The following is a 137,363-nucleotide window of genomic DNA, read 5'->3' as shown; positions in this document are numbered from 1 at the left end:
GAACAATGGTCTGCCATTTTCATCTCTGACGATAAGGTGGGGGCCATGAGCGACACAGACAGGGGCTGACCTGTGTCACGACTTCCAACGTGAGTGAGCGGTCAGTCGTGGCCCGTGAATGCGATCCATTTCATCACAAGAGTTGTGTGTTTTTTCAGATAAAGTTAAGAATTGTGTGTGTAAAAGAAAGACAGAAAGTTCTGAAAAGCTAGATGCTGAAGAAATTCTAGGAAGTCCTGATGTTCTAGTGTAGAAAAGGAGGGTCCCTCTGAAGATTGAAATGTTTAATTGTAGCATGATTGTAGAATAGAATCAGCATCATCTTATCCTGATTTAAAAGAATGGAGTGAAATTTAGCTCAGTTTAGTACAGGATTTCCACATCGGATTTAACAGTAACAGAGGTCCCCCTCCACTTTGCAAAGACACTGCATGACAGCACAGAGTAGGCCTACTTTTCTTGTGCAAACATCTGTCACTAATCAGATCAAATTTGGGGGAACTAAAAAGGAAATGCGATATTTTTGTACTTGTTATGGTAGGCTATTAGCAGCTGCATCTTTGAAATACGGATTGTTTGTTGATGCAAAAAATTTTCTTCGGACCTTTATTGCCCTCTGAGTGTAACCGTTCAAGCAAAATAGACCACTACTGTACTAAAGATGACTTCGTGATGAAATTTTAGGCAGTAACAGTGCTAAAAGAAATATCAGCTGCTTGTGTTGCTTTCATAATCCGAGGCTGATCTTACTTTTATGCATGAGGACTTATGAGTGAATAAGATTTGCAGAGTTCTTGTGAACCGCAGTTAGTGGTACGTGACCCTGTGATTTGTGGATTGGCCAGGTCCTAAAATACTTGCGTTTCTTGTGACTTGTGAGCCCCTTTCTTTAAAAGAAAAATCATTTGATTAGGTCTGGATATCTTGTTTTTGAGAGACGTTATACAGTACAACTACTGCTGAAAGATATAGTGCAATATCCTTAAAAAAATTGTTTCTGAAGAAATACACGTAGCTTTCAAACATTTTCGAGCTGTCTAGACAATAGAATGTCCATTTGTCCTAAAAGTGCTCGAAGCCTAGAATTTTAGCAATGACCATACTGTAGTATAGGCATAGCTACTCCAGTTTGCTAGTACTAGTAGGATCGAGAGTGCCCGAAGTGCATGACGAGCTTCTGCTCAGTTGGCACTTGGCAGCAGTTACTGTCTGTACTTAAACTTTCAGGCACTAAGCTACCTGCAGTAGATCTTCAGGTTTTGCCTACTTTTTCATGAACTGTTTCCAGTTTTCAGCTAACGTTTTCATTTCTGAGAATTTTCACTACTACTGAGGGTGTATTTAGTTCACGCTAAAATTGAAAGTTTGGTTGAAATTGAAACGATGTGATAAAAAAATTAGAAATTTGTGTGTGTAGAAAAGTTTTGATGCGACGGAAAAGTTAGAAGTTTGAAGAAAAAGTTTGGAAATAAACAAGGGCTGAGCTATGAATAAAATGAACAACCGTATCGTACCAAACTCAGGTTGCCATCACGATATGCGTCACATAATAATCAAAACAAATTAAAGAGAGAAGACAAGAAAATCCAAGTGCCAGGAACTGTATCATTTCTGCAATTCTGTTCACGTACTTACCCACATGGTCTCGTACATGCCGATGGTGAGGTTGCCGGCGACGAGCTTGCCGCCCTCCGCCACGCCGTAGCCGCGCATCCTCGGCATGTCCGGCAGCTCGTCGACGAACATCTCCAGCTTGCCCGGGTCCAGCAGCCGGCCGCCGCCGCCGCCGTCGTCACCACGGCCGAGCACCGCCGCCCGCAACACCAACACTGCCACAAGCAAGCACACTCCAAGAAACCTTCTCTTCTCCATTGCAGCAAGCTAGATAGTACTCCTAGATTGGTTTCTTTGGATTTCAGTGAAGAGAGATCAATGGGACAAGCTGGACCTTTCAGCCAATGTGTTTTTGACTCCTAATTTTGGTTCTGGTTTAGGTTCTTTCTTGCTTCCATTGAGTGAAAAAAAAAATCTATCAAGATGATGTGAGGAGAGAATGGAAAGAGATGGCCAGGAATTTGTTCATATATAGTGGCATAGTGGGCATCGAATTTAACTTTGCTGGGAGAAAGATGTGGCCTGTTGATATCCTCTTAATTGTCTGGTTATTCCGAAGCATGGAAATGCTAGTTTGGATTTATGCCGCTTGGATTCTTTTGTGTCTATTGGATTCCTCTTTTTTTTCTGTGGCCATCATTCACAGTTGCACAACCTTTTCTTTTTTTTTTTGTTATACGTATTTCTTTTTTCTGTTTTGCTCAGTGCAATTTTGAAGTTAAAATAAATGCTGGGCTCTGTTTAGTGCATATAATTCTGGGATGTGAGAGGTTCCATGAAAAAGACTGAAAGTTGGAGAGAATAACTTTCATTATTTGGCATTTAGCAGAGTCAAGAATACATGAAGAACAGAGTGAAAAAGGAAGGACAACTATGACAAATTTAGGAGACATAGTTTTTTGCTTTCTGTCTCCTAAAACAAATGCTTACTTTACCTACAAAGTACAAACACATGGCCTACAGCTTATTAAGTTATTGTGATACAACATCTTAAACAATTTCTAAAATAAATTATAATCTCATTGCTTTTCTCTGTTCAGGGATCCCATTTACACTTGGTACTGGATTGCTTCTTGTACTCTGATCATCATTTCCTTAAAAATGTCTTCATTTGATCAGCTTTAGCGGGCGAATCATGGCGTTGTCCTCATGATCCAGAATCTGCAACCAATCAAACAGTAAAAACAAACGTGTTAGTGTCAACATGTAAATTTGTAAATATAACTGTAGTTACTTCCTCTTGTTACTATTCGCTTTTTTTTTTAACTTCGACTGCTGGTCTTTTATGCAAAAGTTTTATGTGTGGTTAAAAGACATAATAAAACTTCAAACGTTTAAATGGTCAAAATTGAAACAGTAATGGCCAATTGTGACAAGTAAACGATGAGGCAGTTACTCCCTCCGTCCTAAATCACAGGGCGCTTTGTTTTTAAGGAAAACCAAACTTAATAACTTTTTTTTACTAATAATCATACTAATCATATATATGTTAAATATCATGCATGTTATATCACTGGATTCATATTTTAAAATACTTTTATGTAATACTAATTTTTTATATTTGTTGGAAACGTAACATAAGATAAATTAATAGTTAAAGTATATCATTGAAGACCATGTAAAAAAAATATAGACCTTATAATTTGGGATGGAGGGAATAGTAATTAAGACATTATTAAGTGGCAGAGAAAGTTAATTAAGTGTCGATGCTTACGTGGCAGTGATAGACGTAGCCGGGCTCGGCCGTGGCGTCGAACGGGTACGGCTTGCCGCTGTCGACCATGAAGAACTTGACGACGATCGTCGTCATGTACCCCGGCGCGATCTTGACCACGTTCTTCCACCCCTTCTCGTGCTCCGGCACCGCCACCTCCTCGCCGACGGCGTGCCGGCTCACGTTGCACCTCACCGCGTCGTTGAGCTTCGCCATGCAGCCCTTGAACGCGTCCTCGTCGACGAGCCCGCGGACGCGCGTCGCCTGGAACGTCGCGAGGTGGAGGTGGAGCGGGTGGTTGTCCGGCGTCAGGTTGATCACCTCCCACACCTCCGTCGTCCCCGGCCGCGGCGTCTCCGTCGCCGGGTCCTCCAGCCTCTTCCCGTTGATGTACAGGTGTGTCGGGTTGCCGGTGGCGGCGTCCTCGTACTCGTACATCACGATGTACCGCCTCTGCACTGCCTCTTCCTCGGCGACAGCGACGTAGTCGAGCAGCTTCGCCGGCACCCTGGAGGTGTCCTTCGCCTTCGCCGGCGAGATCACGAACTTCATCACCTTGCCGTTGAGGTCGTTGGGCGCTTGGCCGTCGGGGTACGGGTACGGCGCCGTGTTGACCAGCTCCGCCTCGGAGCTGGTGGACTGGGAGAAGTCGACGACGACGTCGAACGTCTCGGCGACGGAGACGAGGAGGCTCGCCGCGGTGACCGGCTTGGAGAGGTAGTTGGTGTCGGAGCCGACGACGGTGAAGGGGAGGCCGTTGGTGAGGGAGAGGTTGAAGTAGCGCGCGTTGCTGGTGTTGATGATGCGGAAGCGGTAGCGGCGGCGGGCGACGGCGAGGAACGGCCATGCCTTGCCGTTGACGGTGATGGCCTCGCCGAAGTACTCCGGCTGCCACTGCGGGTGGATGTTGGGGATGATGCCGGTGTAGTTCATATAGATGGAGCCGTCGGCGTAGAAGCTCCGGTCGGCGAGCATGAGGACGCGGTCGAACTCATCGCCGCAGGGGAGGCCGAGCGGCGCCTCCACCGCCGGGTTGCGGATGACGTAGGCGCCGAGGAGTCCGGCGAGGAGGTTGGCGCGGGTGAGGCCGAGGGCGTGGTCGTGGTACCAGAGCACGCCGGGGGACTGCGCGTTGGGGTAGGTGTACGTCGGCGTCGACCACGCCGGGCCGGTCTCGCCGAAGCCGGCGGTGAACCAGGCGAAGGCGCTGCCATCGGACTGCGGCGGGTGGGCGCCGCCGTGGAGGTGGACGACGGTGGGGACGCCGCCGCGGCGCGGGATGGCGGTGGGCACGGTGGGGTCCCACGGGAGGATGTGGCGCGCGGGGAGGTAGTTCTGCCACGTCACTGACAGTGGGACCCCCTGCGCTGCCTCGATGGTGGGCCCCGGGAACGTGGCCGTCGCCGCCGACGTCCCGAACACGAACACGGTGCTCGCCGGCAGGTCGCGGTGGAATTTCTATTTGAAAAAAGGTTTGGAAAAATTCAAAAACTCCTAAACTTCACATGAAATTTAAATTTTAACAAATTTTATCAAAAGCAGCTAAATTTTGTCCGAAATTTTGCGTACCCATTTCTTCTGGTACATGCCGATGGTGAGACGAATGGGAGAGGGGTGACCGTGTCTCATGGAGAAGCCGTAGATCTTGGGCATCTGAGGGAGCTCGTCGACGTACATTTCCAGCGAGCCGGCCACCTTCTGAAGTGTGTCCTCCGTCACCGGCGGCGGCGCCGACGGCGGCCGGGTCCCGGCGGCGACGCCGACGAGGACCAAGAGGAGGACGGCTAGCTCCACTTTGGCGCGCATTTTTGCAGGTTGCTACACCTTAATTCTTGCTGCTTTTCCCTCTGCATTATGCATAGCTTCTTCATAAGTAGTAGTACAAAAAATCCATATCTTTTTTGTTGAAAAAACAAGGATATATATGTAGTGTGCTTGAGCCATCAAGTGGTGAACTAGTGCTGTGTGTGTCAAAGACTCTCAAGAGACAGGAAATAATGTGCCTCCAAATGTACACCGATCATCCTTTGCACTTTTTTGTGATGAGCACTATATATGCATGTTATGTTAAGTAGATGGTACACCATGCATGTATGTATATATGATTATATATGTGGAGCTTCCACTAGCTAGATAATTAACTGTGTCATGCATCTGCATGTATGTAAGAAAAATTAGATGTTGGCACTAACGTTAGTTGGTACGATTTGATAAACTAAACCACGCGTGGTGACTTAGTTAATCATGACACAATCCAAATGGATATGTAGTATAGATGATTAATGATCACTTAATCAAGTATAGATGTGCTTCTATCTCGCCATATATATGAATATGAGTATGCAAACAGCTAGACAAGCCAAACGCACTATCTATCACGTCCAACAAATATTAGTAGTGGCTACCATGCTTTGGGATATGATTAATGATTGGTCCGGACAATTGTCAATGCGTGATCACGACCTGAAATATATATATACTCCATATCAAGTTATGTACGACTCGTACACATTGATCAGTACTCATGTAGTAATTGATACCACCACTACAGCAACGAATTGTAAGCAAATTTGTCATGATTCAAACTAATCACCCTATATATCTCGATGGAAGAAAATTTCGATCATATACAAAATGCATATGTAAATAGCACACACACGCATGTATCAAATGAAGAGAAAAAGATGAAAATTAAGGAAAACTAAAGCAATATATATGGGAATAGCTAGAATGTAACGAACCAATAATGATTGAATTAAGCTATGAAATGCTTTTGTTGGGGGAGAGGTTGGAGGAGGAGGAGGCTGGAGGCAACACTACTATACCAATTCAAGTTTGGTTGGTAGGTATGGATCTTGACAAGGTACCCCCAGCTTGGCCCTATATATACCATTTGGTCCAGAGGCTGACAATTGGGTCCCACAAAATGTTCATTGCCGTGGTTTTTTATTTTCAGGAAAGCTAGCCAAACCAAACCAAACAGGATTAACAATGGCGTGACTTGGTTGGTAAGGGAGCTATAAGCCTGCAACCGAAACGGTCATCCATGACAAGGACGCCAAGAGTAGCTAGTGTGGATTAGCAAGGTTCAAACTTCTAATGAGTATCAGTTTGACATGAGAGGAAAAAAGACACGCAAATCGAAATACTCTATCTCAATTTTTTTTATGAAGTGTTATATATTTTGGCACATAGACAAGGAACCAATCATATCGCTTCTTCTCGTTTAAGGAACATGTTTAATTTGTCTTTCTCCCATGTCATCGTCACGTACGTGTAAATCATAAAACGACATCTATTAAGAACAAAAATAACTTTGGTGAAGGCACAAAAGCTTTGCATATTAAAAATGCTACGTGAAACCCCGCGCGTTACTGTGGGTAGTTTATTATAATAAGAATAAGTAAAAATAATGTGTAAGATAGCTTAAACCAACATAAGCTTACATAAATATAAGCTTACATAAGTTGATGTAATTTAAATTTAAATAGTATGTAGAATGATGATTCAAATGTAAAAGTAATATGATGTGACTTAATTTATGAGAGAACAAAATAAGAAAGATAATTTAGACCATACATCTAAGAGCTACAAAAATTAAGATGATATGGCTTAATGAGAGAAGAAAAGAAGAGAGAGAATCTAAACCATAGATTAATCATCTAATAAGGACTAAAAATAATTGATGTGATATAACTTATGAGAGAAAAGTAAAATAACATGAACTAAGCGAGGATGAACTATATTGGTATAAAGGATATTATAAAAAAAATGATGGATTAATATATTTAAATATCATGTGAATTATATTGGATGATTTAACATGCTTATATTTTAAATCTCTAAAATTTAATAAATTATTAAATTATAGATAATATAGCATGCTTGCATGATACTTAAATGTAATAATTGTTAGTGAATGATGATGTGGCATTTTTGTATGTTAAGTTTTAGGAATTAGTGGCCTATAACTTTATACTAAGAGAGGATATCGGGAAAAATTTCCTAGTAAAATCGGTTCTTTCAGTGATACGATATGATTCTTTGTATAGGAAAATATATAGTGCAAACTTAAAAACTATCGTAAGATCTGAAAATTGACTTCTAAGATTTGTCCACATCACTCCGAGTAAAATTTTTTTAGTCCTAGATTTAACCAGCAGCAAAAGATAAATCTCTTACTTCTATTTTTCGATAATACGGTAGTTTACATATACATGTGGTTTGCACTAAAATATGTTTATACTAAAACAATTTTAAGAAGAACGAATGGAGGGAGTGACATTTTTGGCACTAATATCTGGAGTGCTACATTTGAAGATCAAGCTAGTCAAAATATATAATTTTTGTAGTTATCTTGACATTACAATATTATGACGGCTCCATGCTTCCTTGAGCTAGCACCAAATGCAGTACTACGTGATCCATTTTATCATAGTTAATCTGGGTCCAACCACAATTAATTGATTAATCGATCCATCGATCGATTGCCTTCGTCTTGATCGATCGAACGGATCACAGATGGCTTTGCGTGACATGTTGGACTATCTTACTAATGTATGCGTGTTGCACGACGTTGCTTGTTAGTGTCATAAAACATATCAGTGTGTAAACTAATTAGAATAGCTGTACTTAAAACATGCATGCGTCTTAATGACACTCCAAGTAAATATAAGGTGGACGGTAGTATCTTGCTGATGGTTCCATCAAACTAAAGATGCATGGAAGAGTACTATGCATAGATGACGAGGCCAAATACTCTCAATTCACAAAAAAACATGTTATTTTAGACATTGATATGGTGTTCAAACTTAAGTTTGATGAAATCAATTTATATTGCAAAATATATGGAAACCTTAAGATTATACTACAAGGATCACAAAAGTATTACTTCCTTTGTTTCATAAATCTTTGTTTCATAAATGTAAGACGTTTTGGGTTTTGAATAGATTTATGTATGTGTCCATATTCATATGCATATGTATGTCAGTGAATCGAGGGTTCATAAAACCAACCGGGTTTTCATAAAAACCGGTTGGTTTTCATGAAACTGCTAGGTGTCGATTTGTGAAAACTGATCGGTATTAGCCGTTTTTCATACGGTGTTAACCAAAAGTCATCAGTTTTTACTTGTTTTTGGTCGGTTTTCGATAAACCGGTGAGGAGCGGTTTTCTATTCGAAAATGAAAAGGTAAACCCTGAGTGAATTTAGATAAGGGATGAAGAGGCCAAAACGACTTACAATATGGATAGAGGGAGTAGTACCTCCGTATTTAAATACGTGAAAATGTTGACTTTATTTGGTCTTTTTTAGTATGTAATTTCTACCACTGTTTCTCTACCAGATTATAACGATAATATGTAAAAAGTATCTAGTGATCTTTATGTTTTGAAGCTAAATATTTTGAGAGCTACTTATAGTCAAAATTTTGAAAATTTGACCACATGAAATCAATGTTGTCACATATATTTAAATATCGGGGGATGACTACTTCTTAAGGTGAATCTACTCGTATATGATTTTTATACTTCGAATTTAAATATTTTAAAGAGAGATATTTGAGACGGTATATTTTCTTGACGGGAGAGAAGAGTAAACTATACGTCCCGTTGATAAGCTACACAGTCTTTTAGAGCAAGGTCAATAGTATAGCCAACTATTGGCTCCAAAACATCTATAGCTAATCTAATAGTTTATTCATACAATAGTTAACTATAAAAATATACTATACCATTAATATCCGGTCCCACCTCTCATACACACATAATATTTTGGAATCCGTGTTGTAGCCGACTACAAATCTGTAGCCCACTTTCTTCTCTCTCCTCTTTTCTTCTCGATATATGGTTATAACTGTCTTATAGCCTGCTATTGTACCTGCTCTTACGGAGTAGTACTCTTTACAGTACTGACAGTGCTGCTACTGTTTCATTTCATCATCATTCAGATAGGATGGAAGAGACGGAATGAACACACAAGAGAGAAATCTGTGGATTTGATCGTGATTGATCGACAGAAGCAAATAAGTCAGATTTGACGACACGATCGATCGAGTGACTTGATGCCCTAACAGAACATCCCGTCGGTATGATGATGCAACAACTCCAGCTGTGAGCTCTCTTCTCTCTTTTTGACCCTGAAATCGGCCTGAAACGCGTTATCTTGATCAGTGTTAAACCCATACAATGGACCGACGTTTCTTCGCCAACTAACTCTGAATAAATATTAGTGCAGAATTTCAAGGAAATCTAGCTCACGTTGAAACCGACCGAATATTGTAGTGTAGTAGTAGCAAAGAAAGTTTGAAAGGCAAATACTTGTTCCTCTAGTATTCTATCTACTGTTCAATTGTCATTGAAACCTATTTGATGATCTATTTGATGAATTCAATTGGCCGATCATCTTTTCTTCTTCCCAGGAAGGAGAGGGAGAGCATATGCATTTGCTGTTCTGACTCATCTTTTTTCTTCTCCACATGTAGCCGGCTGGACAGGTTTGTGCTGGGGTAGGCTAATTAGGTTGATAATTTTGCAAGGTTTGATCAATGCCTTACTTGTTGGACTCTCCTAATCAAGTAATCAACAACAACTTTAATCCTTGTAATTAGCCCAATCTCCTTTTTCTCTGTTGTTCTGTCTCGGAGATAAGGGCATGGAGTCAGCCTCTGCCCCTGGGTATTGAAGATTTCTACCTAGTTTCACACTTTCAGTTACAACAACCAAAAAGATGTAAAAGAGTTCGGCATTTCATGACAAGAATCTGAGCATGGTTGCAGCTTCAAGTCTTGAGCCAGGTTGTATCCAGATTTGTTGACAAAAAACGGAAGGTCAAAATCACAGGGTATGAGAGGGTGGATCATCCACAGACAGATACAGATGACGGCTCAAGAGACGACTCTTCCATTTATAAATCTTCCAATGTATCGGCTGGCAATTGCCAATTGCAGAAAAACATAAGTATACTAGTTATATTATATTATCAAACATTCGATCAAATCGGGAAGGAGGGAGAATAATACATGTCAACCTGTCCGTGTGCGTAACAACAGAGGCTGGGGATGTAATATTATTTATTATCTAATAAAAAAATAACATGTCAAACCATTAGACATGAAAAATGGGGTGATGAAAATTTTGAATTTATATTCTCGAGTAATGGTGTCCGGTGAGATTTGTTGAAGAAGGGTGAATAGGTGAAAGGAGGAATTTACTATCCATTACAGGACTACACATCGATGTATTCCTGCATGCTTGACCAAGAAGAGCAGTTCAATGCCAACTTCGACTGGGATTTCCTAAAAAAAAAACAAGTTCGATTGGAACACAGATGAATTCATTTGGAACCACGTTTTCTAAGATGTTCTGATAGGAGCAATAAACAATTGTTGAATCTGTAATAAACCATGGCAAAAATAATTTTATAATGAAAGTTTGAAGCCCCCAAACTGTGAGTTCACTATCTATCGTTTTGACCCTAGTATTGTCCATGCATTACTGCCCATCGAATTAACCCTTCAATTTGCTAGGATTCATAAATGTTCATCGCATCCAGCAAATCTCTATCGGATGGATCCACTATTTAACCCGGAGCAACGCATCTGTACCAACTCTGAAAAATCTGTTGCATTTCAATGGATTTTCCCCATGAAACTGTGCAACTGGGAAATAAATCCTGTACGACTTTGCCACCTTGAATCTTTGGTTTAGACCATGACGTTGTCATAATCTGAAAGAATGTGTGGGCACTATTGCACCTGTCACAAGTAGGTAGCTAAACAAAATTGATCAAATCAAACTACCAGCACCACATGGTCAAACAGATAAGGGAGTAACTTGTCCAGAAATTCAAACAACTTATCCAGAAATTCGTTCACCAGCATCAAATGTTTCCATGGCAGTGTCCATTATCACCCACTATTCTCAACTTAGCATTCAATCAAAAAATGAAAATGAGGTAATACCAGTTCACCATTACAGCATGTGAAGAAGCTGATGAACGACCGTATATCAGTAAACATGAACATAGTCCGGTGAATTACTTGTCTACGGTTTACTCGGTGAGGGGAATTATACTATCCATTAGATTTCACATCTCTATTCCTGGAAATTCTAGGCCCGGTTCAGAATTGGCATACTATCCTGGCCATAACGAACCCTGCAAGCTTAACAAAAACAAACTGTACAGGGCAGCTCAAGCTCCCAGTTGAGAAGAGATGAACACATTTGGAACCAAATTTTCCAAATGTTTAAATAGAAACAAGAAACAAATGTAATGTACATTTATACGAAAAACAGCAGGTGAGGTGATCATCTTTCTGAAACCAAAAAATGATATCCATACAAGTCATTCAGTGTTCTTGAGCAGTTTCCGTTTTCCCAAGGTGCTCATATTGGTCACAATTTGCTCCAGCGTCCTTCAGGGCAGTAATCAACCGTGGCATAATTTTTGCTAATGCGAGTTTGAAACCCACCGAGCATGGCTGTTCTTTGCTTCTCTCGGTGGTGCAGGCATCATCTGTGAGCGTCCCAACCCCATTACCTTGCAAATAGGCCTCACAAGCTTTGAGAATGTATTTGCCACGCTTGGAGAAGTGGCTCTTTGCAAAGTCCTCGAAATGCTGCATCAATAGTACATTAAACAATCAGAAGATCAAAAGATTGTAAAAAAGGTATAGTTAAGCATCTTTATGCTACTAGCATAGTAAAGAGTTAGTTTTACTATATGGCAATGCAAATTCTTGCTGTGTCTGCTAGAAGAATCACGGATTGCAATGGGAACAATGGAATGAATGTCTGATTCAGGATTTAGCATCCAAAATAAACTACATAAAGATATAGACATGTTGATCTAACATGCATGTATCTGGCTTATGATAAACAAAGGCTCAAGTTGGAAAGAGAAAATATCTGAGAATAATATAAATGAAATAGCTCTCGAAGAGGGAAGAGCTGTGTTACCATTGGAGGTCGCCTCAGGATATACAACATGGATTTCAAGCTCAGCAGATATGTGTTCTCATTATATGGCAATGCATTCTTCTCCCCTTCAACAGTACCAACTTGCTTCTCATAGCCAGCTTCATTAAAATAAGGCTTTTCATTTAGAACCAAGCCCTGAAGTGAAACCAGGACTTGGAGAATACTGGATGATGATGGATCCCATACTTCATTCCCTCTGCCCGTCCAGGTATTCAAGAGACTTAAGCAGACCTTCCCATCCACATACAGGTTTGGATTTACGCGCAAACCTCCAGAATGATAGTACGCCGACTGCAGATTTGGTAACAAATGAAAGGAGCTCATTTACATATGTAAAAAATTACCAGCAGATATGATAAGAAAAATAAAGATGAAAATAAAAGATGGACAGTAAGGCAATGTAATTGTCAATTACCGGAGGAACTTGTGGAAACTCAGGTGGAAGGTGGAAGTCGAAGAAGAAAAGACCATCTTGGTATGGTGTTCCACTTGCTCCAATAATCACGGCTCTTATGAGGTCCATTCGATCCTCAAATACCCTAACATAAATATAATCTACAATTGCAGTAAAACTAACATCAGTCAGATCACAATATGGTTGTGTACAATCTTTTTATTAGCATTTGAATGAGGTTAAACCGGAGGAAGCATGGCAAACCTGGTAGATTTTTCTCAAGTATGTTCCATTCCTGCTGTACCTTTTTTACCCACTTTCTTCCACCAGTGCCCTGCTACAGCATTTATTAGCTATTTATAAGCAAGAAATCTAAATAACCAACAAAATATTAAAATGGTCAAAAAAAACTGTGGGTATAATCGGCTCTTGCAAGAAGGTCCTTCCAAAAAATGCAATAGGAGTGTTACTAATATATGGACATTTAACAACACCATAATATACATGTCATGTAATAAAATTTTACCTGCGCCATGTTTTCCAGGTAATGATGGTCTGGAGGGCACTGCTGAACATCAAAGTGTTTGAAGCCATCTGAATCTCCAGGCTTGTCAGCCATATCAACATCTACAGACTTCCCACCGGAAGCGTCATTTGTTGTTACAACGGTACTCTCAGATGTTGCCACATTGTTCTCCCCCTCAGCTTTATCAATATCATCACCAGATTCTGAAATCTCATTAGACTGGTGAGATTCAACTTCATCCATAGCATCTGAGTTTGATCCATCTAAATGCTTTTTACCTCGAGCAAAGAGTTCACTCGCGAGCCGAGTCACAAAGCCAAAAGCAACAGAAAGTGGACCAGTTGCAACAGAGCTTCCATCCTGCGAATTAAATGAACCGTTTTCCCTTTCGATGTTACTATCTGCTACATTTTGCGAATCATCCTGAAACAGAATGCAGCGATCAACAAATGAAACTAAAAGGTACTTCAGGAAAGGAATGGCTGGGCAAAACAACAATAGATGCAGACAGATAATACCTGTGCAGAATCATCAGGCAAATCCGTTTGATTGTCATCAACAGTCTCCCAGCTAGCACCATCACTGGCAGTTCCATCATCTAGTGAGGCACCATCATCTTCACGACCAACAACATATATTTCATGTGGACCAACCTGAAAAAACAACAGGAAATGAAGTTAGTTTTGGAACTAAATGCTATTTTCAGCATTAATAGATGTTAAGGAATTACCTTTGACACTGAACCATCGCCCCAAATGACTATAATATCACCGTCTTCAAAACCAACTATATTACCAGCCCATGAAAGGCTAGTAAATTCCAAACTGGATTCCTTCTGTGGAAACTGTTCCTCTGCATCAGCTACAGGGGTTGCCGATACTTCTGTAGAATTTACATTATCCAGTTCCATGGTGTTCTCCCTATTGGTTGATTCAACAGGCAGTGAAACAGATGGCAAGCGAACAACAACATCTCCATAGCAATAATCATAATCTGGATGGCCATCCAATTCATATGCACTCACAATTTCATTGCACTCGATTTCTCTGGGCTCCTCTGGGTGTAATGAAGGCTTAAACCATGATACAGATGCAGTTCGGTCCTTTGCATTAACACTTCTAACAAGACCCACACGTTTTGTTTCAGAAGAATCATCAACATCATTACCAACCTTGTCCACGACATACTGCTCCGGAAAGAATTCATGGTCATTTGGACTGTGGATCGGGATGAGCAATGTTGAGCTTGCTCCACATTCTTTTGTCCCATCTTGCCAGATCACATCAACCTTCGTGTATGTATTTGCAATAAGCAGAGCCCTTTCAAAGCTCTCGTCTCTTCTTCTTGTTCTTTTATCCTTTTTGACAAAAACTTTCCTAAGTTTTTTCCTGTAAGTTGCATTGTCCTGTGATCCCTCCTTTGGAACGGTTGATGCAATAGTGCCTGATTCTGATTGTTTGGCTAAGCATGTGTTATCTTCATAAACCATATTTGATCCATCAGCAGAAGAATCTCCATCCATCCTCCCAGGGTTTTCATCCATATCAGTCTTCTGCGTTAGTTCTGTCTTAACATCACTGGATTCAGGAATGTCATCAGAGTCTTTTATTTCTGAACTTTCAATCAAAGAATCATCAGTACACGATGATGTGTATTGGTTAGGAAGACACCAATCAGTTAATTGCCAATTTGCATATGAAAAACAAGATAAAAGAGTCAGATCCTTTGGGTTCTGCTCTTCAGGAGGAACAGATTCTTGATTCGTGGCAAAGTGTGCAGATGCAATCCAATAGACTATAACTGCAACTGTTTCCACCTTTGTGACAGTGCCTTCAAGACGACTTGCTTTCCATAGTCCATTGAGCCACCTGGATGTTTTGTAAACAGATGAATTCACTGCCTTGACACGCTGTCCAGGATAAAAGGGACAGCTTGCATTTGGATTCAGTGGCCCCAATGCTGGCCTTAGCCGCATAGGATCTGCCCTGGCTACTTTACAGACGGAGCCGTCATCAAATAACACATTAACATTATCCAACACCTCGTCGACTCGACCAAGCCATGGCCCAGAGACAACATAATCACCTACGTTAAATTCCCTGATGCGTCTCAAATCTTTAGAGGATACTCCCTTTATTATTTCTCCGTGAGGTCCTTGCAAATCAACCACAAGGCTGACATCAGCAACAAGTCCCATCTGACCAGTTGGATCTGTGGCAGAAGCCACTATATCTCCATGAAGGAAACTTCTGTCCATGACAACCACGCTGTCAATATCTTCCGTCTTCTCGACACCATCAATCCATAGAACCCTAACCTTGTTATCAGGCAATGAACTCTGACTATCAACATCAACTCCATTACTGACATTATCACCATCAGCACCACCATTTTCAGTCCTATGAGAACTTTTGTGTTCATGCTCCTCAGTATCAGTATCATCATCAGTGATGCTACCTTCAGAATCATATTCTCCTGCTACCTCCAAAACCAACCCACGGGTGTCCTCTTTTGACTTCAAGCTGACAACATCTTCTCTATAAATAAATATATCTGCTACTTCTTCAGGCTCACCAGCATCTGTAGACATCTCATTATCCTGGTTCTTCTCAGCTATATTTGCTGAGCCATTTGGTAGATTTTCCATGTTTGAACTAAGCTATGCAGGTAGATTCCCAGCAATCGTGAAGCCCTATATTTTACTGAAACACAAAGAATATGTTCCAGATTAGAAACAGAAGGCGTTAAAAATAATCATAAAGCATAACGTTAACAGTCTAGACAACAAAATTAATAACAATCATTAAAGCCCAGAAAAGAATGCATATCTAATTCATTTCCAAGAAAGACTATGTTTTCATTATCATAGATGGCAAGTATCTCCAATTGTGCATACTTCTTCTGTATACTCTCTGCAATCTTCACATACCTTCATATACAGGATTCCAATACATACAAAGGGGGAAAAATGGGATTCAGTTATAAAGTGAAATATTACATTAATTGCATTCGATAATCCTAATCATCAGAGAGAAAAAGACATACTGAAATATATAAAACCGGAACAAGTTTGGCTACATGCGTAATTAATAGCTTATTTGCCCACATGCTATACTCTCTGGAAATCTTTTATTCGCCTCGCCGTTACTTATGGCTCTAAACATGTAGCTGTTTACTTGATGCAGATCGAGAAGGAAGCACTAATAACTGACACATCTAACTTCGCTGCTGATAAAGTACGGTACCAAGATTAATCCACTTCAACTTCAAACACAAGGTGACTCATCATAATGAACTGATATAGCACTAGATTTCAGCTCACATGTACATTGATCATACAGCATAGCAATATTTGCCGCTTAACAGCTGTGTTGTCATGATTAATGAGCACCACTAAAACCTAAATGATCCAGTGTAATATAGAAAAGGAGATAGATACTGCACGCTTCAGCAAGATTAGATATAAGAGCGATTGTTTTTAAGATGAAAGGTCAATTCACCCATGATTATAATCAGCAACCTAACAAAAGGAAATTGTATCAAGATTTCTGCTAAGCTAATATTACCTATTTATTACTACTATTCAATACTAATTCCTAAGGAAACAAGTCGTCAAAAATCACAAAGCCTTTGACCTCCTAGACGCGATTGCTCTCTAATAAGCACCACAAAAACGGCCAAAACTAAAAAAACAAAACTCTGCAGGCAACGGAATCAAGAGCTAGCAGCGCAGCAGAAGCAAACCACCCTTGTACGGAACATCAACCTAGCTTAGAGAATCCACAGAGCACCCATCCAATCAGCCCCCAGAACCAATCGGCGGCGCCACCGATCCCATTAACCAATCCAGCCTCGATTGATTGCTACAGGCACCGCGACCGAATCAAAACAAGGGCACGGAATAATAACAAACAATAATAACAATAAAAACAAACTCGAACGCATCTACCTGCAGCGGAACCACCAGCGCGCAGAGATCGGGGGGCGGCGCCGCCGCAACGAGCCCCGAGGAACGGGGCGGCGGAGATAATCGGAGCCGATAGGGAGGGGAGGGGAGGAGGAGGAGGGTTGAGGGAAGGGGGAGCGTGCTGACCTCGGGCGATCGGGGGGCGGGGTCGATCGGGGGGCGGCGGGATCGCGCGGGGAGGAGGAGGGAGGCGGCGGCGGCGGCGGCGCGCGTGCCCTAGGTGAGAGGAGGGGAGAGAAAGAGAGAGAGAGGAGTAGCCGAGCCGAGCCGAACCGTGGTGGTGGAGGCGATGCGAAGTGAGGCGAGAGAAGAGAGAGAGAGAGAGACCACCAAAAGAGGAGGGACTAGAGAGAGAGAGAAAGCAAAAGAAGGCACGGTTACGCAGTACACGAAACGGTGGCAGGCCGGATTCCGGTAGAATTTGGGCTCGGTCGGTCGGAGCTACATGGGCTTTTCAACCTTCCGAAACTGATTCGTCATCTTATTATATGGAACAAGTTCACTTAAGCTATCTCAACTTTAACGTCGAGTTTGAATTACATCATAAAATCACAATACCATATATAACATGTCCCTTAACTTGCATATTCAGTACAAATACAACTCTAAGATAGTATTGTAAGCTGTTTTAGCTCACGTGGCACCAAAGATAAAAAAAAATAGAACGTAAAAAACATGTGGCCCCCACATGTTAGTGAAACCACAGCTTTCTTCTTCCTTTTTTCCCCTCTTCCATCTCTTTTCACGACTTACGACCAACGCTAAAAGTGTTTACAATATTGTCTTGAGACTATATTTGTATCGGTTTTACAAGTTGAGGAGCATGTTATATTTGATATTACGGTTTGAGGATGTAATTCGAACTCAATAAGTTGAGGAACAAGTGAATGTATTCCTCGTCTTATTGTTGTCGCGAATTATCTAATCAATGATGGTAAATAAATTTAATATAAATAATTTGGAACGAGTAGTTACAACAGTATAGTATAAATATCTTTTTAAGAAAACATATATTTAAAGGCATAAAGTAAATAATTTAGAGTAATAACGTGGTGAAGTAGCTTTTTAGACCGTGTTATTTAGTGTGCGTTGGAAACTAACCCTTCACACATGTAAAACGGAGCAACGGATTAGCGTGTGATTAATTAAACATAAGCTAATCTTTTTAAAAAAAATAATATAATTTTCTAAAGCAACTTTCTTATATATATATATATATATATATATATATATATATATATATATATATATATATATATATATATATGAGATAATCCCTTATATGCCACTGAAAATTGGTCTGATCTCTTATATGCCATTGGTCTAAATTTGCGCACCCTCTCATGCCACTACCGTCAATTGACCGTGTGTTGACCGTTAACTCTAAAGTAAAAAAGACATATTTGTCCTCTCTGAGTTGTTAGGCATGCCCTATACTCAGAAGGGTAAATACGTCTTTTTTCCTTGAGAATTAACGGTCAACACACAGTCAACTGACGGGAGTGGCATGAGAGGGTGTGCAAATTTAGATCAATGGCATATAAGGGAAGAGCCAATTTTTAATGGCATATAAAGGATCAGACCAATTTTCAGTGGCATATAAGGGATTCTCTATATATATATATATACACACCGTTTATCATTTTGGAAAGTGTGCTCATGGAAAAAACGAGGAGTAAAAGTTGGGAACTCTCGCTTAAGAACACAGACTTAGGCTATGTTCAGCACTCTCCTTTCCTAACTTACGCTCTCGTTTTCCTCGTGCACATTTTCTAAACCGTTGAATGGTGTGTTTTTTTTTAAAAAAATAGGAAAGTTGTTTGAAAAATGTTTCAAGTTTTTTTAATCTAATACTTATTAATCAAGTATTAATAAGTCGCTCTCTTTTATACACGCACAAACATGACAGAAGTCCAAAAGCCTCCACTGATTTTAGTAATGTTTACTTTGGTCCTCCAAAAAATGAGATTTCATACTGGTTTACATGTCATTCACATGATGGTTATAACTAGTACTTCCTCTGTTTTATATTATAAGACTTTCTAGCATTGTTCACATTCATATTGATGCAATGTTAGAAAGTCTTATAATACGAAACGGAGGGAGTATCATTCTCATGGATTGGCAAAATAATCAAAAGGCGATCCTAACTGTGAGACTTTTCTATAAGCTTTGACATTAATTTAAATAGGTATGAGTAAGTATTAAGCAGATTTTTTAAAAAATATTCCAAAACTCTCTTTTCTTAAGTTGCCACACCAAGAAAACTAAAAATTTAAGCATTCATCTGTAGAGTTCATGCATAACAGGTTTTCTGTTCAATTGATTGTTGCTGCTGAGACATTTTGTAGCTCATGAAGGGCGTTATGTAAATTTAGTTCTACTATGCACCAGCTAAAGACTACACCCTCCGTATGTAGTAGTAATTCATATTACAAGGTTCTTTAACTTTTGTTTAAATCAACCTTATTTAAGTTCAACCAAGTTTATAGAAAAAATTAATAATATTTTTAATACAAAATAACCATATTATCAAAATATATTCAATGTTACATTCAATCAAACTTGTAAATATTGTTAAATTTTTCTATAAATTTGATCAAACTCAAAATTTACTTAAAAAAATCAAAATGACTTATAATATAAAACAGATTTATAATATAAAACGGAGATGGTAGTAACTAAAATTAGCCTGCAATTGCTCTTGCAATATCGTCATGAACTCCTCGATTATAACAACTCTGCTGTATTGGAGTCAAGTTCAGATATATCAGAACGCCTACTTTGCTATGCCAGAGACATGCCCCTTCCTTCAAGCGCACTACATCAGAACATATTCAGGTTAGCCAGCAATTATCCCAGATCATATGTTCTTTCCTTTACCCTCTCATCAATGGGGAGAATTGTATGCCCTGCAAATATTATGCTGATGCAAATTTCTACATCCACTCCAAGGAAGAACAAAAAAAGCATGGTAGTATTCTACTTCATCAGCTGGACCTATACCTTGCTTCAAAGGATGGTAAGGAACAAATGGAGAATTACATGTAAAAGGCAGCAGAGGAAAGCATTATGCAGCTGATCGGTCAAAATTACAAACAGATACAGCCATGTGCAGGTTACAAACGGAGGAAGGAAAAAAAAAGACAGCATCCCTGAATTCTCAGTTCCTAACAAAATCAGACGCAGGGATAAAATAACAACAATCAACAAGTTCTTCCAGAAATGCAACAAAAAGAAAATGCAACTCAAGGCCAACTGCGTCGCAACATAGGAAAAAAATCGCAGACACCCTAAGGGACAAGTGCAAACAATGTTTATTTCAATCAAGTGACGAAGACACGCCCAACAGGCAACATCAGGGAGAACATCTATTGTGGCACCAGCTTCCAAACTCGGATGCATGCATCCTCCCCAGCAGTCACCAGACTATCATTATCGACAAAGGTTAAACCATGGACTCCACCAAGATGAGCTCCTTTTACGGTGATGCGGCTGGATGCTGGCTTGTCTATTTCATATACAATTGCACAGGTGTCCAATGAGCCTGTGGCAACCAGGCGATTGTCAGGTGACCAAGCCAGGCAGTTTATCCGAGCTGAGTGGAACAACATGTTCTTCAGCTTGATCTGTTGAAGAAAACAATAGTGTTAGTACAATCCTTTTCTTCCCCAAAAAGAAGACAAAATAACAAATCCATAAATTACATAGAAACCAAGTTTCAGGTAACTATACAAGTTGCTTGTAAAGCAGTAGGGCAATGTGGGGCTGAAATGTAATATAAGTGCACATGCAATTGCAAATCATACAAGGGGAACACAAGCTTCCACCTCTCCTTGGATATGGACCAACATATTTTCAGTAATACTTTTAAGGAAAATATTTTCTGTAATGACTTTCAACAAACTATACATGACTGGCAACAATAAGTTATTTTCATAATTTTCATTTTCTATTTCACAAAAGTAAAGAATAAATGTAATAATAAGGTGACAAATCAAGATAGTCAGTAACCAAGAGTGAGATTCATAATATCAGTCAATGTACATGCCATTGCCAATGGACAGTGTCATAGATCCATGGCCTTCATTGAAAGTAAAACTGAGGAAAACAAACAGTAAAACAAATGCTACTGTCGTGATTTTCAGGTTAAGAAAATGTACTACAGTGCATAGTGAAAAGATGACCTAAAAACAAGAAAAGGACAGTCTATAATCCCTTAACAACTAGAAAAGACTGAAGTGGAACTGGCAATACCTCTCTCGTTGCCCGATCCCACACAACGGCTTCCCTGTTGGCATCAGCAGAAGCAAACATGGAAACATCGGGCGAATAATGTATGCAAGTAATAGCACCCCGGTGCTTCTCAATTAATGCTTCTTCTGTAACTGTATCCCCATTGATGGAATAGATACGCAGTTTCCCATCTTGTGCACCAACGATGGCTTCAGTGCCATCAGGAGAAACAGCAGATGAAGTGATAGTATAATTAACTTTGGTTGTAGAAATGACCGTTGACTTGTGCAGCAATACTATCCCAGAATCTGTTGTGACCAGTGCAAATTCAGGTTTTTGAATTGCAAGGTTCAAAGCATTTGGCTGACCTCCTACATCAACTGATTCAGCATCTCCACACTGATCTCCATTAAGAGGAATTCTGAAAACCTGCTTTCAAAAAGAAAATAATAAGTTGCTCATCACTAAACTCCATTGTTTAATCAAGAATAGAGAAATACACTTAAAATTTCAAACTCAGAAGTTGATGTTGGCATTAATAAAATAACACTATATTTTGGTCATCTTGGGACTCGAGAATCAATTTCTGTGCACTGTGGGAGGTACATCACATTGTATCATGGCAAGTATATGCATCTGTATGAAAGTGTTCCTGAAGTTTGATCCAAATTGGAGACTGCAGACTTTTTAAGCTGTTACTGTTTTGGTGCATTATAGAAATACAGTTATACAGATCTCATACAAACTACTCACATTTCCCACCTAGCAATTTCCAAATTATTTAAGTTAAAATTGTAAGGATAGACACTGTGAATATTCAATATTGAGATTTGTATAGATTAGTACAGGACCGACAATAACAACCATGCCAATTTCCCATAACAAGTTGACTATGCACACATGGTCACACAATTAGCCACCTATCATAGTGGTAAGAAGTTTAAGAAAAAAGTACTAAAATACAAAGAAGTGTTTCTTTAATAAACCTATGATTTAAGCATTCACAAACAATGATCACAACATTGTAACCTTTATATACCATGAAGAAAAAGGTTCCAAAGAATAAAAAAAATACATATTCTATTACTCTAACAGACGTTTTGAGGAACACTGGGTATTTATACTAATCATTGTCTATCTCACCTTGTTATCATATCCAGAGGTGACGAGTTCCTCTTCTGCTACAGTAAAGCATTTAATCTGGGTGTTGTTCTTTCGCATCAATCTGCCACCATATCCAACACCCTTTATCCATCTCATGATAACGCCATCGTAACTTGTGGACAGTATAGTTTTGGGGTTACTTTGTGGGAAAAAGGCCAAAGAACTAACAGTCTTCAAATGTCCTGCAAAGGTTACTGGCTCTTTGTCTGGATTACTTGCAGAGAACACATTAAATGTCCCACCAAGAGAGACTGTCACAAGATAATCATTCTGCCAGAGGCAACCCACAAGCATGTCATCTACTCCACCTGTACCAGGACAAGCCAAAGTTCTGTTCAATTTCCCACTAGCGTCTTCTAGTATGTCCCAGACTTTGGCAGTTTTATCAGCAGAAACTGTCAGAACCTAGAGCCATGGGCGAATGAAGAAACTACAGTTAGAAATGAATTACAGAATGCAAAACATATGAAGTTACTTGGAACAAGAAGGTAAACAGAAAATATACATCAATAAGACCATAAAAGGCTGATGTGTCATGATAGCTAAAGTATGCAGTATGCACAGACTAAAATTGAATTCCAATTTCTATTAGAAAAAATGCACATCCTAGATAAATAAGTCATGCAACTGACAGGTAGATCATTCTCAGATCTAGGCAGAAAGCTTATACTTTGCAGACAATCCAACAATCATATAGGTACATTATCTATAATTAACATTTAACAAAGTTATATTCTATGAAGTACATTTTCTGAATCTGCACTTCTGTTCTTTACTGCCGCCTACTGAAGGAACTTCATACCTAGAGTCCTTGACCAAGATCAATTTCAATATACCAGAAATTCAAGACTTTCAGAATTGATAGTTCAATAATTAACAATATGGAATAACTAATGTGAAATTACTTGTTTGCTGTCAGGACTCCAGCTAACAGCATATATACTCCCTGTGTGACTGCCTTCGCTGGAAAGTTCTCCAATCTTGTCTCCAGTTTTGCCATCATATATCAAACCCTTCTTATCTGAACTCACGCTGATAAACTTACTCCCATCAGGAGCATATCGGATACAGTTAACAAAGTTTGAGTGATCCCTGAAATTTGAAGGAATCGGGTAAACATAAAATATATGTAAAGAAGGGCCAGAAAGAAGAAACAAACTTACCATATAGAACATAAATGACAACAAATGAAAACTAAAAGGGGTATCATGAAATATGTAGATCTGCAACATATCTTAGTGGTACACTGAAACAAGCCACTTAAGCTTTTCTTTAAGTGCTAAACATTATCCTTCAGAATTTAGATAACACAAGTTTGATAAAGATAAGATTGGAACAAACAAAGTAAATTTGTAAGGGCAATAGGTTACACTAATATTTTTTTTATGCAGATGTCATCTTTGTTAAAACAAAATATATACCAAGGAAAATGGAAGTTTCGTGTATGCACATGTAATGCATGTAGTACCAGAAGAAATATCAAGTGATCTGGTCCTTATGCCATGAACATCCCAACAAATATTAGGAAACAAACAACCTTAGAAGCAGTGTACTACAAGTTTTAAGTAGGCATGAAAATGACAGACTAAGACTGGCAGTATTATTTGATTATTTGCAACCTTATGGAATGCTTGAATTTAAATGGTGGTCCTTCATAGTAGTTTGCCAGAAAATCTTCACCACATGTCACAATGCGGAACGGCCGGGTTGGCTTAAAGTCACAGCTCAGAACTCTCTTTGAGTGCCCGTCAAACTCACCAACAGTGCTGCCAGAGTCCCACCTACAAGATTCAAAGGGCTGAACATGAGTTTATATACCAGAATTGAGAACACATGTAATGTAAAAAATAAATGATGGAATAAACTTCTAAATGAACCCCACTGATTACATGATTGCAGGGCCGGTATATCCATCTGGTGCCAACAAAAATCATTATGATCATCAATTACAACTTGATAAATAATGAACATTTCACTTGTAAACTTATAATCCAACGCCAATGGCAAGTGGTCCTAATAATCTACATCCACCACCCAAATAGAAGGGGTGAGCCGTGAGGAGGTCAGGAGGCCTATCCTATAATCCCCATTGGCCATTGCGAAGCACCCCAAAAATTACCTTAGGCTACAAATCTTCGAATCACTTTCTATTGCAAGATCGCGATAACAATTTCTACGCCCTCCATCTCCTAACGACAGACGATCCAGAATATAGAAAAGGTGGCAACCCTTCGCATCCCCCGAACCCCCAAATCCTTTCCCGTGAGATCGAGATGTAAAGAGAAGAGATCGAGGGGGGCGCGTTGTTGTGCTTACACGAAAGCGCGGACGAAGGACTTCCCCTTGCCGTCCCCGGACACGACGATGCGGAGGCCATCGGGGGACCAGCGGAGGTCGTCGACGCGGCCGGAGAGGGGGCGGAACTCGGCCTTGAGGGCGCGGTCGCCGTAGCGCCCCCAGACGCGGACGCAGCCGGAGGCGTCGGCGGAGGCGACCCACTCGCCGTTGGGGGAGAAGCGGGCGACGGTGGTCGGGTAGGCGTGGTCCGGGTAGGCCCAGCAGTCGAGCGGCGCGTCGAGGCGGCGGATGATGACGCTGCGGCCCGTGCAGTAGGCGATCGTCTCCGTCTTGGGGTCCCCCGCGAGGAGGATCCCGCGGCCGCGCTCCGTCGCCGGCGAGCACGCGTACGTCTCCTGCAGCTGCGCCATTTTTGCCCTCTCCTCTTCCTCCTCCTCCGCTTGATCTGGGGTGGGGTCGCGAGTGGTGGAGGAGGTGGTGGTTAATAACTGGTTAATACGGTTACGGCACGGTAGTGTTTTCTGCGTACAGATGGTGGGTGCGTCTGACGTGTGGGGCCGGAGGAGATGTGGGGCCTAATGTCAGTCTGATGCCTCCGAGGAAACAGGGCCGTGTTTAAAATGACAGCTGTACCGTGGGTGGTGTCACACCTTTTGCAAAAGCTAGATGGAGAATGTTGGCAGTTTTATTTTCGTCACATATATACGTGGATCATGGTGAACAGTGTGATGAAATATGGATTGTTTTGTTACAAAATTTGAACACTTATCTTTCCAATTGGTTTATTAGGTTTTGTTTCTCGTTCTCATCACTAAGAGTAAGAGATGTAAAAGTACAAGGAATAGTAAGAGATGTCCAAGCAAGCCCATAGTTTCCTGTTCTAAAAAAAAACATAGTTTCCTTTCCTCTGATCATCTCCATTTATAGGCATCATATACTGACCAAACCACACTCCGAAATCCAAAAATTGCTTTCCTGTTATGAGAAACATCATGTTGATTAGGCAGCTTGACCTGACCTCTGTAACATAATTAGGCCTTGGTTGGAAGCCCATTATAAAGCCCAAAACCAGTGTAAAAATACTGGGCCATATTTTCCTGAGTTATAATAACCTTGTAGGCTCTAAAATTTCTCTTGGATGGGCCGGCTTTCGGATTGAGCCCATTCCACTGGGAGGAAAAATATAGTGTACTACTAGTACTCTTTTCTCCGTCGTCACCCCTCCCCTCCGCACTCCGCCGCGGGCCGGCGCCGTCGACCGCGTCCTCCGCTCCGCTCCGCCGTGCCGCCTCCCTCCCCAGGCGTCGCCGAGCTCTGCTCCGTCGTGTCAGCTTCTTCCTCCTCCACCCTCTCCAAGTCTCCACGCTCCAACCTCCGTGGGCGCCACTTCCCCCATGGCTCGCCGCCTCCTCGCGCGCCACTTCCTCCCGCATCTCCGCCTCGGCCTCCCCGCGCGGTGCCTCGGGGACCCGTCCTCTTCCCCGTCGGCTCTGGCCATCGCCCGCTGCCGCAACGTCGCCGGTCCTTCTACCCCTCCAATTTGGGCCCTCGGAGGTAAGGTTTCCTCGAATTCAATCCCGAGCTTGCTAATTTTTTTTCCTGGGTGGGTTGCGTAGTGGTGTGCCAGGTCTTGTTGTATAGTCGCATCTGTTGAGGTTGTGAAGAAATGCTATGCAGCTTGAAGTCTGAAACCTCATTACTATGTTTCTGTCTGATAACTCAGAATTTGGCTTTTTTTTTGAGGTAGACAAATTATAATACCCCCTCCGTCCTAAAAAAAACCAACCTACACACGGATGTGACATTACATAGTACAATGAATTATGTTGCACATAATCATCAAATAATCAGGTGCTCTGCTATTTTTGTTTTCAGTACCACCTGCGGTAGTGCATGTTTAGTTCCTAAACACATTTTCCATCTGTTGTATGCCAAACCTTTTTATGGTCATCCAAAACTAATTCATGGGACTAACCCAGTTAGGAAGACATACGTGTGGACGATAAACCAAAAGCTGTCTAAAAGTAAGCACGATGTGTAAAGATACGCTTACTTAAAGCCAGATACCCCCTGAAGGCATAGGATTTTTTGTTTTTTGAAACTATATGATAAAATAGCGGGTGCCATTTATTGGAAACAATGTGTCTCTTTCCGTGTATGAATCAGTAGAGAAAAGACATCTTGCTACTGTTTTAGTTCTCATTCACATTCCGCAATTCCAGTGGCTGTATCTCTTCACTTCTTTGATGAACGACATACCTTAAGAGACGGTCAAGTGATCTAATAAAATGATAATTAAAACGGTGATCGAGGCAACTAAATTTTATGATACTGTGATAAGCCTAAAGAGTGTATTTCTTCATACCAATGAATGAGGTCATCCTAAGGATTCATCTTTTCCAGGAACGCGATTCTTTGCTGATGATCGCTCGCGCTATGACCTGTTTGGTAAAAGAAGGCCAGGTGATGAAGAGTTTAGGAAAGCTTGGCAAGAGAATGTAGATGAGGAGGACTGCCTGTGGACTGGTAGCGAGGATGAGGATGAGGAAGAGAATGATACAAAAATGGAGAGAGAAATTAAAAAAGTGAAGAAACAAGCCAAGGAAAATGCAAATCTAATTGATGCTGATGACAGTGACGAATTAAGAAGTATATGCTCTGAGAGTGATGAAGACGATATGGCTCTCTGGAGTGGCAGTGAAGATGATGATGATGATGACATTCCTACTGATGCACACCCCAATGAGCGCAGTGATTCTTATATAGACAAGGTGTTTGAATTTGATGAAGCACCTAAATATCGCACAATCTCAGAGTTGTTGAAAGCTGAGAAGGAGCCGCCAGAGCTTTCTCCTGGAAAGCAAGCAAGAAAACTTGCTGTAGAAAATGCTCTGAAGAAGTTGAAGAAAGGGCCTGATGGACGCTACATTAATGTGTTTGATGTTGTCACTGATATAGATATCCTTATTGGTGCATTTGAGAACATTGTCTCAGGACCAGAATATGCAGAGCTACGGGAGGGTGGACCAAAGAAGCTTAATATACAGTTCTTTAAGGATATACAAGCACGCATGAGGGACCCGAATTTCAAATTTTCTCCAGAGTTAAAGCTAAAGCCAAAGAGTAAGCTAGTGCCTAGGAAAAAGTGGCAGAAAGCACAAGCAAGGAAGAGGAAAAATGAAAAACGTTGAGTCCAGATCACATCATAATGTATTTCTCTGCCTCATCAAATAGTATATGTTAGTTTATCTGTAGTGCTATTTCACAATCAATATCTTTTTTGTGATGACACAAGTGCTTATGAAAAGTATTTGTCTTATAATTCCATATCTGTTCCGGTCACAACATAATAGGGTTCTGAATTGTGTAGTATATCCTAATTCACCAAGCAGAGAGTCTGATGCTGATTGTTTAAACTGCAATTGTGGGCATCAAGTTTCTAGTACATGCGGCATTTGGTGTCGTTTGATGTTTATTGTACCTTGGAGCCTTGGTGGAAACTACCTACTCAGGTTATTTCTCTTTTGTGAAGGGAAATAATCATTTGCCTTTACTAGACATATGAGTCGGATCAGCTAACAATGCCAGATTCACTGTCATTAGGTGAGTCCTTACAACTCAGATTGAGTTCCTGCTCTTTTATCCACATAATCACTGCATAGAATATACATATGTTTACTTGCACTGTTTAAAACAGAAGTTGTGAAGAGCTGCATTGTTTTTCTTAGGCTTTTCTAATTGACTGAATGAACATGTGCAGGTGCCTATGAATGAGAAGATGTACATTGAATTTAGGCTGCCTTGAACTTACTGTTTTCTTGTGCAATACACCCATGCATTTAAAAGATCATACTTATCGTGAGGCCTGTGCCTGAACAATCTGTTTTTGCTTATAGAAGTATGATATAAGGTAGCACTCCAGCTTTGTAAAGGGTATATGGGTGATTATTGCTAATACTAACCTTCTGGTGAAGGCTGTTGCCATAGCCATACCACTACACCATGTCTGATAGGCTGGACAGATTCAGCCTGCATGTTAAAAAGTTGAATTTGTCGCAGAGCGGTCCAAGGTTCTCTACCTGGCCTGCATATTGTGCTAGCTGGATCATGTTGCCACACTAACCGTGCACATAAACAAGCTGGCGAAAGGTTGTATATTTGCATCAAAATATTTTGCCGACAAGTCTGAGAACGTACTTTCTTAATGTACATGGCTGGTGAAATTGACAACAGTAGATGCTTGAAATTACATCTCTGCAATATAGTATTTGATGTTGATGAATATGGAATCGTGGAAGAATGATGTGTAAATAGTTTAACCTGGTTATGTTTACCTCTGCTTTTCAGGAAGAGCAAAGGAAAGGAAGCTTCCTTTGGCATCATGCAGATAAGTGTGCCCCTGTCCTTCTTGTAGTTATTCTTTATTTTATCCACACTTCTCGCCTCTATTATAGCTCCATCCATATTAAACAGCAGCTAAACAGTATTATAAGATTCGCCGTGCCAAGTTTCTTATCTGGAAGCACGGTTACAAATCAATATTTAAGTCCTTTGAATCTGTTGTTACTTCTGAAATGCTATTCGTACTTTAGTAGGGCCTGAAAAGCATCTTATTGAAGTTTCTTGCGTCGGTGTTGTGGTAGGTTGGCTCCACAACCTATTGATCCTTTATCTAAAGCTTACTGACTTTATTTTATAACATATAACACTAAAGATTCATCTAGATTTTTGGGTGAGAAAAGACGCCTTGCTTTAAACTAAGGCAGTCTATTTAAATTATTCTCTTACTACGTGATTTCTTCAGGATGACTGTCCTGGACTATTTTATTAGGGTGATTACTGTTTCAGTTATGAGTTTAGCATCTTTTATGCCATGGGGCCTAATGAAAAGGTCTGGTCATGAAGCTTTTGGTTTTGTTTCCTAGAGGTAATTTTGCTGAGCTTTCATGGAATTCCATTTCGTTTGTTTATGCGCCTTAGCCATTTCACAAGGTTGCTGCATGGTGCCCCTGACTTTCCAAATTCAAAATTTTCGAAAATATGTAACTCAACAGCGATGACACACATGGCATATGACCATGTATCAGAGCCCTGAAACATAGCACTATCATGTCTGTCCGGGTGAATGTTGCATCCCGGAAAGAAATCACATCACCTCTCCCAATGGCATTTTGCTTGCTTGTTCATTTTGCAGGGGCCAAGTTTCTTGGTAGTTGCAAGCACGAATTCACTGTGCTTCGCACCTGCGGGTCAAAAGACATGCCCCCATGGTGCTCCTGTGCAGGCCTTGCTGTCTCAAAGCTTACTCTTTCCTGAACATTTTTTCCCCTTTTCATGCTTCTCTCACTGGCCTTTCCTGTCATCATAATCCCTTGTACTAAAAGCAAGTAACAAGCTATTCTAATGATATACCAAAGCTGCCTGCTAAAGGCTAAAGATGATCTTTTGTGTTTATAGTTTACTGTGTTTGGCTTTCCATGCCCTCAGCTGAGTCCCAGCTTTTGTCCACTGATTCCTGTGTTCTGGTCCCTCCTACTCACTGCCTCACTGATGTACGTGGGTCTCACATGGCTGTTGGGAATCCTGCCCTCTCTCCCACACACGGTGTACATACTGCATACAATAGAAAGAGAGGTGTTGACTGAAATGGAGAAAGGGCTCTATCTCAACTTCACTAGCATGGTGTACGATGGTAGTGTCTATATCATCTTTTTTCTGTTGGGGAAAATCATCTTTCCCACAAAGTGATTTGTGCTGGGTACCAATAAGGCAAGGAGTTGGTGTCTTTTGTTACATCTATGAAGGAAAGAAAAACGGGCTGGTGATCTAGGTTTGGCTTGTTTGCTGGGTGGTGCATAAGGTTTTGTCCTCTTACCATTTCGATTTGGGACCATCAATTTGGTGAAATGAAGATGTGGGTTTGGAATTAATTCTTTTGTACCTGTGTGGGTTCAATGTGCTTACGACTTGTTATGATTTGTATTTATTTTCGTAGAAATTAGCTGCATACATGCATAACTATGGTTTTTATCCTTGAGTTAATTCATTTCATTCCTTGTCCTGCAGGTTGCTTTGCACGTTATGTATTTACCATCAAGATATCCATCTGGGTCTTGCCTTGAGTTGACCGTCACTACTGTATCCTGTAGGTGTGCGTGCTGCACGCCCCCTGTGAGTGTTTACAATATTGTAACACTTCATCCATTCCACACTTCCACCCATCCATGGAAGATTAAACAAACAAATTGCATGCCAGTTTCTCTTCCCGAGAGGCCTATGCATACATTCTTTATAAAGTGAAACTGACTACTGCGTGTTATTACAAAAGTATTTGCCTTTGTAGTTCCTAGCTCTTACAGTTAGCTAACTGTTTGCTTGTGCGGATAAACTGCATACCTAAAGTTTTCTTAAATATAGTTAATAACAAACACTGACAAACGTGGTTAATTCGATGGTTTGCACCATGCTCACCTCACTCATCTCATGGTACCCTGTATAAATGAACTTGATAAACCTCTAATAATTTGCTTTATGTCACCGGTCCATTTCCTTTTTCAATATACATCTTTTTTGGCCTATTTGGTGGGTGCATTATGATTTCTGTACTACAAGTCTGGCAAAAGTGGTAAAAAGGACAGACGGGAAATCAGAATTTATTTTGGTTAGGGACCAGGACCAATGAGTTCATGAAGGGAGCAACAGCCATTATGGTGTGCATTCATTTTCAACTACCTTTACCAGCATACACTTTCATCATGAAATTCAATCATAGTTGGCATCTATGGTTTTTAGCAGGCTCACTATTTGCTTTAATCTCCAATGGAATTTTCACCCTTGCAGGTTCGCATTTCGCAATGGATCGTGGGTGTTACAGGTAAGCAAGCTTCTCATTTCGGTTCTGAAATCGTCTCTCGACTGATATATTCTCCTGCAGTTTTCACCAAGAACGCTACCCTGGAAAATTGGGAAACCTGAAATAAGAGTCATAACTTTTACAGACAAGTCATATGTACTTAATTAACCGGTAAACTATTTGTTTTCTGTTCACATGGGCATGCTCATTAGCTCCACTTCTATGCATGATCATGTTTTGGGTGGCGTGCGACAATTCTGCCAGCAATTCTATACATTATACATCATCCCCAATGCAGTTGCTGACTGCTAACAGTGGATTATTCACTGTTTAGTCCGATGCCATGAGCACCATTGGAGGCATAGAAGTCCACCACAAACACCAATATACAAAGTATAAGAAGCCAGGCAGGGCAAAGCACTAGGCGGTAAAACTATTACATTACACTTTTGATCATCCTCTGAAGTGCTACTACTTTCAAACACGACATCTAAGTCAACATGCATGATTCATTCTTGATACAGGAGAAACCAATAAAAGCAGAAAAACAATGAAGAAAAAGAAGAAGAAAAAAACAGTAGGATTGCATAACCATTCCCATGCTTCATCACCAACCTCTACATTGTAACACTGTAACAGCATCCCTACTACATGACAACACAACCCTTGGTATTCTCATCGCTGAACATGGTCTCCACATCGCCATTGCTGGCGGGATGATAACCGGCGGCGCCAGGGTGGTAGTAGTAGCTGTAAGGGTTGTAGTAGGCGGTGTAAGGGCTAATCTGAGGAGACCGGTGGTACATCATCTGTGGCTGCTGTTGTGGCTGATGCATCATCATCATGTTGTTGTTTAGACCCCTCAGGTTGTTCATCATCGCCGCCGTGGCTGCTGGGTGATGATGGTAACCCTGCATGCTTGCCATGAGATTGTTGCTCTGCTGTTGTTGCTGGAGGTGCTGTTGTTGAAGCCCTCCATAGCCGGCAGAAGCATAGGACGGGTGGTTGAAGCCGGTGTAGCCCTGAAAACCAGGAGTGGCACCGGCTGTTCCGAGGCCATGGTTGAGGCCCATCATTCCATTGATGGCGCCAGTGTTCTTCTGGGCACCATTGGCCATCTTGGCATTGGCTGCTGCCATGTTGATCACATTGGGATTCTTCTGGTTCTGGTGGTGGTTGTTCTGATGGTGATTTCCACCTCCAGCACTGCCACCGCCGCCACCACCTTTCTTGCCATTGACGTTGTTGTGGTGGTTGTTGACGGTGGCAGTGTTGGCATTCTTGTTCTTGACATTGGCCGCCGCTGCAGCTGCAGCTTGCTGCCTGAGGAAACCAAGCTGGCTCATCTTGTCTCCAAGAAAGCGGAGATCGTCCTCATAGTCATCATCAAACTCATCGTCTTCGTCATCATACAAGTCATCATCCTCTGAATCAAGCTCAGGGAGCTGGTTCTTGCTGTGCTGGTTCTTGAAGGCCTTGAGGCCCTGGATGAGGCCTCCAACACCTCCTTGCTTGCCCTGGTCCTTGAGGATGTTGTTGTTCTTGTTGCCATCCTTGCTTGGGTTGGCACCTTGCTTCTGATGCTGCTGTCCATGCTGCTGCTGCCCTTGCTGCTGCTGCTGCTTCTGCTGGTTGTTGCTGCCCTTGTGGCCCTGGTTGCTGCCACCCTTCTGCTGTGACCACAGCTCTGCATGCTTACCTCCTCTGGTGAGCTTCCTAATCAATGTATCGGAGTCCACATTGCCAGTCACTGTGACCTTATGGTTGTCTACATCTAAGGCCACCGAGTACACGCCTGCAACAAAGATGCAGATAGTTCACAACCTGCTCGTGAGCTACGATAATTACCCAAGTTCTGGTCAGCAATTGCGCATCACAAGATGTGGTGGGGGTGGAGGTGATCTTCTTCTTTGTCAGACATTTCTAAGCTCTCTACCAGAATTACCTCTACTACTACATGCATGGTAAATTTGGCCTATTTACTTGTAGGAGTTTCTGAACAAGTTTGGTCTGAACATTTGCACGGGCACATCAAAAGCAGAGATTTCTACTAGTTTTTCTAATGCATTTAACAAAACGCAGGGGCGCTTTTTGAAGGTGCGTGCAAATGGATAAAGCTTTAAGCTGCTTAGCAGAAGATATTTTCATTAAAGTGGATGCGTCAAGAAAAGGAGAACTAAAACAAGTAGGAGTACCAGCTAAACACCACTGTGGCGACACTTGTTCTGGAAGCAAAGAAATGGAAGGCCGTAACTTCGATAAAGCTGCGTGAGTTCGAGAAAGAAATGGTAAGTACCTTCAATCTTCTGAAGCAGCTTCTTCACCTTGTGCTTACAGCCATCACAGTGTATGTTCACCCTCAGTACATGGGTCTGCAAGCAAACAAAAGCCCCAAGAACAGTTGAGTCCTCAACTCAAGCACCCTCCACAAAGCATATAGAGGCAAGACAAACGGAGAGAGAAAGAGAGAGATACCTGGATCTTGACCAGCTTGAAATCCTCATCTTTGGTCATTCTGCAGAGCACTGTTTGCAAGTTGCAGGGAAGAGAATGAGAGAAGAGAGGAGAGGAGATGGAGAAGAAGAGTGGGAGGAGAGGAGCAATGGCCAGTGGCTAGTAGTGGAGTGGTAGGGAAGTGATGGTGGTTCTTGTACCGTTGCAAGTGAAGCCACTACTTCCCTGCATTTAAGAAAGGGTTCTTTCTATCTGCTCTCTTCTTCTTCTACTACTACTAGCTCCTCCTCTTTTCTACTACTACAATTCTACCTCCTCTCTTCTATAATCTCACTGACCCTCCCACATGGGTGAGGGTCTTCTCTTCCTGACCCCACCACCTCCATCGGTGTAGTAATTTTTTTTTTTTTGCATGGTTACATACAGAGCACCCTCTCTCTTCTCTCTCTCGGTTAGAATAGTGTGGGTAAAACATCACTTTTGTAGTCTCTCCAGAACATTGTCTAAAGAGACTGGGGAAGGCCTGTTGGGAGCTTTGAAGTTTGGACTTGGCAGTACTAAAAAATATTACTACTCCCTCCCTCCGAGAATATAACAATCTATAATCGGATTAGACGTATAATAATATTATGTATTTGGACATATGCATGTCTAAATTCGTAGTACTATAATATGTCTCATCCAGTACTAAATTGTTATATTCTAGAATGGAGGAAGTAGTATCATGAGAGAGGATTTTATCAGTTTCCCTGTCATTACTTATCAGTTCTTGGAGTATAACTTAGAAGGTGCTGACTAGCTGGAATTTTAAACCTACTTTGGAAAGCAGAAGTTTCGTGTAATTTTTATGGAAATTTTAATTAATATTTATATATTATTATTTTTTATAAAATTCATGTGTTTTAAAGGAGCATGTAGGGTTCATAAGAAGATGGTTACAACTATGATTCTTTGGAGTGGCATTTATTTACTTGCTTGCTGGGTTTTTAGAAATCTAATTGGTCAGATCTGCTTAATAAGCCACTTAGCTCTTCTTTTTAATGCAAACTTATTCTCTCTTTGGCTGTGGATGTAAGGTAATACCTTAAAAGTTGTTTACTTTAGTTCAATAGAGATGTCAAATTTCTAGTTAGCATACAGCCATACTTTAAGGCAAGCCATTGTTTGTTGAACATAGAGAGCACAAGGTCACATGGGAAACTGGAAGTGATTATAAATTCCAAAACTTTTTATGTAAAAACACCTTTACTTTTCCTTTCTGGCAATTAACAAACACTTGAACTGATGAAAGTACATTCTTTTAGCAGAAGTGTTGCCACCCTGTTCCTTTCCTAAAACTGCCAAGCTTATCATATCACCAAAGATAATCTATCAAACAGTAGCAGCATAGTTCACACAAATGGAACACTAACATGGGCCCACATGTCGGTCTTGCAACGGCACCAACACACCTTGGGGCCTCATCACTGCGTGTGCAGTGAGCTGTGCATGCACACACAGATACACTACACAGAGGAGACACACACAGGCAGAGAAAGAAGGAGAGAGCAGGTGAGTGAGTGATGGAGACGTTTATTACTGAAGACTGATGAGTATAGGACGAGCAGCAGCAGCCAGCAAAGCAAGGAAGGCGATGGTGGAGGGAGGGACGAAGGAATTGAAAGCTAGCCGAGTTGATGAAAAAGCAAACAGCGACATGACGACCGATGGCTCTTCCTATCCTTCACTGCAATACTGCATTGTGTTTTGTGAGTTTTATAGTCTCCAGTACTATGCTGCTGTAGACTTTGCTTCACGTTATGCAGGATGCAGCTGGGGCTATGTCGTATGGAAGGCAGTGGATGGAGTTGCAGCAATAGCATCAGAAAATCAGGAATTCAGGATTGCTACTGGGAGTACGAGTCGTCAACTACTGATCGTCCGGAGTGCAGTCGAACAGGTATTTGTTGGACTTTGGAGTTTGCACTTGAATTACAGAGATTTGATGCTGCCACATATATTGCTCCATTGATGATTCGTTGTAAATGTTTTCGATGTTCTAAACATACACAATTTCCACTGTACTGAACTAGAGTAACTACATTGATGACATATCACATATCTGTTGTCTTCTGGAAACGTAATACTACCAAGATTTTTCAGAGGATCTATGGGAGCATGGAACAGAGATCCATCTGTTTTGACACCAAGAACCAGCTCTTCATCAGTATGAAGGGTTTCATTTCTTCTTTTTTCTCATTTGTTGTGGTCCATGGCAGCATCTCATCGATAAGCATTGGATGACAAGTACATCATTACACAGTGCTTGCTTAGAAATGTTTCATCTTTTCACACCAATGCATGTATGATGTACCACATCAGAAGTCACAAAATCAGTTGCTTCTACTCCTAGTGGCTGCAAGATTTCAAGAAAGTACACGTATTGGGCTACACTGTTCCAGTACTGGAGCACACACACAACACAGTATCACTGCAGATGATCCAAAACTCTTTTACTGTCTGCCACTAATTAAATTGCCATGTATCTACCTTAAATCACCTCCCATGCTGTACTGTGCAGCTCTGCACCTGCACTGCATTGCTCCCTCCAACGGGTAAAAAGGGCTCAGGCAATAGGTGGGCCCCACGGTGGCAGTGTCTCCAATGACAGTTAGCTATTGCTGAGTGTCCTTTGCAACAGTATTATGATGGTGTTACTCCAGCTTACTCCTTGTGGCCTTGCCTGGGGGCGGTGAAAGCTGATCAATGGAGGTAAAAAAAAAAAGTGAGTGAAATGAAGTGAAGAAAGGCTGTGGAGAATGTAGGCCCCTTGACAACACCCAACAGTGCCTGAGTTTTTGCTGGATTTCAGGGCTTGGTTTTGGCTTCTCTCTGTTGGCTGTAGCTGAAACATTTTCTCCTTCTCACACACATGCATCGTCTGCACATCAAAGATTGCTACTCCTAGGTATTTTTGGATCATCTGCCACGGGCTATATATCTGCACATGCTTGATTATTTTTCCAGACTTGCTTCCTTGTCTAATTGGACACAAACGGACGTTCCGGATAAGATTGGAACAAGCTGCAATAATTCCATATACTACTGTATCCCAACGATTTGAAAGAGTGCAGAGTTGGAGTGCACAAACACATTGGATAGGAAGCAAGAAACCGAGTGGTTAATGGGTCCTATCGCGAAAAGACAAAGCAGCGAAGTAGCTGGGCATAAATTCAACAATTCATTTTTCGTCGTCCATTTGGATTTTGGGCAGTCCTGTCCATGCTGTTCCAGTCGATGGGATTGATTGCTGAGTTTCTAGATCGTGTGTTAGATGTTTCCAATCGATGTGATGGAGTATCTTATGTTTGGGACACCGAAATTTTCACTTGAAGCATCATGATGTCTCTCTGTCGGAGCATGGTAGGTTCTCACTTCCTCTCCGTGTAGGAGTATCTGCTGAAGAAATTGGACTCAAGTATAGTTTGGTTCTTGTTCTGTTGTTTGCAATGAATTTCAGGTGATGTCGCACATGTAATATTTGCTATTGACATTAACGAGGATGCCTTAGCTTGTTAGCAAGACAAGATATTCATCATTAAAATACGGATTAACCTGATCCCAAATGAACTCTGCTCACGCCCTAGCTAGTCTTTTTCATGCGTACACATTTTCTGCACTCTGAAGTAGTACGCATAATTCATACTCGTCGTACTTCTCATCTTTTAACAACAGATTGGCGATCTAGCATGAATATATGCATGCTTGGAACCAGAAAATTCAGGATTAGTAGCATGGCAGGAGAGGACAACATCAGAAATCTGTGAATATCTGGTCTTGTTGAGCGGTCATTCAGGGAGGGAACGGCACGTCCGTATACACCGTAAGCATGGAGGACAGATCATCAGGATACGCCATATTATACGTATATACGACAACATAATGTACGTACTCGCATCCAAATACTGTATGCAATGCAATAGGTAGCCGATCTTGTCTTGCAGCCATAGGTGATATAGGGGTGTGTGTGCAACCCTACCTGTCCTTGTGCCTGGAGGTAACAGTAGCAGATAGCAGCTACTACTACTGCATGTAGATTGTAGAGTATAGCAGATAGCTTTGCTGGTGCTTGATTACTGTTTCTTTCTACCCTTTCGGTGGCACTGGTTGGCCGGTTGCTTTGATGATGCAGTCACATCAGGAGGAGCACAAGCTAGCTTGGCTCACGCCATTGCTAGCTGCAGCCCCATGACGATACACAATTGGGGTTATGTTCAGTTCATGGCAGAGAACCACTGTAGTCTGTAGCTTGGTGAGTTGAGACTACAGTGACGGCGACGTACGGCGAGGCTGCAGCGAGGGCGTTGGCCGGCCGGCCGGCGGCGGAGAAGGGTGGCGTCGATTGGACGAGACTTCCATGGTGATACGGCGAAGTAGCCGTCGGAGTCGGCGAAGAAGCCGTGTAGCCGGAAGGCAGTCGGCAAGAGCTCCGTCGCCTCATGCCTTTTATGAACGGAACTTTGAACGCGTAAAAAGATTGCACGTCAATATATTAGAAGAAAACGCAATCAGTCACACCGACCTATGCTAGGAGAAAGAAGAAAAAGCAAAATAAAAGGCTAAAGCTTAGAAAACTACGGCAGCTAAGCACAAACTCCAAACAGCAGGACCGAGCCACGCTACACTCCCAATAAATTCCCAAAAGCGGTAACACGAGTTATGGTCCTTCGAGTGGATGGACTCCAAAACCACTTAGACTAATTATGAATGGAACTCGGTTTATGGTCAAATATTACACGAGCGCACAAACAAATAAGTTAAATATTATAAAGTTGAAATTTTAATTTTAATTTTATTGCTGAGAAATGTGATGAATACAGTCATACAGATTTTTGCAAAATTCGTAGCGTGCAGGAGTTTAGAAAGTGTGCTCGCGATGATCCAAAATTTATAAGAAAAATCTTCAAATAGGGACTTTTTATGAAAACATGGGATGATTATAAACAGTAAACAGGGACCCTTTTTCACAAAAATGTCGGATAGTCGGATCCCTATCAATAATCACGATTGTTTATGTGACTATTGTAAAAATATTGAGCCGCTACCAGCAACAAAATTTGGATCCCTATCAATAATCGCGAAACTTTGGGGTTGAACACGATCCGCTGGCACGGCTGCTGGATAGGGTTTGGGCCAAGAAAGAAGCTAGGCTGAGGCCCAGTCCATTATTATTTCAGAATTCCTAATTCGCGCATACGCGCTGACTTCTGGCTCACGGACCACGCGTATGCACGGCACCATGCGTCAGCGTGATTTTTTTTTCGGGATTTTTTTTCCACAGCGAGCGCGTAACTAATCCTTTTTTTTAGCGTGAAAAAAAAACCATAAGTATTAGATAATGAAGATAATCAAGATAAGATTTGTTTTTTTACGAAGATTTTTTTAAGTAATAGATTGAAAAGAAATTTATACGTGAAGTCAAATTCTGAAAACTTTCAACCCATATTTGAAAACTTTTAACCCAAATTTAAAAACTTTCAACTCAGATTTGAAAACTTTCAACTTGAAAATTGAATTTTTTTTAAGTCAAATTTTGAAACTTTAAACTTTTCATCTCAAATTTGAAAAACTTTCAACTCAAATTTAAAACTTTCAACTCAGATTTGAATACTTTCAACCCATATTTGAAAACTTTCAAGTCAAATCTGAAAACTTTCAACCCATATTTGAATACTTTCAAGTCAAATTTGAAAATTTTCAACTCAAAATTTGAAAACATTCGACTCAAATTTAAAAACTTTCAAATCAAAATTTAAAAACTTTCAATTCTACATTTGTAAAGAGGTGTGCGAAAGATTAAAAAAAATTAGAAAAAAAGGTGAAAAAATAAAAGAAAACGAACGCCAAAATTGTAAAAGAAATAAAAAAAGAAAAGCACGCGGAACGGGAGGGGCCACGCGCGCATTAGCCTCCCCCTTATTATTTAGTTCTAGCTCTGCCTAATCCTATTGGATGATCAACGTGGTGTTTTTTTTTTTTTGAAAGGAAGCCCATCCGGCCAATGTAAATGTTTCGGCCCAAAACACTCGCAAATATTGAATTTGATCGAGTTGTACATGCTGACACGTCGGTTTCAACAGTCACCGCAACGGGATGACTTGCGATTGCGAAGTTGTGAGTTGCCACAGCGCCATATTCTCACCGTTGCCGCCAGCCGGCTGTTACCTCTGTTGATTTTGTTGGCTCAAATTGGATTATGTTGAGTTGAAAGAACACATTTAAGTCCAACAGGTCTCTCTTTACACGATCGATCGATGCACGAAGCTTCAAGTTATAATTAATGGCCGTCCATTTCTGTAGATGTGGCACCTGCTCCTGTCGACGAGCTTGCCATGGCAATGGCAGCACGGAGGAGGAGGAGAAGAAATTGTTATATGCATCATTTCCTTCATGATCCATTCTAGGACTGCGCAATTTGAGCACTGTTGTTTACGCTGGATTAAACCGTATTCCTCCCAAGCATTGTTGTCATTGCCTTATAGTAGTAGCCTGATGGGCTGTTAATTCTGAAGAAAAAGAAAGGAACATGGGAGAATAATGCTAGTGCTCTCCCTTCAACCAGCATCATCTCTCTATATTCATTTTGTGGCCTACTCCCTCCGTACCACGGTACTCCATACAAAGTTTTAGGGTTAGACACGGTTATTAAGAAAGTAGATAGAAATAAGTGGTGGAGGGTTGTGATTGGATGAATAATAGAGGTAGATGAGAAAAGTGAATGGTGGAGGATTATAATTGGTTGAGAAGAAAATATTGATGGAGAAATTTTTATATTTTAGAATAAATCCTAAAGAATAAAGGTTGTTATATTTTAGGATGAATGGAGTAGTATCTTTATGTCAAGTGCGACTGGTTTGTCTAATCCCTTAAGCTAGGAGTGCGACTAGTCGTACTTCTACTACTCGTTTACTCGAGCTGCTAGGAGTTCAATACTCCTACCAATCAAAGTAGATTTGCATTTACTACTTGGATCGTCTGATGCTGCCGGCGATTCTGATGCGCCTATGGCTTCAGTCAATTGATCATCGTCTCTATAGGCTTCTTCTCCTGTTCTCCATATGCTTCCTTTTGCTCATGGCTCATCTCTCTTTCACCAGGCTACTATTAGTCTATTACTAATTTATTTTTTGTCCCAAAAAATATATTTTTCATTCATTTTACACGTACCAATGTAAAAACAAATGTTATAATGCCTTTTACTCTATCAAATCACAGTATCATTGTCATCCACTTTATCTTATTCGTAATTTTTATAAACTCCGGTGCAATAATCCCTTGTTCTAGCTTGAGTTGCCGTTCATCAGAGATGTAAGAAGGAAAAAACAGCATTACATTGGATCTTGGCTAGAACTTCACATTGCGTTCAGTACCCGATTGATCAGCTGATCAAGTGGTCTAAACATCTCATAACCTCCTACTTGAACAACATTGGAGCAATTAAATGTGGATAAAAAAACCAAATACACAGTTTACGTGTAAATTGCGAGACGAATCTTTTAAGCCTAATTGCGCCATGATTTGACAATTTGATGCTACAGTAAATATTTTCTAATGACGGATTAATTACACTTAATAAATTCGTCTCACAGTTTTCTAGCGGAATCTATAATTTGTTTTGTTATTAGACTACATTTAATACTTAAAATGTATGTCCATATATCTAATGTGATATGCTAAAACTTTACACCCATAGATCTAAATACCGCCTCAGTCATGGCAACGAGTAGATGTAGCCAGGGTTTGCAAAACCGCCGGTAACCACGCGGTTATCATGTTTACCGCGGGGTACGGTAAAAGAAAAACCACGATAACCTCCTTAAATTCAAATACATTTAAAAAATATTGAAAGTTTGATAAATTTTACACGATTTCGTACGGTTTGCCACGATTACCGCGTGGTAATCGTGCTTATCGCCGGGGTGCGGTAAGACGGTTTGGGAAACCATGGCTGTAGCTAGGTGACTTTGAGTACGCAGCCGCAGACAAATCTACTCGTGGGCGAGACCTTGTCAGGCGGCGGAGAAGGTGAAGTTGATTGGACGAGAGAGTTTAATGACGACGGCCGAAGAAGATGGAGATGGCGGAGGACTGGAGACCTGGAGTGAAGGAGATTTTGCATTAGGCTAGTAGGCCCAACAACAAAGAAGCTGTGTTGAGGCCCAATACAATTCCATTTGCTCCGAATTCTGAAAGACACGGGCCTGTTTCGTTTCTGTTCTAGTAGCTTGAGCTGTCGTTCGTCCTGCCATGGCAAGCTCCTCGACACAAGCCGCTGCCACATGTGCAGCCGGGACGGCGGCTACCGGCGCTGCGTCGCCGTCGACCACATCCTGTACGCCATCACGGTGCCCTGCCCCAACGCCGCCCACGGCTGCGCCGCCAGGACGCCCTACCACGACAGCCACGGCCACGCCGCCGGGTGCCCCCACGCGCCGTGCTTCTGCCCCGAGCCCGGCTGCGGCTTCGCCGCCGGCGCCACCGCCGCGCTGCTCGCCCACTTCACCGGCACGCACGGCTGGCCGGCCACCGTGATGTGGCGCCGCAGGGCGGCGGTCGGCGTCCCGCTCCAGGAAGGCAAGCGGGTCCTCAGCCTCCTGGACGACGACGGCCGCGGCAGCCACCTGTTCCTGCTCAACGTCGCGCAGGCCGGCGAGGCCGGCCTCGTCGGCACCGTTCTCGCCGTGGAGGCGGCGGCCCACGGGCACGGCGACGCGCCGAGGTTCGAGTGCAAAGTGTCGTTCGACCGCCGTGGCACGGGGTGGCGGCAGTCGTCGACGTTCGGCGTGAGGAGCACGAACCTCTCCGGTGGGTTGCCGGCGGACGGCTTCGCGTTCGTGGCGCCCAATCCGCCTCCCGCCGCCGCCAGCGTCACCATCACCCTCTTCGACATCTCCTCCGGAGAACCTGGCAGTGCTCTCCGTCCAGTCTTACCTCGCTCACGCCGCTCCCGCACTCGCTTGAGCGCGACGACGACGGCGGCGGCGGCGGTGATTCTCCGGTGACGACATGGGCGGGCTCCAATGGCGGCAGAAGCTCTCAGGCAATGGCATCCACCGAGGATGCAAGCAAAAAACAAGAGATTTTGTGGATATCTCTTTTCCTCACTTTTGGCTGTGTAATGTAGGAAAAGATAACTTCCCTTTGTTGCACACAATATATATAAACTTCCCTCCTAATTATGCACGTCTTTGCTGGAACTATGGCTGTGTTTAGATCGAAACTTTTAACTTTTTTATCACATCAAGATGTCATACACATACAACTTTTCAGTCACATCGTACCAATTTTAATCCAAACTTTTAATTTTGAAAAGAACTAAACACTGATTATTATACTTCCTCCGTTCCAAATTTAAATTACTTGTTGGTTTAGTGTTGTTCTAAGTCAAACTTTAAAGTAGGTTTGATCATTAGTTTTTAGAAACGATAAGTAATTTAAAACGAAGAAAGTATGGCCTGGTTTAGTTCCCAACTTTTTCTTCAAACTTCTAACTTTTCCATCACATCAAAACTTTTCTACACATATAAACTTTTAACTTTTTCGTCACATCGTTTCAATTTCAATTAAACTTTTAATTTTGGCGTGAACTAAACACACCCTATATGAGCTCATCGGTGTTCACTGATATGTGGTGACATATCATTGGACTGTTTAGACCATTTGATATGGATCGGTATTCTAAAGTGGAATAAAGGACTTATAAGAAATGTGTATGATTTTTTTTTTAGAAAACCGTATCCTGTACTCCGAAGTTTAGGAAGGGTATCACGATAATAAGAGGAAAAGAACCGAGTGACTATGTGATTCTGTATTTGCTTCCTTTGCTGGTTGCTGAAGAATTTCTTTTATTTTTATTTTTTTTATTAAAATATTTACAAAAAGTAATTTTGTGTTTTAAAATTTTACAAAACTAGCTGCCCTCTGCGAGGGCGATATTTAAAAATCGCCCTCCCAGAGGGCGATTTTCGTGACGTGGCTGACCACCGTTAGCGCACGCCTAACAGCCGTCTTTAGGCAGCCTGCCATTTTGCAGGCGGCCCCCTCGCCGCCCTTACGGAGGGCGGTTTACTACTGTGCGGGGGGCCGCCTGCAAAAAACCAGGCCGCCCTTTTGCAGGGAGGGCGATTTTTACCCCTCCGAGTATAAAACCCCTTCCCCCTCTCAGAATTTTCATTATATTCACTCAAAATCCAGAAAAAGAGAAAGAGGGAGGGGTGAGGAGGAGGAGAAGGGGAGCGGCGAAGCCCTGCTGGTTTGCTGACTCCATCACAGGTAATACATTCATTTGAAATGTGTTTCCATTTTTTTTTTTGCATTTTAGTTTTTTTACCATATACTTTAGTAGATCTGTAGCACACAGCTTATTTTAGAATTTGAGACATAGGACATACAACTTATTTGTAGTATCTTTAACTTAGGGCGTAGTATGTATTGATGAATGGGGGGTTAGATCTGGTTAGTATGATATGAACTTAGTTAACATAGATATTTTTTCATCAAGCACAATGTCAAGTAAGGTTATGTTTCAGATAGTTCACGGTGAAGGCAACCTTAGATTTGGTCCTGATGGTGTTGATCTGTCAGATTTTGTAATGACATCGAAGGGCATCGATAGGCCTGCCGAGAGATCATTTCAGTCAATTTATAATTGGTTGATGCGAGTATTTAGAATAGACTCAGAAGTCCACACAATGTCAGTATCGGTTGTAGTGAGTCGTGCAACGGAAGGTTATTTTTGGGAACTCATGCCGATGCATAGCACTGTTGCTTGGAAACGGTATCTGGAGATGGCTTTTGAAAGGTCATGGCCCCTGGTTATTTTTGTGTCGGTGCATGAAAATGATAGAAATATTGCAATGGAAACTGAAGATGTCGAGGGTCCAAGCCATGTGGGGGATTTTGTTGAACCATCGGGGGAAGATGAGGGAAATGACACAGGGGTGGTGCAGGCCATGGGCGTGGCAGATGAGGGGGAGAGAATCAGTACAATCATTGATGAAATGGAGAGGGAAGATTCGGATAACGAGTAAGCGGAGGGCGATGCATCATCCGACGAGGAAGGTGATGTAATGCCCACTGATTGGACAAACGAGGACTTCTCGGGACTTGTTATCTCAGAGGGACATCATGTACCTTGGGAATACAAGGATAACGAGGTAATTGAGGGTGCTACATATGCTCATAAGGAGGATATGAAGGAGGCAGTGAAGCATTGGGCGGTCTCATTGATGAGAGAGTTTAGGGTGGTCAAGTCAACCAATTATGTGTATGAAGTGAGGTGCGTGAAAGAAGATTGTCCGTGGCAAGATTATGTGTATGAAGGGTAAATGGAAAGATTATTGGAAAGTTAGCATTGTGACCGAGCACCAGTGCCACTTACAAGGGGTCGAGAAGTATCACCGCAACATCACATCAGCTTTTGTTGCAAGTGAGATGTACAGCAGTGTTGTCGGTAACTCTGGCTTTGAACCAAGAGCAATTATTAGCCACATTGAAGACAAATTCAAGTACACCATAACCTATGCCAAGGCTTGGAGAGCAAAACAGAAGGTTTTAGAGATGAGGTATGGCACTTTTGAAGCATCATATGATAATTTGCAGCGTCTGCTGGCCATCATTGCCCAGAGGAATAGCAATACATACTATGACGTGCATACATTTCCATCGACTGTTGATCCTAACAAGAGTGTGTTGCAAAGAGCCTTTTTCTCATTGGGTGCTTGCATGAAGGCTTTTGTGCACTGCCGGCCTGTGTTGACAAGCAAGTTGTGGAATAAGTTGGATGAGTTGACAAGCAAGCAAACTGACGAGCAATCTCGTCGACCACAAGCTGAAGGCGACGAGCCTCCAGTACTTCTTGGTGCACTACATGATGACCCACCCACAATGAGAAGGAGGTCAGGATCATCTATCCGAAAGTTCAGTCATTGGATTGAGAATGAACCAAAGGAGAAGTGGTCTCTATTGTTCGACACCGATGGTTCTCGATATGGCATAATGACAACTAATCTAGCCGAGGTTTACAACTGGGTAATGCGAGGAGTGCGAGGACTACCGTTGGTTGGTATAGTCGAATTTATCCTTCACGGCACGCAGGCCTACTTCTGGGATCGATACAAGAAAATTGGTCCCTCAATGGTAGATAACAAGATAATATTTGGCAGCGTAGTGACTAAGTAATGGAAGATAAAATTGCAAAGGCACAGAGGCATAGAGTTGTGCCTCAAGGAACAAAAGTTCATCGGTATGAAATAATGTGTGTTGATAGGAGCAGGCGTGGAATCATGCGTAAGCATGCTGTGCACGAATGTGTATTGAAGGCTGATGGGGGATGCAGTTGCACCTGTATGAAGCCTAAGCTTCGACATCTGCCTTGCTCTCACGTACTTGCAGCAGCAGGTGATTGCGGCATACGTCCCGATGTGTACGTGTGACCTTATTTCAGGAAGGAAGCAATCTTTCATACTTGGAGTGAGGAGATATATGGGTTCGGGATCTCAGGATCTAACACAACTCAGAGGTCCCAAGTTTTTTTCATTCCCGATCCATCAAAGTTAAGGGTGAAAAAGGGGCGGCGTCGGACTAGACGCATCAGAAATGACATGGACGAGTCGGAAGCTGGTGGGAGGACTCTACGCTGCAGCAAGTGTGACCAACGCGGCCGTACTTACAAGAAATGCCTGAAGACTGCACAGGGTCCAAGCGTCGAGGATGTTGGTCCATCTGGAGAGGCAAGTGATGAAAGAAGACCAGCTGGGGAAGGAACAACAACCAGGCGAGCACGTCCCAGGCGTCCTCGTGCGGCAGGTGATGCGATGGTCTAATATTGTTATTGAACCATGAACTCGAGCACTATTGTATCCTAATTAGTACTGAGACTAAGTATTTCATTCATGTAATGTGATGAAATTAGTAGTCATGTATTGCGAACTATTCAGTATTGTATCCTAATAAGTACTGAGACTAAGTATTTATGTCATGTAATGTGATGAAATTAGTAGTCATGTATTGCAAATTATTGCGTATTGTATCGTAATGTTGTCGTACCAAGTACTCATATGTTGTAATTTCAATGAATTTCGTTGTAATCGTTAAACAGTATGTTATTGTGTTGTGAACAATGTGAAATAACATTGTACTGTTGTTATAATCTCTGTAGCATGCGACATCGAAGTTTATACTATCATTAATTACTCATATGTTTAAGTAATTGCACATTGAATTGTTGTTATTTATATTTATTATGGTTCTGATAATTATTTTTGATGCAGCTATGGCGAACGACACACCTGAGCTCTTGAGTCGTGGCATTGACAGGAGCCACCGCTCGTACCTCTCTGCGGTACAGGGTGGGTAGCTCGGCACCTTCCGTCCACGTCCTTCACGCCAGCTGTTGCGTGTCGACCCGCGGCACGTTCCGTGGTACGCCTATTTTCAATTTTTTTAAGCAGATTTGAGTCGACTTTCAATTTGGAGATATTTAACCATTTGCCACATTTAGATATGGCAATTAACCTTTTGCCACTGGGCCCACATGTCATAGACACATGTGGACCCACATGTCATTGAGATAGAGGTGGCAAATAGTTATTTGCCAAATCTAAAAGTGGCAAATAGTTAAAAGCCCCTTCAATTTGATGTACTAATTTTCAACTTTCCATTATGCAGGTTGCGTGCGGTAGGCTTCCTACCACTTTGTAGGCTTGTTGAGGCGGGGGCAGACGAGAGAGACCCTGCGAGGCGGTGGGATGCAGACCGGTCACTCCTTGCCGCTCTGGCAGATTGCTGGAGGCCTGAGACGCACACGTTCCATCTTCCCTGTGGGGAGATGGCTCCGACACTGCAGGACGTGTCGTACCTACTCGGACTACCACTGGCAGGAGACACAGTTGGTCCCGTTGACGGTGGTGCTGGCTGGCAGGAGGATATCACTGAGCGCTTTTTGCCCGTGATGCGCCGTCCAGGTCTCCCACCGCCCACTGCACTACACGCGTACACTACAGTCGGGCCTACGAAGGCTTGGTTGCTTCAGTTCACTGTAAATCAGCTGGTCGAACTGGTTTATATTCATTTCCACCAATATTTTGATTTGAACTAACTGTTGGTTATTAATTGTAGGCGGAGATGCTCCACTCGGACGCCAATGAGTACTCGGTCCGACGCGCCCTTGAGGCGTACCTGCTCTGGCTGTTCGGTTGGGTGATGTTCACCAACACCCATGGGCATGCTGTGGATAAGGGTTTGATCCACTACGCATGGGCCATCGTGGATGCTGAGCCAGAGAACGTGCCATAGTGGAGCTGGGGATCTGCAGTGCTAGCGGCCACCTACCGTGCCCTCTGTGAGACGTGCACGAAGACTGACGCGGGGACGATCTTCGTTGGTTGCCCACTGCTCGTTCAGCTTTGGGCAACAGAGAGGTTCGCCATAGGACGGCTTGTGGTGGACCCCACAGCCTACACGATAGGTCGCAGCGCGGAGTGGCCAGAGGACGGCCCCACGATGGGGACGTACTGGTGTCGACGTGGGGTAAGTGAAAACTCTATTGATTTCGTCATTTATTATATTCATTGGTCATTCCTGACATGTCTTTCCTTGTTTCCCTTGTTCAATGGTGCAGCGCAGTTACGCCCACGTGCAGGTGAGACGGAGCTACCCTGAGTTCGTGTTCGAGTTCGACCGTCTCTAGCCCAACGACGTTGTCTGGGAGCCGTACACGGAGGAGGCCGTCACAGTGAGAGCACCGCTTGGACTTTCGTCCTTGTGCACACGTGACATGGCCTACTGGCTCACGACCTTACCGATGGTGTTCAACATCTACGTCGAGCCTCACTGCCCCCAGCATGTGATGAGGCAGTTCGGCTTGAGGCAGGTCTTCCCGGGAAACACAGCGCCTACTGTCCTCCCTGCAAACCACTTGTAACATCCCGGCCTAGGGCTTAATAGGATTAATAGAATACTCATATCAACAAGTTGCAACTTCTTTTCCGGAAGCCAATCTCCAAAGAACTCCAGGGTTAAGCGTGCTAGGCCTGGAGCAATTTGGGATGGTTTCCCGAGTGCACACGAGTGAGGACAAAGTATGCAGAAAAGACATGTGTTGGTCTGTGAGGGCAGTCTATGACCTATGAAAGCTGCCAGATGTAAGTGGGCCCGGCCTGGGGGAAGGCGGGACGTTACAAAATGGTATCAGAGCCGACTCTCGCGGTTTCACGGGCACGTGTGTCGCAGTTGCGCAGACATGGTGCGCATGTCTGGTGTAGACCGGGAGTGGTTACACAGCATGGCATATGCGCTGGCACTGGACACATGGACGTGGCCAAGAGAGGACGATCCTGGCCTAGGGTTGATCGACGGGGGCATCGATCTCTCTTAAGGGGGTGAGGATGTAACATCCCGGCCTAGGGCTTAATAGGATTAATAGAATACTCATATCAACAAGTTGCAACTTTTTTTCCGGAAGCCAATCTCCAAAGAACTCCAGGATTAAGCGTGCTAGGCCTGGAGCAATTTGGGATGGGTGACCGACCGGGAAATTCTTCCCGGGTGCACACGAGTGAGGACAAAGTGTGTAGAAAAGACATGTGTTGGTCTGTGAGGGCAGTCTATGACCTATGAAAGCTGCCAGATGTAAGTGGGCCCGGCCTGGGGGAAGGCGGGACGTTCACCACTCGTGAGTACAAAGTGTTCATCGAGTTATCTAAGTTTCTGGTTATGACAGGTTGACTCGCCGGGGACAGCTACCCGGCACACTGTGGGCACCACGCGTATAACAGTACGTGGGTGACTGGGTGTTAGCCCCGAACGAGGTGATCGACGAGTTCGTTCCACACTCAGAGGACACCTACAGGGACTACCTACGGTGGTACTTGCCTCGCACTCATGGCCGTGTGACCTTCACTCCAGCCGCACCACAGCCGCGACCGACTTGCCACTGTCAGGGACGAGTACCCCACGCACCGTGATCGAGATTACTTCATGGGGGTATGTCGAACTTCTACTCACTTCTGGCAATTGTTTCTACTCAGTTCCTTCAATTATTTTCCTACTGACATGCTGTCTTATGTCTTGAATAGGCCGACGCGGCACGAGCTGTGAACGCCGATATTACCTCGATAATAGTGAGGTTGGACGCCGGGCTACACTTGAGTGATGCTGAGCAGAGGATTACCTTCGACCGGATGCAGGAGAAGATGCGCGCTGTCATGCACGTCTTCTCTTGTCGCAGCGCCATGGACGCGATACCTCCACCTGGTCCAGTACCACCACGTCCACGCGCCCCTAGTACCGGAGTTGTGCGACCTATAGCTGTTTCTTCGCACGGTACTGCTCCGCCCAGAGGTTAGTTCAAGTATATATGATTTATTCTCGGTAACATGACTACGTCCTAACTAAATATGTTACGCGCAGGTCCCCGTCTGCCTTCCGGCACCTTTGTCGGAGGCAGCAGTTCGTCACAGAGATCGCCGATCCCTCGTCCTGACACGCAGACGCGAGGGATCTTTGCTAGTGGAGCCTCTTCCTCACACGCCGGTGGCACAGGTCCTACTGGCCGGTTCTACGACGACGACTTGCACGGGGCGCCAGACCAGGAGATACTTGGGTCCTCACAACTTGGCGGAGCTCCGGAGGCGCACACCCAGGAGCAGCCACTGGTCACACCAGTGCAGGAGGGTCGAGCAGGCCATGCCGTACCACCGGACCGTCTGACGTACTCCCAGGGACACGTTAGGGCGCAGGGCAGGAGGGACCGGGTAAGAGGCCTCGGCAATAGTGGTCCACCTATTGAGTGGTTGTGTGCACTTTTCTTTTGGCTTACTTTTGCTGTGTAGACCAGTATTACTTTTGCTATGTAGACCAGTATTACTTTTGCTGTTAGTACTACGGTACCATTGCCTTGACGCTCTGCTATTCCGTTCCTTCCACATGTCCACTGCTACAACTATTCCATGCATATGAAGCCTAACTTTCGGCGCGTGACGGTCCAGTCCATTATAGATAAAGCGTTTCGTCGAGTTGTCAGGATCAACTTTGCACCACAGATTCCGCACGTGAATTAATTACTGCTCGCATGTGCTCGTGTCATCAATACACTGCATATTAAAACTACTTACGCATACGACAACAAACTTTCGGCGCGTGAAGATTGTCTCCTTTAGGTAGCGCAGCAAACCATAGTACACATATACCTTGGTAGTTCGAGTTGCCACTATCATCTTTCGGCCCTGTTCTCGGAGATAAAGTGAATGATGCTCACGCGTGCGCGTGTTGTCACATCAAGTGGGCCAGATGAACAAAATTAAGTCCAGTTATAGCACTAGTTGCGGCCCTATATAATAGACAAGCCGAATACAAGCTCTTCATATCATCTTTCATCTTCCCACACATCTAGAGAGAATGGAAGCTCCATTTCTTGAGTGTCTCAACTGGCGAAGCGATCCTTTCGCCGGTTGGTTTCCACCATGGTGTGACTGGCCGTTATGCACTTGTGGGGATCGATGCATACTTAAGTCAAGCCTCATGGTAGAAACTCGGGGCAGGAGATTCTTCCAATGTGCAAACCTTGATCAGGTATCATTCATTCGTTACAAGTTCAATTGACTATACTGAACACATCAAAAGCTAACAGATTTCTACTCCATCATAACATCTTACGCAGACATACCGTACATTGTGCAACTACATTGAGTGGGTAGATACAGAGAACCCACAAAACGACGGAACACGTCCATATGCACGTAGTGAATCAAGATCCGACTACCTCAGGCGAAAGGATGAGCATGAACGTCGGATTGCTGCGGAAGCTTTAGAATGGCAGGTAAACCCCGTAGGACTCCCCACATGGCGGGAACGTCCAGAGTGTCGTTGTGGTGACCGTTGTCAGGTGATAAGGTCCGTAAGACAACGAACTCGAGGACAAAGATGCTTCGTGTGTCCTAACATTGACGACGACGATTTCGTCGTAAGTATCTTTTTTTTGGGTACCACTAATCACTACTTTCATGCACTTACCTCTATTTACACAAATTTTCAAATAGGAGGAGGTTAGGAAATGTCAATTCGTACAATGGATCGATACAGTCAGAGTTACTTCCATTGGACAAACGATAACGCAACCTGAGACGACCACGCAATTCATTCAGGCATGGATGGAGTACGAACGTCAGGTACAAATTGCAAGCTTAAACTGGAGGAACAATCCATTAGGTTTACCTAAATGGTCGGAGCATCCAAAGTGTGGTTGTAGAGATCGCTGCCAGGTGGCTACCTCGTTTGCAGAACAAACAATTGGCAGGAGATACTTTGTCTGCCCCAATGTAGACGACGATTTCGTTGTACGTATAACAAATTCCAAATTTAAGTAGAATCTGCTTATTATTACTATCCTATCTGAATAACTATGTTTGCTTCTCAGGGCAATCCAAGGAGGTGCGCATTCACTTTATGGATCGACAATGTCAATCCTACATATGATGGCCAAAAGATAACTGAGTCTGAAACACAGGTAGAGTACCAGCGAGAGAAGGACCATCAAAATGCAATACATGTTGAACGACGCGGAAGGGGTCGGTAGATAAGCTCAGGCTCGATTTGTCAGGACCGACAAATTTGTATCGTTTATCCATGCTATCTTGTCATTATAATGTTTAATTACTATGTTGTGCTGTTGTATGCGTCATGAATTATAATTTAATGTGACTGTATCGTTCCGATTTCTAAAGTTTCTTTGACGCCACGATACGTTGTATCCTTATAATTTATATGTACCTGCTTATATTTTTATAACTTCCACCTTCAATTGTGTACATGATTCAACATACACGAGAATTATGCGTAACTTACAATTTATAGGTAACAAACCCCCTCATAGCCCTCCAATTTATATGAAAAATTAAATTATTAAAATTTTGTCAAAATGCACGTACTTTGTTCGTTTCAAAACGATACTTTACCTAATTTTAACTGCTAAAAATCAGGTTTATGTAAAATACCTATTTCGTAAAATTTTAAGTGCAAAATAGTTATATTTATGTAGTTTGAAACTATTCCTCCTTCGACTTCGAAACAATGATTTATGTAGTTTTTACAGTAACAATTAAATATTTCGGTGTAAAAACACCCCTTGTTGGGCTCCAAACCGCCGAAACAATGTACCATTCAATTCTAATAATGTTTTTTCTTGTTTCACAATTTTAAAAGTGATGATTTACTAAATTTTCTAAATGCATCGAGCTAAACACCTGGGGGCTGCTCTTAAAGCTGGCGGCACCCAGCACAGTACCAAACCGCCCTCCGTAAGGGCGGCAAAGGGGGCCGCCTGAAAAAAAACAGGGTCCTCGCCGCCTTTTGCAGGCGGCCCCCCACACAGTACTAAACCGCCCTCCGTAAGGGTGGCAAGGGGGGCGCCTGCAAAAAAACTAGGGTCCTCGCCGCCTTTTTGCAGGCGCCCCCCCCCCCCCGCACAGTAGTAAACCGCCCTTCGTAAGGGCGGCGAGGGGGCTGCCTGCAAAATTGTAGGCCTCCTATAGACGGCCGTTAGGCGTGCGCTAACGGTGGTCAGCCACGTCACGAAAATCGCCCTCTGGGAGGGCGATTTTTAAATATCGCCCTTGCAGAGGGCGGCTAGTTTTGTAAAATTTTGAAACACAAAATTACTTTTGTAAATATTTTAATAAAAAAAAATAAAAAAAATTCTTCAGCAACCAGCAAAGGAAGAAAATACAGAATCACATAGTCACTCGGTTCTTTTCCTCTTATTATCGTGATACCCTTCCTAAACTTCGGAGTACAGGATACGGTTTTCTGAAAAAAAAAATCATACACATTTCTTATAAGTCCTTTATTCCACTTTAGAATACCGATCCATATCAAATGGTCTAAACAGTCCAATGATATGTCACCACATATCAGTGAACACCGATGAGCTCATATAGGGTGTGTTTAGTTCTCCGCACTCTGTCCAAGAACCAATACCAGCTTTCAGTGTTTCCACTCTCTACAAATGCAAAGCCATAGGTAACACCTGATTGTTCCCATCAACTCCAATCGCTGTCAATATCTGACCTCTGTATTTACTGGTCAAAAATGTTCCATCTATACATAACACAGGCCGGCAGTGCACAAAAGCCTTCATGCAAGCACCCAATGAGAAAAAGGCTCTTTGCAACACACTCTTGTTAGGATCAACAGTCGATGGAAATGTATGCACGTCATAGTATGTATTGCTATTCCTCTGGGCAATGGTTGCCAACAGACGCTGCAAATTATCATATGATGCTTCAAAAGTGCCATACCTCATCTCTAAAACCTTCTGTTTTGCTCTCCAAGCCTTGGCATAGGTTATGGTGTACTTGAATTTGTCTTCAATGTGGCTAATAATTGCTCTTGGTTCAAAGCCAGAGTTACCGACAACACTGCTGTACATCTCACTTGCAACAAAAGCTGATGTGATGTTGCGGTGATACTTCTCGACCCCTTGTAAGTGGCACTGGTGCTCGGTCACAATGCTAACTTTCTAATAATCTTTCCATTTACCCTTATATGCATGAACACGCCACGGATAATCTTCTTTCACGCACCTCACTTCATACACATAATTGGTTGACTTGACCACCGTAAACTCTCTCATCGATGAGACCGCCCAATGCTTCACTGCCTCCTTATGAGCATATGTAGCACCCTCAATTACCTCGTTATCCTTGTATTCCCAGGGTACATGATGTCCCTCTGAGATAACAAGTCCCGAGAAGTCCTCGTTTGTCCAATCAGTGGGCATTACATCACCTTCCTCGTCGGATGATGCATCGCCCTCCGCTTACTCGTTATCCGAATCTTCCCTCTCCATTTCATCAATGATTGTACTGATTCTCTCTCATCTGCCACGCCCATGGCCTGCACCACCCCTGTGTCATTTCCCTCATCTTCCCCCGATGGTTCAACAAAATCCCCCACATGGCTTGGACCCTCGACATCTTCAGTTTCCATTGCAATATTTCTATCATTTTCATGCACCGACACAAAAATAACCAGGGGCCATGACCTTTCAAAAGCCATCTCCAGATACCGTTTCCAAGCAACAGTGCTATGCATCGGCATGAGTTCCCAAAAATAACCTTCCGTTGCACGACTCACTACAACCGATACTGACATTGTGTGGACTTCTGAGTCTATTCTAAATACTCGCATCAACCAATTATAAATTGACTGAAATGATCTCTCGGCAGGCCTATCGATGCCCTTCGATGTCATTACAAAATCTGACAGATCAACACCATCAGGACCAAATCTAAGGTTGCCTTCACCGTGAACTATCTGAAACATAACCTTACTTGACATTGTGCTTGATGAAAAAATATCTATGTTAACTAAGTTCATATCATACTAACCAGATCTAACCCCCCATTCATCAATACATACTACGCCCTAAGTTAAAGATACTACAAATAAGTTGTATGTCCTATGTCTCAAATTCTAAAATAAGCTGTGTGCTACAGATCTACTAAAGTATATGGTAAAAAAACTAAAATGCAAAAAAAAAATGGAAACACATTTCAAATGAATGTATTACCTGTGATGGAGTCAGCAAACCAGCAGGGCTTCGCCGCTCCCCTTCTCCTCCTCCTCACCCCTCCCTCTTTCTCTTTTTCTGGATTTTGAGTGAATATAATGAAAATTCTGAGAGGGGGAAGGGGTTTTATACTCGGAGGGGTAAAAATCGCCCTCCCTGCAAAAGGGCGGCCTGGTTTTTTGCAGGCGGCCCCCCGCACAGTAGTAAACCGCCCTCCGTAAGGGCGGCGAGGGGGCCGCCTGCAAAATGGCAGGCTGCCTAAAGACGGCTGTTAGGCGTGCGCTAACGGTGGTCAGCCACGTCACGAAAATCGCCCTCTGGGAGGGCGATTTTTAAATATCGCCCTCGCAGAGGGCAGCTAGTTTTGTAAAATTTTAAAACACAAAATTACTTTTTGTAAATATTTTAATAAAAAAAATAAAAATAAAAGAAATTCTTCAGCAACCAGCAAAGGAAGCAAATACAGAATCACATAGTCACTCGGTTCTTTTCCTCTTATTATCGTGATACCCTTCCTAAACTTCGGAGTACAGGATACGGTTTTCTAAAAAAAAAATCATACACATTTCTTATAAGTCCTTTATTCCACTTTAGAATACCGATCCATATCAAATGGTCTAAACAGTCCAATGATATGTCACCACATATCAGTGAACACCGATGAGCTCATATAGGGTGTGTTTAGTTCACGCCAAAATTAAAAGTTTAATTGAAATTGAAACGATGTGACGAAAAAGTTAAAAGTTTATATGTGTAGAAAAGTTTTGATGTGATGGAAAAGTTAGAAGTTTGAAGAAAAAGTTGGGAACTAAACCAGGCCATACTTTCTTCGTTTTAAATTACTTATCGTTTCTAAAAACTAATGATCAAACCTACTTTAAAGTTTGACTTAGAACAACACTAAACCAACAAGTAATTTAAATTTGGAACGGAGGAAGTATAATAATCAGTGTTTAGTTCTTTTCAAAATTAAAAGTTTGGATTAAAATTGGTACGATGTGACTGAAAAGTTGTATGTGTATGACATCTTGATGTGATAAAAAAGTTAAAAGTTTCGATCTAAACACAGCCATAGTTCCAGCAAAGACGTGCATAATTAGGAGGGAAGTTTATATATATTGTGTGCAACAAAGGGAAGTTATCTTTTCCTACATTACACAGCCAAAAGTGAGGAAAAGAGATATCCACAAAATCTCTTGTTTTTTGCTTGCATCCTCGGTGGATGCCATTGCCTGAGAGCTTCTGCCGCCATTGGAGCCCGCCCATGTCGTCACCGGAGAATCACCGCCGCCGCCGCCGTCGTCGTCGCGCTCAAGCGAGTGCGGGAGCGGCGTGAGCGAGGTAAGACTGGACGGAGAGCACTGCCAGGTTCTCCGGAGGAGATGTCGAAGAGGGTGATGGTGACGCTGGCGGCGGCGGGAGGCGGATTGGGCGCCACGAACGCGAAGCCGTCCGCCGGCAACCCACCGGAGAGGTTCGTGCTCCTCACGCCGAACGTCGACGACTGCCGCCACCCCGTGCCACGGCGGTCGAACGACACTTTGCACTCGAACCTCGGCGCGTCGCCGTGCCCGTGGGCCGCCGCCTCCACGGCGAGAACGGTGCCGACGAGGCCGGCCTCGCCGGCCTGCGCGACGTTGAGCAGGAACAGGTGGCTGCCGCGGCCGTCGTCGTCCAGGAGGCTGAGGACCCGCTTGCCTTCCTGGAGCGGGACGCCGACCGCCGCCCTGCGGCGCCACATCACGGTGGCCGGCCAGCCGTGCGTGCCGGTGAAGTGGGCGAGCAGCGCGGCGGTGGCGCCGGCGGCGAAGCCGCAGCCGGGCTCGGGGCAGAAGCACGGCGCGTGGGGGCACCCGGCGGCGTGGCCGTGGCTGTCGTGGTAGGGCGTCCTGGCGGCGCAGCCGTGGGCGGCGTTGGGGCAGGGCACCGTGATGGCGTACAGGATGTGGTCGACGGCGACGCAGCGCCGGTAGCCGCCGTCCCGGCTGCACATGTGGCAGCGGCTTGTGTCGAGGAGCTTGCCATGGCAGGACGAACGACAGCTCAAGCTACTAGAACAGAAACGAAACAGGCCCGTGTCTTTCAGAATTCGGAGCAAATGGAATTGTATTGGGCCTCAACACAGCTTCTTTGTTGTTGGGCCTACTAGCCTAATGCAAAATCTCCTTCACTCCAGGTCTCCAGTCCTCCGCCATCTCCATCTTCTTCGGCCGTCGTCATTAAACTCTCTCGTCCAATCAACTTCACCTTCTCCGCCGCCTGACAAGGTCTCGCCCACGAGTAGATTTGTCTGCGGCTGCGTACTCAAAGTCACCTAGCTACAGCCATGGTTTCCCAAACCGTCTTACCGCACCCCGGCGATAAGCACGATTACCACGCGGTAATCGTGGCAAACCGTACGAAATCGTGTAAAATTTATCAAACTTTCAATATTTTTTAAATGTATTTGAATTTAAGGAGGTTATCGTGGTTTTTCTTTTACCGTACCCCGCGGTAAACATGATAACCGCGTGGTTACCGGCGGTTTTGCAAACCCTGGCTACATCTACTCGTTGCCATGACTGAGGCGGTATTTAGATCTATGGGTGTAAAGTTTTAGCATATCACATTAGATATATGGACATACATTTTAAGTATTAAATGTAGTCTAATAACAAAACAAATTATAGATTCCGCTAGAAAACTGTGAGACGAATTTATTAAGTGTAATTAATCCGTCATTAGAAAATATTTACTGTAGCATCAAATTGTCAAATCATGGCGCAATTAGGCTTAAAAGATTCGTCTCGCAATTTACACGTAAACTGTGTATTTGGTTTTTTTATCCACATTTAATTGCTCCAATGTTGTTCAAGTAGGAGGTTATGAGATGTTTAGACCACTTGATCAGCTGATCAATCGGGTACTGAACGCAATGTGAAGTTCTAGCCAAGATCCAATGTAATGCTGTTTTTTCCTTCTTACATCTCTGATGAACGGCAACTCAAGCTAGAACAAGGGATTATTGCACCGGAGTTTATAAAAATTACGAATAAGATAAAGTGGATGACAATGATACTGTGATTTGATAGAGTAAAAGGCATTATAACATTTGTTTTTACATTGGTACGTGTAAAATGAATGAAAAATATATTTTTTGGGACAAAAAATAAATTAGTAATAGACTAATAGTAGCCTGGTGAAAGAGAGATGAGCCATGAGCAAAAGGAAGCATATGGAGAACAGGAGAAGAAGCCTATAGAGACGATGATCAATTGACTGAAGCCATAGGCGCATCAGAATCGCCGGCAGCATCAGACGATCCAAGTAGTAAATGCAAATCTACTTTGATTGGTAGGAGTATTGAACTCCTAGCAGCTCGAGTAAACGAGTAGTAGAAGTACGACTAGTCGCACTCCTAGCTTAAGGGATTAGACAAACCAGTCGCACTTGACATAAAGATACTACTCCATTCATCCTAAAATATAACAACCTTTATTCTTTAGGATTTATTCTAAAATATAAAAATTTCTCCATCAATATTTATGCATATGAAAGTAGCTCGATCGATGAGCATAAAATACACAAATCTTTTGATGAACCGGAAATGGATTGGGAGTAGGTACGTACCTGGAAGACGGGGGGTTGGAGGGGATTGTAGCAGATGGTGCAGTCGAGAGCGTCCAGATCGATGGTGGCGACGGAGCTCCTCTGCCTGCTGGATCCAGTGCTCGTCGTCTCCATGCTTCGCTCTCGACTCTCTTGCTTCCTAATCTAGTACTCGTAGTACTCCACTAGCTTATACTTGATGCTCATGGAGAGTGCCATGCCACTGTAAATACTCCAGGATTGGAGTAGTAGCTCATCTCATCACTCTTGTGCCAGGCTTTGGGTTGGGTTATTAGTAGGTCTGAACGGATTGGACGTTTCAGCGACGAGGGAACCAACGGCATGGCATTGAGGGGTTGCATTGAATCCTTCCCTACCCCCCTGATCTTTCCTAAACATGAATTCGGTGCTGTTTAATAGATTCTAACTTTTTTTTCTTCAAACTTTCAACTTTTCCGTCACATCGAACTTTCCTATACATAAACTTTCAACTTTTCCGTCACATCGTTTTAATTTATTCAAACTTCCAATTTTAACGTGGAACAACATAGCCTTCATATTGCTAAATTGTTCTTGTCACTGTCTTACAGCTTGCATGGACTGCTAGCTCACACTACCAGGAATGGATTTTAATCTCTCGAGGAGATGTCCGTTTGTTTATCTTTTTTCTTTCAAATTCAATGCGAAGTATATTGAAATCTATTGCTCCACCAAAAATCAATGTCAAATTTAACCTAAATATTGAGAAAAAAAAGACAATTTCGGGTGTAAACAGTACTATTCACACGATGAAATTATCATTTTTATATCTTTGATGGGTAAGTTGTTATTTTTTTCTAAAAATTTTCATAACCGTTTGTATGGATTTTGAACATACGAGAGGACATCCCCTCGAGATATCAAAATTATTTCCCTGTACTATCTCTGTATTCAGGTGCGACTGGCTTATGAAAAGTTCAAATTCAGAGTCTTGTTTCATTGACCCATAAAATACGGGTGAACAAAACCGTTGATGATCAGTTTGTGGAAACCAATTGTTTTTAGGTAGTTTATCATACGGTGTTGATATGGCTTTATCGGGTTTCCGTAAACCGGTGAGTAGCGGTTTTTAATCAAAACGAAATGGTACACCCTCCCCATAACTCGTTGGAATCAGAGGCACAATGCACTGTAATTTCTAGTGCACTGATTATTATGGAGCTCCGATTATTTGGAGATCACATACGACACCATCATCAGTTCACCAGAGTAATCAGAAATGTTGGGGATAACACAGGGGTAGGATGTAATCACTGGCCCATCGATCAGAAAGTGACTGCGTAACTGATGAGCACAGAAGAGTCAACAGAAATCTTGAACTTAATTTTGAGTTCAAATCATACTAAGGCTGTGTTTGATACTTAGGGTTGGGAACCCAACTCCACCGCACGAAAAACGAAGCGGTTCATTAGCGCATAATTAATTAAGTAATAGCTATTTTTTTAAAAAAATGGATTAATTTAATTTTTCAAAGCAACTTTCGTATTGGAACTTTTTCGCAAAAAATATACCATTTAACAGTTTGAAAAGCGTGCGTGCGGAAAACGAGGAAGAGGGGTTAACGAACGCAGCCTAAAACGAGTAATTAAAAAAAGAAGGAAGACAAATGTACTGCAAAATACTACTCCCTTCATCTAATTTTGATAGTCATATTTTTAAATCTGAAAAATTTATTTTTGATAGGCATATTTTAATTCAACAACCTATCATCTTAATGACTTTCTCGGATTTAATGCATGACTTTCTATTCTTCCACACAAGATTGGCTACATAGGCATCGAGAAATGTAAATATTAATGAATTGCTTGTTTACGATGAATGACTAGTAGCATGTTTAAATAGATGGTAAGTAGAATTACTTATCCTTGGTCTATGTGCTAAGATGAAATATAACTATCAAAAGTAGATGGAGGGAGTACTACTAAGGTCCTGTTTGATTCAGCTTATGATTATTATAATATGGATTATCAGAAATAAGATAAAATAAACATATAGCTTATTAGGATAGATTATTACAATCTACTCCCTCCATTCCATATTGATCCACATATTTCATAGGTACACCAAGACCCAGAAAAGCTAATAACTCTCTCATACTATATTTACTCTAGCAACAAACTCAATGCATGCACCATCCTCACTATTTCCTAACCAATAGCAAATCAAGATATTGCATGTGAGTTATAAATGCTTGTGTGCATGGATACATGCATCAATGTCCATTTACTCTAATGCACAAATAACGAATAGACCTAATGAATGAACACAAATATGTAGATCATTTAGAAATAACCTCAAAAAAAATTATATATAGATCAATTTGGAATGGAGAGAGTAACAAACAGCTTATAATCCAGAGAAACAAACAGCTCACAACTTATTATATATCGGCTTATTATAATTCAGTTTATAGTAATATAGTTCAATAATGTAGATTATAATAATCTTAAGCTAAAAATAAACCTAAGTATACTTAATTTCTTGCGCAACCAAGCAAATATATGAACGCAGCGTAACCATTATCACGATGAATTACTGGATCCGTCATTCACATTCCTCGTCGGAGTCCTCGTCCTCTACGTCTTCGACATCATCAATGGTGATGCCGAGCACGACACCGGCGTCCCCATCCTGCTGCTTGGGCACCGAAAAGAAACGATCTTTCGGCAGCCCGTCAGAGAGCGACGAGATTTTGACAGCTTCCAGCGTCGAAGCCTCGCAATGCCCCTCGAAGCAAAAAGAATTCCACTGAGCATCTGAAGCCGGATTCCATGCCGTGCCGCTCAAAACAAGAAAATTTAGTTTAGTTCCTTTAACGAGAGAGAGCACGACAAAAATAGCAATGAAGATGAACAGAAACGTGTCCTCGTCAGAGAGGGAGAATGGAATTTTTTTTTTGAGCTTATTAAGGGAGAATAGATTCTAATCCTTCGACTATCGTGTGCGTTTTTCTCTCAAATGAAATGTACTCCATTTCTTAAAGCGATGAGCAACATATTCCCTCCTTCCAAAAGTCACCTATTTCATTCTTTAGTTTTTTCAAAAGTCTAAGTCCTATTTGTAGTCATTATCTACTAAATTAAATTATTGATAGGAACCTTTTCATACTTATTGGTTGCATGTTCATTGGTTTTATCATATGGTGAATGAATTAATTGATTCTTGATCTTGATGAAAAAGGAATAGAACTTAGATTTTTGGAAGAAGGGAGTAGTGAATAATGCCATTTATCGCTCCATCAAAATTCATATTTAAAACTGATCCACACGTAGAGAGAACGGCATACTCAAATCTGAAAGCACTACATATTCTCCATATATTTAAGTTGCACAAATATACTAGTACCTCCGTTCTTATACTAACGGATTCCGGCTATATAACTAGACAACCAAAATTACTTGGATTTTGAAACATTGTCGGATTTCTTTTAGAATTCTTCACAACCATTTGCCCATTGCATCAGTCTTCTTCGTCGTCACAGCAGCTGTCACCGTCCTCATCATCCTCGTCTTCGTCATCGGAGGTATCCCCGTCATTCTCATCATCGTCGCCGTTGTTAGCATCGACATCATCGTCACAATCCTCGTCGTCGTCGTCCTCCATGCCGTCGACACAGCTAAACAACGGCACTGCTTCATCTATGGTGATGCGGATATCCACACCGACACCGGCATCACCATCAACAGAATCCTGCAGCTCGGGCACCGAGAAGAAACATTCTTCCGGCATTCCATCTGAGAGCGACGAGCTCGTGACAGTAACCAGCGTCGAACACTGTAGATGCCCCAGGAAGCATGAGAACTCCACCGAACATCCGAAATGGCTCGCCGAGCGTCCGAAGCCGGACGCCCCGTGGTGCGGCTGCACGGAGAAGAGAGAGACGACGGCGTGCTCCGCCGCCGGCGACACGTTCAGCAGGAAGAGGGCGCCGTCTTCTTCTCCGACGAGGACGTTCTTTCCCGGGTGGACGCGGAGTTCGAACGGCTGGCTGTAGCTGAGCTTGTGCGATGGCCAGTTGTGACGAGGCGCGGTGAAGTGGTCCGCGAGCGCCGCCGCGGACGCGGCGGCGAAGCCGCAGCCGGGCTCCGGGCAGAAGCACGGCGCGTGCGGGCACGTCTTCTCGTGCTCCGTGATGTTGGCGTAGGCGATCTTGTCGGGGCAGCCGTGCTCGGCGTAGGCGCAGGCGACCTCGACGGAGTTGACGACGCGCTCCATGGCGACGCAGCGCACGGAGGGAGTTCCGAAGCACGACGGCGACGGGCACTTGCCTCCGGCCGGCAGATTGTCACGGCAAGGCGAACACACCAAGTGCCCCAGATCACACTAAAAATTAACAAGAGCCTATGCAAAGACATGCATCCATGTGAGATCCAACTTCAATTCAAAATGTTGAATTCGATAGAAATTAAATTTAGCACAACCAAATGCTATGTACTCCATCATGTCAAATGAGTGTACGTACCTGGAAAACTGGAGGCCTCAGGATCTGAAAGCAGACGGGGCAGTGCAAGACCTCCATGTCCATGCTGACACTCTGCCTCTTCTTGATGACAACGCGATCTCCATCATGCTGAGCTTCCCCTAATTTCCTCTTGTTGAGGCTGCTGCTGATCTCCATCGTATACTACTGCCTCCAAATCTGAAGTTCTCTTGTACTAGCTCAATTGCTCATGTTCCCCCAATATATATACTGATGTGTTGGGTGGAAGACGGTGGTCAAACTACTTGCAATTAACCAGCAACAGTATCAAGGAGTTCAGTCATTTAAGTCTTCCTTTAAACGAAAAACAAGAGTAGTTACTACGTGGAGTTTGACAGTTGATATAAACAAGCCCTCACACGAGATATTACGAAGAAACATTAGGGAAAACGCGCAACCACTTTTTTCGATATTTCATAACATAAAATGTACATGCATACATATTAATTAACTAGCATATCTTTTTTTAAAAAAAATCAGATTTAACCACTTATAGATGTGGCAATTAATTATTTATCATTAGACCCACATGTCATTGACATATGGGTGGCAAATAGTAAAATGCCCCTCATCCTCAATGGAGTATCTCTAATCTGATTAGAGAGAGAGAGGATAGATGGAGTCTTCCTCCATTCAAAAGTCCAAGGCATATTTCTTTTGTCACCAAAACTAACAAGAAATTGATGTGTCAAATTACTGAAACTTCTGATCATGTGTTGTATTGTTGCCCAATTGCAAAATTTGCTTGAAGAGTGGTGAGGGAGACTAAGTTTAGACAATACACCTATCAATTCTCTGGGAGGGTTTTGATATGTTGAGAAGGAAACTAGGGGGGGACTTTAGGTTTAGCCGTTTAGTGCTTTTGGCAAGCATGTGTTGGGGGATTTGGTTAAGCAGGAATGAGTGGGTCTTTGTAATGCTGCAATGTATACGATACAGAAGTTTACTCGCCACATCAAGGATTTTTCGGTACGCATGTATACTCCAAGTCATACTTGTATCAACAAAGAAGATATAAACTCAGTTACTGAATAATAATACTCCTATGAAGCACTAAAAAATATAGTCTGCTTGATGAGCTTTTGGCATGTGGACATCCATACAAAGAACCTGTCCTAAGCTAAACTAATTTTGCGTACTCCTATCCATGTCCACAGACAATTGCCCCCTAATTCCCATCCTCGTCGTCGCTCTCGTCATCCTCATCCTCATCCTCATCATAGTCGTCATCGTCCTCCTCCTCCTCCTGTTCGTCCTCGACTTCGAGCACCAACTTAGTGTCGATGGTGATTCTGAGCAAGACGGCAGCGCCACCACCAGGAGACTTGGGCACGATGCAGAAGTAGTTCTTTGGAAGCCCGTCCGACAGCGACGAGCACCTGACTGACTCCAGCGTCGAGATCTGGTGATGGCCCGTGAAGCTGGAGAAGACAACATTGCACCTGAAACTGGACTCCGAAGTGTTCGGCTGGATGCAGACGAGGGAGACCCCATGGCCGACTGGCTCCACCGACACCATGTTCATCACGAAGAGCTGACCATCGCCAGCTCGGAGGAAGTGGGCGCCTGGTTTGACTCTGAGGTCGAACGGTGTATAGTACTTGAACTCCGTGGACGGCCACTTGTGTTGAGTGGTGAAATGTTTCCAGAGCGTCGCCACTGACCCGCTGAAGCCGCAGCCAGAGTCCGGGCAGAAGCACGGCTCGTAGGAGCACGCCTGCTCATGGCTTTTCTTGTTGAAGTAGGTGATCTTGTGTAGCGCCCGCTCCGTCGTGGCGCCTAGCGGGAAAATTAAATTCTAAAAACCCTAATTGTGAAAATTATTTCTTCGCTTGCAGTCAGTCTCCGTGCCTTTCCGGATCTCAAATCCCCGATCCATAGTCAAATCCAAACCCTAATCTCAATTTCCCTTCCCAAATCGAATTCCTCCGCAAAAGTCTATTTTGCCTCCCTCAGGTTCGGTGGGCCGATTTCCTCTCGGCCCATCTCTCTCTCCCTCCCTCTCTCTCTCTCTCCCTCTCTCCCTCGCTCTGCCCGTGCGCCGTGGGCGCGTGCGCGTGAGCCGCGCCGCGCCGAGCGCCTCTCCCTCGGCTCTCCCCTCCCTCGCTCTGCTCGTACGCCGCGCGCGCGCGCGTGCGCGTGAGCCGACGCCGAGCCGAGCGCCCTCCGCCCTCGCTGCCGCTTCCCGCCAATGCCGCCCAAATCGTCGCGTCGCCCCGTTGCTTCCCGCGCGCGCACGCCGTGGTGGCCGACCGGCCAGTCGCCGCCGCCGTCAGCACCTACCGCGCCTGCCCCGCGTCTGCCGCCCGTGTCGCCGCTCCGCTCCAAACCGGTCTGCCGTCATCGCCGTCGTCGTCGACCCGGCCCCGCCACCACCGCGCGCTAGCTTCCAAGGGACGGAGGCAGAGCTCCTCCTCCCTCTGCCATGTCGCCCCCCTCTCCCTCCTTCTTTTCCCAAAGTGGCAAGAGGCAAGCCTCCTTTCCCTCCTTCTTTCCTTCTTTTTCTCCCTCGCCGGCGTCATGCCCTCTGCCGCCATTTTGACCGCGAGCGTCAGAGCACCAGCTCACTCTTGACTACCCAAGGTCGGTTTCCGAACCGACATTGCCACCCTATAAACCCAAGCCCCTCCCCAAATCAATCTCCCTCGTTTTCGTCCCTCGCCATTGCCGCCACGCCTGTGCCCTGTTCGTCGTCGCCGTTCGTCGTCGCGCGTGTCGGAGGAGCCAGCACAAGCAAGGACGCGTGACGTGGACTCCGGGCGCACCCTCACCTTACTCTTCCCCGGCCCGAGGCCGGAGCGATCACGCCCCGCGCCGTCGGCCATCGTCACTGCACCCGCCCGCACGGTAGTGCATCTCCCCGTTCTCCCTCCTCGTTCCGCCTCCTCCCCTTAGACTCGGTTAGAAGCATGTGTAGCCTCCCCGTAGCAAACTGGCGCCGCCCCGACTGCTGCCGTCGCTCGCAGTGGGCTCGCCACCGTCGCCGCCCGAGTCCGGTAGCCACCTCTCGTTGCCGGCCTCCCACGGCGTGTTTCCTCCTAATCCGGTGCTAGGAATGCATTACCGTAGCCGCGTAGATGCTCTCACCGCCGGGAATCAGCCCCTCGTGACCTCGTCGTCGTTTCCCCCTTTTCTCGCCGCCGGTTGCCGCCATCGCAATCCGCCGCCGACGAACTCCCTCCGGCAAATCCAAGCCGTTGGCTCGCTCCCTCTCGTTCTCCCTCGTCATTCCGATGAACACCCCGTCGCCCCTCGTCGTCACACGGCGTCCTAGAGAAACCGCCGCCGCCCGCCGTCCATTCGCGGACGGCGCCTTCGTCTTCCTCCAGCCGGCCCGCGTGGCAGCCACGTAGGCGCCACGTCGGTGCCACCTCGGCACGACCGAATCGGCTAACCTGGTCAGCCGCTCCCTCCGTTCCACCCGCCCTGTGCGCATGGTCCACGGTGAGCCGTGAGGCTGCGCGTGGGCCCGCCGCGCACCGCGTCCTCCGCGAACCGCGCGTGCGCCGCGCCTCCCCTTCCCAAACCCAAGCACGCCCCGCCTGCACCTCGCTCACGGTGAGCCGAGCTGCCGACAAGCGGGTCCCACTCGGGACCACGCGAGATAGACCCGGCCCACCGGCTCCCTCTCTCTCCTCCCCGCCCGCGCGCGCGCCTTGGGCCGCCTTCTCGGGCCGGCCAGCCCGTTAAGTTCGGCTGAGCCGCCCCTTTCTCTCGGGCCGCGCCCTAGCCGCCTGAGGGAAGTCTAATTCCCCTCCCTCTTTCTTTTCTTTTCTTTTCTCAAAAAGGATTTAAATAAATCCTTTTCCTTTAGATCAAAAATCCAATAATCTTAGAAATTCAATATCTTCCCAACCGTAAGTCCGTTTGACTCTGTTCAACTTTTAAAATTCCTCAAATCTCGAGATCTATCTAATGGCACGCTTAGAGGTCAATAATAGGGCTTTATTTTCGCCGTTTGTTGAGTTGTCCCGTTTCGCGTGTAGTTTCGGAGCCCGAAGACCCGCAGTGCGAGGATTTCGAGGATCAAGCTCAAGGTCTCGAGCAAGGCAAGTCACCTTTGATCATCTTGCACCTATAATTTAAATCTAAGTATTTCTTTTTCACAAATATTGCATGAATAGGATTTACACAAGTAATTCGGCCGCGGCTTGCGAGATAGCCTGCCGGCCCCCAATCCTAATTGCTGCAATTACCCTCCTTGAATTATTGAACACTTAAACCTCCTTTGTCAACTGTTGTGCTTCGATGCACGGGCCTTCGGGTACGCGCATTGGAACACCCCCCCTCAAAATATAAAATATCCAACGATAGGTAAAACTTGGGTTTTACAAAAGACTTGGAAAACCCGACACCTGGGTCGGTGCTTGCGAACTAAATGAATTTCCAAAATCGCAGACCGGGGAACGTACCGGGAGTACGGTTTCCCGCTCTTACACTTAAGGACCGTTTCCTTGGAATTTCATCCGAACATAAGACAAGTGCGACCACATGGGTGGAATGGGACACCCCTGGCTGAGTAACTAGCTAATCGGGGGAACCATGATGCCAAGAGACATGTGGATTCATCGGGGTGGTGCCGGGGAGAACCCCCGGGTTTCCTGGCACAGTATGGTCTGGGACCTAATCTGGTGTTGGTCTGGGATCCCTCTCGTTGGCATATGGTGAAGCTGTGTCGGCTTTCGAAATGCCTTGTCATGAAAGCCTTAAGGTCTCTATATGTGGCCGTTCTGCACGGGCTGGATGGTCCGGGTTAGTAATGTCGTGTGGGTAAAGTGTACCCCCTCTGCAGAGGTTATTAAACTGTTCGAACAGCCGTGCCCACGGTCATAGGCGGATGTGAGGTGATTCCTAGCGTAGTTTTGTTTGACTACTGCTTTGTGAAATTGCTGCTGTGGAATGGGTTCGATGTTTGGAAAATCGCCGGCTGATGGGATCAGCCAGGCCCGGGTGGCCGTTTGAAAGTTGTTGGCCGGGTGCCAACCTTGAATCAATTCAAAGACTGATACATTGCACATACTCCGACCGGGCGTGACGCACTGTCTCATCCATGTCGTTTGAGAAGCACTCACTTAGTTGTTTCAAAAAGGAGTTTAAATAAAATCAATTGCAAAAACAACAGCCTTTCCTTGAAGCCTACATTAAACACTTAAATTCCCATGGCTTGCTAAGTACTCCTGTACTCATCCTTGCTCTATATAAATAACCCCCCCAGTTGCTGAAGAAGATGATGTGGATCTCGCTGACGAGGAGTTCTTCTAGGAGCAAGTCGGTTACGATGAGTTTTAGGGTTTCGGCCTAGTTCCCAAGTCGCGCCTGTGATGTTTGGTCCAAGTCTTGGCTTCCGCTTTCCCTTTTGTAATGCAGTTGTGAGCTCGGGATCTGTCCGCAGCCCAACATGACTGTACTCCTACTCTGTAATAAAGAGACCTCTGTTGTTGTGATATTCTGTCTTCCTGTGATACCAGCATTGTTTCCTGGGACTAGTATCGATTAACAGGTTAATTTGGAGCGTCACGGGCTAGTTCTGTTCAGGGCTAGTTCAGGGCGTGACATCTTGTTGGTGCATCCATGCTCGGCGTAGGTGCAAGGAACCACTGCGGATTCGACAATGCGCTCCATGCCCAAGCAGTGTTCAAAGGAGGTTCTTGAGCACCCAGGGCACTTATTCAGCTTGTTGCAGCAAGAGGAGCAGATGAAATGCCCCACAGAACACTGCGGTATCAAAACGATTAATAAGTACTCGTGAGAGACTAGACTTAATTCAACAGAAACAACATTAAGTCGAACAAAAACAGAACATGTCCTCATGCAACGATTAATAAGTACTCGTGAGAGACTAGACTTAATTTGACAGAAACAACATTAAGTCGAACAAAAACAGAACATGTCCTCATGCAAGAGTAGCAGAGGCACTACCACATAACTACTTTCACATATGGACAGAAGTTTTCTAGGAAAACAAGACCAGATTTTGCCAATCTGGTTATCTTTAGAAATAAACTAGATGCTCTTATATATGCGATTCATGTACCTGGAAAATCGGAGGCTTGAAGGGTTCAAAGCAGACAGGGCAGTCCAAGACGTCCATGCCAATTGTGACAACCTGCTTCTTGTCAGCATTATGTCCCATTGACACGCTCACCATTGCAAGTGCAACCTACATATTATAACAGTTTAGTCACATTTGTCTCACAAATTGTACTGACAAATTTGATAGATAGGGGGTATTACAGTAACCTTTTCAAAAGGTCACATACAGAATTGCTGGAATCTAAAAATATGTAAATATACAGAGAATAAGATTGGATTACTAACAATAATGGATCACATAATTCTTTGAGGTAGCTAATTACCACAAATCCCTTAACTAAGTTCATTTGTATAAGTGATTGTGGCAATTGCCTAGCGGCCATGCACAGAACATTGTGCAGTGACCCTTGCAGATGAGACAGGCTCGCAGCAAAGATAAATATAAATGATTTATCAGCAGCAAGGTGTGCAGCATATTTTCCATGAGAAATTTGACCCTTTTGTTAAGTAAAATTAGTACATTTTGGTTTGTATGATCCCTGAATCTAGACCCTAAACAAAAAGAACTTTGCGTAGGTAGTGAAATTTAGCATACTACCCCCGAGATCATGAACAAGACATAGGAGAAGCTACAGTATGATAGCAGAGTCATTTAAGATATTTTACTCCTGCATGACTACCAATTCCTTGATACAATGTGTGTTGTGATACTATCACAAAGTAATAACAGAGACTATGCATATGCTCTTTTATAATTCATAGTTTCACAAAGTGGTACCAGGAATCCAAAACGATGGGTAAAGGAAAAGAGAGAAATCCATTCCAGTTCCAAGTTAGCCTGTTCGAAACCAATAGTTCCAAGTTATAGGCTAGCACAAGTACTATAGAATCTTACCACAACATTTCGAAAATATTAGAACTGATACTGTTCTTTGGATGTGAACCAATGTGATGTGAGAAGGAACTATGTAATTCACATCACGTACAATTCGGTTTCATATTTTGCACCGAACAATAAAATTTGCACTCGCCTTCTGCTATTTCCCCCCCCCCCCACATGTATAGAACGAGAATGTTTGTGTTGTTTTGATAACCTTTTCCTTCAATTCCTTCCCAATGCAAGTGTGCCTTGATAGTATCGTGGGTTAAGAGTCGCCTATGCTAGCTAATTTGACAAAGGAGACCAATCAACTGGAATTCAATCGAGCATAAAGCTCGGCGCGGCGCATAAACCCTAAACACTAAAATCGGGCAAAGGCACCCCGCGAGATCACTCCAATAGTCCAATGGAGGAGAGTATAGAATAAGGAGGTTTCCCAATCGAGGTTGGGTGTGGCCGTACATCAAAACCCTAGGCGCTGTGGGGTGGGGATTAGTCGCCACTGCCGCCACCTCGAGGCCCTCTGGTTTCCTAGTCTTGTGGATGAGCGACGAGGCTAGCTAGCTGCTGCGGTCATGAACCCTCGTTGAGAAAATTTCCTGCTCCCGGAATGCCGGCGGCGGTGGACCCCCTCCCCAGTCGATCCGAGCAGAGCACGATGGGGGAGGACGGCGGCGGCGACGACAACGACGAGTCGTCGCCGACGACGACGGAGGAGGAAGGAGGCGGTGATTGATGATTTTGCGGGGTAAAACGTGTTAATCCAAGGGTTTTTTTGGGTAAAAACATCACTCCGCCTCTCGTTTCGGTGCGATCTGGACCCTTCCTTGTTTACTACTCCTATTGATCTGACGGTTGTACGTGGCCCAACAGGAGGATCGCTTAGTACTGGTAGCGATCTAGCGTGCGCTGGGCTGTATTGACGGTATGAGCCCATGGATTTTGCGCTGGGCTGTACTGACGGTGGGGTTCTTTTCTTATGAAAATGAAGATGAAGATAAAGATTAAGTTTTTTACGTAAAATGAGGTGGTATTAACGTATGATTGATTGAGTTTCAATTATTACAAACTTGAAAATTAGATTAATATGATATTTTAGAGTAACTTTCATATAGAAAGTTTTCGCACGAAACGCACCGTTTAGTAATTTGAAAAGCGTGCCACGAAAATCTTAATCTTCATCCAACTCTTGTTGGAGAAAAGAACAGGACTACATCAATATGTAATGGCTGTTTGGTAGAGATATGTATGCATAAACCTAGCTTCACTCTCTCTAGTTTATTTTTTTTATAAGATGTCTCTGAAAAGACCCTCTTTAGTTTATTTTGTAAGAGTGCTTTATTTAGTTTCACTCTTATTTTAGATGGAGTTGAAACTCATCGATGGAAAATGATGTATGTATTAGAATTCATTTGTTCAATTCAATACCTGCTCTCTGACTCTGCTTGCTTGGCTAGCTGCCCATTCATCAGCGACTTGCCACGCGGCTAACCGTACGTGTAGTCACGATTTAGATTAATTAGGTGCGTGGATATATTGCATCGTATGAACGGTCGTGATCATGTGATGGAAATGGGAACCATACAATCACGCATGTCCCTGTCTTGTACACCTATAGTCCGAACGAAGAAACGGGTCAGAAAGAAACAAAACTATGTCGATCTTGTGCATTGCATGCACATCTTGTTGATATATTCTGACGTTGAGGTTGAGCCATCCTCCTCATATAATCTCCATCTTTCATACCACAAGATATGCATTATCATTTTTCCATGGACCAAAGGAATAATAAGGAATAGTAGCTAGGAGTGTTAAGTTGCTTGTTAATTCCTCTCTCTACGAGAACGTGCTGCCACGTGCTCTTATCCACACAATTAAAGTCAGTTAGGTGATGGGGTTAGCTTATCTTATTTGGTCTCCATAAATAACACCACATATCATCGAGAGTTCGAGACCAACTAAGCTACTACTCGAAGAAGATGAAGACCGCCATGACTACTTCCACCCTTCTCTTCCTCCTCCTCGCCGGCCTCACCGCCGCCGCCCTCGGCACGGCGGACGACGACACCACCACCAACACCATACGCCTCCCGACCGACGGAGGATCAGCACAGCAGGCGCCGACGAAGAAGAAGCCGTGGAAGTGCTGCGACAACATCGAGCGGCTGCCGACGAAGACCAACCCGCCGCAGTGGCGCTGCAACGACGAGCTGGAGCCCAGCAAGTGCGTGGCACAGTGCGAGGTGTGCCAGGAGGCGCCGGGGCCATTCCCGGGCCCGCTCATCTGCAGCGACGTCTACTGGGGCGCCGACCCGGGTCCCTTCTGCACGCCGCGGCCGTGGGGAGATTGCTGCACCAACACCACCTGCACCAGGTCGATCCCGCCGATCTGCCGCTGCAACGACAAGGTGAAGAAGTGCGCCGCCGCGTGCAAGGATTGCAAGCGGGTGAAGTCGTCGAAGCCTCCTCGCTACGTCTGCCAGGACCAGTTCACCGGCCAGCCAGGGCCCAAGTGCAAACACTCGTGCGAGAACTAGCTGCAGATCGATATGTATGATCGATCGATCGATCTGTGTCCGTCAATAAAACTCGCCCTAGCTAGCAGCTAGCTGATCGTTCGTTCGATCATTCAGTGTTGCTAGCTAGCTCCATATTCAGAGCTCTGCTATAGCTTGAGAGTGTTTTGCTGCAACTCGCTTAGCTTAATTACGTGTTTAAATTGTGTGTTGTCTCGTGTGAACGATGGTCTAGCCAGTGACCAAGAGCAAAATAAATGAATAAATGTTGCCATGTTGCGCTGTCATCGTAAATAATAAGTTGAATAATGAGTGATCTCTAGCTACTCAGTATAAAAGCATGCGGAAGCTTGTTCATGTTTCACACGCATCAATCAATATTATGAACAATAAATGTAGAATTGAAGCTTGATAAACAGTGAGAGAACAACCATATTTTCACCCGATCGTATCACAAATTAATCCCCATCCATCCTGTATTTTTTTTTTTTGGGTTGCATGCATCCCTAGTCAGGACAGAGTCCGGATGTTTTTATTGACTAATAAAATCCCTCATTATCTTAAAAAACCCTTAATTTGACCGGTGGAGTTCATCTAGAACATAATACTACGTATGATGGTAGATTGGTAGAGATAAACGGCACCTCCGTCCAAGCCAGAAAGGTCAAAACCATAGGCGCATCAGTCAACCCAACCGAAACGAAGGTCACAAACTCACAATTAGCGATCAAATTTGAGCTGGGCTGCGCACACGCAGATCTGGATGGGCCGAGGGCAACTGGGGCAAGGTGTGTGGGCCAGTTCAGGGAAGTTTAGAAGAAGTTCACATGAAATCCCTAACTTTGTTGTCAAAAGAGAACTCGGCGACAACTTGAGAGAACTTAAGTAAACTTATTCCGGGAAGTTTAGTTTCACATGGACTTCAAAGCTCGTTGCTTACATGGGCCGTATTAACCAAATTCGTCCCGATGCAAATATTTGTTCATGCTTTAATTTCCTTTTATTTTATATTTTTTTAATTCTATAAAATTTGTTCAATTTTTATTGTTGTTTATTTTCCAATTATTTTGGCAATTCTCATTTGGATTATCTAGGACAAGTTTTAATTTTGGTGAAATATGTTTGAATTCAGCAAAATTTTGTTATAATTTATTTTTCAACTAGGTTTTTCGACTCTGCGTTTTCTTCAGTTTCAGTGGTTCTAGAGTCTATCCACTCGGAGGGCCATCTATGGTATTTAGCTAGCGTTGTCGTTTTTGGGATTTGTTGGAAGTGTAGCGTGGCTCAGCCCCTTCTCTTCAGTCTCACGTTGTCGTTTTCTAACCTTCAGCTTTTTTATTTTTCTTTTTCTCCCTTCCACTGGTATAAGCAGGTCTGGCTGATTACGTTGTGTAACTAAAACTCTTTTCTTCTAAAATATATTGACATGCAATTCTTTTATACGTTCGCGATTTTTTTTTCAAGTAGGCTAGCTAATCATCTTTTGTAAATTAAAGTCAGCTTTGTGATTGTGTTATTAGCTTTAGCACACTTTTTGGCCCATAAATAACGCTGCACATCCCCAACACCAATTAACCCACGCATCGACGAGAAGATGAATAGCGGCAATATGGCTACTTCTTCCATCCTTTTCTTCTTCCTCCTCGGCGGCCTCACCGTCGCCGTCGCCGCCCACGGCACGGCGAACGACGACACCAATACCATACGCCTCCCCAGCGACGGAGCAAAGTCGCCGAAGATGCCGACGGAGAAGAGGCCGTGGAAGTGCTGCGACGACATCGAGGAGCAGCCGGCGAGCATCTTCCCGCCGTTCTGGCGGTGCAACGACGAGCTGGAGCCCAGCCAGTGCGCCGCCCAGTGCGAGGTGTGCCAGGACCAGGAGGCGTCGCCGGGCCGGCTCATCTGCGGCGACGTCTACTGGGGCGCCGACCCGGGCCCCTTCTGCACGCCGAGGCCGTGGGGAGATTGCTGCGACATGGACATCTGCAGCAGGTCTCTCCCGCCGATCTGCCGGTGCGCCGACGAGGTGGAGTCGTGCGCCGCCGCGTGCAAGGATTGCCAGCAGCTGGAGTCGTCGTCGTCGTCGTCGGAGCCTCCTCGCTACGTCTGCCATGATTGGTTCAGAGGCGAGCCAGGTCCCAGTTGCACACCCGACGAACACAAGTAATTAACCTACGGCTACGGGTGTGATCGATCGATCGATCTGTCCGTCGATAATAAGCGCTAGCTGCTAGCTGATCGTTAGTTTGATCATGCTACTAGCTAGCTTAGCAATCAACATTTAGAGCTCTGCTTTAGTTGTCAGTTTAGTGCTTATTATTTGTACGTGGATCGCTTAGCTTGTATATCAATCTGTCCTTCAATAAATAAAAGAAAACGGGGCGGATCGTTCATTATCTCTCTCTCTCGGCTCGATCGTTCAGAGTTGCTTGCTCTGCTAAGGCTGTGTTATTTTCCCCTCTTTAATAACTTATTTCCCCAGTTTTTCACGTGCACGCTTTTTAAACTGTTAAACGATACGTTTTCTAAAAAAGTTTATATAAGAAAGTTGCTTAAAAAATCATATTAATCATTTTTTTAAAAAAATAGCTAATATTTAATTAATCACGTGTTAATGGATTGATCCGTTTTCTGTGCGTACTTGGGAACACGCTGGACCCAACATAGCCTAAGCCTAAAAGCTTGCTCCGCGTACTCTATGTGCTCTAGCTCCTGCTTACCTTATCTTGGTAGGCACGCCGATCCAGTCGATCTGACCACGGTAAGTTCGCGCGCGGGTAGCTTGACCCCATGTACTCCGCGTGTTAACGCTTTCTGAATTAGGTGGAAGAGCACTGGGATTACCATGCATGGATACATGAGAACTACTACTAGTAATAAACTTGGAGCAAGCACATGCTTGGCGAATGGCGCCCACTGCAAAGAGGATTCTTTACACGCGAGTGCTCTGGTACACCAGCAGGTCCAGCACGTACCCGCGTGAAAATTGAAGAGAGATTGACATCAGTAATTAAGTGCAAGCCTTACGAGTATTCCAATGTTCTGATGTCATTTTTTTTTCTTTGCCCAGAAGGATTTAGAAAAAGGCTGGATTTCTTCAGAGCCTGATTGTTCAGGCATTCTGGCAAGAAGATCAAGCTATTAGGAGATACTGTTTAGTCCAGTGACAAGTAATTTGCAGCCGAAAAGGAAGACGGGGCTTTTCGAGTGCTGGATTTGGCAGCTATATATGGACAAGGCTTTAATTTAATTACTAGGTAAATGGTTGGGTGGGTGAAGTTAGCATATAGTGTCATTGGTCTCTATGTTTTTAAGCATGTGTTAGGACACATTCGTAGGTACTACTGTGTGCAACTGAAAATAGAAAAAAGCCATAGCCATCAGTCAACCGATCAGAAGGTACTACTTGGATCAGTATCAAAGCCGATCGTCCAATCTGAGCTGGGCTGCATAGTGCATACTGAAACATCTTGTAGGGCCGAGGTAAGGTGAATGGGCCGGTTCATGCGAGTTCAGTTACTTGTGGACTCTAAAGCTCGTTTCTTACGTGGCCCATATAGGCCCATTTATTGAATTTCCCGCAGCAATGAATTCGTCCCTCCAAACATGCATCCGGCTGGATCTGGTGCGCCCGTGATCACGTGGTGGAAAATGGAAAGCTAGGAAGCATGACTGCGTGGGCTAAAGCATGCAAATTTTATCTGGTATCATACCGCAATTAAAAAGGATAGCTCAAAATCAACTTTAAAAATAAGTTCAAAAATTGTGGTTGATAGGCCAACAAATAAATGACGAGAACTTCATATATACATTTAAATTGATCTTTTTGGGTCGAAGTTACTCATGAAAAGCTTAATTGCATGCATCCGTCAGTGATCAACTTCATTTATGTAGCGTATTTCAATTAAAAAAAAACTCGGAGGCTGGAGTAGCAAGGCTGTTTTTTTTAAACAAAAAATCTGGAAAGCGTCAGCGCGCGTGCAGGCGCGGCTGGGAAGCAACACGTTGTTTGAATTGAAAATGTAACGTAAGTGTGAATCCACGTAAGCAGAGTTAGACGCACTCCTGGTAGACTTTGATATTTGCATGCATGCCATGCTGGAGAAACAGTCAAGAGTCGAGCAAAGTCGTGCAGGTCCCACAAAGAAGATTCCGAAAATTAGCTGGTCCATCACCGAGGAGGAAGCGGTTTCTCTCCCTTTGCTTTGATTGGACAGGTTCAGTGATGCATGACTAAATTAATTTATTTACGGTGGTGTTAATTAACAAGATCGATAGGAGTAGATTATAAGAGCAGGTACAATAGCAGACTATAAGCCAGCTATAAACATATTTTAAAGAGATAAAGGAAGAGAGAGAAGAGCAGCGGGCTATAGATCTGTAGCCAGCTACAGCACGGGCTCCAAGACGTAACGTGTGTATGACAGATGAGACCATGTATTAATAGTATAGTAAACAAGTATTGTATAAATTGGCTATTATATTGACTCTAGATGATTTGGAGTTAGTAGTTGGCTATACTATTAAACTTGCTCAAAGGATGGCTATAAATAGATGGAACATGTGTCCATAGAGAGTATACTCGATTGATAGCTAATAAGCACCTAGCATGAGCAATGATGGAGCGTTCACTGCTGCCGTGGTTGCTTCTTCTTCTCTGCTTCGCCGACGGCGTATTCCAATCTCGTGCACAGCCAGACAGCAAAGGTACAACTAATAGTATCATCATCAGGATATATATATATATATATATATATATATATATATATATATATATATATATATATATATATATATATATATATATATATATATATATATATATATATATATATATATATATATATATATATATATATATATATATATATATATATATATATATATATATATATATATATATATATATATATATATATATGCATGCACGTAGGTGCTCGATTGGGCCTTTTGCCCTTAATGAATTTTGCATGCTGCAGGTTTCATTAGCATAGACTGTGGTATCCAGCCGAACACGAGCTACGTGCACAACACGACCAAGATATCCTACGTCGCCGACGACGACTTCACCGACGGCGGCTCCAACTACAACGTTTCGCCGGAGTACATCAAACCGCAGCTCTCGCAGCGGTACTACAACTTGCGTGCCTTCCCCGACGGTGCGCGCAACTGCTACACGGCCCGGTCGCTGGCGCCTGGGATCAAGTACCTCATCCGCGCCTCTTTCTTGTATGGCAACTACGACGGCCTCAACAAGCTGCCGGTGTTTCATCTCTACATTGGCGTCAACTTCTGGACCATGGTGAACATCACGAGCCTCGGCCTCGGCGGCTCTCGTTATGAGGAGGCCATCGTGGTGGTGCCCGATGACTTTGTGCAGGTCTGCCTGATCAACACTGGCACCGGCACGCCCTTCATCTCCTCGCTGGAGCTGAGGCCTCTGGACAAAAGGCTCTATCCGCAGGTGAACGCCACGCTGGGCCTCCTCCAGCTCAACCGCCTCAACTTTGGCCCGACTGATAACAGCCTCGTCAGGTACCCAGATGACCCACATGACAGATTTTGGGGAAACTGGGACAGCTATACATCGAGCTTATGGAAGGAGATATCCACGGCGTCGAGGGTAGATAACTTAGACGGAGACATATTCGATGCGCCGACGGCGGTGATGCAGACGGCAGTGACGCCGCGCAACGCGTCAGGTAACATCTACTTCTTTTGGGAGCCTTGGCCGCAGCCAAACGACCCGACGCCGCCGTACACTGTCATCTTCCACTTCTCCGAGCTGGAGATCCTCACCAACAACGCCTCGCGCCAGTTCTACATCAATCTCAACGGCGAACCGTTGATCGATACTGCTTACGAGCCGACATACCTTACAGCGAGATACTTATATGGCTTGGAGCCCCTTGAAAGAACCTCCAGGTACAATATCACCATCAACGCTACCGCCAACTCGACGCTGCCGCCGCTCATCAACGCCGCCGAGATTTTCTCGATCATCTCCACCGCAGTCATCGGCACGGACTCGCAGGATGGTAAGTTTATGCACACACATGCATGTAATTAGCACTTGTACATACATACATGATCAAGCTGATGATATATATGCTCAAGCACATCGTGTCTCTTGGTATTGTTGAAAATCTGTGTGCAGCATCTTCCATGATGGCGATCAAGGACAAGTACCAAGTCAAGAAGAATTGGATGGGTGACCCGTGTATGCCAAAGACATTTGCGTGGGACAAGCTGACCTGCAGCTATCCCAATTCGAGCGGTGCAAGAATCATAAGCTTGTAAGTAATTCAGTCCATGTATTTGCTGAATACGAACTTAATTGTCCTCATGAAAAACAGGGTAGTTAACTATATATTTAACGAACTAAACTGTATCGGCCGATCATATATATTCTCCTTTTGCAGAAATCTGTCCTCCAGTGGTTTGAGTGCTGACATATCATCCGCTTTTGGGAATCTCAAGGCTCTTCAATACTTGTACGTTCTGAGCTCAGCATGTTAACATTTTTTTTATGCTTATTTGTGATATTTTATTGTTATATTTGGAATAACCTGTTCCATATCTTGTTTTTATGCTTCTTGATCCACATCTTGCAGGGATCTATCAAACAACAGTTTGACCGGCTCAATTCCGGATGTCCTCTCACAATTACCTTCCTTGAGAGTTTTGTAAGTTTGGCAATGCAACTTTTGTCAAATTATATTATATATACCTGCTTGCATCATTTTTAACTGAAATACACATTATATGGTTTCGTCAGAGATCTGACAGGAAATCAACTCAGTGGATCAATTCCATCTGGAATTCTCAAGAGGATTCAAGATGGCTCCTTAAATGTAAGGTAAGTGCATATTACATTCTCTTACCAAACTTAATTTCTTCAGCAAACACTAGGCCAAACTTTTTGCCATTTTGACTAAACACGTTCATGCCATTGGTAGATATGGAAATAATCCAAACCTATGCATCAACGGCAATTCATGCAAGGCAGCTAAAAAGAAGAGCAAGCTAGCCATCTACACAGTTATTCCTGCAGTTCTGGTTGTATTGATAGCATCAGTTACAACACTCTTTTGCCTGCTGAGACGAAAAAAGCAAGGTGAGTGTTTGCCATGGTATATACAACTCCGTCCATTCCATATTGTAAGTCATTTTAATTTTGTCCTACGTCAAAGTTCTTTAACTCTAACACGGTTATATAATAAACTTAGAACAACTTATAATATGGAAAGGAGGGAGTAGCAATTGTCTATTCGACTTCATCCTTGAACACCACTAATGCTACAATAATTCTATTTTTCGCATATGAAGGACCAATGAACAATTCTCTAGAGCAGCAAAACGAGATGTCGACATCAACAAGCCACGTGCTGATAAATAGTGGATATGGTGACAATGTATCGCTGCGGCTTGAGAACCGTCGGTTTACATATAAAGAACTAGAGAAGATAACCAACAAATTCAAACGAGTGCTCGGACGGGGAGGGTTCGGATATGTCTACCATGGCTTCTTGGAGGATGGCACAGAAGTGGCGGTCAAGTTGCGATCTGAATCCTCAAGCCAAGGTGCTAAGGAGTTCCTCATAGAGGTAGAATCTTTTCACTATATTAATGATCTTGCTACATATATGGAAATCCTACTACGGAAAAAAAATCCCACTAGAGAATAATTAAGTTCATTTGCATGCTTAGGCTCAAATTTTGACCCGGATTCACCATAAGAATCTTGTATCTATGATCAGTTACTGCAAGGATGGGATATACATGGCTCTTGTCTACGAGTACATGCCAGAAGGAACCCTAGAAGAACATATTGTAGGTATGCATGTATACTATCTATGACTGGCCAACAGGGAATACTCTGATACTTCATAAAGTGGATCATTTCAATCATAAGCCTCTCATGATCTCCAATTCTCATTTTATTTACCCATTTGCAGGGGAAAACAAAAAAGGGAAAATACTTAACATGGAGAGAGAGGCTCAATATCGCATTGGAATCTGCACAAGGTAACTACTTGAATTACTAAGTTGTTCTTAGAGGTTGGGTCTATTTACCTTAGAGAAAGTACAATATGAGTGGGATGCTAGGTGAATAGCTAGGCCGACGCATGTTTGGATGATGAGACGAAGGAAAGAAGGAGAGGAAAAGAGAATGAGCTACTGTTCATTCAAGAGGTGGCATCGAGACAAGCTCTAAGAGAAGGGGAAACACGGAGAAAGAGAAGATTGAGAACAAATGAATTCAAAGAAATTATTTTGTAGTATTTGGCTTAGTGTACTGAACTAATGTATTATACGTTATCTTTTAACTGATGAGTAGATGATGTGGACAAAATTAGAGGTATCAATCACCTGCATTGTTATAAATAGAGTTCATCTATTATTTTCAATCAATGGACCAAATTCTACTATACTACATACAATATAGGAAGTAAAAATGTGTAGGGCAAAATTGGAAGTAGATCAATAATATCGTTTTTTAGGTGTATAATTCTCACTATACCAATGGATCCATATGCACTGCAACAAACCCTTTTAGGTAGAATGTACTGTAATTTTACAATTTTATTTTCCAAAGCTTGATCGCTTATGTTAATATTTGGTTAATGACCAGGGCTAGAGTACCTACATAAAGGGTGCAATCCGCCTATTATTCACAGGGATGTGAAGGCGACCAACATCCTACTAAACACAAGGTTGGAGGCAAAGATTGCCGATTTTGGCTTGTCCAAGGCATCCAGCTATGACAACATCACCCATGTATCCACGAACGCTCTCGTTGGCACACTTGGATATGTCGATCCAGAGTACGACAAGCCCATTTATATTTATCAAAGTTGTTGTTTATTGTTTTCAGTGACAAATGCTAAATAAGGCTGATTGATCGGGCTAAACATGCAGGTACCAGATGACAATGCAAGCAACAACAAAGAGCGATGTCTATAGCTTTGGCGTCGTCTTATTGGAGCTGGTCACTGGGAAGCCGGCTATCTTGCATGAACCAAACCCCATCAGCGTCATCCACTGGACACGACAACGTCTAGCACGGGGTAACATCGAGGATGTTGTGGACACATGCATGCCTAGTGATTATGATGTAAATGGTGTGTGGAAGGCTATGGACATTGCGTTCACGTGCACTGCACAAGCATCGACACAACGACTCACTATGACTGAAGTGGTGATGCAGTTGCAAGAGTGTCTCGAGCTTGAGGATGCACGTTGTGCTATTGGCGATGCACACAACGAGTTCTACCCTGACCCTCGGAGCGACCACAATTTAAGTTATAACACGTATGTCTCGGACCGGTCCAACGATGTGAGTCAAAATAGTGGCGTGTCTATGATGGAGCATAATTTTGGGAGGGTGCCTACAATGGCCTCCGGTCCTGCTGCACGATAAAAAGACTTTCTTCCCATTTGGTGTAGAGACCGTTTGATACGTCATCCGTGTAAGAGATCCATACATCTAGCCTGTTAATTGAGTTTGTCTTAGTTAAATCAATGCAAATACACAAATTCCAGACATTCGATTTCTTTACTACTTTTTCTAGGTTTTAGAATGAAATGCAAATAAATGCACATTATTCACATTATTTTTACAACTCGGAATGCAGTAATTAGATTAATTTCTAATTTTTCCTGTTCTTCCTCCACTGTGAAGTGCTATGGTGCCATTGATGTTGGAAATATAAACCCATAATTTGAACTAGCGCAAAATTAAGGTCAATGTTTGGCACAACTACAAATCTTAAATAGAAGGTAGGTTTGAAGTTTATACACGTTAAATTATAGTGGTTTAAAATTTTAATTTTTATTTAAAATAAAAACAAAATGATTTATTGCATATTTATATCATGGATTTGAGGCATGTCGAAGAGGGCCGGTGTACGTTCATGGGACTTCTACTCATGACCAGACCTACATGAGTTGCTCTAAGCCTCTCTGAATTCGCTGGCCGCTCACCTCCACCATCGGAGATTCCTCTCCGACGAGGCGACGACGACGTACGACTCCTACCCTTAGCATGCGGCGCGTGCGTGCGTCTTGCGCGCTGCTGCGCGCGTGCACGTGCTTGTGTTGGGCATCCACTTGTGCTCGTCGACCAGACCGTACACGCACCACGTGCGCATGCGCACATGCGATGCGTACAGTAGAGAAGAGAGGGTACAGAGATCAGATTCCGACGCACTACGTGTCATCGCAGTCTCACGTAGTTACAATGTGGATAACGTACTTCTAAAATTAATAATGCGACGTCACCATCACCGATCACGGGGTGGAAATTAGAAATTGCTCCATGCTTTGCATGCATGGCAACCCATGCATGCATGTCACTCCAGAACGATCGAGCAAACCCAGCTAAATGGATAGTCCCACCGATCGGTTATCATTATAATAGCCTTAGCTAAAAATAAATTATGAAATTTTAAAATTAGTTTTAATGTTAGTCGTTAAAAGTTTTTATTTATAAATTAAATTTTGTTTTTAATAAGCCGTTTTGTGTTTATCTTTTAAGTTAAATTATCCTATGCTTTCGAGATAATAAGTTATCCTAAGTTTAACCAAGATTTATAGAGAAAATTATTAACATCTAACCATATTAAGGAGTAAATTGTTAAAATATACTACTATTATATAATGGATCTATCTAATGACACTCATTTAATATCATAAATATTATTTTTTAAACTTATAGCAGTTAGACTTAGGACAAACATATGATCGATCACCTGTATTTTGGTGGAATGGAGTAGCACACAGTATATGTTACTCCCTCCATTTCAACTGGTTATATGACGTTTTGACTTTGATCAAAGTCAAACTACTCTAGATTAGACTAACATTATAGAAAAAATAATAATATTTACAACACCAGTATAGTTTTATTAAATCTATAATTGAATAATTTTTCATAATATATTTGTATTAGGTTCAAAGTATTACTATTACTTTTATAAAATTAGTTAAATTTAAAGTCGTCTTATAAGATTAATCGATGAATCGGAGGGAGTACGTTATACTAGTAGTACCGTATTAGCTGCGTTGCTTGTTGATTAATTAATTCGTCCTATATGTGTGCATGCATATATACGCGTGGCAATGGATCGGAGGCCTCCACGTGCTCTTATCCTCATGCAAGTCAGCATTTGTGATTGGGTAAGGGCGCGCTATACATATTAGTCGGTCGATCTCTATCTATAAATATTAACCACTCGACCCATCACTAACACCCACACCCCCCAGTACAACCAAGATGAGCAACACTACCATGGCTACTTCCACCATCCTGCTCTTCCTCCTCGCCGGCCTCGCCGCCGCCCACGGCGACGGCGACACCACCATCCGTCTCCCCAGCGACGGCGCCAAAGCATCACGACCACGCGCCGCCAAACCATGGGACTGCTGCGACAACATCGAGATCTCCCGGCTAATGATCTACCCGCCACTGTACCGCTGCAACGACGAGGTGAAGCAGTGCGCCGCCGCCTGCAAGGAGTGCGTGGAGGCGCCCGGCGGCGACTTCAACGGCGGCGCCTTCGTCTGCAGTGACTGGTTCTCGACGGTGGACCCCGGCCCCAAGTGCACGGCGGCGCTGGATGGGCTGTCGATGGAGAGGCCGTGGAAGTGCTGCGACAACATCAAGCGGCTGCCGACGAAGCCCGACCCGCCGCAGTGGCGCTGCAACGACGAGCTGGAGCCCAGCCAGTGCACCGCCGCGTGCAAGTCGTGCCGGGAGGCGCCGGGGCCATTCCCGGGGAAGCTCATCTGCGAGGACATCTACTGGGGCGCCGACCCGGGCCCCTTCTGCACGCCGCGGCCATGGGGAGATTGCTGCGACAAGGCCTTCTGCAACAAGATGAACCCGCCGACCTGCCGCTGCATGGACGAGGTGAAGGAGTGCGCCGACGCGTGCAAGGATTGCCAGCGCGTGGAGTCGTCGGAGCCGCCTCGCTACGTCTGCAAGGACCGCTTCACCGGCCATCCCGGCCCCGTGTGCAAACCCCGAGCGGAGAACTAGCTAGCTACAGATGATCGATGATCGATCTGTGTGTCCATCAATAAAACTCGCCCTAGCTTGCAGCTAGCTGATCGTTCGTTCGATCATTCAGAGTTGGTATAGCTAGAGGCTAGAGCTTAGCTCCATCCAGATTTTTCAGTGCTCTGCAGCTTTTGTGCATCTTGCATGCTTTGTTAGTTTGTGTGCTCCATGTGTGTGGGTGTGTTTGTCTCTGTTCGCTTGTGTGGACCATGAGGAAAAATAAAATAAATATGCAATGCAAGCGTGGATATGTACCCATGTTGAGTTGTCTCATCATAAATAAGAGATGAACGAGCGATATTTACCTACTCGACATATAAAATGATCAGAAACGTGATCCTGTCACATGGGTACCAGTCTAATAAATTGAAAGATAAGTTATATACTGAAAATTAAGAAACAGGTTAAAAATTAATAATAATAAAAACGATATCTCATTTAGCACGGGCCTCATATGTTGATTGAATGATTACTAATTCCTCTGTTTCACGTTAGAAGATGTTGTGGGTTTTCAATACATTTATGTATGGATTCATATATATGTCTCAGAATTCATATGGATGTTAGTGAATATAAATGAACGATAGAGAGATCAAATATCTTATAATGTGAAGTGAAAGTAGTACATAGCAAGCTATTCAGTTCGAACTCCATCGCATGAGAAACATTTAGCACTAGGGTTTAATTTTTCGGTTTGGCCGATTCTATCGGAGGTTACCGATATACCGAAATTTCAGTCCAAAATTATGAACAAATGTTTATCAAATTTGAAAAAAAATATTACCAAACATTACAAAATTTATTTTAAAGTAAAAATTTCGGCTGAAATAATATGGGTGGGGGGGGAGGGTGGCGTCTGGAATGACCGAAATTTCTAGTTGTTTGGTCCATGTGTTTGTGCAGTGGCTGGTGTATTTGTCTCTGTTCGCTTGTGTGGACCAAGAGAAAAAAATAAAATATGTATACTATGCAAGCATGCATATGAACCCATGTTGAGTTGTCCCAATATCATAAATAAGGCCTAGTTTAGATCCCCTGGCAAATTTTTTCACCATGTCACATCAAATGTTTGGACACATACATAAAATATTAAATATACGAATAAAAACTAATTACACAAATTACGTGTAAATTGCGAAACGAATCTTTTAAGCTTGTTGTTCAGGGTATGTCTGACTAAGTTGCTTATCTCTGAACTAGTGAAGGAGGAAGGACGAGTATTGTGGATTTCCTTTGGGTTGGGAATGGGTTGAATCCATTTTTCTACACTTGGTTTGGATTGGTTTGGGTGCTCTGTGAGTGGATTGGATTGGTTTGTTTTCTGCAAGCTATGAATTAGAATGGATTGGTTTAGAAGTGTACTGTGTAGAGACAAGTGGTTTGGGGGCGGTTTTGGTGTGGATCTCAGTCCATTAGCAGGCGGATATGGGGTCAACATCAACGATATTGGTATTGATCCCTTGCTGAGTTTGAATTTAATTTTATCACCTCGGTAATTTTCTTGGTGCCAAAAGAAGACGGCGCCGAGGTGTTATGCCAATCTCTATGGTATCGAGGTAAAGATGTTTTTTTTTTACAAAGTTCATTCTTGAAATTAGATTTTAGAAGGATTAATTTGTCAAAATTTCATGAGAGAGAGAGAGAGAGAGAGAGAGAGAGAGAGAGAGAGAGAGAGAGAGAGAGAGCAGCGTGTGTCGCAGACAGCTGCTAGTGTCCCATTTTACTGGTCCAGGCTTCCAAGCTTGATTCAGCTACTGGTCCAGGAAAGGAAACCAGCAACCAGGCCTCTCTCAACTCGCTGGGCCGCTGAGCATGCGTGTAGCACGTGCTTGTGCTCGTCGACCAGACCATACATGCACCACGTGCGCATGTGCAGACGCGATGCGATGCGGAGAGAAGAGTTGGTACAGAGATCAGATTCCGACGCACTACGTGTCACCGCAGTCTCAGTTAATTAGTACTATAGTTACAATAATGTGGACGACGTACATCTAAATTAATGCGACGGTCACCATCACCGATCACGTGGTGGAAATTAGAAATTGCTCCATGATTAGCATGGCAACCCATGCATGCATGTCACTCCAGAACGATCGAGCAAACCGAGCTAAATGGATAGTCCCATCAATCGGTTATCATTATAATAGCCTTAGCTAAAAATAAATTATTAAATTTTAAAATTAGTTTTGATGTAGTTTTTTTTAACATAAAGTCGTTAAAAGTATATGTACTCCCTCCATAAAAATAAACAAACCATGGTTTTTGTGTTTAATGTTTGACCGTCTGTCTTATTTAAAAAAATTATGAAAAAAAAATTAAAAGACAAGTCACGTATAAAGTATTAATCATATTTTATCATCTAACAACAATGAAAATACTAATTATAAAAAATTTCATATAAGACAGATAGTCAAACGTTGGACACGAAAACCCAGGTTTTGTCTTCTTTTAGGACGGATGGAGTAAAATTTTATTTATAAATTAATTTTTATTTTTAACAGTCGTTTTGTTTTACTAGTGAATATGGCGATATGACAGTACCCAAAATGATAATGGTACTACAAATGAATGAATGAACAATGATCCAACAACCCAACAAAATATACTCTAATTAAACTCTATCCTGTATTATTCCTGCATAGGGGTGAGCATATTTAGACCGAACCGAAAAATCGAACCGAAAAGACCGAGACCGAGACTGAAAAATTCGGTTATCTGTTCGGTCTCAGCCCTCAAAAGACCGAATTTATTTCGGTCATTTCGGTTATTGGGATCAGTTAACCGAATTAACCAAAATGACCGAATTTTGGCCCAATAGGCCTAGGAAGCCCAATAAACCCACTAAAACAAACCCTACCACCACTGCCGCACAGCGCCGCCTCCTCCTCCAGCCTGCACCGCGTCGCTGCAGCCGCCTCCGCCCTCCATCGCGCCGTGGCCTGCCTCCGCCCTCCACCGCGCCGCGGCCGCCGCCTCCGCCCTCCACCGAGCCGCGGCCGCCGCCTCCGCCTCCACCGCGTGGCGGCCGCCGCTATCCTCCACCGCGCCGCGTTCGACGCCGCCGTCCTCCACCGCGCCGTGGCCGACAACGCCGTCCTCCACCATGCCGCAGCCGACGCCTCCGCCCTCCACCGCGCCGGCGATGCCTCTGTCAAAATTTTTCGTTCCAAATTTTCTCCACAAAAATTTCGGTCAAACCGAGACCGAGACCGAATTTGCCGGTCCTGAGTTTTTTTTGGATAAAATTCGGTCCTGAGTTTGTAAAGACCGAACTGACCGAAAAATCGAAGAACGAGATCGAATTTTTCGGTCGGACCGAACTGTCGACGGGTGATACCCGTAGGCCGGATATAGAGGGTATTGGGGTACGTTGGTACAAGGATCTACGTAGTACAACATCGAACAATCAAAAGACAATAATTATACTGGTTCAGGCCCCTTGGTAGGTAATAGCCCTAATCCAGTTGATATGGGATTATATGGTGGAAAACACAGGTTACAAAGGGAACGATGGAACTTGTCGGATCCGGCGAGATCGTAGTCGAGTGGATTCGACTAGCTCTCGATGACTTGGCTCCTCGCAGACCTCAGCTTTGTAGGCTGTGTGGGTTGTGTTGGTTCTAAGATTCGATGATCTATGCCCTCCCCGGGGGGTCCCTGTTATATCACAGATCTGGAGGTCTCCAAGTAGGACTCGGAGATATCAGACCCAATACGATACGTCGACGATCCAGTTCTATCCGAGAAGGACTCTTCCCATCTGTAGATTTCGTGAAAGGTTTCCTTAGGATATGTAGAAAACATCCGCGTGCGCGTGGGTATGCCATATCGATATGTAACGTATATCGAAGGGTAGAGGGTATGCCTGACCCGTAACCCTGACACGAACGCCCACCCCTATTCCTGCATACATCCATGCATATATATCAGCATATCCTCTTACTTCTAACGTACGTTGAACCATCCTCCTCTCATGTCTCACGTACCGGAACACATATGCTTGCACAGGTATGAACATATGCTTGCACAGTATGTGAAAGGGATACGTACTTTCTTTTTTTTCTCTCTCCTTCCATTACATGAAAGATTTATACGTAACGCGCGCGAAGATGGATTCTAATATCTCGGGTAGACGTCTACCAGTTTTTTGCATGTTAACTAAATAATTATTGAAAAATTTCAAAAAAACTTTACAACATAGATTAATATGTAATATATCACTTAACAAACATGCAAGTTCAAATTCGACTTCTACAAGTTTTAACAAAAATAACAAATTAAAGTCTAACTAGTATATACATATATTCAGAGTCAAATTTGTTATTTTTGTTACAACTAGTAGAAGTCGAATTTGAACTTGCATGTTTGTGAAGTGATATACTCCCTCCATCTACAAAAGTTACACATATTACTTTTTACATCAAGACCAATGAGAAATTAAATCACCTTGGATGTTACAAAATCAAAGAATGAATGCAAGCATGCAACTAATGAGTATCTAGATGACTCCTTGAGTTCTAATAAAACATTTAGTTTGTCTCTTCATTTAAGTCTTAAATACATAAAGATTACAAATAGGAACAGGTTATTTGGAAAAACTCAAATGTGAAATTGGTGTAACTTTTGTGGATGGAGGGAGTATTACATATTAACCTATCATGCCAATTTTTTTGAAAAATTTTTATAATTATTTAGATAACATGTAAGAAACATGTGGACGTTCACCCGAGTATTTAAAACAGTTTCCGTGTGCGCACACATATAAATACATGCAACACCACCCTCATAGGTAAGGTAAGAATCCGACCACCAAAAACATGTTAAAAAAAAACAAAACCAACAACAAATCTTTAATGTCACTAAAATCAAACTACTCGAGTATTATTGAAAACATACTCGAGTACTTGTGTATGTGTAAATATTCGAGCGCACCTAGTTTTAAACCACCTTGTAATTTGTGCATAGTCACATTTGTGTCAATTAAATTCCACTGTGAGTATGCATATGGAAGAAAGCGTCAAATTAATTAATCAGCACTGATATAGTAGTGGCAAAGCCAGGAAGAAGGGAATCAGAGTAGACAGATGCGTGGCAAATGGGGCCTCCACGTGCTCTTATCCTCATGCAAGTCAGCATTTGTGATTGGGTAGTATGGGTTGCTCGATCTTTCTATAAATAATAACGCTACTCAGTACTCACCCATCACAAGCACCCACACCAACCAAAGATGAGCAACACCACCATGGCTATTTCCACCATCCTTCTCTTCCTCCTCGCCGGCCTCGTCGCCGCCCACGGCGACGGCGACACCATGATCCGTCTCCCAAGCGACGGCGCCGAAGCACCACCACGCCCGCCCAAACCCTGGGACTGCTGCGACAACATCGAGATGTCCCCGCTCGAGATCTTCCCGCCGCTGTACCGCTGCAACGACGAGGTGAAGCAGTGCTCCGCCGCCTGCAAGGAGTGCGTGGAGGCGCCCGGCGACTTCCCCCGCGGCGCCTTCGTGTGCCGCGACTGGTACTCGACGGTGGACCCGGGCCACATGTGCACGGCGCCGGATCAGCCGACGACGAAGAGGCCGTGGAAGTGCTGTGACAGCATCGTGCAGCTGCCGCAGAGGATCTTCCCGCCGTTCTGGCGCTGCGACGACGAGCTGGAGCCCGGCAAGTGCACCGCCGCGTGCAAGTCGTGCAGGGAGGCGCCGGGGCCGTTCCCGGGGCCGCTCATCTGCGAGGACGTCTACTGGGGCGCCGACCCGGGCCCCTTGTGCACGCCGCGGCCATGGGGGAAATGCTGCGACAAGGCCTTCTGCAACAAGATGAACCCGCCGACCTGCCGCTGCATGGACGAGGTGAACAAGTGCGCCGCCGCGTGCAAGGATTGCCAGCGTGTGGAGTCGTCAGAGCCGCCTCGCTACGTCTGCAAGGACCGCTTCACCGGCCAGCCCGGGCCCATGTGCAAACCCCGAGCGGAGAACTAGCTAGCTACAGATGATCGATGATCGATCTGTGTGTCCATCAATAAAACTCGCCCTAGCTTGCAGCTAGCTGATCGTTCGTTCGATCATTCAGAGTTGGTATAGCTAGAGGCTAGAGCTTAGCTCCATCCAGATTTTTCAGTGCTCTGCAGCTTTTGTGCATCTTGCATGCTTTGTTAGTTTGTGTGCTCCATGTGTGTGGGTGTGTTTAATTTGTCCCTGTTCGCTTGTGTGGACCAAGAGGGAAAATAAAATATATATGCAACGCAAGCATGCACCCATGTTGAGTTGTCTCAATATCATAAATAAGAGATATGAGCGAGCGATATATCTACTCGACATATAAAATGATCAGAAACGTGATCCTGTCACATCACATGGGCACCAGTCTAGTAAACTGAGAGGACAATTATATTGAAAATTAAGAAACATGCTGAATAATAATAATAATAATAATAATAATAATAATAATAATAATAATAATAATAATAATAATAATAATAATAATAATAATAATAATAAAACACAATATCTCATTGAGCATGGGCCGCATATATTGATATTATACTACTTCGTCTTATTTACATTTTAAGACGTTGTGGGTTTTCAATACATGTATACATAGATTCATATATATTGCTTCATATATGTCTCCGAATTCATATGGATATTAATTACTAAATATAGATAAATGATGTAGAGACCAAAACATTTAAGATTCGATATTAATTACATATACATTTAAGATTCTTTTTTTGGCGAAGGGAGTAGTACGAATATTACATGCCACTTGTATAATATATGGGGTCAACATCAACGATATTGGTACTGAATCCTTGCTGAATTTGAACTTAATTTTGTCACCTCGGCAATTTTCTTGGTGCCAAAAGAAGACGGCACCGAGCTGTTACGGCAATCTCTATGGTATCGAGTTATAGATGTTTTTTCTTACAAAGTTCATTCTTCAAATTAGATTTTAGAAGTGTTAATTTGTCAAATTTCATGCGAGAGAGAGAGAGAGAGAGAGAGAGAGAGAGAGAGAGAGAGAGAGAGAACAGCGTGTCGCAGACTGCTGCTTGTGTCATGTACCCGCGACAATAATCCAAGCGCGCACACATGCGATGCGTGCGTTTACACAGGACACTCTCGTATCTGCCCCATTAATCAATTCCCACGGCCGTACTACTACGTGTCATCGCAATCTCAGGTAAGCGTATGTATGTACGTACGGTCTCGATCGCCGGCCACGTGGTGGATATTAAATGGCTGCATGGCATCACATGCACATGCATGGGTCAACCGGTCAACCCATGCATGCATGTCTCTGTCATGTACTCCAAAACGATGGAGCTATCAGCTACCCAACAAAATGCACGCCAAACTCTATCCTGTAGTTCTCAAAAAAAAAAGAAGAAAAACTTTATCCTGTATTCCTGTGATCCTGTCTACATGCATCCTCTTGCACATGTTCCTTAATTAATTGATTCCTCTGTGCATGCATATATTCGTGGAATGGAAACCTCCACGTGCTCCTCTTATCCTCATGCAATGCAAGTCAGCTTTATGGTTAGTTGATTTTATGATTTAGAGTAGAAGTTCGTTCGTGGCTTGCGTGCTATTTAAATAGTTATAAAAAATTAAAAAATATATATTATAAGTTAAAAACACTTATAGTTAACATATATTAATAGTTAAATTTATTTTTTAACATATAAAAATTAGATTTGGTTTTGTATATTTGTGAAGTGATATATCACATATTAATTTATCTTGTTAATTTTTTTAAAAAAAAATTATGATCACCTAAGTTACATACAAACAACTGGACATCGCTATGGAGTTTAGAATATTTTTCCTTGGTCTATCTATCTATAATAACTAAACTACTCGACTCATCACTAGCACAACACCACAAACCAAGATGAGTAACAACAGCATGGCTACTTCCACCATCCTGCTCTTCCTCCTCGCCGTCGGCGGCCTCGCCGCCGCCCACGGCGACACCATCCGTCTCCCCAGCGAAGGCGACGCACCACCGCAGCCCGCCAAACCCTGGGACTGCTGCGACGATATCGAGATGTCCCCGCTAAAGATCTTCCCGCCGCTTTACCGCTGCAACGACGAGGTCAAGCAGTGCTCGGCCGCCTGCAAGGAGTGCGTGGCGGCGCCGGCGGCCGGAGACTCCCCCTGCGGCGGCGGCGCCGCCCTCGTCTGCCGCGACTGGTACTCGACGGAGGACCCCGGCAAGCCGTGCACGCCGGAGCGGGAATGGCCGGAGCGGACGACGAAGAAGAGGCCGTGGAAGTGCTGCGACAACATCCGGCGGCTGCCGCCGAGGATCCACCCGCCGTTCTGGCGCTGCGACGACGAGCTCAAGCCCGGCCAGTGCTTCGCCGCGTGCAAGGCTTGCCGGGAGGCGCCGGGGCCATTCCCGGGGCCGCTCATCTGCGACGACGTCTACTGGGGCGCCGACCCGGGTCCCTTCTGCACGCCGCGGCCGTGGGGGGATTGCTGCGACAACACCACCTGCACCAAGTCGATCCCTCCAATCTGCAGCTGCGGCGACAAGGTGGCGGCATGCGACGGCGCGTGCAAGGATTGCCAGCCGGTGGCGTCGTCGTCGGAGCCGCCTCGCTTCGTCTGCAAGGATCAGTTCACCGGACAGCCAGGGCCCAAGTGCACACCATGCACTCAGAACTGATCCTTGCAGATATGATCGATGTCCGTCAATAACTCCAGACCAAGCAGAAGTACTTGATCGTTCGTTCGATCATCCAGAGTTGCTATAGTCTATATTCTCTCTGGTTTCATTTTAATTGACGTTTTGAACAATGATACGGTCTACAAGATATATCTTTAACCTTATTTTTCTAATATAATATATATAATAAATAAATGTATGTTTACTTTTAGGGGCAATTGCAAATTTACCACTACTTTGAATCGTTATTGCAAAAATGTCACTAGAAAATTGCAAAAATACCATTAGAACTATTATTCGAGTGGCATCCTTGCAATATTGAAAAAACCGGTGGCAAATTTATAAATGCCCCTTACTTTTATTATAGTGCTTTAAGCGATAAATCTATATATGTTGTTCTAGTTTCTTTAAACTAAATATTTTTAAAGTTATTGATGGTCAAAGTTATAAGAGTTTGACCTTAACCTTGTCTAAAACGTCAATTAATATGGAACCGGAGGGAGTAGCTAAGTAGCTCCATTCAGAGCTCATGCAGTCGAGACATGATTATCTGTTTGTGAATCTTGATTTGCTTGCTCGTTTGATCCGTGTGTGTATTTATATATCTGTGTTTATTCGCTCGTGTGATCTATATGCATGTTGAGTTGTCCTCATAATTCATAAATACTACTCTCTCCTATTTCATTTTAATTGACGTTTTGGACAATAACATGGTCTACAAAATATATCTTTAACCTTATTTTTCTATTATAATATATATAATAAATAAATGCATGTTTATTTTTATTATAGTACTTTGAAAGATAAATCTATATATATGTTGTTCTTATTTCTTTAAACCAAATATTTTTAAAGTTATTAATAGTTAAAGTTATAAAAGATTGATCTCAATCTTGTTCAAAGTGTCAATTATTATAGAACCGGAGGGAGTCCTCGTAAGAGTCAATATATAAAATCAGAAACTTGATCCTGTGTTTGGGCTACCCGCGGATAACCGATCAAGGAGATACGGACCGATGCCATCGCTAGCGGCCCAATATGAGATGGGCCGCAAATGCGTACGTATGGATGGGCCGAGGCAAAGGTGAGTGGACTGATTCATGGGCCTGCTGGATGAAAAGGTAAGGTGACGACGGGAGGGAGACCCACTCTTGTCGCCGTCCGTCCTACGGTGACTGGACTGATAAGCTACCTAGTCTGCTGTAATATTCTCTTGTGTTTCGGTTACTGATGCATGCTTCAGGGGGTGGCCCCTCTCTCAAAACCGAGAGACTTATGGTTTTGAGAGAGGGGCTAAAGTAGCTTTGAGAGAGAGGCTAAAGTTTAGCCCATCTCTCCCAAACACCCCCTCAAGTGATTGTTTGTGTTTTTTGAGCAAATTCTGTTCTGAGGCCTTGTTTGGATCAGGACTAAATTTTAGTCCCTGTCACATCAGATGTTGGGACACTAATCAGAAGTATTAAAACGTAGACTATTGAGAAAATCCATTCCATAACCCTAGACTAATTCGCAAGACGAATCTATTGAGCATAATTAATCCATAATTAGCCTACGTGATGCTACAGTAAACATGTGCTAATTATAGATTGATTAGGCTTAAAAAATTTGTCACGTGAATTAGCTCTCTTTTATGCAATTAGTTTTATAAGTAGTCTATGTTTAATACTCTAAATTAGTGCCCAAACATCCGATGTGACATGGATTAAAAGTTTAATCCCTAGATATAAACACCACCTGAATCCTGCTAATTTTTTATGGGATTGAGATATGGCTGGTTCATGATAACTGGCCTTCGGTGCTAATTGCAATGGGCGGTGGCACTGTTCTTGGCACATGCGTAGGTCTCTGGATGGGCCGAGACAAGGTGAGTGGGCCCAGTTCATGGTCCTCGAGTGATTCGTGGATCACGCACGCACCCATTCATTCGTGGTCGCTATCTGAAGTGATAATCAACGTGGTCGAAATGGAAATCACGTCTCTTTCTCCGATGCAACAAACAAACGATCGAGCAAACATACAAAAACTCTGCCTTCCACATTTATATCCCTACTCCCTAGCTAGCTAGCTTTGGTCCCGACGTTGAACCATTTAGCTCCATCTTAATTTTCGTATAACGAAAATATCCGATGAAAACCATAAAATAAATAAATGGGACCATTTGAAAATGGGACTTCAAACTTTTCTAGGATAAAAATACTAGAAATAGCTATGTATATATGCATGAATACTATTATCATCAAATATTACGTTAAAACTCAACTTCATCATTCGATAGGAATAAAAGAAATAAAATCCAGTTAAAAATAATAGTAGTAACAGTTACCATCTACCTATTTTTTTCATGACTATACTGTCTCTATATTTTTTAATGAGTTCATAGCATGAGTGTGCACGCATGTTATGAGCATATACGTTTATACTTTATTTTTCAAAAAGAAAAAGTCCGATTTTAATGAATTTTTACTTATTTATCTGTTTTCACCTGATATTCAATCCTCTCGGATATACCAAAATATATGCACGCATATATCCTCGTGATATCTCAGTTTATGCTAGACAACAAATGCTATTTGCATATGTGTACAAAGTTACAAACGCATCGATCGAGGCAAATATATTTTCCCCGTTTACCTCAAAACGTGTGTAGTAACTAGCAACAATGGAATCTGGTCGCCATGTGTTCTTATCCACAGTTTAGAGCAGGTACAATAGCAGACTATAAGTCAGCTGCAAACATATTTTAAGGAGATTAATGAGAAGAGAGAAGAGCAGCGGGCTACAGATTTGTAGCCAGCTATAGTACGGACTCCAAGACGCGGTGTATATATGACAGGTGGGACTAGTTATTGATAGTGTAGTATGTAACTATTGTATAAATGAGCTATCAGATTGGCTATAGATAAATTGGAGCTAATAGTTGACTATACTATTAAACTTGCTCTTATAGCTAGCTCTCAGTTTAGTTGCTCGATAAATAACACCCCATGCATGCATTTCACCATGACCAAACCACGCCTAAACCTAGCTAGCTAATAAGCTCCAAGGCTCCAAGCAAAGTAATTAAGATGACCATGAAAGTGAAGAGCACCATGATGGCTGCTTCCATGCTGCTCTTCCTCCTCGTCCTCGCCGGCATCGTCACCGCCACCACCACCACCACCGACAGCAACATTCGCCTCCCCAGCAACGGCGCCGCCGGCGAAACCGATGGAAACAAACAGGCGAAATCCAGACCGTGGGAGTGCTGCGACAACATCGAGATGTCCGTGCTCAAGATCTACCCGCCGCGGTGGCGTTGCAACGACGAGGTGAAGCAGTGCGCCGCCGCCTGCGAGAACTGCCTGCAGCTGGTGCCCGGGGCCGGCGGCGAAGATGTCGTCTTCGTCTGCGACGACTGGTACCCGACCACCAACCCTGGCCCCGTCTGCACGCCGCGGCCGTGGGGCGATTGCTGCGACAAGGCCTTCTGCACCAGGTCTCTCCCACCGATCTGCCACTGCGCCGACGAGGTGGCGTCGTGCGCCGCCGCCTGCAAGGAGTGCGACATGGTGAATTCGTCGTCGGAGCCGCCTCGCTATATCTGCCGCGACCACTTCACCGGCGAGCCCGGGCCCATGTGCGCATGAACTGATTAACTATAGCTAGCTATATCAAGCTAGCTGATTATATTGATCCTTTCACCAATAAATATATGTTCGCGTCGTTCGCGATCGATCGAACGATCAGTCTGCGTGTGTTCTAGCTTGTTCGTATTCGTACATACGTACGTGTGTACAATTTGTCTGTGTGTTGTGTCTATCGTGTGGTTTGATGTTGGTATGCGTGTTATGTCATGTGTTACGAAGTTATCATGATAAATAAAAGACGAATGAGAGATCTATTCGTCTATCGATATCCACAGGGAGGGGTATTATAATTATAGCAAATAGCTAGTTTGAATATCGACGCTCGTGATTACACATTTGAGTAGATCTCATATATTTTCCTATTAATTTCAGGCAGCCGGTTGAAGGTCTTCAGTCTTCACCATCTGCCTCCAACGCATGAACAAACCATCCAAAATTGTTTATATTCTAATTTAACATTCGAAATAATTTTTTTCAAGAGTAAATTTCAGAAAAGTGCAACTTTAGTGATAAAACTATTGGTTTACTACAACATTAGCTACATGTTTCAGTTTGCTGCAACAATAGCGTGGAAAATTATCACAAAACTGTAACTTTTACGTTATATGCTAAAAGTTGCAGTTTTGTGATAATTTTCCACGTTATTATTGCAGGAAACTGAAACATCTCGCTAATGTTGCAGCAAACTGAAACATCTCACTAATGTTGCAGCAAACTGATAATTTTATTACTAAAGTTGCAGTTTTATGAAATTTACTCTTTTTTCAAATAATCATAGCCTTCATTACATGCCGTTTTCGTCCAAATACATGTGCACTATAAATTGCAGAAATTTTACGATACGTAAGGGTGTACCAAACTACGAATACATGTCTAGATTTTAGGCGATTAATTCTTTTTTTAAAAAAATGAATTGTTTTCTTATCTCTTAAATGAAAATCTGGTGGCTATCACTCCCTTCATCACTTCCTATTTGAACAAAGCCCTTCTTGAATTACGACACAAAAGGTTATGATAAAATTGATATTTTTTAAAAAAAATTACATATACAAGTATTCAAACTGAAATAGTAAAATAATGAAACCATACAATAACAAAATAAACTAAAATTGCACATTACATAGTAGTGTAATTTTAGACATAACTATAAATGTTTAATTTTGAGGTGACTAAAAAAATACAAATTCTCATACGCTTGAAATCTAACAAATCCCATGAAAAAGATGTTAAGATTAATTTTGCAACGTATTATATAACTCACTGAATTTAAGTGGAGGACGCCCATGTTCATATTGTATATATATATGGAATGCATGCATAGATGTCTCTCTGTCTTCTACACGTGTAAAACCAAATGAGCAAAAATACAAAAACTCTGCCTTTTAACTTTATATCACTTTGGTACTGGCATTGAACAATAAATCCTAAATCGTGTGGCTAAGGACTGCGCCGTTATCTGTATCCACAATTGAACTCTGTTACTTGCTCTATAAATATAGGGAAATGCTACGTAACGATATCTTGTTCAGACGGGATGATATCTCTGATGTATCACATGATATCTGGTAAGTATCGGCTAATACACCGTTCGGATATGATAATACCCATGAGGTATCGCCTGATATACCTTATATCTGCTGATACCTAAGTATTGGATAAAAGCCATTAGTTTAGTTTAAATTCAAATTTAATGTTTCAATTAATCTATTCTTTTGTCCAATTATTATTGCCATTATTACGGGTCCATGCCAACACATGTGTAACACAAATTGAAGAAATCTTACTATCCTTTAGAAGAAATTTTAATATAGTATTTTTTTAAAAAATAGTTTTTAGAGTACTAAAAAAATGACCTCATATATTACCTGAGGTAGATGTTAAGAAATCTCACATTCATTCGCGGATTCCCTTGGATGTGTTATATTATTATCACTATCTGAATTTAAGTGGAGTACGTTAATGATCACGTGGTCCAAATGGAAAGGAACGGTTGCATGAAAAACATGTATCGTGTCTCTATCTTCAACTAAAAAACAGAGAAAATATGACGGTGAACAGTGCACAGTATGAGAGTCATATTTTTTTTTTAAAAAAATGTATAGATCAAATTCAAACATCTATCATAGAGTAATAAATATCATATCGATCTGCCTTTTAAAAAAAACTACTCCCTCTGTTCAAAATGTTTGACACCGTTGACTTTTTAAGTACGTGTTTGACCATTCGTCTTATTTAAAAAATTTAATTAATTATTTATTCTTTTCATATCATTTGATTCATTGTTAAATATATTTTCATATACACATATAGTTTTACATATTTCACAAAAAAAATTGAATAAGACGAACGGTTAAACATGTGCTAAAATGTCAACGGTGTCAAACATTTTGAAATTGAGGGGTACGATATATGCGTGTGTGTGGCAACGGAAGGCGGTCATGTGTTCTTATCTATCCACGGTTCAGCTCTGCTATTGGTCTCAGTGTCCCGATAAATAACACACCACAGCTGCAACACAGTTCATCTCAAAGCAAGCAAGACGTCCATGAAGATGAAGCGCACCATGGCTGCTACTTCCATCCTGTTCTTCTTCCTCGCCGGCCTCGCCGCCGCCCACGGCAGCACAGCGGACGACACCACGACCACCACCACCAACACCATACGCCTCCCGATCGACGGAGCAGTGGCGGCGCGAAGGAGGACGAGGCCGTGGAAGTGCTGCGACAACATCGTGAGGCTGCCGGAGAGGATCAACCCGCCGTTCTGGCAGTGCGACGACGAGCTGGAGCCCGGGCAGTGCTTCCGCCAGTGCGAGGCGTGCCGGGATCCGCCGGGGCGGCCGTTCCCCGGCCGGCCGCTCATCTGCGACGACGTCTTCTGGGGCGACGACCCGGGCACCTCGTGCGCGCCGTCGTCGGAGTGGCCGTGGGGCCCGTGCTGCGACATCGCCGTCTGCACCAAGTCGCTCCCTCCCATCTGCCACTGCTCCGACGAGGTGGAGTCGTGCGCCGCCGCGTGCGGGCAGTGCGAGATGGTGGACTCGTGGTCGTGGCGCCCTCTCTTCGTCTGCCGTGACTCCTTCACCGGGGACCCAGGCCCCAGGTGCACACCTGAAATGCACAACTAAGAAGAGAACTACTTCTCTGTATAACAAGCAGAGAGGCTCATCGTACGTATTCTCTGCTAGCTTGAACATGTCTCTGTGTTCATGTACGTGTTGGTATATGCATAGCTTGAACATGTCTCTTTGTGTTCATATACGTGTTGGTATGTATGCATAGCTTGAACATGTCTCTGTGTTGGTATGCCAACATGCATCTTGTCTTTGTGATGATGCATAAATAAATGAATAAAAGATAAATAAGAGATGAGATCTACCCATATGAAAGAGAGTTACGTTTGGCACAGCTGCACAGGTCACTGCTCCATATTTAAGATTTTTCTTAAAGTTGGGTATTATGTTGATAATATTTCGATGAATTATTTTATTTCCATTCTATAAATTAGCATACAATCTTCAAAGTTCAAACCCAACGATAGCAGGTTTACGATTTTGAGATGGCCTTCCGTTTCGGGCTCTGGTGGTATGACGCGTTTCGTGAAATCCGGTGGAAAGCAGGTAGATTTTGAACAAATTTCATAAAACCAAAATTTGAATACAAATTCTCTGAATTTACCGATAAGCTCACAAAAACCGGTCGATTTTGACGAAATTCCGAGCGAAATCATCGAAATTTCAATCGTTAACTAGAAAAATAGGCAAATTGAAAGTGTTTTCCTTTTTTTTTCATTCGTTATTCTTTTCTTTCCTACTGTCAATTTCAGTAAATACATGGAATACATTAATTTTTTTTCATAAATTTATATCCTAATAGGTTATATGAATATCATACTATTTATAAGATTTTATTTGATTTTTTCCCTTTTTTATCAATTTAAATTTGAACTTAGATTTACCCATCGAAATCTTAGATGGTTTCTACTTTCAAGCCTCGTCGAAACTTTAAAATTTCACGGAATTCGACCGGTTTTTGTTGGAATTGGGGTATAGGATCTGAAGCTGTGTTAAACAAATATAGTCTAAAAATATATCTCGCCACATAGAGCTTCAATATCTATTTTGTGTGCACCGCACATCGCTAACACATGAAAATGCTACTGATCTGATCGAGTAAAAGAAACATGCAACAGAAGCTAGTAATTGATAGAGATTTCAGTTGTTATTGGCGGCGCCGGCGGCGGACGTCGCCTTTCGGACGAACACCTGGACGGCGTCGCCCTGCCGGAGCAGCATGTCATCGGGCACGGTCACCCTGGCCTGGACCGCGTCCTTCATCCCGTACCGGAGCGACGTGCCCTCCACCGCCGCCTGCATCTGCAGCCGCTGGCACGCCGTCCTCACCTCGTAGGTGAACTCCTCCTCGGCGCCGGCGACGTGGTCGGGGCGGATGCACACCATGGACATGGCGGTGCCGCCGCCGCCGCCGCGCTCCCGCGTGCAGCTGAGGTGGAAGATCCTCCCGTCGTCGGCGCGGAGGATGGTCGGCGACTGGACGGGCACCACCGCCGCCTCCCCGTACGCGACGCGGAGGCGGCCCCAGCCGTGCCGCGCGGTCAGGTGGCGCGCCAGGGAGTCGGCGGCGCCGGCGAAGCCGCAGCGGCGGATCGGGCAGAAGCAGGGCTCGTGGTCGCACGAGAGCTCGTGCTCGTCCATGTCCTGCCGCGGGAGGAACGACGGGCACCCGTACCTGCGGTTCTTGCACGCGAACCGGATGCACCGGAGCAGGTGGCCGATGGCGCGGCTGCGGGCGAGCTCCATCGTCCCGCATTTCCTGCACACCCTGGCGCCGCCGTCGTCGTAGCTGCATCTCTCGCAGATGACATCCCCGTTCGCACACTGTACATGAACCAATCAATTACGTCAACATCTAGAATGTATTTTCTACACCTAAGTGCATGCATGTAATTTAAACCATTATATAAAAATTTTATAAAATTTGATAAGATAGACTATCATAATATAAGACACTATAAACATGTAAGTCTAAATTTGATCGAGAAACAAAAATAATAAATTTTATCTCTATTCATTGTCTGATTTTATTATTTTTGTTTCTCTAGTTGTAAATCAAATTTAGTCCTGCATGTTTATATACATACTTATCACAATCGATGTTACTAAATATTTTGAATTTTTTCTATAACTATTTAAGTCAAAATCCTTGTCCGGTCAACATCGGCAACGAATCGATCGATGCAACATGAACTGATCTATACTACCTCGTAGATGGGAGAGGAGAGCATGGCGAAGCATCCGTCGCACCGGAAGATGCCGTCGTCGGCGCCGATGCCGTCGATGCGGACGGTGAACTCGTTATCCGCAGGGGGATGGTACCACGACCCATCCTGCTCGTCGTCGTCGTCTTCCCTGTCGTCGGAGCGCGGCGACGGCCTCGTGTGGCAGCACCGGCTGTCCTCGCACTCGTAGCTGCGTGTGCGGCTGCGGCTCCGGCAGCTTCTTGGCCGACGACGACGACGTCGGCGGGGGCTGTTGCTCCGGCTGCGGCCGCGGCGGCGAGAGTACCCTTCCTCGTCGTGACGACGACGGCGGCTCGGTTGGTAGGCCGGCGACAGCGACCAACGGCTGCCCTCAAGGTAGACCGGCGATTCCGGCCCGGTCGTCGGGTCTCGCCGCCGGCGCCGGGCCGTGCCGGCCGCCGGGATGGCGATCCTGTCGCCCACGCGGCCGCTGCTCATCTTGGGCGCTAGAATCCTCTGCTCCCGAATATCTCGCCGATGAAACAGATTTTATAACGATCTGCTGCATGCTTAAGAGTTAAGGAGTCTTGGAGATAGGAGATTGTGCCAAATACTTCACCAAGAGTATTTCGGAAGGTTTGTTTTAATTTAAGAAATTTTATCTTGTTTTAAGAAAAAACGGGAACTTTCGAAAATTGTGTTGTTATTAAAACTCCACCATAATTTGATAAGACCTTAAATAACCTCACTCTTCTTTACCTTGCCAAAATTGTAGCTTTACTATATATTTTCTGTTTATTGAATTAAATTTTCAAATATACTTTTTTTCTGATTGTCCGGGATTAATATTTAAGAATATTTGCAAAAATATACCTGTGCGGCCAATTCATCATGCGATGCAAGATCAACATTGCAATTTTAGTTTATTTTAACTACAATTGTGTTGTTTTATTTGGTTTTATTTTATTTCTATCTCAGTTTGAAATTTTTTTTGCATGTAATTTTGTAACTTTTACTAGTTATAAGTTTTTTTTTCATGTATTTTTCTAATTTTCTAGACACTCCTATGGAGAAAAAACTTAAAGTATAACCTGTTAGATCGTGATGTACCTAAAACAATGTAGATTAATGGCAAAATTTGCATAAACCATCACAGTTGCCACTCTAGTTTTAAGATACGACCCTAGAACCCATTTTGTGGCAAGTCCAACAACACTATCAGGCCAAACTGCTCGCTCCGTACTCATGACTATTACTCCATCCATCCCATAATATAAGAGATTTTAGGTGAATATGACATATTATAGTACAATGAGATACGACGTGTCACGTCCACCCAAATCCTTTATATTATAGGACCGAGGGAGGAGTTGATTAGGACCATTTCTTCCAATATGGATTTGCTACCGATGACTGCCTCACCTATGCGCTCAACCCTCTCGCCGTTCACAATTGATCCCTTTGGTCGATTTAATCTAGTAAGACAATAGATCTTCGGTGCCTCAAGGCTCAAGCTACTGGGTGAGTTCCATTTTAACTTATTACAGAGAAGCAAATAAGCTCAAGCTTTTCTTCTGCGCAGCATTATATATATGCAGATGCAGTTCCCTCACTTAGCAACAATGATGCGTTTGAAGAAGAAGGGTACGATGGATAATACTGGTACGCCCAAGAGGACGAGGTGGTCGGAGAACAAGGCTCAGCAGGACGGGAAAGATGAGACGACCAAGCTGACCTACTCCATCGAGCGTGACGCACTGGAGTGTCCCATTTGCTTCGTTCCTTTTGAAGATCGAGTTTACATGGTACTGTACTAATCTTGTACTCCGTACTAGTAGTAATTAGTTTTAGATTCTTGCACGTATTTAGAACATTCCTGAGCAACATTTGTTTAATTTGTTGGTGTGCATGCAGTGCAAGAACGGCCACGCTGCGTGCGGCTCCTGCTACGCCAAGATGAACACCATGTGCCCGTGCTGCATCGAGCCCATCGGTAACATCCGGTGCAGGCCGCTGGAGAAGGTGCTTGCGGCCATGTCTGCTCCCTGCAGGTTCAGCACGAGCGCCTACATGAGGTTGATCAGGGCGAGCGGCTGCACGGAGATCGTCGCCTACACCGAGAGGCGGAATCACGAGGCGTCGTGCCCACACGCCCCGTGTGTCTGCCCGTTCGACGGCTGCAACTACCAGGGACACTTGCTGTACAGCCACATCCAGGACGAACACGCCACGGACGCCGCCGTCGTCGCCACAGGCTGTCTCCGGGGCACCGGCACCACCGTGACGCTGCACAAGAGCAAGCCGTTCCACGTGCTCCTCCACCGCGGCGGCAGCCGCGTCTTCCTCCTGCTCAACGGCGACAACGTCCTGTCGGGCCGCTCGCTGTCGCTGGTCTGCATCAGCCCTCCTCCCCCGTTGCCCAACTGCGAGCTGCTGTACAAGATTGAGCTTGGCGCCGTGTCGCGGGCCCCCGGCGAGCTCGGTCTGTCCATGTCGGGTACCGTCCCGTGCGTCCGCCGGCTGGAGGGGTTCGACGCGAAGGCGTTCCTGTTCGTGCCCGATTCTTACTGGGGCTCGTCCGGCACCATCTCTGTCACCGTGCACCTCTGAGAGTGATTGCTTGCTTTTGGGTCACTCCAGTCCTGAGTCTATCGATCTCAGTGTTTGTTGTTAGCTTTCAGGTCTACTATATGTGTTGTAATTGGCTAAGATCAATCGATAAAAAAAACTGAACTCTCTGGATTTTTCGGACTGCTATAGTGAACTGACGAAACTGAACTATGAAATGATGAACAGAGGAAACAGAGCAGCGAGATAGGTTTTGGTAGTTCTCAAAAAAGAGAGAGAGAGAGAGGTTTTGGTGTTGCGAAGCTTTTTCTCGTTTCTTTTGGTACCCAGCTATTTGTTACAACTGAAAAAAACGCGAAAAATTGCCTAGATCCTATTTGACCGCGTCATGCCATGACAGAAAACCGAAATAGAAGCCGACAAACACTACGACTACTTTAGAGTTTAGACTCCACGGTGAACACAGCCCATGTCAAGTCCTTATTCTGAAATGGAATCATATTAGCCCATTACTAAGGGTGTGTTAAGTTCACGCTAAAATTGAAAGTTTGGTTGAAATTGGAACAATGTGACGGAAAAGTTGGTAGTTTGTGTGTGTGGGAAAGTTTTGATGTGATGGAAAAGTTGGAAGCTTAAAGTAAAATTTTGGAACTAAGGCTGTGTTTAGATCCAAACTTCAGTCCTTTTCCATCACATCAACCTATCATATACACACAACTTTTCAATCACATCATCTCCAATTTCAACCAAAATCCAAACATTACCATCAACTAAACACAGCCTAACTCGGCCTAACTCGGCCTAAGTAGTTCTCATGTGTATTGCTATGGTAATATGGTATCCAGGGGCGGATTTGCCATGGGGGCGGGGGGGTCTTGAGACCCCACTACCGCCCCAGGGTCCATGGAGACCCCCCTAAGCCCCCACTAAAATTTTTCACGAGATGTGGTGGCTGGAGCTTCGTCAGGTTGGCTGGAGGGAAGGCTGGAGGTTGAAGACGATGTTATTTCGCGATTTGGGCTTGTTTCGAAGAGCAGCCCACGACCACGAGCGCAGTCTTCAAGTTTTGTCTAGCCCACTCCAAGCAAAGGCCCACGGTGGCAGATTCCAGCTGGCCCATTTGGCTACTCCCCCTCCCGGCCTCCCGCCTCCCCAATTCCCCAATCCCACTGGCCACCTCCTCCTCTCCTAAATCCCTAACCCTAGGCGAATAGGCGCGGGCGGCGGGCGGCAGCCGAGCAGGCGGTGGCGTCCGGCGAGGGGCCAGACGGGAGGCGTGCCAGGCGGTGCCCCGGTGGTCCAGTGCATGCCCGGAGCAGGTGGCGACCTCCGGTGAGCTGCAAGCTGGCGAGCGCCGAGCGGCAAGGTGCCGTGGCGGCGTCCAGTGAGCCGGCGATGGGCCAGACAGAAGGCAGGCCAGGCGGAGGCGGTGGTCCAGCACTCCAGCGCCTGCGCCGCCACGCCGCCGGGAAGGTGGCGAGCCGCTCGCTGGCGAGGTGCCGCGAGGGCGCAAGGCGCCGAGGCAGGCAGGCAGCAGGTCAGCGGCACAGTGGCCGGCAAGGCAGCAACGAGTCAACGACGCAGTCGCAGCCTACTGTGACTGTGATTGAAGATTTGAAGTTAGAAATCGGTAAACTAGTAACCTCTAATACTAATAGATAGTCTAAAATTGTGTCTTAATGAGGTTGTGCACTTGTGCTTGAAACTTATAATTATTTTCTATACATTTTTAGATTGTCAACATGTCAAAAAGAACATTGCTCACGTATTATTTTAGTTTAAGCAACACAAATGGCAGTGATCCTCCATCCAGTAAAGTGATCCTCCATCCAGTAATGAGTGTTTAAGTTAGCCAAAGAAACCCAAGTCAGGGTTTTTTCAATCGGATGAAAAAATCATCCAACAATTTGAAGATATGAAAGCGCGTCAGATGTTAGTACCTCAACAGAAATTAGTGGTATGCTCTATGCCTCCATTCCTCCCTAAATCTCTAAATTATTTGAATCCAAAATAAGTATGTTTCGATTATTCGTTAATTTGCCTTTTTCTTTGTATAAATTACTACTCATGAAGAATAATAGACGATTGGGTGTGACACGTCATCTATTCGATATTGGTTTGGTATGGACAAAATTCTCGACATATCATTAATTCAATGTGTACCTTGAACCAGGGGCGGATTTGCCATGGGGGCGGGGGGGTCTTGAGACCCCACTACCGCCCCAGGGTCCATGGAGACCCCCCTAAGCCCCCACTAAAATTTTTCACGAGATGTGGTGGCTGGAGCTTCGTCAGGTTGGCTGGAGGGAAGGCTGGAGGTTGAAGACGATGTTATTTCGCGATTTGGGCTTGTTTCGAAGAGCAGCCCACGACCACGAGCGCAGTCTTCAAGTTTTGTCTAGCCCACTCCAAGCAAAGGCCCACGGTGGCAGATTCCAGCTGGCCCATTTGGCTACTCCCCCTCCCGGCCTCCCGCCTCCCCAATTCCCCAATCCCACTGGCCACCTCCTCCTCTCCTAAATCCCTAACCCTAGGCGAATAGGCGCGGGCGGCGGGCGGCGGCCGAGCAGGCGGTGGCGTCCGGCGAGGGGCCAGACGGGAGGCGTGCCAGGCGGTGCCCCGGTGGTCCAGTGCATGCCCGGAGCAGGTGGCGACCTCCGGTGAGCTGCAAGCTGGCGAGCGCCGAGCGGCAAGGTGCCGTGGCGGCGTCCAGTGAGCCGGCGATGGGCCAGACAGAAGGCAGGCCAGGCGGAGGCGGTGGTCCAGCACTCCAGCGCCTGCGCCGCCACGCCGCCGGGAAGGTGGCGAGCCGCTCGCTGGCGAGGTGCCGCGAGGGCGCAAGGCGCCGAGGCAGGCAGGCAGCAGGTCAGCGGCACAGTGGCCGGCAAGGCAGCAACGAGTCAACGACGCAGTCGCAGCCTACTGTGACTGTGATTGAAGATTTGAAGTTAGAAATCGGTAAACTAGTAACCTCTAATACTAATAGATAGTCTAAAATTGTGTCTTAATGAGGTTGTGCACTTGTGCTTGAAACTTATAATTATTTTCTATACATTTTTAGATTGTCAACATGTCAAAAAGAACATTGCTCACGTATTATTTTAGTTTAAGCAACACAAATGGCAGTGATCCTCCATCCAGTAAAGTGATCCTCCATCCAGTAATGAGTGTTTAAGTTAGCCAAAGAAACCCAAGTCAGGGTTTTTTCAATCGGATGAAAAAATCATCCAACAATTTGAAGATATGAAAGCGCGTCAGATGTTAGTACCTCAACAGAAATTAGTGGTATGCTCTATGCCTCCATTCCTCCCTAAATCTCTAAATTATTTGAATCCAAAATAAGTATGTTTCGATTATTCGTTAATTTGCCTTTTTCTTTGTATAAATTACTACTCATGAAGAATAATAGACGATTGGGTGTGACACGTCATCTATTCGATATTGGTTTGGTATGGACAAAATTCTCGACATATCATTAATTCAATGTGTACCTTGAACTGACATTTAGCCAATTTACATGTGAGACATGTTTCGATTTATGCTGGCGTAATTTGTTCAGCCCCCACTACTATTTTTTTCTGGATCCGCCCCTGCCTTGAACTGACATTTAGCCAATTTACATGTGAGACATGTTTCGATTTATGCTGGCGTAATTTGTTCAGCCCCCACTACTATTTTTTTCTGGATCCGCCCCTGATGGTATCCTGATCCATGGCTACTTTTGGTTGCCTCAAGCATGGAGGATTAATTGCCAAATGGACATGGTCTGCAACTTTGCATAACCCAACTGTGAAGCGTGAACTATGCTTTGCAGGCCCACAAGGCCACAACTCCGACCTTTGCATAATTACCCTTGATAATCTAGTTTAAAATGTGGCCTAGCTTGCTAATTGGTTTTCAACTCCCAGAGGATTTTACTTAACTTTGATGTTCTAGTCTCAAAATTTTTTATGGGGTTTTAGGTGTGGAACCTTTCACTTGAGGCAAATCAATGTTTAGAAATTTGTAAGTTTTGATTGGAAAAAGCTATCATGTGGCAATTCCGTATGTATATATGTCTTGACCGAACATTTTGGGACGGAGGTTGTATTAAGTGGGATTTTAGGGGTTTATGCATTTACTACTTTGCTTCTAAGGTTCCACTCATGAAACTCATCAGAAAAATTTTGGGAGTAGAACATCAAAGTCAAGAAATTAAGATCCTCTTGTAATTGCAAAAACAATTAGCAAGGCTACATTTCGAACTAGATTATCCATGGTGTTATGCAAAAGGTCACAGATGTAGGTATGCAAAGGTATAGTGTCACAGTTTTTTTTTTTTTTTGACGCAAGTATAGTGTCACAGTAGTTCACACTTCACAGATGGGTTAGAAAAGGTTGCATACCATTTACATTTGGCGAGCCTCCATGTGCTTTGTGTCTGTGTGACATCACACACAACATCTTGCGGAGGCAAAGCAAAAGTAGCCATGGATCATGGTACAATGGCGAATTCGGATCGGTTGCAGTCACGTACTAGAAGTTCACTAGAATTACTACAAGTATTAACCCTGAAGTTTAACACTGAGATAGGTGTGACCAACCAAAAGCTAGCGAGCAAACGCATGCGGCGGATGGTGAAGCATTAGATGAGCACGGTGACGGAGACGGTGTCCGACGAGCCCCAGTAAGAATCCGGCACGAAGAGGAACGCCTTCGCATTGAACCCCTCCAGCCGGCGGACGCACGGGACAGTGCCAGACGCCGACAGCTTAAGCACGCCCGTGCACGGTCCTGGCCCGTCGGCGGCGAGTTCAATCTTGTACAGCAGCTCGCAGTTCGCCGTCGGCGGAGGGCCGACGCTGACGAGCGACAGCGAGCGGCCGGACAGGACGTCGCCGCCGTTGAGCAGGAGGAAGACGCGGTTGCCGCCGCGGGTGCCGCCGCGGTGGAGGAGCACGTTGAACGGCTTGCTCTTGTGCACCGTCACAGTGGTGCCCCGGAGGGAGCCCATGGCGACGACGGCGTCCGTGGCGTGTTCGTCCAGGATGTGGTTGTAGAGCAGCAGGCCGAGGTAGGTGCAGCCGTCGAACGGGCAACCGCACGGCGCGTGCGTGCACGACGCCTCATGGCTGAGCCTCTCGGTGAAGCCAACAGTCTCCATGCATCCGCTCGCCCTGAACTTGCAGGGAGCGGACATGGCTGCGAGCACCTTCTCCAGCGGCCGGCACCGGATGTCGCCGATGGGCTCGTTGCAGCTCGGGCATGCCCTGTCCATCCATGACGACGCAGCAGGAGCCGCACGCGGCGTGCCCGTTCTTGCACTGCACATCAACAAACAAATGCTCTTCGAGCCTTGTTACATTCTTGTAGATGTAGTCTACAACCAACCATCATATTGATACGTACCATGTAAACTCGATCTTCAAAAGGCAAGAAACAAATGCCACACTCTAGCGAGTCACTGTCGATGGAGTAGGTCATCTTGGTCGTCTCCTCTTCCACATCCTGCTGCTGATCCGTGCAGAGCCCCGCCTCCGTCTTCTTCGCCACCTTCACCGACCTCGTCTTCTTAGCCGTGCCATGATCCATGGTAGTCCTCTTGCCGTTTTTCTTCATCATACCTAAACGCGTCAAACGCATCCTTGCTGCAACGCAGTGAATAAACTCTACTACTCCCTCCGCCCCACGGTACAAGGGATTTTCGGTTTTTGCTTCTAACGTTTGACCACTCGTCTTATTCAATTTTTTTTACAAATATAAAAAACGAAAAGTTGTGCTTAAAATACTGTAGATAATAAAGTAAGCCATAAATAAAATAATTAATAATTTCAAAAAATTTTAAATAAGACAAGTGGTCAAACGTTGTAAAAAAAACATAAAATCCATTATATTATAAAATCAAAAATCAAAATCCATTATATTATGAGATGGAGGGAGTAGAAAATCTATTATATTATGGAATGGAGGGAATAGTAGTATGCAATACTACTTACCTGCAATTCTGCAAAGCTTGAAACACTCTACTACGGAGTAGTACGCAATACTCCTAGAAGCTTGAAACTCGGTAGCTTCACTGGTTGGAGCAATATTGGGTCTGTATTTATAGAGCCGACCGGGTAGCAGGGAAAAGAGGAAGAGGCATCAGGCTACGTGTCAATATGGAATGGTCCGTAGAATCGCTGAATGCCTCGATGGAGTAGTAAAAAGAGGAAGAGGTATGCAGCGAGCCACACGCAACACATACTTCCTCCGTAAAAAAAAAAAATCTTGGATTTTCGTATCAGTGTTTGACTGTCCGTCTTATATAAATTTTTTTTATAATTAGTATTTTTATTGTTGTTAGATGATAAAACATAATTAATACTTTATGCGTGACTTATTTTTCTAATTTTTTTATATTTTTTTAAATAAAACGGATGGTCAAAAGTTAGATATGGAATCAGGTTTGTTTTTTTGGACGGAGTGAGTACACACACTATCCTGCAAGTGTACTGTCTACTCCACCACACTGTGTGTTGTCGTGTGTGACTCTCCAGTCTCGAGTACTCCGTCTGCGTCAATGCGTCATGCTGCTAGCATCTCCTCGAGCTGAAAGATTCGCAAAAGAATAGATAATTAATGATTGCAGGCAGAGTAGTACTCCCGTATTGTCTTGCAGGTTTGTCTTTTCTACAATACTCCAGTTTGTACTGTTGCTATGGCAAAATACTGTGGTGCTCCTCATGTTTTAGGGTGTGTTTCGTTCGCCAAAATATTTGAGTGTCGATGTTTGACTAAGTATTAGAAAAGGTTTTTTTTGATACGAATAAAAAAATTAATTTTATAACTAACCTGAAAACCGTAATATGAATCTTTTGAGCCTAATTAAGCCGTCATTAGTACATGTAGGTTACTGTAGCAATTATGACTAATTATGGACAAGATTCGTCTCAAGATTTACATGCAAACTGTGCAATTAATTTTTGCTTTTATCTATATTTAATATTTTATACTTGTACATGTGTATAAAATTCGATCTGATGTTTTTAGAAAAAAATTAAGAACTAAACCAGGCTTTTGGCTATGTCATTTATCCCTACTCTGTATGATGTGAGGGCCATCTGCGTCCATGGGTAGGCCAGTACTCCTACCAGCTCATGAGTAGTGTACACAGTGTTGTCATGTACTCATGTCATTGTCCCATGCTTTGGCATGGCACGCAGCAGCAATTCTTTGTCCCCGCATTACCTCTTTAATTATATTTTCAGATTATTTTCGTCACTTCAGTCTACTCCTCATTATGCTTGTTCATCACTTCAGTGCTGTTGCTAGGGTATTTTCTCCTGTTTAACACTGTAGATGCTGCAGAATACGGTATCAACACTCAAAAATACTGTGCTACTCTGCCTTTCCTTACCCCCACCCAAGTCAGAGTATCCTGATCCTATACGTTTGGATCTTCAGGACAGCAAACATACAACGATCACCTACTACTATATTACTATTCCTTCCGTATCATGCATGCTTGTGTTTATTTTGAGACCGAAGATGCTTGTTCATTTTGAGATCGAAGGAATATGTAAGAAGCATTACTAATTTTCTGAAAAAGAGAAATATAATCCCTCGCTTTCCTGTCATGGAGGTTTGGTGCAGGACAAAATTTATTTTGAGATATACAACTCCGTAAAAAAAACGAATTCCTAACTATAAACTCTAGACACACATGTGTCCTCGTAGGTAGGATTAATCTTTACTGAGACAGAGCCACGGAGGGATAGAGAATATGCAGGAAGCATTAATAATTTTCTGAAAACGAGAAATATAATCCCTCACTCTCCTGTCATGAGGTTTGGTGCAAGAGAAACCGCCTCGATCGGTAAGGTAAATAAACATTTTGTGACCAACCCGAGCGTGAACACCCTTTATATTTCTCATGTACATATCTACCATAAAAGACAACTAGTGCTTGTCATTAGCCCACACAGTACTACTTTTACACACTTTAACAAAAACAATCTCTAATATTTTTTGTTGATATTATGGTATAGGTTAATATTTGTTTTAAACAGGTGAATAAATATATTCAAATAAAGAAATAAGTGATACTTCTATATTTGATTTAAATTTTTTTATTAATAACATATTATAATATATTTTCTGCTCATTTGCACATATGAAGTCATGTTTGCTTCATTGTAGTTAGAAAGCACCAAACTAAATATACCCCCAAATATTAGTGTGATATCGAGACTGTTAGAAAGCAACATATACCCCAATCGTTCCTGTAAACCTTCATAGGAAAAAATAGAGAAAACATAGGAACAAAAATCCTATGGGATTTGGTACTGTTTTTATCTTTGATTTGTAGGAATTGAACATACGAAAAGCATGGCAACATTTCCTATGACCAAGATTTCAAGGGAATTCCATAGGAAAATTTCCTATGAGTAGGATCGAGGCAAAATACTATTGGAAGATAATATTTATCCTAGTTAAACCATTCAAATTTATATTGCTACTAACTTAATAATTCCTATGTTTTTCCTTTATATCAATCAAAGGATCATTTCTACAATTTTTCTATATTTTTCAATCGTCTATTTTGCCTATAATTTCCTATACTATTCATGAGTTTTTCCTTTTTCTATATTTTTCAATCTCGTGTAACTACATACTACTCTTAGAACTTATTGATAACGCCCTAAAACCAAAAAACAAGGATCCCCATATTCCTTTACCTCATTAAAATTTGAGAAGTTGATAATGCATTTTTCAACAAATAAAAAACGCCCCTAGTTACTATCATCTGGGACAGTGATAAGTTATAACACTAGTCTCTAAAAATGTTACTATCATCTTACGGCCCAGTATTTTCGGCCCGTCACAGATGAGAATCACCTACGATGGGTGGCTATTTTCAGCCCGTCAAAGGTGTCTATCACCACTGACAGGTTTAATTTACCACCCGTCACAGGTAGGAAAAATCACCCAAAAAAAAATTCAAACGCCCTCAGCCCACAGCAATATCTCGATATGCAAGAGAACAATTTAGAGAACAAGACACAATAACTTTGCATTTTATTTGTACATTTTATTTGTAGAAACTTTGCATTTTATTCTTAGATCTGTTAACATCAGAGAACAACAACATGTGAAGCACATCCACACAAGTAATATATATCACAGATCACACAACTTAAGTAACAATATACATCATACAGTAATGATCTCCATCTTAACAAACTAAGAATCCACACAAGCAATCAAGATATAGCCCAATCTGAAATTTGGCAATGAAAATTAGCAATGAATGTAGCCAACCGAGTTGGAAATGGTGGCGGCGCTTGTGGGTGAAGGAGACGTGGAGGACGCAGACACCAACGGTTGGGGATGGAGGCGGCGGCCTCCGTATCTGCGTGGCGGAGGACGTCAGGGGGGAGGCTACAGACGTCCACCAGATCCGGTGGCTGGTGGTCCGGTGGTAGAGGAGAAGGCAGCCAGTAGATCTGGCTACCCGCCGGATCCCATGGGCCCGCCAGATCCGGCGGTCGGTGGTCGGTAGGCGGGGGAGGCGGCTATCGCCGGATCCGGATCCGTCGGCTACCGTCGGGAGGTGAGGGAGGCGGCGGCGGCTGGCGGTCGGCGGAGAGAACGCAGCGGTCAGGAGGTGGGGGAGGTGGCCGCAGACGTCGGCGGTCAGGAGGCGGCGGTCGCTGGATCCGCGTCCCCCAAACTCGTCGAGACCGGATCCGGCGACCGGTTGTCAGGAGACGGGGGGAGGAGGCGGCTCCTGGAGGCCGGCGACGAGCGAGGTGGAGGGAGGCAGGAGGCCGCGGCAGCCGGTGGTCGTGGGGGGAGGGGAGAGGGTGGATGAGGCGACGGTGGTTGTGGGGGGAGGGGGGAGGGTGGACGGGGCGACCGCCGGTGGTCGGCAGATCGAGAGAAGAGAGAAGAGAGGAGGAAGCGAGAAGATCGAGAGGAGGAAGAGAGAAGAGAAGAGAAGAGACTGGTGGGTGGGTGGTGGGCCCCCTGGGTGGGGGTGGGGGTGGGGGTTTTATTTTTTTTTAAGTCACCAGTGACGGGTATAAAAATCGAATGCGTTTGAGATGAGGTATATCACCTGTGACGGATTACAAACTTAAAACCCGTCACAGGTAAGAGGTCATCATTGACGAGTCTATATATGGACACGTTAAAGATGCTGTGTGTCGGGTCTTTATGTAGAGCCGTCACAGGCGAGTAGTTACCAGTGACAGGTTATTTTTTTTGAGCCCTATCTATGACGTGATTTATTGCAACCTGTCACAGATGAGGTTATCTCTGACGAGGCACTTTGGTCCATCACTAATAGGCCGTCACAGATGGGCCGATCTGGCGTAGTGGTACTACTTAAGACTAGAACATCACAAGGTTAGAAAAATTGCGATTTTCCTCCAGTAGCTGCAATTCAATTAGCTAGCAAAGGCTACATTCCAACAAGTAGTAGCACAAGATATATAGTAGTAGAGCATTGCATACAAGCTGGGTACTACTTACATGCATTCATGCAAGCCTCTATTCTTCGTTGCATCACATAAACCACGTCGTGCAAGAGGCAAAGCAAAATTAGTCGTGGAAAAGGATTACCATCTAGTACACAAGAACTACTAAACCTGAAAGCTAACACTAACACTTCATAGATAGAGACTCGAGTGTGGCCCAAAAGCAAGATCCAACCGAAGCATCATCCGATGGTCACCGTGACGTCGATGGTGCCGGACGAGCCCCAAGTAAGCATCCGGCACGAACAGAAACGATTTGGCCTCGAACCCCTCTGCACGCATCGGACGCGCGGAATGGTGCCCGATATCGACAGATGATCGAGCCCGTCCACGGCGCCCACCTTGGGTGTGTTTGGTTATTGCTCAAGGTTGGATGGGATATGGCGGTTCATATTCTGTTGGATATGGCAGTCCAGTTTTTTTGTTTGGTTGTGTGAATATGGCGATCCAGTTTTTTATTTGGTTGTAGGGACGAAGGTGGATTTGGTGATCCAATTTTTTGTTTGGTTGGAGGGAGTATGATGGATTTGTAGGTGTGGTCACCTCTCCACTTGAGATGGTGAATATACCCCCATCAAATTAATACATAATACAATTTTACACCACTATTTCCATTATAAATACACATAGAAAAAAGAAAAAAAGAAAAAAAAGAAAAAAAACACGGCCGGATCTGGGGCTCGTCGCCGCCGCCTCTTCCCGCTAGCCGCCTCCTCCTGCCGGTTGCTGCTCGCCTCCTCCCACCGGCCGCTTCCTCCCGTCGGCCGCCGCCGCCGCCACCTCCTCCCGCCGACGCGGCGCTCGCCGCCCGCATCGTTGTCGTCGTCGCCGCATTCTCATCGTCATCGCGGCGGCTGCCGAGCTCGTCTCCTCTCTCGTCGCCCACGCCGGCTGCCGAGCTCGCCTTCTCTCTCGCCGGCCGCCGAGCTCGCCTCCTCTCTCGTCGCCCGCGCCGGCCCTCGAGCTCACCTCCTCTCTCGTCGCCCGCGCCGGCTGCCGAGCTCTCCTTCTCTCTCGCCGGCCACCGCGCTCGTCGCCCGCGCCGACCGTCCTATCCGCCGCCTCGCTCGTCGCCCGCGCCGGCCGTCCTATCCGCCGCCTCGCTCGCGTCGTCGTGGTGAGGGGTGACGCGAGTCACACGACTCGCTTGCCCGGCTCGCCCGAGCCTCGGGCGGCTACATCCGGCCAAATCGGCTGGATCCCTCTATCCAGCATCTGAGGGGAATATTCCCCTCCGGGCCGCCCTATCCCACTTTCGCCCAGCAACCAAACACTCTCCAAAAAGCGGCGGCCATGTCCTATCCGGGTATATCCCACCAACCAAACACACGAGGTCCGTAGGATGTCCCGCGTTGCGGCGGCGGCGGAGGGCCGACGGTGACCAGCGACAGCGAGCGTCCCATGGGGACGTCGCCGCCCGTTGAGCAGGACGAACACGCCTTTTTTATCTTTTTCTTATAAAGTTTTTACTCTAACAATTTCTTCGGAGCGTTTTTTATAAGGGTTTTTTTTTCTCGCGCGGTTTATATAAACTTTGATCTCTTTAGGTGGATTTTGATATATGATAATTTCTATGAATAAAAAAAGTAATTCGATTGGGGAAAATTGAATTCGCTTTTAAGTTTCCAAATCTACTTTGAAGAATATTTGGAAAAGCTAAAAATGCCGAACCGGTTTCTTTAACTGGTTTTTTCCCACCAACCTCTTCTTTTTATGAATTTTTGGAAAATCAATCGGTTCTTATGAGGTCGGACATTTTTTTTAACGTTGCACGGGAATTTTTTTCCAATAACCTTTTTTTAGGAGGACCGGTTTATACGTACTATTTTTGTTAAAATCCAACAGAAATCTTTCTTTCGCACTATTTTTTCCCTTTTTTTTACGGAAAACGGAAACCTTTTTTCACACTTTTTTTAATCGGACAGAATAAAATGTTTGCGCTCGTTTTTTTTGGCACTGAAGACGGGATTTTCTTTTTAAATCGGACATAAATCTTTTTTTCGCACTATTTTTTTCCTTTGTTTAGCCCTTTTTTCCCACTTTTTTTTATCAGAAAAAAATTTCGCACTTTTTTTCGCGTTTTTTTTTTGCCGTACAGAAATCTTTCTTTCCTTCTTTTACGGAAGAAGGAAATCCTTTTTCACACTTTTTTTTAATCGGGCAGAAAAATGTTTTCGCACTTTTTGCACGGACGACGGAAATTTTTCAAAATTTTTAAGTAAAGTAGAGATAAAGATAGAGATATGGATGCAGGTTTTAAACGTTCGATGTGACATGGTGAAAAATTTTAGAGAAAAATTTAAACAGGACCCTAGTGTAAAATTTTGTAATGTCACATCCAGTGTCGCACGGGGTGTTTGGACTCTCTTTGTCTCAAAATATAAGCACTTTTAGACTTCGACACAGTCTTCAAGATGCTACTTTGACTAATGATATCTATAAATATAAAATGTTTTAAATAAGTTAGTTACATATTGTGTAACATCAATTTTACATATGATTTGATCTTTTTTATATTTTTGCATGATCAATTTTACATGATTGATCTTGTATATGTCTACAGATTTGAGGAGCCAAGGTAGCACATCCACCGTCCAGCGACGCCGACTCAGATCTCCATCCGTCCGTCCGTGTCCCTGGGCCCGTGGGCCGAGGATTGGCGTCCGTGTCCAGATCTACAGACGACAAGAAGGAAGGAAGGAATGAATTCCCCAAAGATAGAATCCCTTATATGCCACTCTAAATTAACGGGCTCCCTTATATGCCACTTCAAATTGGCTTCTCCCTTTTATACCACCGGTTCAAGTTTTTCCTCCCTTTTATGCCATTGCCATCAGTCCACCGTCAGTTGACCGTTAACTTCATTGTAAAAAGACGCATTTGCCCTTTAGAATTAGTATACAACCAATAATAGATATTTTAGTACTAATATAGCTAGGATACAACATATGAAAATTGATTTTTTCTGCATCACATGCAATTTTAGCCATTACCATCACAAATAAATTTTCAATGTAAGCATAAAACATGCAGTTTTCCAACAATATTTTTAATATAAAGAGCATTTTTCACTGGTTCTGACAAAATTTTGTTCACTCAAAAAGGATTTAAAATAAATTAGTTATGATTTTTTGAAGTTTACACATTTTTTAGTTGAGAGGGCATATTGGTCATTTACGAAAAAACTAACCTTTGACTAACAGTCAACTAACACTATAGTGGTGGGAGTGGCGTAAAATGGTGGAAAAACTTGAACTAGTGGCATATAAGGGAGAAGCCAATTTTGAGTGGCATATAAGGAAACTGGCCAAATTCTAGTGGCATATAAGGGATTCTCTCTTCCCCAAACCCTTATCGCCTCTTCTTCTTCTTCTTCTAATCTTGCTGTTGGAGCCGACGAAGCAAACCCTAGCCTCCTAACAGCAACCATGGCAGACCCCAGGCCTCCTCCCTGTGTGTTGCTGGAACGCGTGGTGCGTTTCGTGGAAGCAGCAGGGTTAACCAGCGGTGGCGCGAGCAGAGACGCAGATGTTGCGGCCACAATCGAGGCCGGCGGATGGAGCTGGAGTAGAGTGCAGATGATGGGTTCCGCGGAGGAGATGGAGCGGCGCATGGCGCCGTCCGTGAAACCCGTCGCCTTCCTCGCCGACCCACCTCAAGCAAGCAGCCTGCACATGCTGCTGCCGCCGCCGGCTAGAACGACTCTGCTTGGGATCGGCGAGATCTCCGGCACCCACAAGGGCATCGTCGTCATCTACGCCCATCGATGCTACCTCCTCTACGACGCCTCCAACAACCACCTCACCGCTATCCCCCCAGTTCCGGATTCGGTCTTCGTTCCCCTCGGTCGCAGCGCTGTCCTCGTCTCCGCCGCCGGCGCCGATGATGATGATTACATCCTCGCCGACATCGTCACCTCCTGCTCCCGTAGAGGGATCAACCCCGCGCTCCCCAAGGCCACCATCTTCGCGCGGGTCAAGAACGGCGGCGAGTGGATCCAGTCGTCGATTCCTCACCTCCCTCTCCCTCCACATCTCTGTGGCCCGACCTACTTCTTCCACATCGACACGGCCTTCTCCTTCGCCGGCACCATCTTCTGGGTTGATCTCCTCAAGGGCATCTTGATTTGCGACGAAATCTTGTCATCACCGCAAGGCCCCAGGCTAGTGTTCGTCCCGTTGCGACACTGCATCGACGCCCACGACAAGCCCCGCCATTGCTTCAGCCCAGATGGACACCGTTCCATCGGCCGCGTCTCTGGTGCCATCAAGTTCCTCGCCTTGATCGGCTACTGCGAAGAAGCTTCTTGTCCCGCCAACGAGGTGAAGCTCAAGACATGGTCACTGTCCCCAGATTTCAAGCACTGGAAGGAGGAAACGACATTGACTGTCGGAGACATCTGGGCGAGCGAGAGCTTCAACCAGATGGGGTTGCCACATGTTCTGCCCTTCTCCCCTCTCCTCGGCGTCAACGAAGATGGCATCATGTATGCCGTCCTAAATCATGTCAAGGAGGAACCAATACCGCGACTCAATGAGTTCGGGGATAGTCTTGGGATTCAGCTGGTTCCCAAAGCAAATTATATGATCCGCTTCGACATGCTGCAGAACAAGGTCCTGTCCTCCACCAAGATTTCTAAAAAGCCCACCTTTCGGTGGTTTACAATGACCTTCCTTGCTTCTGACTTCAGTGCATACCTACAAGATCGCCAGGTACTTAATTTACTAACTACTGCTACACTCATCGCCACCCACTTTACTTCTCTAGCTGATCATCCCAATCGTTTGTTTTACTGCTTTACTTTGTTTCAGACTCAATTGACGCTTATATTTGTCACATCAAGTTAGTTTCACTTGTACAACTAACTAGTACTAAAAAATATTGACATCTTAATTTGGCCAACCATTAATTTACATTCAAGTATTGAACACTGCTTAGTGTGTCATATGTGCACCAGCTTTCCCTTCATGAACCAACGAGCATTACAAGGCTCATGTTAAACTTTGCTAGTAATAATTTTTTAAATTAAGAATTGGTATAAGCCTAAGTTCATTCGATGATTGTCTAATTAGTTAATGAATGTAGAGGTTTCAAAATCAATTTTCAAATGTATACACTGTTGGTGTTATGTTTCCTTTGGTGTAGAATTATTTCATAGTGGTTTCACTTATCCAATACAAGCTTCCTTCTCTTGTCTTAACCAATGAAAAGTACCTGGCTCATGTTGAACTTTGATAGTTGTAATTTTGAAATTAAGAATTATTTTCAGAGTCTCTCAGTTTGAGTATTATTTTCAGAGTCTCCCTGAGTGAATTGCCTAATTAATGAATATAGAGGTTTTGAAATCAATTACTGAATTCACTATTGGTACAAGCCTAAGTAGATTCTAAAAGATGCAGCATTCTGAAGTGCAAGGTGAAAACCAACAGTGGTCTTAACTGCTGCTGGCAATAGTAACAACCTTTGTAGATTTACCTATAACCACGTATATTGATGCCATGGCTACTAACCTCATTAATTAGCAACATGCCTTGAAGTACTGCTGACTGCACACTACCCCTCTTCGTATAAAACTAGGGTCAGATTTAAATCATAATGTTTAATTGACAGTCATCTTTATTTTATTTTGGCAGAATGCTGAAGCAGCAGGCAAGGTTCCTGCGTAAGCGGATGAGCAGCAGGCAAGCTGGTAGGAGCAAGCGCCAAGGGCAAGCGTAAGCGGATGGAGGAGTCATGTGTGTGGGTTCTTTATTATTTAATGGAAACTTTTAGATTTATGGAACTTATATACTCCCTCAATCCCAAAATGTTTGACGCCGTTGACTTTTTTAAAAATGTTTAACCGTTCATCTTATTCAAAAAAATTTAAGTAATTATTAATTCTTTTCCTATCATTTGATTTATTGTTAAATATACTTTTATATATACATATAGTTTTACACATTTCACAAAAGTTTTTGAATAAGACGAACGGTTAAATATGTTTTTGATTGGTTGATAAGAGAATGTTGGGGTAAAAATTGCTATATTTTGAAATAAATTTTAAAGGCTAGAAATTGTTATATTTTAAGAAGGAGAGAGTAACATATACCCCTTCCAAAAAGTACTACTAAAAAGTACTACCGTCATATTTTAATGTATGACGCCGTTGATTTTTTGTCCAACGTTTAACCGTTCGTCTTATTCAAATTTTTTTTTGTAATTATCATTTATTTTTTTGTGACTTGATTTATCATCAAATGTTCTTTAAGCATGACATAAACATTTGAATAAAACGAATGTTCATATTTTCAAAAAAAATTGAATAAAACGAATGGTCAAACGTTGCTTAAAAAGTCAACGACGTCATACATTAAAATACGGAGGGAGTACTACTTGTATTATCTCTTCCAAAAAAATAATTTTGAGGATAAATCAAAAGAGGAAATACATACTCCATAATACTATATACTACGGTGTACTCCCTTTATTAAAAAAAAAGCAAACTTTTAATCTTGAATCTGAATATAAGTGGTGTCTAGTGTCTACACTGACACTGCTCTCGTGTCACTCTGGAGTACTCCCTCCGTCAAGAAAACCCAACCAAGGAGGGGATGTGACCCCTTTAGTCCAGATTCATTCTCCTAGAAATGGTCACATTCTCTCCTAGGTTGGGTTTTTTTGGGACGGAGGGAGTAGTATAGTACTCGATGTTTTGACTTTGGTTAGAGTCAAACTACTTTAAGTTTTTAGTTTAACTAATTTTATAGACAAATATAGTAATATTTATAATACCAAATTAGTTTTATTAAATTAATAACTGAATATATTTTCATAATAAATTTGTCTTGGGTTGAAAGTGTTATTATTTTTTTCTACAAACTGTCAAATTTAAAACAGTTTGACTTTACCAAAGTTAAAACGTTTTATAACCTGAAACGGAGGTAGTACTATACATTAAGTATCATGCCATGAGTAGATACTATGCATCAAGCATTTTTGTGTAGTATGGTACTCTCTCCGTCTCCAAAATCCCTTGTATTTTAGGACCAGTAACTGAAAGATTCGTAAAAGAGAAGATAAAATACTTCTGCAGGGAACCAGATCCTCTGACGTCAGAGGGACGTCCAACGGCTCTGCTCCGTCCATTCGGCATCGGACGGAGTCGAGCGAGCACAGCGGATAGGCTCGGCCCATATGGCAGAAAAAACAGCCCACGCGGTATCGACGCCACCTCTGAGCCACAGCAGCCGGCTCCGCTAGGAAGCAAATGGGGGAGGGGAGGCCTCTGCGCCGTCGCCGCCACCACCGCAGCCTGCACCTCCCGAGCTGGGGACCTCGCTGGGGAGGCGCAGGCTGTGGCGGTGACGCCGACGGCGACGACTTGCTTCCTCGCGGCGCCGGCGGCTGTGGCTCGGAGGCGGCGTCGATGGCTGATTGGCTGTAGGTCGCGTGGGCCGATTTTTCTGCAACATATGGGCTTTGTCTAATCGCTATGCTCGCTCGACTCCGTCCGATGCCGAATGGACGGACGAGAGCCGTTGGACGTCCCTCGCTACGTCAGAGGATCTGGTTCCCTTCTGCAGGGTAGCAAAGATACCATGAGTAGTATTCCTTGTGTTGAACAGAGAACCACCTCGACACACGGCAAGTCAATTTGGGCATTTCGCCGGTCACAATACATGCTTCATCGAGTCGGACCATGGGTGAACGGAACTCGATCTCGCGCCACTAATCTACCAGAACTTACTAACTTAGTGCTACCATACATCCACTCGTGCACTACTAATTATAATTAAGAGTTGATCACTGCCATGTCGTCATGTTATTAGGGTTTATGCCGCGGTGGTGTCCTCCTCGAGCTCGGGCGGCGGCAGCTTCTTGACGTGGACGGTGACGGAGACGCTGCCGCCGGAGGCGCGCCAGTAGGCGTCCGGCACGAACAGGAAACCCCCCGTCGGGTACCTCACCCACCGCCGGACGCGCGGCACGCTCCCGGACGCCGACAGCGAGAGCGCGCCCGGCGCGCCGCCGCTCACCGCCATGGTGTAAAGCTCGGCCTCCCCCGCCGCGGCGACGCACACCACCGACAGCGACCTCCCCTTGGGGACGTCGCCGCCGTTGAGCAGCAGGAACACGCGCGAGTCCTCCTCCCGCAGCACGTGATATAATGTAACATATATGGTTGAGATAAGGTTGTTGGGCTGTAGATATATAGAATCTGTTTCTCCTTTGTATTAGGATCAGCCTAACTACACCGTAATCAGCCATATATATATATATATATATATCTAATAGATGTCATACTGATATATAATAGATGTCTATATACTCTTCGTTGTTGTTGTTATGTTTTTTCGTTGTTGTTGTTATGTCCTCGGAGTGAAGGCCAACGTCTCCTTTTATAGAGGCCAGGGATGGCGTCGCCTGTGTCTCCTGCTTATCTCTTCGCTACTGTGGATTCACGAGAGCTAGCTAAAGCCGAGGCCTTTCCACCGAAAGTTTTATTCTTCACAGGGATATGTCATTCACCGCACCCTATATTGTCCCCTTATACTTTAAGTAATCATTAAAAAAAATTAAAACAATTTTTAAATATGAAACCAGATGATGACAAATTGGTCTACTCTCTGATGGAGAGAGTAGCTTAACTAAAAATTTAGCCTATCTTTAAACTCCCCAAACATATATGCAAGTGCTATGGCCGCTACTAAAGATATTAGTCCCTATAAAGTAAGCATAGTTGTTGTCACACTTATGCTTCAGACAAACCTATGCTTCAGACAATATACACTGTTCAAAACACTATTTATTCGGCTGAATACTATTCAGTTTACTGTTTATTCGGCTGATTACTATTCAAAAACACTATTCAGTTTACTGTTTAAATTACTGTTCAATACTGTTCACTTCGAGAGATATTTTAACTTTAGGATCTTTGCAGGGTGGCGAATCCTATTTAGACAGCCTCAGAAGCTTGCTTCGGATGATGTAAAGTCCTACTCGGTACTCACCGTATGCCTCACCTATCTATCTTTTTAGAAGCAACTTAACAAGATATTCCAAGTCACACTTGTTCTAGCTAAGAGTTTATCGTCTCCCCAGGCAGTTCCACCCGAAGGGAACACTTCTCTACGGATACCGATTCTCCAGACGCCTATGCAAGATGCAGGCTAAAAACGAGAACAAACCGAAGAGGTTTCTCCTATAGGGTCCTTAGCATAAACACTTGTCTAGAACAAACGTGCAGGAATACTTAAGGAAAATTACTTCATATTAAACAGATAAGCTTACATACGGTTTTCCCTTTCGGGAAACCCGAAGGTAGGTACAAGCAAGCTGTTCTTACCTTACACAGCGTTATTACACAACTCCTTGCTTCAATATACTATGCAAGGTAGGCTAAAGTCACTACTACTAAGAACGGTGGAATGGAGGGTGAGAGCGCGCTTGGAAGCTTTGCTCTGAATGGTGTCTTCGTTGTTGTTGTGTTTTGAACAGTGAATGCAGAGTCCGGAGTATATATTGTGGAAGGAATAAATTAGGATGATTATGCCGTATGTATGGTGTTTGGGGAATGGTATCATGCCTTTTTGTGGATGATGATGGTTTATTATGTGGGAAAGATTGCAATAGGTTATTGATATTTATGTGGAAAGCAACCATGCTCGAAACAGGATCTGTTGAGATCAAAATCTTATCTGAGAATACCTTGGTATTCTTATCTGTTGCCATAGATTGTTCGACTCCCATGGGAAGTTTATCTTGGCCATCACGGGATTTCTCCTCGCGATAATCTAATAACCTTTCTTCATGATGAGGGATATCTTGCATTTTAGCCCTTTTTTCTGTTATCTTTTGATCTGAGGGCACGAAATTTTTGAAATAATATGCCAGGCCATTTAAGGCATGAGCTTTTTCTTTTTTGTTTTTTGTTTGCCACAAGAGGTTTAATAACCCTTGTTGTAGCTCTGTTATTCTGAAATTGTGATTAAATCGTTCTCCATGGCCTCTGGGCAGTTGGGGCAGTCTCCATGAACTCATATTTGTGAGCCATTCAGACTTCTGTGAAGCCATTTCCCTGCATATATATTCAAAATCTTTAGTAGCTTTTAATAAATATCTATCTTCCCATGATGTCTTACCTGGCAATTCTATAGACTTTGGAAGATATGATGAGGAAGAATAGTTGTCTATATTCTCACTAAGCTCATATTCATTAATTCTTTCTTCAGGCTCGAGATTGGGTACTTCTAAGTTGTCGAGTTTGGGGAGTGTGAGGCGCGCTTGGAACACTTATTTACTATATATATATAAATAGTGTTTTGAACAGTGTATATTGTCTGAAGCATAGGTTTGTCTGAAGCATAAGTGTGGTATCAGAGCCTGGTAATCATATATATGTATATCTTCACAGGGATATGTATACATATCCCTGTATACATATATATATATACATATATACATATATATATATATATATATACATATATATATATATGTATACATATATATGTATACATACATATATACATACATATATGTATACATATATGTATACATATATATGTATACATACATATATACATACATATATATATATACATATATACATATATATATATATATATATATACATATATATATATATATATATATATATAAATATATATACAAACATACATATACATACATACATATATATATATATATATATACATATATATATACATATATATATATAGACACACACGTATACACCATTCAGAGCAAAGCTTCCAAGCGCGCTCTCACCCTCCATTCCACCGTTCTTAGTAGTAGTGACTTTAGCCTACCTTGCATAGTATATTGAAGCAAGGAGTTGTGTAATAACGCTGTGTAAGGTAAGAACAGCTTGCTTGTACCTACCTTCGGGTTTCCCGAAAGGGAAAACCGTATGTAAGCTTATCTGTTTAATATGAAGTAATTTTCCTTAAGTATTCCTGCACGTTTGTTCTAGACAAGTGTTTATGCTAAGGACCCTATAGGAGAAACCTCTTCGGTTTGTTCTCGTTTTTAGCCTGCATCTTGCATAGGCGTCTGGAGAATCGGTATCCGTAGAGAAGTGTTCCCTTCGGGTGGAACTGCCTGGGGAGACGATAAACTCTTAGCTAGAACAAGTGTGACTTGGAATATCTTGTTAAGTTGCTTCTAAAAAGATAGATAGGTGAGGCATACGGTGAGTACCGAGTAGGACTTTACATCATCCGAAGCAAGCTTCTGAGGCTGTCTAAATAGGATTCGCCACCCTGCAAAGATCCTAAAGTTAAAATATCTCTCGAAGTGAACAGTATTGAACAGTAATTTAAACAGTAAACTGAATAGTGTTTTTGAATAGTAATCAGCCGAATAAACAGTAAACTGAATAGTATTCAGCCGAATAAATAGTGTTTTGAACAGTGTATATTGTCTGAAGCATAGGTTTGTCTGAAGCATAAGTGTGGTATCAGAGCCTGGTAATCATAATAGAGCCTGGTAATCATATATACATACATATATATGTATGTATGTATGTATGTATGTATATATATATATGTATGTATGTATGTATATATATATATATATATATATATATATATATATATATATATATGTATGTATGTATGTATGTATGTATGTATGTATGTATGTATGTATGTATGTATGTATGTATGTATGTATGTATGTATGTATGTATGTATGTATGTACTTGTTCGGCCTGTTTGGTCACAGAGATTAACATGCATCCGCCTCACCGAAGGCATTCCACGCTTCACATGGTATCAGAGCCTTCAACCTAGATTGGATTGAGATGGCGAGTTCCTCCTCCTCCATAGCCGCCACAAATCCTCTGGTTGGCATCCAGGTCTCTGAAAAACTCACCAAGCAAAATTATGCTCTCTGGTCAGCGCAAGTGCTCACAGCCCTGAGGGGCGCGCGGCTGGAAGGATTCATCTCCGGCAAGACTACTCCACCACCTGCCGAGATAGAGAAGAAAGAAGGAGACAAGAAAGAAGGAGAGAAGACAATCAAGATTGCTAATCCGGCAGTGGATGAATGGTTTGCCACGGACCAACAGGTCCTTGGCTTCCTGTTCTCCTCACTGTCACGTGAGATCCTGTCCCAGGTCGCCGGTGCAACAACGGCGGCACAGGCGTGGCAGGCCATCAGCGACATGTTCGCGTCGAAGTCCCGAGCTGGCCTCATCAATATGCGGCTGGCACTCACCTCTACACAGAAGGGCACCATGTCAGTCACAGAATATGTGGCCAAGATGAGGGCGATTGCAGATGAACTTGCAGCAGCAGGCAAGCCAATTGATCAAGATGATCTTATTGCTTATATCATTAACGGTCTTGATGCAAACTTTGATCCTGTTGTCGAGGCTCTCGTCGCTAGGGTTGAACCCATCACAGTGCAAGAGATGTATTCTCATCTGCTGAACTTTGAGAACAAGATCCGTCTTCGTCAAGCGTTCCTGACTGCCTCCACCAACGCTGCAAATCGCAACAATGTCACCCGTGGTGGCCGTGGTGGCATGCCGCGCGGACGCGGCGGTCGTGGCGGCGGTGGCCGCGGCGGCAACGGAGGACGCGGCAACAATGGCGGGGGTCGAGGCGATAATCGCCCTACCTGCCAAGTCTGCAACAAAAGAGGCCATGTGGCTTCAGATTGTTGGCATCGTTTCGATGAAACGTATGTCCCTGATGAAAAGATTGGAGGTGCAGCAACTCATGCCTATGGCATAGACACAAACTGGTATGTAGATACTGGTGCAACAGATCACATCACAAGCCAGCTTGACAAGCTTACAACAAAGGAGAAATATCAAGGCACCGATCAGATCCACACGGCGAGTGGCGAAGGTATGGATATAGCGTATATTGGTCATTCCTATGTTTCTACTCCTAGTCGCCCCTTGCATCTTAAAAATATTCTTCATGTGCCCCAAGCATCTAAAAATTTAGTATCAGTTCATAGACTTGTTGCTGATAACTATGCCTTCCTAGAAATTCATCACAAATATTTTTGATTAAGGACAAGGCCATGAGGAGAATAATTCTTGAAGGTCCATGCCAGCGAGGACTCTATCCCCTACCCACCGGAGCACCAATAAAACAAGTCTTTGCAGTGTCGCCATCCTTCGAGCGGTGGCATGGTCATCTTGGGCATGCTTCAAAGCCCATAGTCCTTAAGATTATTAGTCAAAATAAATTGCCATGCAGTAGTCTCCTAGTGAGTCTGTGTGTGATGCTTGTCTTCAAGCAAAGTGTCATCAGTTTCCTTTTCCTAAATCCTCGAGTGTATCTAGTAATCCTTTGGATCTTATTCACTCCGATGTATGGGGACCGGCCTCCGATTCTGTTGGAGCTAAACGATATTATGTTAGCTTCATTGATGATTATAGTAAATTTGTTTGGATTTACTTCCTTAAGTTTAAATCAGAAGTTTTTGAAAAATTCCATGAGTTCCAAAATATGGTTGAAAGACAGTTCAATCGTAAAATTGTTACCATGCAAACTGATTGGGGAGGTGAGTACCAAAAATTGCATTCTTTCTTTGACAAGATTGGCATATCTCATCAAGTGTCTTGTCCTCACACCCATCAACAAAATGGTGCCGTCGAACGCAAACACCGTCACATTGTTGAAGTTGGCTTATCGTTGCTTGCCCATACCTCTATGCCTTTGAAATTTTAGGATGAAGCCTTCCTAGCTGCTGTATATCTTATTAATCGACTTCCTAGCAAAGTTATAAATTTTGACACACCGCTTGAACGTCTTTTTGGTCAAAAACCGGACTATAATTCTCTACGCACATTTGGATGCGCTTGTTGGCCAAACCTTAGACCATATAATACACATAAACTCCAATTCCGTTCTAAACGGTGTGTCTTTCTTGGGTTTAGTAACATGCATAAGGGCTTTAAATGCTTTGATGTGTCTACAGGGCGTGTATATGTTTCCCGAGATGTTACCTTTGATGAACATGAGTTTCCTTTTTCCCACCTTCACTCCAATGCAGGGGCACGTCTCCGCGCTGAAATTTCCCTCCTACCAGAACATCTCCTCTCTCATGCCTATGATCAAGGGGGAGAGAAACATAGCACTGACCATATGCATGAATATATCCTGCCTGTCTCCACTAACTCCCAAGATTTGAGTCCTGTTTTTACAGAAATTGGCACAGGAGGAATTATTCCAGGTACATCAGATGGCTTGCACCCAGAAAATGACGATCAGGCGGGAAAAACTGCCTCAGATCAGCCGTCGACATCAGCCGTCTTGCCTCTGCAGCCGCAGCAGTCACTGGAGCAGCAACCGGACGGCACCACGTCGTCTCATCATCCAGCATCTCCTGCGCATGCATCTCCTCCACGCCAACCAGCAGTCGACGTGTCAGCTGGCACACATCATGATGCCTCCGGATCGTCTGCATCTGATGAACCAGTGGCCACGACAGCGCCACCTGAGGTAACACTCAGACCTAAAACCAGATTGCAGAGCGGTATTAGAAAGGAGAAAATTTATACTGACGGTACAGTTAAGTATAGCTGCTTCACATCATCTGGTGAACCCCAAAATTTGAATGAGGCTTTAGGAGATAAAAATTGGAAGGAGACTATGGATGCAGAATATATGGCACTTATGAAAAATAAAACCTGGCATTTAGTTCCTACTAAGAAAGGGATTAATATAATAAATTGTAAATGGGTGTATAAGATTAAGAGGAAAACTGATGGGAGTCTAGATAGATACAAAGCTAGACTTGTAGCAAAGAGTTTTAAACAAAGGTATGGTATTGATTATGAAGACACCTTCCGTCCAGTAGTAAAGGCAGCTACTATTAGAACTATTCTTTCTATAGCAGTGTCTAGAGGATGGAGTCTTCGCCAGTTAGATGTTCAAAATGCCTTCTTACATGGTGTTTTAGAAGAATAAGTGTACATGAGGCAACCCCCAGGATATGAATAGACAAACTACCCAAATTATGTGTGCAAATTAAATAAGGCACTATATGGCTTGAAACAAGCTCCAAGGTCATGGTATGCAAGATTGAGTACAAAGCTACATGAACTTGGGTTTATATCTTCAAAGTCTGACACATCCTTGTTCTTTTATAACAAAGGAGACATTACTATTTTTATGCTTGTTTATGTTGATGATATTATTGTGGCAAGCTCTTCAACAGAAGCAACATATGTGCTCCTGAAAGGACTAAGTCAAGACTTCGCTCTAAAGGACCTGGGAGAACTTCATTTCTTTCTTGGTATTGAAGTAAATAAGGTATGTGATGGAATAGTTCTGACACAAGAAAAATATGCATCAGACATCCTAAAAAGAGTAGGAATGAATGTGTAGCGCCCGTTCCGTCGTGGCGCCTAGCGGGAAAATTATCTCTTAAAAACCCTAATTGCGAAATTTGTTTCCTTGCTTGTTGTCTAGTGTCCGTGCCATCTCAGATCTCAATCCCCGATCTATCGTCGAGTTCAATCCCGAATCCAAATCCTTCCCAAACCAATCCCTCCGCAAAAGTCTATTTTGCCTCCCCCGGGGTCGATGGGCCGAATCTCTCTCGGCCCATCTCCCCCTCCCTCCCCGGCGCCCTCTCTTTCTCGCTCTCTCTCCCTCCCCCCTCCGCTCCGCCCGCGCGCCGCACGCGCGAGCGTGTGAGCCGCGCCGAGCCGAGCCCTCCTCTCCGCTCCTTCGCTGCCACTCCCCGCGCGTCGTTCGCGCGCGCGCGCCAGCGTGGTCGTCGCCCGCGTCGCGCCTGCGCCGTCTGCGCCGCCCGGCCCCGCTCTCCTGCCGCGCCTGCAGCCGCTCGGCCCCGCAGCCAGCGCGCGTGCCCGAGCCGCGCCGCTCAAACCGCCGCCCCCCCCCCCCCCCCCGGTTGCAACCCGCGCGCGCGCGCCAGCGTGGTCGTCGCCCGCGTCGCGCCTGCGCCGTCTGCGCCGCCCGGCCCCGCTCTCCTGCCGCGCCTGCAGCCGCTCGGCCCCGCAGCCAGCGCGCGTGCCCGAGCCGCGCCGCTCAAACCGCCGCGCCCCCCCCCCCGTTGCAACCCGCGCGCGCGTGCCGTGGTGGCCGACCGCCTGGTCGCCGCCGCCGTCACCCTCTGCCACGCCAGCCCGCGCCTGTCGCCCGTGTCGTCGCGCCGCTCCAAACCGCCCCGCCGTCATCGCCGTCGTCATCGCCTCGGCCCCGCCACTCCGCGCGCAAGCCGCCAAGGGACGGAGGCAGAGCCCCTCCTCCCCCTGCCGCGACGCCCCCGCTCCCCTCCTCCTTTTCCCAAAGAAGCAAGGGGCGAGCCCCCCTTTCTCTCCCTCCTTTTCCCCTTTTCCTCCCGCCGGCGTCATTCCCCTCCTCCCTGTCGCCGATTTGGCCGGAGTGCCAGCTCGCGCCTTGACCGCCCAAAGTCGGTTTCCAAACCGACTTTGCCGCCCCTTAAACCCAGGCGCCCTCCCTTCCTTTCCTCTCCCATTCGCCTCCTCGCCATTGCCGCCGCCTTCCGAGCTCTGTCTCGCCTCCGCCGTTCATCGCCAAGCACCGAGAGAGCCGGTGCGTTCGTGGACGCGGAAGGGGACTCCGGGCGCGCCCTCTCCTTCCTCTTCCCCGGCCCGAGGCCGGAGAGATTACTCCCGCGCCGTCGGCCTCTCGTCACAGCGCCCCTCCTCATCTCGGTAATGCCTCCCTCCGTTCTTCCTCCTCGCTCCATCTCCTCCCCTTAGACTCGGGTAGTAGCTTGTGTAGCCTCCCTGTAGCTAGCCGGCGCCGCCCCGACCATTGCCACCGCTCGCCATGTGCTCGCCGCCGTCGCCACCCGTGCTCCGTAGCACCCGCTCGTCGCCGGCCAATGTATATGAAAAACGCCACAATTATCTAAAATTTATCTCCTCCTTGGACATCACCAATGTATATGATAAAAGTGATCCATATAAATGGGATCCACATAAAAAGACTTTAACTATAGCAATCTCCACGATATATATAGATACAAGGTAGCATTAGGAGATGAGAGAGATAGAGATAGATAGTATTATTTATTCCATATGGTTAGTCCATATGCTTATGGATATCTTCTGTTATTTTCTCCGTATAGACTAGTTGCACAATATTAATAGATAGCTGAACAGAATATAATATTGGCTATGGACTACTTTTACTCCGGACTTCACATTGTAGAATGCTATTATTGGAGAAACGAACCAGGCCTCCATCCACCGCTTGACTGTACTACTGCAGGGTGTTGGAAATGAGAAAATGTCTACTGCTGCTACTACTCCCTCCTACTATAGTATTTCCTCTATTTTATAATATAAGATTTTTTTTAGTATTGTACTTCGTATATATTTCTATAAATGTTAATAAATATATATATATAATAATATCTAAATTTATTAGCATTTATATGAATATGAGCAGCAATGTTAAAAAATCTTGCATTGTGTAACGGGGGAGTACTGTACTATGGCTGCAGCTATAGCTCTGCAAAGCAGCACTGTCTTCATGTCCGTGTCAAACTGTCAATGGGTGTATGATCTCCACTGCCACACGAAATGCAGCAGTAGAGAGAGGGTCAGCGGGCGGTGCGGTGTGCGGTAAAAGACCCTCGTATATGCTCCTCTCTGTCTTCACTCTCTGCTCCTATTGCAGGCTCGCAGTCTCGGTCTTAGGTCTTCAATGAAATTTCGGTCGTCAGAAAGTGTTTAGATTCAAACTTTATATCTAAACTTTCATCTTTTTTCATCAGATCAATTTGTCATACACACAACTTTTCAGTCACATCATATCAATTTCAACCCAAACTTCTAACTTTAGAAGGAACTAAACACAGCCCGAGTAATTCGGACTTTTTTTCGATCTCCTCAGGTCACGACCGAGATTCCTGAGATGAAAAATATACATGTAGCCTGCGTTTAGATCTAAACTTTTAACTTTTTCCATCACATCAACATGTCATACACATACAACTTTTCAGTCACATCGTACCAATTTCAACCCAAACTTTCAACTTTGTAAGGAACTAAACACAGTCATAAACAATCCACAATTTCAGATAAGAAAAAAAAACACAAAGGTGTCTTCTGAATCTGATCGGAGGGGAGTTGAGGGCGCGAGAGCAGCATGTAGAGGATGGGCGGGCTTCGGCGCTGGTACGAGGATCTTGACGATGGGATGCGGCGCTGGATATAAGAGGGATCCCCAACAGTCTCTTTAAATATGACTCTCCAAACATCTATTTAGCTAACTCTTTATCTAATTTGGCAAGTCAAACTTGTTGTTTACTCCAACAGCCTTTCCATTCACCCTTTTTATTCTAAGAGTATGACAGTGGGACCCACGTGTCAGTCCCTACAACGCTTCCTTCTTCCTCACCAGCGAAAGAACATCAAGAACCCCCATCCTTTTAATCAGGACGCTAAGCACGAGAGAGAGAGAGAATAGCTCTCACCGATTGGATTGGATCCAAAAAGAAACAGCTGCTCCTACGCGGACGCCACAGCTTCCGCGGCGAGGTGTGCGTCAGGATTCTGTTGGGGGGGGGGGGTTGGCGATTTCAGTCCACGAATCCGCCGGGGCATGGACGGCGGAGGCCTCCAGATGACTACGGCTGGCTGCGACGACGACCTCTGAGACGACAGCAGCGGACGGCGACCTCGGCAACAATAGTGGATCTGGCGACGGCGGCGTTCGTCAACGACGACCTTCGACAGCAGCAGCCGTGGATGGCGATAGCATCTCGACGACGACGCTAGCGGAGAGAGAAAGGGGGAGAGGGACGCGTGTCGGCGTGGGGCCCACGATTGGCTAGCCTTATAGATGGCCATATGGCCCGAGGCCCACGGCCCGGCACGAAGCCCGCAATTTTGGCCCGGCCCAAGCACGGCCCGGCCCGACTAGGGTCGTGCCCGTGCCGGCCCGGCCCGACAGCCGGCCGTGCCTGGGCTGCACCCTCGGCACGGTGGGCCGGCCCGGCACGGCCCGATCAAATAAAAAAAATATAGGGACAAAAAATAGACTTATATAATCGTATAAGGCATGGCCTAAGAAAATAGGTATACAAAATAGACTTATTTTCTAGCCTTTTAAACACAACCCACAGAGTTGAGGGACCAAAAATAGACTTATTTCCAGCCATTTAAACACAGCCCACAGAGTTGAGGGATCAAAAATAGACTTATTTCCAGCCATTTAAACACAGCCCACAGAGTTGAGGGACCAAATATAAACTCTTTCTGTGAGGCAGCACAATAGCCCATCGTGCCTTCGGGCCGGCCCGGCACGGCCCGACTAGTATTGGGCCGTGCATGGGCCGTGTATGCCGCCCGTGGGCTGGCACGGCACGGCCCGGTGCATCGGTCGGGCCGTGCCAGCCCGACAAGCCTCGGCCCAGGCACGGCCGGGCTTGGGCCGTGCCGTGCCGGGCGGCCCAGATGGCCATCTATAGCTAGCCTATTTTGGCTGGCCAAATTTGGCCAACACGAGTGGGACTTTAGCCAGCCGGACAACTTGGCCATCCAGTTAGCCAGTCTGTTGGAGCACGAAATTAAGATAAAATTACTAAAATTTAACTTGGGAGTGAGGTAAGAAGGCTGTTGGAGATGCTCTAAGCAAGTGGATAGCGGTCATCGTTCATTGGGCTTTAACATCGATTCGGTCAGCTCAGTTATTTCGTTTTAAAAGACAGTGTTAAATTCAATTAGTCACAACTGATGATCGAATTTCTCGGTCTCTGTTAATTCAGTTCGGTTTTTGGTTTGGTCATTTTTTTTTCTGTCCAGCGCAGCCAACGCCTGCAGTGCAGGACCTTTAACCCTGGAACCAGCTTCTTTCCCATGTGTACTGTGGGTGTGTTTAGTTCACGTTAAAATTAGAAGTTTGGTTGAAGTTAGAACGATATGAAAGGAAAAATTGAAAGTTTGTGTGTGTAGGATAGTTTTGATGTGATGGAAAAGTTGAAAGTTTGAAGAATAAGTTTGGATCCAAAGACTAAACTTTAGTCCATGTCATAACGGATGAATTTGGAGTATTAAACATAGACTATTTATAAAACTAATTACATAAATAAGAAGCTAATTCGCGTGATAAATTTTTTAAGCCTAATTAATCCATAACTAGCGTATGTTTACTGTAGCATCACATGGGCTAATCATTGATTAATTAGGCTCAATAGATTCGTCTCGCGAATTAGTTCTGGGTTATAGAATGGGTTTATTAATAGTCCACGTTTAATATTTATAATTAGTATCCAAACATTCGATATGATAGGGATTTAGTCCCATCTAAATAGGGTCTAAACTTGCCCTGTGTCCAGAAGAGTATTGGCGAAAGGAAAACAAAAGTAAGGATCTATTTAGTTCCTACATAAAATTTTTACACCATGTCATATCGAACATTTGAATATCTGCATAAAATATTTAAATATAGACTAAAAAATAACTAATTGCACAGATTGCGGCTAATTTACGAGACGAATCTTTTAAACCTAATTGCTCCATGATTTAACAATATGGTGCTTCAGTAAACATTTGCCAATAACAGATTAATTAGTCTTAATAAATTTATCTCGCTGTTTACTGACAAATTCTGTAATTAGTTTTTTTATTAGTATCCAAACAACACATACAACACCCTATCTAATATCCAATTTGGCACGCAAAAACTGCTTTTACACTCTTGGATTTAAACACTCCCTAACTACTGCTTTCTTTTGTACCAGTATCATTTTGTTGTATCTTGTATGTACTGTACTGATATAGAAAATTATTGACAATAGAAATGCTGAATTTTATTCTAAAAAAAAAGCTGAATTTTATAGGATTTTTTCGCCTAGTTTAATTACCCAAAAGTACTTGCTACCTAAATACTACTCCTTCCTCTGTTTATTTCTATTTCACTGATCTTTACGTGAGTTTAAAACTTGAGTAACTCATCTAGAAATACGTGAATTGTTTAAATGCATGTTAATGACCACTTTTCCCATGTATTGAAATATGCAGTTTGTTTGGCATTTTCAGTAAGGGGAATATCCCTTTGTTTTTTTTTCACATCATGTAAACAGTTTGTGAAAAATTTCAAAAATTTTAAATGACAGATTAATCTTTTGGTACTAACAATTTGGGTAACATGCAAAACTTACCCAACAGGTCCAAACAGATGTGATGTGATCGATCTTGTTTATCGGAGTATGTTTCTTGCCCAAAACAATGATCATTCATTCATCAATCCCGTCAAACCTCAAGCAAATGATGATGATCAAACACAATGTACTCCAGTCAGCTTAGTATCCAGCTAAACTAGTACTACTAGTTACTATTGCTTCTAA

At 43.9% G+C, this 137,363-nt stretch overlaps 23 protein-coding genes, 1 long non-coding RNA gene, 1 other non-coding gene and 3 pseudogenes across 33 annotated transcripts in view; 16 read left to right on the top strand and 12 right to left on the bottom strand.

Moving 5' to 3' along the window:
- The window catches only part of LPR2 (multicopper oxidase LPR1 homolog 2-like), a 9,694-nt gene extending 7,499 nt beyond the window's left edge, over positions 1-2,195 (bottom strand). Inside the window, exon 1 of one of the 2 annotated variants that reach the window (XM_015766542.3) lies at positions 1,636-2,195. In XM_015766542.3, coding sequence (XP_015622028.1) covers positions 1,636-1,872 — 237 coding nt within the window. In that variant the 5' untranslated portion in view covers positions 1,873-2,195. The remainder of the gene's footprint in view (positions 1-1,635) is intronic. The other variant, NM_001401557.1, reaches the window with a different exon arrangement.
- Positions 2,196-2,406: 211 nt separating this feature from the next.
- LPR1 (multicopper oxidase LPR1 homolog 1-like) lies at positions 2,407-6,185 on the bottom strand. Its single transcript, NM_001401541.1, has 4 exons — positions 6,070-6,185; positions 4,898-5,175; positions 3,329-4,786; positions 2,407-2,775 (listed from the first exon to the last, which is right to left on the bottom strand). The coding sequence occupies exons 2-4, from the start codon at positions 5,132-5,134 to the stop codon at positions 2,722-2,724; spliced, it is 1,749 nt and encodes a 582-aa protein (NP_001388470.1). The 5' UTR covers positions 5,135-5,175; positions 6,070-6,185; the 3' UTR covers positions 2,407-2,721.
- A 5,047-nt stretch (positions 6,186-11,232) lies between these two features.
- On the bottom strand, positions 11,233-17,525 carry LOC4326008 (probable ubiquitin-conjugating enzyme E2 23). 7 transcript variants are annotated; one of them, XM_015764661.3, is made up of 9 exons: positions 17,321-17,525; positions 13,958-15,929; positions 13,746-13,880; positions 13,506-13,650; positions 13,228-13,430; positions 12,966-13,038; positions 12,723-12,862; positions 12,287-12,598; positions 11,233-11,946 (listed from the first exon to the last, which is right to left on the bottom strand). In XM_015764661.3, the coding sequence occupies exons 2-9, from the start codon at positions 15,872-15,874 to the stop codon at positions 11,677-11,679; spliced, it is 3,195 nt and encodes a 1,064-aa protein (XP_015620147.1). In that variant the 5' UTR covers positions 15,875-15,929; positions 17,321-17,525; the 3' UTR covers positions 11,233-11,676. The 7 variants fall into 7 exon arrangements, with proteins under 7 accessions (XP_015620147.1, XP_015620154.1, XP_066168047.1 ...); XM_015764668.3 differs by having other exon boundaries at positions 12,966-13,035; XM_066311950.1 differs by having other exon boundaries at positions 12,966-13,035; positions 17,177-17,514.
- Positions 17,526-20,235: 2,710 nt separating this feature from the next.
- Positions 20,236-25,344, bottom strand: LOC4326007 (actin-interacting protein 1-2). Its single transcript, XM_015766396.3, has 6 exons — positions 24,911-25,344; positions 24,214-24,375; positions 23,500-23,686; positions 22,574-22,999; positions 21,452-21,859; positions 20,236-20,823 (listed from the first exon to the last, which is right to left on the bottom strand). Exons 1-6 carry the CDS (start codon positions 25,300-25,302, stop codon positions 20,566-20,568), a joined length of 1,833 nt encoding a protein of 610 aa, XP_015621882.1. The 5' UTR covers positions 25,303-25,344; the 3' UTR covers positions 20,236-20,565.
- A 762-nt stretch (positions 25,345-26,106) lies between these two features.
- On the top strand, positions 26,107-32,887 carry LOC9271781 (uncharacterized). Of its 2 annotated transcripts, none has more exons than XM_066311944.1 (4): positions 26,107-26,446; positions 27,296-31,063; positions 31,733-31,766; positions 31,827-32,887. In XM_066311944.1, the coding sequence occupies exons 1-2, from the start codon at positions 26,287-26,289 to the stop codon at positions 28,081-28,083; spliced, it is 948 nt and encodes a 315-aa protein (XP_066168041.1). In that variant the 5' UTR covers positions 26,107-26,286; the 3' UTR covers positions 28,084-31,063; positions 31,733-31,766; positions 31,827-32,887. The 2 variants fall into 2 exon arrangements, with proteins under 2 accessions (XP_066168041.1, XP_025878267.1); XM_026022482.2 differs by having other exon boundaries at positions 27,296-31,602.
- Positions 32,167-34,948, bottom strand: LOC4326005 (heavy metal-associated isoprenylated plant protein 37). The gene is made up of 3 exons (XM_015765684.2): positions 34,221-34,948; positions 34,042-34,117; positions 32,167-33,540 (listed from the first exon to the last, which is right to left on the bottom strand). The coding sequence occupies exons 1-3, from the start codon at positions 34,257-34,259 to the stop codon at positions 32,393-32,395; spliced, it is 1,263 nt and encodes a 420-aa protein (XP_015621170.1). The 5' UTR covers positions 34,260-34,948; the 3' UTR covers positions 32,167-32,392.
- A 7,126-nt stretch (positions 34,949-42,074) lies between these two features.
- Positions 42,075-43,343, top strand: LOC107275945 (E3 ubiquitin-protein ligase SINA-like 11). Its single transcript, XM_015780837.3, has one exon. It carries the CDS (start codon positions 42,518-42,520, stop codon positions 43,238-43,240), a length of 723 nt encoding a protein of 240 aa, XP_015636323.1. The 5' UTR covers positions 42,075-42,517; the 3' UTR covers positions 43,241-43,343.
- Positions 43,344-44,669: 1,326 nt separating this feature from the next.
- Positions 44,670-46,418, top strand: LOC136352025 (uncharacterized; annotated as a pseudogene).
- A 1,093-nt stretch (positions 46,419-47,511) lies between these two features.
- LOC136351941 (serine/threonine-protein phosphatase 7 long form homolog) lies at positions 47,512-50,948 on the top strand (annotated as a pseudogene).
- Positions 50,949-51,606: 658 nt separating this feature from the next.
- Positions 51,607-52,545, top strand: LOC136355150 (uncharacterized). Its single transcript, XR_010739303.1, has 3 exons — positions 51,607-51,809; positions 51,898-52,200; positions 52,277-52,545. It is a non-coding gene; the product is annotated as an uncharacterized lncRNA (long non-coding RNA).
- A 4,354-nt stretch (positions 52,546-56,899) lies between these two features.
- LOC107276602 (E3 ubiquitin-protein ligase SINA-like 11) lies at positions 56,900-59,642 on the bottom strand. Its single transcript, XM_026022475.2, has 2 exons — positions 59,416-59,642; positions 56,900-57,857 (listed from the first exon to the last, which is right to left on the bottom strand). Exon 2 carries the CDS (start codon positions 57,797-57,799, stop codon positions 57,077-57,079), a length of 723 nt encoding a protein of 240 aa, XP_025878260.1. The 5' UTR covers positions 57,800-57,857; positions 59,416-59,642; the 3' UTR covers positions 56,900-57,076.
- A 2,335-nt stretch (positions 59,643-61,977) lies between these two features.
- LOC107276150 (E3 ubiquitin-protein ligase SINA-like 2) lies at positions 61,978-64,051 on the bottom strand. Its single transcript, XM_015780810.1, has 3 exons — positions 63,896-64,051; positions 62,925-63,756; positions 61,978-62,243 (listed from the first exon to the last, which is right to left on the bottom strand). Exons 1-3 carry the CDS (start codon positions 64,049-64,051, stop codon positions 61,978-61,980), a joined length of 1,254 nt encoding a protein of 417 aa, XP_015636296.1.
- A 1,030-nt stretch (positions 64,052-65,081) lies between these two features.
- Positions 65,082-66,738, bottom strand: LOC136351892 (E3 ubiquitin-protein ligase SINA-like 2). The gene is made up of 2 exons (XM_066304355.1): positions 66,690-66,738; positions 65,082-65,692 (listed from the first exon to the last, which is right to left on the bottom strand). The coding sequence occupies exons 1-2, from the start codon at positions 66,736-66,738 to the stop codon at positions 65,082-65,084; spliced, it is 660 nt and encodes a 219-aa protein (XP_066160452.1).
- Positions 66,739-69,427: 2,689 nt separating this feature from the next.
- LOC107278743 (putative E3 ubiquitin-protein ligase SINA-like 6) lies at positions 69,428-70,329 on the bottom strand. The gene is made up of 3 exons (XM_015780799.2): positions 70,270-70,329; positions 69,948-70,073; positions 69,428-69,628 (listed from the first exon to the last, which is right to left on the bottom strand). The coding sequence occupies exons 1-3, from the start codon at positions 70,327-70,329 to the stop codon at positions 69,428-69,430; spliced, it is 387 nt and encodes a 128-aa protein (XP_015636285.2).
- A 2,447-nt stretch (positions 70,330-72,776) lies between these two features.
- On the top strand, positions 72,777-73,616 carry LOC9267088 (Bowman-Birk type bran trypsin inhibitor-like). Its single transcript, XM_015779087.2, has one exon. It carries the CDS (start codon positions 72,806-72,808, stop codon positions 73,361-73,363), a length of 558 nt encoding a protein of 185 aa, XP_015634573.1. The 5' UTR covers positions 72,777-72,805; the 3' UTR covers positions 73,364-73,616.
- Positions 73,617-74,915: 1,299 nt separating this feature from the next.
- Positions 74,916-75,738, top strand: LOC107277069 (Bowman-Birk type bran trypsin inhibitor-like). The gene has a single exon (XM_015780788.3). The coding sequence runs from the start codon at positions 74,937-74,939 to the stop codon at positions 75,507-75,509; it is 573 nt and encodes a 190-aa protein (XP_015636274.2). The 5' UTR covers positions 74,916-74,936; the 3' UTR covers positions 75,510-75,738.
- A 2,182-nt stretch (positions 75,739-77,920) lies between these two features.
- LOC107275782 (probable LRR receptor-like serine/threonine-protein kinase At1g51860) lies at positions 77,921-82,892 on the top strand. The gene is made up of 12 exons (XM_015785932.3): positions 77,921-78,049; positions 78,322-79,380; positions 79,500-79,638; positions 79,765-79,836; positions 79,957-80,028; positions 80,121-80,201; positions 80,302-80,459; positions 80,672-80,949; positions 81,053-81,175; positions 81,301-81,370; positions 81,978-82,170; positions 82,265-82,892. The coding sequence occupies exons 1-12, from the start codon at positions 77,959-77,961 to the stop codon at positions 82,764-82,766; spliced, it is 2,838 nt and encodes a 945-aa protein (XP_015641418.1). The 5' UTR covers positions 77,921-77,958; the 3' UTR covers positions 82,767-82,892.
- A 1,672-nt stretch (positions 82,893-84,564) lies between these two features.
- LOC9271230 (Bowman-Birk type bran trypsin inhibitor-like) lies at positions 84,565-85,689 on the top strand. Its single transcript, NM_001405001.1, has one exon. The coding sequence runs from the start codon at positions 84,621-84,623 to the stop codon at positions 85,383-85,385; it is 765 nt and encodes a 254-aa protein (NP_001391930.1). The 5' UTR covers positions 84,565-84,620; the 3' UTR covers positions 85,386-85,689.
- A 4,855-nt stretch (positions 85,690-90,544) lies between these two features.
- Positions 90,545-91,681, top strand: LOC9268662 (Bowman-Birk type bran trypsin inhibitor). Its single transcript, NM_001404902.1, has one exon. The coding sequence runs from the start codon at positions 90,634-90,636 to the stop codon at positions 91,387-91,389; it is 756 nt and encodes a 251-aa protein (NP_001391831.1). The 5' UTR covers positions 90,545-90,633; the 3' UTR covers positions 91,390-91,681.
- A 1,239-nt stretch (positions 91,682-92,920) lies between these two features.
- LOC4326000 (Bowman-Birk type bran trypsin inhibitor-like) lies at positions 92,921-94,718 on the top strand. The gene has a single exon (XM_015758023.3). The coding sequence runs from the start codon at positions 93,308-93,310 to the stop codon at positions 94,085-94,087; it is 780 nt and encodes a 259-aa protein (XP_015613509.1). The 5' UTR covers positions 92,921-93,307; the 3' UTR covers positions 94,088-94,718.
- A 2,331-nt stretch (positions 94,719-97,049) lies between these two features.
- LOC4325999 (Bowman-Birk type bran trypsin inhibitor) lies at positions 97,050-97,975 on the top strand. Its single transcript, XM_015766652.2, has one exon. It carries the CDS (start codon positions 97,153-97,155, stop codon positions 97,711-97,713), a length of 561 nt encoding a protein of 186 aa, XP_015622138.1. The 5' UTR covers positions 97,050-97,152; the 3' UTR covers positions 97,714-97,975.
- A 2,179-nt stretch (positions 97,976-100,154) lies between these two features.
- On the top strand, positions 100,155-101,094 carry LOC4325998 (Bowman-Birk type bran trypsin inhibitor). The gene has a single exon (XM_015766651.3). It carries the CDS (start codon positions 100,259-100,261, stop codon positions 100,838-100,840), a length of 582 nt encoding a protein of 193 aa, XP_015622137.1. The 5' UTR covers positions 100,155-100,258; the 3' UTR covers positions 100,841-101,094.
- A 659-nt stretch (positions 101,095-101,753) lies between these two features.
- Positions 101,754-103,504, bottom strand: LOC107275768 (E3 ubiquitin-protein ligase SINA-like 11). Its single transcript, XM_015780775.2, has 2 exons — positions 102,994-103,504; positions 101,754-102,610 (listed from the first exon to the last, which is right to left on the bottom strand). Exons 1-2 carry the CDS (start codon positions 103,468-103,470, stop codon positions 101,927-101,929), a joined length of 1,161 nt encoding a protein of 386 aa, XP_015636261.1. The 5' UTR covers positions 103,471-103,504; the 3' UTR covers positions 101,754-101,926.
- A 925-nt stretch (positions 103,505-104,429) lies between these two features.
- On the top strand, positions 104,430-105,714 carry LOC107276545 (E3 ubiquitin-protein ligase SINA-like 10). The gene is made up of 2 exons (XM_015766650.3): positions 104,430-104,777; positions 104,887-105,714. The coding sequence occupies exons 1-2, from the start codon at positions 104,565-104,567 to the stop codon at positions 105,580-105,582; spliced, it is 909 nt and encodes a 302-aa protein (XP_015622136.1). The 5' UTR covers positions 104,430-104,564; the 3' UTR covers positions 105,583-105,714.
- Positions 105,715-110,032: 4,318 nt separating this feature from the next.
- Positions 110,033-111,300, bottom strand: LOC4325997 (E3 ubiquitin-protein ligase SINA-like 10; annotated as a pseudogene).
- An 8,118-nt stretch (positions 111,301-119,418) lies between these two features.
- On the top strand, positions 119,419-121,936 carry LOC107275721 (uncharacterized). Its single transcript, XM_015791235.3, has 2 exons — positions 119,419-120,754; positions 121,676-121,936. The coding sequence occupies exons 1-2, from the start codon at positions 119,471-119,473 to the stop codon at positions 121,706-121,708; spliced, it is 1,317 nt and encodes a 438-aa protein (XP_015646721.3). The 5' UTR covers positions 119,419-119,470; the 3' UTR covers positions 121,709-121,936.
- Positions 121,937-123,636: 1,700 nt separating this feature from the next.
- On the bottom strand, positions 123,637-125,836 carry LOC107280785 (uncharacterized). The gene is made up of 2 exons (XM_066304300.1): positions 125,827-125,836; positions 123,637-124,251 (listed from the first exon to the last, which is right to left on the bottom strand). The coding sequence occupies exons 1-2, from the start codon at positions 125,834-125,836 to the stop codon at positions 123,857-123,859; spliced, it is 405 nt and encodes a 134-aa protein (XP_066160397.1). The 3' UTR covers positions 123,637-123,856.
- Positions 125,837-128,352: 2,516 nt separating this feature from the next.
- LOC112937703 (small nucleolar RNA Z247) lies at positions 128,353-128,491 on the top strand. Its single transcript, XR_003240363.1, has one exon. It is a non-coding gene; the product is annotated as a small nucleolar RNA Z247 (small nucleolar RNA).
- The last annotated feature ends 8,872 nt before the right edge of the window (positions 128,492-137,363 follow it).

This window comes from Oryza sativa, chromosome 1 (assembly GCF_034140825.1).
Source record: "Oryza sativa Japonica Group chromosome 1, ASM3414082v1".
NCBI lineage: Eukaryota > Viridiplantae > Streptophyta > Magnoliopsida > Poales > Poaceae > Oryza > Oryza sativa.
The sequence above is the reverse complement of the archived record's forward strand: the minus strand, read 5'-3'. Positions and strand labels throughout refer to the sequence as shown.

Bases quoted from the DNA above. Each gene is read 5' to 3' on its own strand.
- LOC4326000 (XM_015758023.3), top strand. From the start codon at position 93,308: ATGAGTAACAACAGCATGGCTACTTCCACCATCCTGCTCTTCCTCCTC.
- LOC4326007 (XM_015766396.3), bottom strand. From the start codon at position 25,302: ATGGCGCAGCTGCAGGAGACGTACGCGTGCTCGCCGGCGACGGAGCGC. The intron at 23,687-24,213 runs GTTGCAAATAAT...TTCAAATTTCAG, and splicing joins AAATTCAAGCATTCCATAAG to GGATCACTCAAACTTTGTTA. The intron at 21,860-22,573 runs GTGAGATAGACA...TTTTGAAAGCAG, and splicing joins CCTCTGGATATGATAACAAG to GTTTTCAGAATTCCTCTTAA.
- LOC4326005 (XM_015765684.2), bottom strand. From the start codon at position 34,259: ATGACCAAAGATGAGGATTTCAAGCTGGTCAAGATCCAG. The intron at 34,118-34,220 runs GTATCTCTCTCT...GTTTGCTTGCAG, and splicing joins TCAAGCTGGTCAAGATCCAG to ACCCATGTACTGAGGGTGAA. The intron at 33,541-34,041 runs GTACTTACCATT...TCTTTGTTGCAG, and splicing joins GCTGCTTCAGAAGATTGAAG to GCGTGTACTCGGTGGCCTTA.
- LOC9267088 (XM_015779087.2), top strand. From the start codon at position 72,806: ATGAAGACCGCCATGACTACTTCCACCCTTCTCTTCCTCCTCCTCGCC.
- LOC107275721 (XM_015791235.3), top strand. From the start codon at position 119,471: ATGGCAGACCCCAGGCCTCCTCCCTGTGTGTTGCTGGAACGCGTGGTG. The intron at 120,755-121,675 runs GTACTTAATTTA...TTATTTTGGCAG, and splicing joins CATACCTACAAGATCGCCAG to AATGCTGAAGCAGCAGGCAA.
- LPR1 (NM_001401541.1), bottom strand. From the start codon at position 5,134: ATGCGCGCCAAAGTGGAGCTAGCCGTCCTCCTCTTGGTCCTCGTCGGC. The intron at 4,787-4,897 runs GTACGCAAAATT...TTTTTCAAATAG, and splicing joins GCATGTACCAGAAGAAATGG to AAATTCCACCGCGACCTGCC. The intron at 2,776-3,328 runs GTAAGCATCGAC...GATTGGTTGCAG, and splicing joins GCTACGTCTATCACTGCCAC to ATTCTGGATCATGAGGACAA.
- LOC4325999 (XM_015766652.2), top strand. From the start codon at position 97,153: ATGACCATGAAAGTGAAGAGCACCATGATGGCTGCTTCCATGCTGCTC.
- LOC107278743 (XM_015780799.2), bottom strand. From the start codon at position 70,329: ATGGCCGCTAGGCAATTGCCACAATCACTTATACAAATGAACTTAGTT. The intron at 70,074-70,269 runs GTAATTAGCTAC...TATAATATGTAG, and splicing joins ACTTAGTTAAGGGATTTGTG to GTTGCACTTGCAATGGTGAG. The intron at 69,629-69,947 runs GTACATGAATCG...TTGATACCGCAG, and splicing joins TCAAGCCTCCGATTTTCCAG to TGTTCTGTGGGGCATTTCAT.
- LOC9271230 (NM_001405001.1), top strand. From the start codon at position 84,621: ATGAGCAACACTACCATGGCTACTTCCACCATCCTGCTCTTCCTCCTC.
- LOC107275768 (XM_015780775.2), bottom strand. From the start codon at position 103,470: ATGAGCAGCGGCCGCGTGGGCGACAGGATCGCCATCCCGGCGGCCGGC. The intron at 102,611-102,993 runs GTAGTATAGATC...GTTCATGTACAG, and splicing joins TCTCCTCTCCCATCTACGAG to TGTGCGAACGGGGATGTCAT.
- LOC4326008 (XM_015764636.3), bottom strand. From the start codon at position 15,874: ATGGAAAATCTACCAAATGGCTCAGCAAATATAGCTGAGAAGAACCAG. The intron at 13,651-13,745 runs GTATTATCTGTC...ATTCTGTTTCAG, and splicing joins TGCCTGATGATTCTGCACAG to GATGATTCGCAAAATGTAGC. The intron at 11,947-12,286 runs GTAACACAGCTC...CTATTGATGCAG, and splicing joins TCCTGAGGCGACCTCCAATG to CATTTCGAGGACTTTGCAAA.
- LOC4325998 (XM_015766651.3), top strand. From the start codon at position 100,259: ATGAAGATGAAGCGCACCATGGCTGCTACTTCCATCCTGTTCTTCTTC.
- LOC107275945 (XM_015780837.3), top strand. From the start codon at position 42,518: ATGTGCAGCCGGGACGGCGGCTACCGGCGCTGCGTCGCCGTCGACCAC.
- LOC9268662 (NM_001404902.1), top strand. From the start codon at position 90,634: ATGAGCAACACCACCATGGCTATTTCCACCATCCTTCTCTTCCTCCTC.
- LOC9271781 (XM_066311944.1), top strand. From the start codon at position 26,287: ATGGCTCGCCGCCTCCTCGCGCGCCACTTCCTCCCGCATCTCCGCCTC. The intron at 26,447-27,295 runs GTAAGGTTTCCT...CATCTTTTCCAG, and splicing joins TCCAATTTGGGCCCTCGGAG to GAACGCGATTCTTTGCTGAT.
- LOC107276602 (XM_026022475.2), bottom strand. From the start codon at position 57,799: ATGTGCAGCCGGGACGGCGGCTACCGGCGCTGCGTCGCCGTCGACCAC.
- LOC136351892 (XM_066304355.1), bottom strand. From the start codon at position 66,738: ATGGCCGACGGCGCGGGGCGTGATCGCTCCGGCCTCGGGCCGGGGAAG. The intron at 65,693-66,689 runs GTAAGGTGAGGG...TTTTCCCGCTAG, and splicing joins CGGCCTCGGGCCGGGGAAGA to GCGCCACGACGGAGCGGGCG.
- LOC107276150 (XM_015780810.1), bottom strand. From the start codon at position 64,051: ATGGAGATCAGCAGCAGCCTCAACAAGAGGAAATTAGGGGAAGCTCAG. The intron at 63,757-63,895 runs GTACGTACACTC...GTTAATTTTTAG, and splicing joins TGAGGCCTCCAGTTTTCCAG to TGTGATCTGGGGCACTTGGT. The intron at 62,244-62,924 runs GTGACAGCTGCT...CTCTCGTTAAAG, and splicing joins AGACGAGGATGATGAGGACG to GAACTAAACTAAATTTTCTT.
- LOC107276545 (XM_015766650.3), top strand. From the start codon at position 104,565: ATGCAGATGCAGTTCCCTCACTTAGCAACAATGATGCGTTTGAAGAAG. The intron at 104,778-104,886 runs GTACTGTACTAA...GTGTGCATGCAG, and splicing joins TTGAAGATCGAGTTTACATG to TGCAAGAACGGCCACGCTGC.
- LOC107275782 (XM_015785932.3), top strand. From the start codon at position 77,959: ATGATGGAGCGTTCACTGCTGCCGTGGTTGCTTCTTCTTCTCTGCTTC. The intron at 79,381-79,499 runs GTAAGTTTATGC...ATCTGTGTGCAG, and splicing joins CGGCACGGACTCGCAGGATG to CATCTTCCATGATGGCGATC. The intron at 79,639-79,764 runs GTAAGTAATTCA...CTCCTTTTGCAG, and splicing joins GGTGCAAGAATCATAAGCTT to AAATCTGTCCTCCAGTGGTT.
- LOC107277069 (XM_015780788.3), top strand. From the start codon at position 74,937: ATGAATAGCGGCAATATGGCTACTTCTTCCATCCTTTTCTTCTTCCTC.